Source organism: Myodes glareolus, chromosome 22 (genome assembly GCF_982192425.1).
Source record: "Myodes glareolus chromosome 22, mMyoGla1.1, whole genome shotgun sequence".
Taxonomy (NCBI): domain Eukaryota; kingdom Metazoa; phylum Chordata; class Mammalia; order Rodentia; family Cricetidae; genus Myodes; species Myodes glareolus.
The window spans coordinates 22455158-22599336 of NC_142047.1; the positions used below are offsets into that span (position 1 = coordinate 22455158).

Sequence of the window (144179 nt, forward strand, 5' to 3'; positions counted from 1 at the left end):
AGTCTCCTCTTCTGCCTGACTCCCCAAGTTCTCTGCCTTAATCACCGTGCCACTTTGCCCCAAATTAGCAACAGATGTATCATATGACCTTTGGAAATGTACAACTCCTTGGTAAATAGCCCAAACATTTTATTTTCTACTATAGAGACATATCCTCATTCATATTCATAGCTGCTTTATTCACAATAGCTAGGATATGGAAAGAGATTATATTCCATCAGTTGATAAATAAATAATGAAAATGTGATACCTATGTATGATAGACTTTTACTCAGCTATAAAAATAAAATGAAATTTTCAGGTAAATGAGTGAAGCAGAAAATAACCATTCTGAGTGAGGTAACCCAGACCCAGAATGATAAAGGTCATATGTTATCACTCATTATATATCTTAGTGTCAACGTTTTAGATTTCTGTGTTTAATTTTTACTCCCTTTAAAATTCAGAAAAGTACCATTTGTGGGAGAGAGAAGGAAGATCTTAGTAGGAGAGGAGATAGTAAAACAACAGGTAATATGGGTTAGGGGAGGGGAATAAAGAGAGGGGATTAAGTGAGGAGAAGAATGGAGGATAGGGTAAAGGAAGAATTGGGAGTAGTGGTGATTAATAACAAAGATTTTTGACAAGTAAATATTTTATGATATATATATCTATATTCATATAAAATATATTAATTGAAGTTACCCTACATAGAGACTAGCACTCCTCTTAGAAGCAATAATTTACCAAACAAAAACCCAATTCCAGGTAAGGGATTCCTCCACTAAAGTTGTAAGTCAAGAGTGTCTAGGAGAACCCCAAAACAGTACAGGTTCTTGCCACTGCTCTGGTCGCCCAACAAAAATTGACAACAAGACCCTGTTACTAAAAACACCACACACACATTCATTGATCACAAGGCAGGAAAAATCAAGTTGGTACTAAGCAGGAAGCTGCCACTCTACTGACTTGCTTTGATGGTATTAGACAGTCTTACCTATTAATGAACCCTGTGACCTACAATAATGACCCATAGATTCAATAGTGGCATAAATGTTATGGGAGTTACCAACTGCCTTCTCATCGAATTTAATGTCTGCTGCACAGGAGGGAACTCGTACCTGCTACTCTAAATCTGACCAAAATCCCATGATTGGGGAGCTCATAGGCACTGAGGGTGGTCCTATTACTATTATCTGATGAATGGAAATAATATCAAACTGCCTTCTAAATGTGTCTTTCCTTTGAATGTTGTTCAGTTTTATTTTGTGTCTATAAGGTTTTTGTCTGAATGCTGGTCTGTGCATCATGTGCCTGCAGTGCCTGTGGAGGCCAGAAGAGGACACAGACTCTCTGGAACTGAAGTTACAGGTTCTTGTCTATGTGTGGCTGCTGGGAGCTGATCACAGGTCCCAGCAACAAGTGCAATGTAAAGAGAGCATACGTCAGGGGGGTACTCAGGCACAAATAGGGCGTCTGTGTTGTCCTTTACCAAAACTCAGGGATCATTGTGGAAGAAGGAGAAGAAGGATGGTAGAGCTAGGGGTCAGGGGGAATTGGAGCACAATTATGTCTTCTCACCATAACAGAACCACTGCATTCCAGACATCACAGTAGCTAGTCAGCATTCCAGCATGGAGGGGAGGGGCCATGAGCCCCCACCACTAGCTTAGACCCTTTCGAAAGTTTCTGATTGCTAGGGTAGGGTGTGTCTGTTCTTTTAGGGGTGTGGCCACTGATAGGTTGACTATACTTCTGTGAATTGCCCCACGACTAGTATGGAATCCAGCTGGAGATGCTTCAGCACAGGTGATCCTCTTCAGCAGAGTCTGCTCACTCCTTTTGCCATCCCACCCCTGTTGCATATTATTCTGCTCCAGCTGTGTCATCTCCCAGGGTGGACTGGTAGCTGAGGGTGGGATTCCATCTCAGCAGCTCTGGGTAGTTGTCAACCATGCTCAGGGACAATTTTCATGATGCAGCTACTTTCTCAGTACACTGGTATGAGACCCCCCTCACTCACACAAGGAAGGCTGATAAACTCATTAGTTCTCCAGGCTAGACTTGTGTGGAACCATTCTTTTTACCTGCCGTTCCTCCCCTCTCTGGAGTGAGTGGGCCTTTGTTCATGTTTCCCAAGGAATAAGTGGCCCAGCAACATCTCATCTGTGCCTCAGTGTGATTCAGGACAGTCAGTCCCCTACCCGCCACCTGTGGAGATGACATCGCAGGGTGTTGGATCTCTTTTCCACCTTCCCTCTCTCTCTCTCTCACACGTTCATCTTGAGTCAAGGACACAGACTCTGTTTGATTTACAAAGTTATGATTTTCACTGTTGTAAAAAAAAATAAACGAGAGCACAACAACCACCATCTCCCTCTTCCTGTTTGTACAATATATCAAAGAGTTTACACACTCAACAGTCAAATGCCTTGTTTTGTAGAGCAAACAACAAGCCGACAAGCAAAATGTCTATGTAGAATATCCCCCTTTTTCTGGCTCCTGGCTCTCCACCGAGCTGGGCCTCCTAATCAGAGCTCAACATGTTTACTCTGGGTTGACCTCTCTGCTGCCTCATTGGCCCTGAGTTCAGTCCAAAAGGCCACTTCCTTGTCTTTCAGCCTATGAGCTTCCTGTGTTGGGACTCCAATCTTCAGGTACCCTTCCTTCTGGTCATATTCTGGCCAATGGGGCAGCCCTTCCCCATTAGGGTTCCTGTGAACAGAATAAAAAGAGAAAGTCGCCAAATCAATTGTGCTCTCCCCATGTACAAGGATGCCATGGCTTATCTCTGCCAAGAAAGCAGTGACCTTCCACAGATGGGCAGGTTTCTATAACCCATCTGGGAGAGCTTGTTCATTTTAAAAACATTCACACTGTGATTTGGATACTAAATTTTCATCGTGTGATACAGGCTGATACCAAGCTGGGCACAGGTGGAAAAATGAAGAAGTGGAGCCTGGTTGGGGGAAGCAGGTCCCTGAAGACTGGTCTTGAGGAGTGCTCAGATTCTCTTCCTTTATCTTTCTGCTCCCTTCTGTCGAGAGACAGAAGCTTTTTATACAAACTTGTCCCTACTAGTTCTGCCTCATCACTGACCCTAAATAAAAAGTCCAAGCATAACTCAGAATCCAAAATAGTCTTTCATCCTTGGAGTTGGTCGAAAGCTAATACATGAAATTGTTACTGAGATGTGGGGCATTATCTAATTAATCTGATAATATAGTTTAGAAGACATTTTAGTTGATTCGTAGAGAATTTGGAAATGTTTGGTGAGTGTACTGCAAAATTCACAGAATACAGTTAGTGAGGCTTAGAGGAGAGACCAGAGGGAGCTAGTGAGAGAAAGGACAGAGAAGTCAATCTTCCGATCACTCACGTGGGAGTAAGGTCTCTGTAAGGAACCATATTGGAAGCCACCCATGTTCCTTTGTGGAAATGAAATTATCTATATTTTGTCCACTCCCTGAAATTTTATGAGGCCTGAGTTCAAAGTTCATGCACTATTTAACTAGCGGGAGGAACTTTAGGGAGCACAGCATGCAGGCAGAAGCAATGGTACTTTCTGCTGATTGTAATCTGTTTACACTAAGATTTAGGGTCAGAAATCACAGCATAAAGTTTGAAATCCTGAGTTTTTCCAAAAAAAAAAAAAAGGAACATGCTTAAAGTTGTGTTCAAAGACAGTTCTGTTGCTCAGTGGATGAGTGCTCTAGAATTAAGTCTGTTTTGTATAAGAAGAAAGGGAAGTTACTTTAAGGATGACTTAGGAAGCCACAAATCAACCCATCTCAGGCTTTCAATATAAAATAGTTTTGAAGAAGTTGCTTTGAGAAGACAGCACTAGGTATCCCTGCTCCCACCTCCTGCCCCACAATTCACCTAAGGAACGGATTCTCTTGAATTTATTTTCCCACATTCAGAGACTTGGAAGCTGCTACAGCTCTATTTCATTGATCACTGACAAATCACAGGCCAGAATTACATTTCAGCATTGTCTATGTGGTACTTGTTCTGTAAACATGCAGAATACAAGACTAATAGAGCCATCAAGGCTTCTACCTGGTTTCAATGAAGGTTTGGGAGGCCAGCAAGAGTGTGGAAGGCTTTCAGTCCCTGCTAGCAACACTGAGAGAATGGGGCATGGCATTTGTGAGAGTGAAGCTGATGTTGCTATGGAGACCCTAGCAAATTAGAACTGGCAGGGCCAGGAACATTTACCTGGGAAATGTTTGGACCATAAGATCAGCCAGTCCCAGAGAGGTCCTGGGGGTGCAGACAGAAAGACAGCAGAGAAGTTTCCCCAGCAAGAGCCTACACCTACCAACAGAGCCCCTAGACGCTTCAGCAGCTAAGATTTGCCTCTTGTAGTTTGGACTTGCTTTGGTACAATCCCTCGGTGGCACTTTCCTGTTCTTCCATGTGATAGGAATGTGTGGACGTTGTCACTGGATCTTGGAAATGTTACTGCTTTATTACAATGGAGACTCAAAACTAAGAGTCCCTTTAAGACTGAGGAAGTCATTGATTTGGACTTCTAATTAGTGTTGGAAATATTGAGATGGTGTGATGGGGCGTGGGCCTCTGCAGGTCACAGGTTATGATATTAGATATTTAGAACTTAAATATTCCTCCAAAAACATATGTGTCTTAATTCCCATCTGATGGTGCTATTGGGAGTTGATGGAAAATTTAAGAGCAACCCCCAGTTGGAAGAAGTTGGTCACTGGGAAGTGCCCATGAGGAGGATATGGGAACCTTGGCTCTATCCTTTATGTTTACTTTCTAATCAACGGATGTATGGACCTTTGCTCTACCCTAGTTATCAGCACAATACCCTGTACTGACACAGGACCAGAGGGAACAGCCAAGTGCCCAAGAATTGAAATCTCTGGTCTGTGAGCCAAATTTCACAATTTGTCTTTCAAACTGAACTATCTCACAGATATTGTCACACCTACAAAACTGATTAACCCCGGTCTCATTGTAAGAGAAAAGGGGAAAAGGGGTTGACCACTCAAGCATTAGAAAACTCTCGTTCCCCAAAGCTATGAGTCTTCACACCGTATATCAAACCTCACCCATTCCGAGCAAAGTTGGCCCAGAATTTCATCACCATCTTGCTCAAGTTGATCTCCTCTTCTGAGGAGCCTCCTGTGGAGGAAAAAAGGAAAACGCTTTAACTATTTAAGACTTGGGTTACAAGACCGAGCAAGAGCAGCACAGGGAGCCTGTAAGAAATACAATCTTTTGTCTGGTCACACTGCCCTCAGTGCATCTGATCTCTTCCGATCTCAGAAACTAAGTGTGGTCGAGTCTGGTTAGTACTTGATTGGGAGAAATGAAGAGCCTTGGCCCTTATCACATACTTATGGAGTCCAAATCTAACTTTTATGACAATCTTGCTTGAGCAGGCCCACACTTTTAAAGTTCAGATGTCTTTATTCTGTAAGCTCTCTGCCTTTTTCTTCCATGTTCAGCTGCCTGGTGCTTTCCTCTTGGAGTCCAATGACAATGATAATTGGTTACCTCTGACTTAGCCAGGTTGGTGGCCTTTAGATATGTTATCACTCTCTTATTCTCTTGTTCACAGATTCTGAAATGATCAGAATTGCCAAGAGCCTCAGGATACATACAGCTTAGACACTCCCAGAGACAGTGGTGTATTGTAAGAGATCACTAGTTACACACAGCTGCTGAGAAAAAGGTATTGGAAACCTTTGTGAAAGTGCTCCTTATCATATCATATAGTATGAATTATCTAAATATATGATGTATCTTAGATATTTAGTCAGATAGAAAGAAACTAAATCGGCCTTGTTAAGACTAGCAAAAGTCTCAAATTTCCTGTCCTGCTCCAATGTTCTCAAAGGAGGAAAACCAAACTACGCCATTCTTGCCCTAAGCAGGGCATATATGTGACCATCATATCTTTTCTGGTGTCACAAGTCAGGATTCCGAGGATGACTATGGATGGGGATGTGCAAACACAAGCATTCATGTGTGTTAAGTGGAAACTGTCTTACAGCTGAGCCCTGCTTCAGAGTATCATGCAAGTCAGTTTAAAAGGAGAAACTCACTCGAGGCCATCAAACCAAGACCCAAACCCAGGATTCAGACCACCAAGGTCATAGCCAACAAAGATACCTTTTAAAAACGGGGCTCCCCATACTGAGAAGAGATCATCACCGTGGTCTCCTATCACAGACTTGGGTCTCATGTCTGATACAAAGCTTGGCCGATACTGAAACTCGTACATGTAGGTTGGAACTCCGGCATCTGTGGAGACATGGATTTATGCAGAGGTCACATTTCCAGACACACACCTTAGGCGCTACAGTTGAATACATTCCTCATCTGCAGAGGGGAGAAACACAGTTTTAAGAAGGGTGTGACTTCTTTGAGGCTGCACAGCTGGTTGATGTGGAATTAGGGTTTGAACAGGTATTTATCAAATGAACAATTAATGCAATCCCTGAATGCAACAAATACATGGATGTGTGTTAATGACGATATGGCTGTGCCTTGGATCGAAGACAGTCTAGAACCACACGGCGTCTTTTATCCAGCTGCCTCTGAGCATCTCTAGGGAGTTTCTTAGCTCTATAGAGCAGACTGAAGAAAACCCAGGCTGCCTCTCTGAAAATTAGGATAATTCGATTTTAAAAATCTCTGCAGAAACTGGAGGTTTCAGATTTCATATCCAGCTGTGTGCTGGACCCAAGTGTAAGACCCTCATTGTTGGGGCAGCAGACAAGTGTAAGACCCCCATTGCTGGGGCAGCAGACCCCTGGCCCCTTACTTTCTTTGCCTGCCAATAAGAAGCTAGAGCTAATGGGCCAAACAGTGATAGAGTTAGCCAATAAGAAGCTAGAGCTAATGGGCCAAACAGTGATTTAATTACTACAGTTTCTGTGTGATTATTTTGGTTCTGGGTGGCCAGGATGAACAAGCAGCTCCATACAACAAAAGCAAAGACAGTGGATGCTATCACCAGCCTAAACACTTGACTTAGTGGACTTGTAGAGGGAAGGAAATGGAAGGAGGACAGAGAGTTTATTTCAAGAGATTGTGATTGAAAATGCTTCCAGTCTGGGATAGATTCCCAGCATTAGGTGAGGAAGCACAGCAGCCTCCAGATGGTTTTAGCCAAGACACAAAACAATCACAGCATCAACAGTGAAAGAGAAGGGAGAACGCCAGGAGTATCAGAGGTAAGAGCTTCATAATCAAGGAAGTGCAGAACCTACATCCAATGTCTTAGAGGAAATCCCACTGGCTGGGAGAGCAGGTGATACAGGCAGTGTGCTGGAGGAGTGTAACCCAAGCCTGGAGCACTGTGCTCAGGAGAGGGGTTTTCCAGGGATGCGGAAAACATAGCAGCTTTCCCAGACAGACGCTGTGGAACTCACTGCCTCCAGCCCTGCCTCATGGCAATGGCTAAACCAGGTCTTTAACGAAAGCTTCAAGAAAGCAATGAATAGCAATGAGACACCAAAGCCATTGGTGTGGAGCAAGCCACAGGCAGGACACTCTAGAACTGTAGTCGGAATGCAGATAGTTTTATCCTGTAGAGTGCAAAGGGTCAATAGGAATTAATTATACCAATGATTATAGATGCGACAAATTAAATAACTACAGTTACAATAAATTATGATGTCTGTCCAGATGATGTAAATCCTGATATCAGAAACATGAAGAAAGTGTGTGTGTTGAGGGACAGGAATGTAGAGTTCTTATACTTAATAAATTATGCTGCTACCAGTTTAGTGTAGATTATTAGATTAGAGTACAGGCTATGAAGATGTCTCGGGAGATAGAGAGCTTGTCACCAAGGCTGAAGACCTGAGTTCAGTTTCTAAAGTCCATTATCTATCAGCTGTAGGAGTTTCCTAATAGAGTCTTTAAGGTCTTTATACACAGAATCTTATCACCATATGGACACTGCCTTCCTCCTCTCCTATTTTTGTCCCCTCATTCTCCATATTCTCCATCACTCATCTATTGCTTTAGCTAAGACTTCAAGTACCGTGTTGAACAGAGGAGTGGGGACATACTTGACTTGTTTCCTTTAATGGGAATGCTCTGAATTTCTCTCTATTTAGAATAACGTTGGCTGTGGGCTTCCTGAATACCGCCTTTATCATTTTGATGTATGTTCCCTGGTAACCCTATTCTCTCCAGGAATCATGAATGAATGGTGAATTTTGTAAAAGACATTTTTTTTTTGCATCTAATGGGATGATCATGGGTTTTCTGCTCTTTAGTCTATTTAAGTGGTGGGTTAGGTTTGTTGATTTGTTGAGCCATGTTCAACAGATGTGGTAGATTATGCTTGTTGAACCATCCCAGCACCATAAGAGACTACTACAGACAAATAGATGCACAAGAATTGGATAATGGAAAAAAATGTGTCATTTAAGGGCACTGCCATATACTAGTGTGGTGGGAAAGTGTTTAAGATGGTTACAACCATCATCAGTGTCAATGATAAGTTTTGTTGGCTATTGTGAGCCCTTCTCCCGTCAGTTTTCTTGTCAATAAGCAAATATGGTGAAGGGAGACAATCTTGACTCTCTAATACAACTGTTGGGGTCCCTTTTGTTGTACTGGCTTCCTTCAGCTAAAGGACTGTCAATCAGCCGGCCAAACAACCCTTAAGTCATCATCAACCTACTTGAATACTCCACAGACTCCTTAACATAACCATACAGGGAAGAAAACTGAGAGCCAGGGCTACTAAGGGTCCAGCATCACCATGACAGTTTGAAATAACTTGTCCCAGGCATTGTGCTGTCACACCTCTTGGTGAACTCTAGATGATCCTAAGGCCGTCTCTACCCAGGTCAGAGGAGCAGAAGTTCTCTTGGCCATCTAGCAGATGGACGCTGTGACTAGTGGAGAAGATACAAGACCTCTTGATGCAAATAGCCCTTCTCTGGATGCAAGCAGGCTGTTCATGCTTTCTTGGTGATATGGCTGAGAAATACTCCCATATATTCCCTCCTCTAGTACTGAAACATCAGCTCTAGTGGGAGACTTTGAAGTGCTCTTCTCTTGCCTAAGTCATGCAGGCAGCGCTGTAGCACAAAGAAAGTGACAATGGAGGGCCACAGCAAAGGCAGCGGTAGTAGAGGTGTTGACAGGCTGAGCTGCTGACGCGGAAGCAGCTGAACTACTTGAGAACAGCCAGGCCAGGAAGACAGTGGAAGGAGAGATAGAGGAAGAAGGTGGGGAACCTGGATCGAGGAGGGGTACAGACCGTAAGGTGCTAGAAAAGGAAGGCTGCTGACCCTGGCTGACAGAAGATTTTTACAAAAGATATCAAGTCCTTTAGGGCAAGGGTTTCAGACCCTGGGTCCCTAGCCAGAGCTGTGACATTGACCAGTATTATGGGATAAGGAACTTTACACTCATGAGCCCACACAGGAGCTGCACCACTGGTTGCTGCTAAAATCTGAGGAATTTAGATGCCTATACCCACCAGCTTTCTGCTTTTGCAGAGGCTTCGGTGACGGCAGCAAAGAACTGGGGAGTCCTGGCTTCCCGGGCCTACCCAGAAGCTGAACCGCTTGCAGGACTAAGGACAGCATGTGTGTCATGTTGTTTCCCAGCAGTGCACGGCTGTAACATGAGAGGCTGCCCACTGCTTGACCCCACCTGCCTACACCCACAGTCAAGGCTGCCAAACACCAGAGCTGCTAGAGACTGGTGCTTGAACAATCTCTCCTGGATTAACATCTGGACAGAGCAGAGCACCCCTGACCAGCTGACTGATGACCAAAACAGGTAAATCACTGCCCTAATAAGTCAAATGGAGACAAAGAAGCAAGAAGAAATGGTCAATCTGAACAGATCAGTGTGGAATAAGGAGACCGTATCTGTAATTAGAAGTCCCCCATCAATGAAAAAGATCAGACTATTACAGTTTCACTGATAGACAGACCAACAAATTAAAGAGAAGAGCTTGTGGTGTTAATCCTTAGACTCTTCCCAAATATCTGTAAAATTCTTTTACTGAGAGTATCATTAGCTTGATGCTAACATAGGGCAGAGACACTACAGGTAAACAAAATATATATCGTAGACATCAAAAATCTCCAACGACATTTTACCAAGTATGATTCAACAACATATTAAAAGTATAATCCGTGGGGCTATAAGGATGGCTTAAGGGGCCGCTCATCGGGTTGGTCTCCAGGTCACTTCCTCATCTCTCTAGAGTGTTTGCTGGCATCTCCTCTTAGATTAAATTGCATGTGGACCTTTTTCTCCCAGGCACTTACTGGCAGAAGCAATACTAAACCTCACAGGCCATAGGGAACTGGCCTTCAAGACCTGACCCTCAGCAGATTGCATGTCTTTTTATGATGAAAGGCAGAGGTTAGAGATCTGTCTGGTGAGTTCATGTTCCTACTCCTTTCTCCAGACTCACCTCTGTGACTACGGGCCACAATTACAGATGGGACACCAAACATGACATCTGCCATCAAGTCCAGGAACAGGCTCTTCTTTTCCACGGGGTCATCTGTCCTTCCTAGATATATCTCAGTGGCGGCAGGAATCAGATTCTCAGAGACGTTCTGAAATGGAACAGAAAGTGACCACCTAACCAGCTGCAATGCGGCCTCCCGAGGTGCTTGCCATGCATTCATTGCTCCTGAGCCACTTGAGTTCAGGGCCAAATTCTCCTAGTTTTGGTGGTGAGTGGATAAGAAGGCAACTTTTGGAGGAGGGTGTGGCCCAGGGGAGACTAATATGAATTCTCTAGGTGAGTCATTTGGTTTTAATAGATTTTAATTTTGGAGGTTAGGCATCTCAGTAATATATCATTATCGCCCCACTGGCTTCAGTGGCAAAAGTCCATGTGACTGAAGCCACCCAATGGCTTAAGGACTGCTATCCAGTGGGTGATTTCTCCAGCTCTGTCCTGGATGAAGGGTGCCTTTCTCTCCACACACACACACACACACACACACACACACACACACACACACACACTACCCTGGGTCTTTAAGAGAAAGAAAGTTTTGCTGTCTTTCCTTGCTCTCTGGAGAAAGACACATTTGGTATCCAATAAGTTAACTTCAAAATATAATATTCCTGGGAAATTTAACAGAAAAGATACAAGTCATAAGTCTTATAGCTATAACTTCTCTTTAGCTTCACAGACACGCAGGAGCCTGCAGATGACAGCACCCTGTGTGTCAGATGTGCAGAGAACACAGACTCCGCATCACCAGTGGTGTCCCCTTCTCTGTACAGCCTCATAGCATCTACGTAAGTCTTATGTCACCAATCACTGCCTCCATCTTGTTTGGTTTACTAACTTCCATTTTTTCCAGGAACTTGCCTGCAGTCACCAGCCCCCAGGGAGGGGCTGGGCTGCAACTCACACAAGTGAGTTTCTTCCAAGGACTTTAACATGGGAAAAGCGGCAATCTGGAGCTGAGCCCCGCACCTAGGCCTTTCTAGCCACTGAATAAGTGTGCATTTCAGGGAAAAAATATAGACTTCTTTGTTTCTCAGCCAATTGCCATGATTCCCTCAACACTTACTAGAATGGAGTAGGCCTGCCACAGGAGGAAAGCGGCTGTCTTCTGATCCAGTTTGTCCTCAGAGAGTGGAAAGCCCTGAAACTGTTAAAGAAATGTTTATGAACAGTCATGAATTCTGGGGAAATGAGAAGAATCAAAACAGTCAAACAATCAAATCAATACAGAAGGAAACTTCTCTCCTGCGTCTTAATTGGTATGAGAGTTCATGTTTGAACAAGTAACCACTGAAACAAATGAGCAGTACTAAGGTGTGTGTTGTTGTGTGTATGTGTGGTGTACATGTGTGTGCATGGGTGTGTGTGGCTGTGTGTATATAATGTGTAAAATATAATACATATCACATACAATATGAATATAAATATGAATGTGTGTTATATATAACCTTTTATTTATATTTATATTAAATATATTATAAATTCACATACTGTATATATAATATACATATAATATATAGTATGTATATTATTATATATAATAATATATAATATATTTTATGTATATTTATTATATAATGTCTATATTAATATACTACATATTTATATACAAACATATTAAAATATCTTCTATGTAAGGAATATATTTTATGTATGTCTGTTTATAAATAATTCAATATATAGTGTATATATATATATATATATGTATTTTCACACAGTTCAGGTGACTAAAGAAGCCAAAGCCATCCCTGTGACTGTACCCTTTTTATTATCGCTGAAGCTCTTCTCCAGAGCAGTTACAGCGCCATCGGTGTGTCCGTACCTTGTTCAAACTAATGCAGTCAGAGCCTCGACCCTACTCTAGCAGTTAGCCCTGCCCTAGCATGACACCAGCTCAGGACAGCCAATCCAGGAAGTTACTCTATGTAACCTGCACTTGGTGATGGACAGAATTGCTTCTGAGCCCTCTCTTGGAAGAGTTAAAGCGCTTGTGGTTACCAGTCCTTTCTCTGTCCTGCAAGCTAATAATTTTTTCCAGAATTACTTTCTTGAGAGTTGAGAAAATATTTGCTTTACATTTGAAAAGTTTTGGAAATGTAAACATCTGGGGGAGATGATACTTGATTTCTTTTATGGCTACTGTGGAGGACAGCGAACTCACTTTGATGAGAATTTTACTTCAACTTCCAGTTCTGAGGAGAGAGCATGAACTGAACTCAATAGACTTGCACCAGACTCACCGCTCACATCACTCCTTGAGCTCCCAACCTTGAAACCTCTCTAGATATCAGAGTCAGGGACCTGGACCACCTTCTCTTTCTCATATTTCAGTCATACTACCAAAAGTAAGCTGAAAGTACCCAATTGGATTTCTTTGAGTCTGACCTTTTCCATGACATATTAAAGTGTCATTCCTGGCTGAACTTCAGAACTAAGTCAATGACTTGCCTCTAACTCTAGGCAACTGAGGCACTTCAGAGCCTCTGTGGAGATCTCCCAGGGCCTGAGAATTCAACTCTAAGGCAGAAGCTGCTGAGCCCCAGCCTGACCCCTGCCCTCCAGCATCTTCTCTTTTGTAGATGTCCTCTGTTGTTCCATCAACATGGTTATTATTTCTGGCCCTTCCAGCTTATGAATTTTACGACTCCTTAAGGAAAGGTAGTGTTTGGGGAGAGGGGTTTCCAGGACTAAGATTCCCATGGGATAGTTGTGCTTTCTGAGTAACACTGCCATGGAAATACCCACTCATGACAATGGGGACATATGTTCTGGTTTCAAAGAACACTGAAGTAAGAAAAAGGCATTTGAGCAGCAGGGGGTTCATGATGGCTGTGGCTGTGAGCACACTTATATAAGAGGCTATTTGTTCTCACCATTGGAATGAGCCAGCCAAACTCATGCTTGGTGATGCCCACCATGTAGGGCACAGTGTTGAAACTCTTCTCAGCCAGGATCTCTTCTGGTGACTTTGGCAGCAACACTCCATCAATCACGGTGGGCAGGAAGGGATAGCTCTGGGAAAATGGAAATATAATGTCTGTGATTGTTCTTCCTAGGCCTGAGTGAGATATGTGTATCACACTTGCCAAGGCTCAGGGAACATTGTGGAAGATGTTGCAGGAAGAGTGTAACATTAGAAAACAGAGTGAAGGCTTGTAAAACCACCTTCTCTAGACAGCAATTTCTATTAATAATCTATAACTTGCACTGGACCCGTACGAGGTAGACCCTATCAACAATAAGTTAAGGAAGAAGGGCCCTGTGCTTTAGTTCTGCATTATTGACTGTTAATAGACTCTAGTGATGAGGAGCCAGTGTCTTGTATGCAACCTGCTGAACTCAGCAATATCCAAGAATTTGCTCTAATCCCATGATCACACAGACAGCGCTAGATAATCTAAGTGAGTTGCAAAATAAAGCAAATAGTTATGAATGTAAGAGAGAGATTTGTGGGAACAAAAGGAGCTGGTAGGTTTTAGAGAGGTTGGAGGTAAAAGTGGTTAGTGTGTATCACACGCATGTTCAGAATTCAAAATTGTTTAAAAGAAAATTTAATTCATATTAATTAATTCTTGTTTGAAGACACCATAATTAAACTTAATATTTTGTATGCTAGTTTAAGAAAATCTTAACTGCCCACCACAGCATCTGTATCTCTCCGTACCCCACAAGACTAGATACAGCTTGAGGAAGCCACACTTAGTACTGCAAACCTAGTCAACTAGTCTTGGCTATATAGGCCATAGCTGTAAACCTAGTCAACTGCCCATGGCTGTACAGGTCATAGCTGTAAACCTAGTCAACTGCCCATGGCTGTAGAGGTCATAGATGTAAACCTAATCAACTACCCGTGGTTGTAGAGGTCACAACCATAAACCTAGTCAAGGCTGTAGAGGTCATAGCTGTAAACCTCTTCACCTACCCATGGCTATAAAAGTCATAGCTATAACCCTAATCAACTACCCATGGCTGTAGAGGTCACAGACTTTTGAGGAGAACCCACTCTTGATGTTTTCCTAAACCAGCATAGCTTCTAACTATGTACTAAACAGTCATCTGTTTACATCAAGGTGCATGGAGCTCTCACCCTCATCCACAAAGCTTCTTTTTGCAGTAAACAGAAGCTCCTGGTCGAAAGGAGTACAGTTGCTTGGCCCCATTCCATATAACTACAATGCAACACTTATCCCAAGACACAGAGAAAAAGATCAGAAAACTTGTAAGGGAAAGGAAGTGGTATGGGGAGAAGAAGGGTTAGAGATGATGTAAATAGAATATATTCATGTATAAAATTCTAAAATATTAATCCTATAAAATGACATTTTAAAAACCAGCAAATTACTGTTCTTAAAGGAACATTAAATAGACCAAAAGGAAGACATTGGTGAGTCTGTGAGCAAGAAGACAAAGTGTTTCCTCTTTGGGCTAAGCTGGAATTTGGATATCACACACACTGTGCCGGTTACCAGAATTCTGTCGTGAGCGATGATTTGGGGCTCCAGAGATGTTTTCCTAAGTAAATGAGTTCTCAAACACAGACTCCGTGACTACAGACATGAATATGGTAGAGGACATCCGTCTGTGCGTGTCTAAATTTGTACTGTTAAAAAATATAATTGGTCTGAAGAAGACATCAGACTTAGCACTCAAGGTAACCAAACTGTGACTTGATTCTGCATCTGAGAGATGCAGGTGAGGGTCAAACCCTCCTCCAAGGCTGACAATGGAGACTAGGAGCTGTGGACAATTATTACTCCTGCTGTAGCAAAATTATAGTTCAGAGAGGCCATCATGGGAGCAGGCCATAGAAGCAGTTCTTCTGAAGGAATAATGTACAGGCCACACAGAGCAGTTGTGTGTGCCCTCTGTGAACACACATTCCCCACCCCCACCCCCACCTCCCAAAACGAGCAGGGAATGACCTCGTGGATAAAGTATCAGGGTGCTGGGCTATTTCTGAGACTTTTGAATAGTTTTGATTTGGAGGAATGCACAGGAAACAGGGAGTAAAGGGTGGAGCATATTGTCTGTATAATGTCTGGACCATCCTTGGCAGTCAGAAATGTTTTGTAGGACCAACTCTGTGGAGGGGTATCCATCTTAAAGCAAAGATCAGGATTTTAAGATTACTAAGAGTGAGCCTGGTGATATTAGGGGGACATAGGGATAAAAAGGGAAAACAGAAAAAACGATGGACACAGAGGGAAGACCCAGGGGTAACTGCATCCAAGAGGAGGTCATCCCATAGTAACTGTGACACCCTGAGCAATTGCCAGTGTCCCCTGGAGTTCTGTCTCTGCACTGTGCTGCTGCATATGTTGCCTGTTTGGGTGAGAGAAGTCACATGCATCCTTCCTTGGTTTTGTCCGTACATTCACAATAAGTTCTGCTCAGATATTCCTTCACAGTTTCTGGATCCAAAACAGTATTACCTCACTGCCCATGCCCTGGCATATTATAGATCCTATTAAAAAAGTCGGTGCCTTCTAGTCACACTGTGGCCTCCCAGCTAGGTTTCCCCATCCCTTCCCTACAGTCCAGTATTATCCTATGGTCAGAAACATTACTGCTCTCTTCATAGTCCTCCAAACAACTTCCCCTCATAGTGAATCACAGTCCAAACCTTTCATTGGCCAACCCACCTCCTACTTCTGCTACCCACCCAGCCTCAGGTCCACTCATTCTTCATCGCTTCCTCCCCAAACATTCGTCTTCAGCAGGCCCCATAGAGTCTCTTTTCCCTAGGTTTTCAAACAGCTGGTTTCTTTCCCTCCTCTAGAGCTTCTCCTAGAGACCACCAACAGTTTAAGTCACCCCCGACCCTGTTCACATTAAACCACTGTGCGATTCTCCATCCCCCTATGGTCTTTACTTCGACTCCTTATCTATGGCCATATAGACCATATAGTTCACCATTTTCATATTTCTAGGAAAACAGATCCTGTCTGTTTCCTTCTTATGTCCCACTTCCTAAATCATGTCCTGCCTCATTCAAGGGCTTCTTACATCTTTTCTGAATGTTGGAAGAGTCCCATTTCTTTCTTGTAGGACCTTTCAGGGGAGTGCTGAGAGCCCTGTTTGGGAAGCAGAGGGGGTGAGACTGGACATACTGCAGAACTAGTCTCCTGGCCAGGGTTGGGGGCTTGGAGGGTAGGAGGGATGAGAGAAAGGGCAAAGCTGGAGTTTCCCAGCTGGTGGAAAGAGTATGGGACCCTCAGCACTGAGATCAAAGTCTCCTCTTTCACAATGTCTCACCCCCGTGTCCTTTCAGGGGACCCGTACTCCCTATCAATGGCTCCAGGATTTCTCAGCCATCTGTCTCTGGAACATGGAAGGTTCTGGTGCATCCTACTCTATATCATTATAAAAACAGGAAATGTCACTTAGAGTGGCACAGGTGACTCTGGGGGACACTGAGTTGCTGAGTGGGATCACTGGACTGGGAAACAGGTCATCCTGATCCTGTCCCTGGTCCTCCTGACCATGTTACCATCACAAGTCTCTGGACCTCAGTCTTGCACACACAGATAATAGTACTGTTCTGCAAATGAGTATGAGTCCTTAATTATAAGATTCAGTACCTGTAATTCAGAAAGAAAAACCACTTACCTCTCTGGGGTCTCCAACAAAGTCAACAGTAGCAAACTTCTGTGGAAACAAAGGCAGAGAAATTGGGTGAAAAAACTTCCTTGTCCAAAGCTGGTATTTGGAGCTGGCCTTAGAGGTATTAGGTTCTTTCTCTCAAGTTTTCCTTGGCTAGGCCCAAGATCAAGAGACCCTTATCCTAAGTCCCTAATGGTCAGCTCTAATTGTCAACTTGGTACCACCTAAATCACTCGTGGGGAGACTTTCAATGGGGTAGACTCTACTTTGAGTTGGGATGTGGGTCTGTCTTTAGGAAACTGTCCTAAGAAATTTAATTGGTGTGGAAAGATCCAGACTACTGTAGGGAGCACCATTTCCTAGGTAGGAAAATATTGCTGTATAAGATTGTATAACTTAGAACAAGCAAGCAAGAGAGCGTGTATGCATTCATTTACCTCGGCTCCCGACCGAGGATGGGATGCGACTAGCTCCTTCAATCACCTGCCATCAAGATTTCTCCACAATGATGGACTATAACCAGGAATCATGAGCTAAAATAAACCCTTTCCCCCCTAAGTTGTTTTCTCAGGCTATTTTATCATAGAAACAGATATGAAACAGGGTCAGGGTCCTCTGGGCATGGTCACAAGGAGGATCCAAATGATGGGGTAGTAGCAGCAAAGGGACAGACTTTGGGACCCACTCAGGGTCTTAGGAACCCTGGAAAGGATGCCTGCTTCCAATTGCTGTGCTCCTCACCTCACCTTTTCTCACTGGTGACAATATCCCAATGTCTCCTGTGCAGAGTAGTGGGATTAGGTCAAGGTGGTGGTGGGAGGCATACAGAGTTGTGGGGATGAGGCTACAATTGGGATAGACTAGAAGTCCCCCACCACTGTTCCCCTTTCCTCACTCCTGCTTCATGAATTCAGGCAACTACCCATGACCTCAGGTATGAGGGACAGGTAAAGAAGATTCCAGATTACAACCCCATCTTAACCCTTCACTTCTCAAGTACAATCCACAAGGTCCCTTGTGTGGTTTAAAGCAGCACCATGTCTTCCCAGGTGTCTGGACACCTAGCCTGCCCCTCCACTACAGTTTACTTCCATGTAAGTCAGAAATCTTAATTAAACAACCTCAGTCCACCTGAGTTTACAGAAAGTCTATCGTTTAAATTAAGGAAAAATGCCTTCTAAACAGATAGGGTATGACTCTGAAATGCTGGAAAAAGAAAAGAACAGAAAACTGAGTAATAGAGGTGGTGCATTCCCAAGTATTTTCAGAACATCTAGACATAGCCTGGGCTAGACCATTTTTGTTTGTCCCAGAACATTTCAATTGCTGAAGGAGTCTATTACAAATCATTCCTTTTCCTGTTTATGGGACCTTGAAGAACATTCTCATCTGGGATCAGAAAACTGACACCTCCAAATCACTGGAACTCAATGTAACCCATGCTTTCTTTTATTGTAAGGTTGACAGTGATTACATAACTACCCTCTAGCTAACTGACTTCACCTGCATGGGGGAAACGACCACTACAATGTCTCCACTGTGCACTGGAGTCTCACAGTCCAAGAGTATGATGTATGTATGTGCATGCTCATGCATACAAGTATGTGTGCATGCATGCTGGGACTAACAGATAATCGTGGAAGTATTCCTACATGATCCTAAAACTTGTAGGGTGTTCTTGGATATGGGGTTCTCTTGGCTTCTTCAAAGTCACCAGCCATTCCTGTGCAAGCTGAGTCCCCTGTGTCATATGGAGAGTGGCTGAAATAGTTGCCTTTTCTCTGAGTATTAGACAATAGCCTTCTCTTAATTTTTGTAACACCTAACATAAGCCTGACAGTGAAAGCCCTATGTTCGCATTGGCTCACTCCACGGACAAGCAGAAACAACACAGTGCCAGAGAGCTTCTGTGGTCTCTAGAGGAATCCTACAGACCATTGTTTTGAAGGTCTGCATGAAGGCATATAGATACAACTTGACCAGATGAGTAATAGAGATGAGACAGATTGAAAATAGAAGAATAAAGCATTTTAGATGGACCTCTACTAGATTAATGAAAAATAATTAATAAAATTGGTTAAAGGATGATTGAATAGACAGTAGAAAGCTGGGAAAATAATGTGCTAGGAAGTTTTTGTCAGCTTGGCACAAACTAGAGTCACCTAAGATAGGGGAATCTCAATTATAGAATGGCCTACATTCAATTGGCCTGTGGACATGTCTTTGGGAGATTTTCTTGATTAATGATTAATGTGGGAGGGCCTAGCCCACTGTGGGTAATACCTTCCAGGAAAGGTAGTCCTAGATTGTATGTGACATTTTCCTTAGAAGCCTGGTATTGCATGCCCTCATCCCCCTAATTCAGTTCGGTGATTATGTGTAGAAGTATAATTTAAATATACCTGAAAGCAAGAATACCATGATATTAAGCTTTTATAAGCTGGAAGGTTGTCATGGTATTTCCTATAGTGTTCTTACTGAGTACTTTTACATTTATTTATTATTTACATTTATTTCCCATTAAAGAAGCAACGAGAACCAATTCACATCACAATATTGACACTGTCCTGAGAGGGGACAAGCTATTTCAGAAGATAGATGCATGAGTCAAGCCTTTGGCCAAGATTACAGTGTGGGGACACGAGGATGGGCACACCCACCATTTTCAGTGTGACTTCCAAGAGTTCATCCTCTGTCTTCTGGCGCAGGCAGTGAACCATGGCAGCTGAGGTGGTGGTTTTACAGCCAGCAAGAGCAGCCACTTTCTATAAGAGATAAGGTATCAAGAGCACATCCTTTGGCTCCCTCCATGTAGACTCTGTCTTCTAGCCCATGTCTGACTTTTGAAGATGGTAGAGGGTTGCTGAAAGTAGTCTGAAGGAACAAGTGTGTGTGTGTGGTGGGGTGGGTGCCAGAGAGCAATCTCTATTGCCGACTAGAGCCATGGTTAGAACTGGTTACACAATATCTCTGTCTCTGTTACCTTGTTCTGATAAAAATGGGCCCAATGTCCATTCCCAAGGCCACTAAAGGGATGATGGATAGATATTGTAATAATAAAATGCCTCTTAAGAAGCTCATGGATGTTAAAGGTTTGAAATCAAGAATTGCACTGCCTGGTTCTAAGCCTCACCTCTACCACTTGCCAGACCATCCATTCAATCGCTCTGTGTTTCACTTTCCATCAGCTCAGGATGGTGATTGGATGTGACATGCACAGGATGTGATCATGTCTCCAATACACTAAAATGTGTGCAGAATTGCTGGAGGCCTGGATAACATACTCAACACGGAACCTTTAATAAGTGGAGAATGGGGCTTAGGTGTGGGTAATAAACCAACCCTTCCTGTCCATTCATTCTTATTCAGGCTGCCCTTGAGCGCCTCAGCTGAATCTTGCAGCAAGAAAGACTGCTGAGGACCCAAGGCGGGAGACTAAAGGGTACAGTATCTGTCCCAGGCAGCTCCTACCTTAGCCATGGGCCTGGCATCCCTACCATACAGGCAAGGATTGAAGACGACACTGCTCTGAGAGATGGCCCTGTGGAAGAGGTTCTTGGCCAGCGGGGACACCACCTGGCAGGGAGAAGAGAAGAGGGTTTGCACACAAAGGAGTGATCTGAGATTCGCTTACTCTTTAGGGATCTGTCTATCTGCTCTGCTGCCACGGCCATTCCTCTAGGGACCCTGGTGCTCTGTGGGCATAAAGTATCCTGTTCCTAGGGTCACCCTGGAGCCACCTCCTCCAAAAAGACACGCAACACAGTGAAGACAGAGCCCAAAACAAGAACCAAACAAAAAGAACATGGCAAGAGCCTTTCTCTACACTCAAACCACTGGAAAGACAACTGGACAATCCTGAGTCACAAATTTTGCTCCCAAATTCTATTACTCAGAATTTAAACAAAGAAAAGTGGTCACAGTGGCTCATAAAAAATAAGTGTGCTCCTGTTATTTACAACAATAAAATCATAAATAGTCCAAGGGTCTAATGAGATTGGGTAAATAAGGCTTTATTTTTACTTTGGAATCCTTTGCATTTCAAAAAAAAAAAAAGATATGGGCAAGAATTAGTTCTTTAGTCAAGGTTGACATTTGTCTTGTGACCTTTAATCCTCAGCTCTCTTAGTGATAGGATTATAGATATGCACCATCACCCAGCTTCATTTGACAATTAAAATATGAAATTAGTGTATTTGAAAGTGCAGTGATGGGCTGATTCTCTGTTCAACTCAGAGTGAGCTAGGGTGGGCCTAGAAGTCACCAGTGCTTTCCATTGCTCCCCTCAATGCCCTCCAGTTTTAAGTCCCTCTTTCTACCATATAACTCAGTCCCAGAGACTGCCACCTTTCCTCCTGAGCATGGAAAGACCATCTGAAGACAGGCCTGCTTCTTCTGAGTGCCTGAGTCCTTTCACCGTGTAGACCCAGGCTGCTGGGTGCCCGAGCCCCTTCACTGTGCAGACTCAGGCTTTAACCAAATAATTACACTCATGCCCTTCCCCTTCCTATTTGAAATTTACACCCAACACTTCTTGAGAGATATCAACTCCAATGATAGTCTAATTAACAAAGAGAATCTAAATAAGTCAGAAGTGGAGATGTGGCATGGTGTAGTATACAACTGGTTATTTTTATGGCCCATGACACAGAGCTGAACTCTGAGTTCCCTAGGAGCTGAGGAAAGTTTAATCTTTAGCCAGCCACCATCCGATGCTGACTGATAAGTGGAGTCAACCTGGATCCAGGTCAAGAGAGCAAAAGTGCCAAGGCCGGACTGACTAGTCTGTGAGAGATCTTCTCAGCAGACATCAAGTCTGTAAGAGATCTCCTCAGCAGACATCAAATCTGTGAGAGATCTCCTCAGCAGACATCAAGTCTGTGAGAGGAGATCTCCTCAGCAGACATCAAATCTGTGAGAGATCTCCTCAGCAGACATCAAGCCTGGACATGAGGCCTGGTATCAGGAATACTTACAAGAACAGAGACACTCGCACCTCCTGCTGACTCTCCAAAGATGGTCACAGAGCCTGGGTTGCCCCCAAAGTTGGCAATGTTGTCTTGGATCCAGCGCAGTGCAGCCACCTGGTCCAAATGACCCCAGTTCCCCCGACTGTGTTCATCTCCTGTGCTGTAAGACAATAGTGGGTAGAGTTAGAAATGCCATGGCTGTGTTCTAAGGGCTAGAGAGAGATTGGGACTCTATGTGAGTCTTCTGAGAAAAAGCCAGTCCCACATCACTGACAAGGGTATTCACCTGCTGTTCTTCCCTACAGCAATGTTCAGAGTGGGGCTCTACACTCATTGTCCGGAAACCATGGGGTCAGGAGCCACCATGCATACAACCAGGGTTTAAAATGTACAGCTCATCTGAGAACAAAACTCATGAAACCTCTGACTACACTGACTCTTACTCTACACCACAGGCCGACAGATGGAAACAGAATATGACAGACAGATAGTGGAAAAACATAGTTGGGTAAAGAGAATATAGCAGTTGGGCTAAAGGGTGGTGTATTAGATTGCATAACGAGGAAAGATGTCATTGGGGCAGCATCACTTATTGGAAACCTGAATAAATCATGTAAATGAGTTGCGCTGGTTCTTGCTGCCAGCTTAACACAGTCCAGAGCTGCCTGGGAAGAATGTAAGGATGTCCCAGATCAGATCGGCCTGTGGCGATGTCTGTGAGGTTGTTGTGACAGATGATTAATGTAGGAGAGCCCAGCCCACAATGGATGGCACCATCCCTAGTTAGGTGGGTCTGGGTTCCATAAGAAAGATGGCTAAGGATGAGGATGTAGAAATCTGGGAATCAGCATCCCTCCTGGCTTCTGCTTCAGTTTCTGTTTAATTTCCTGCCCTGAATTCCCTCAGGGATAAGCTAGGACCTGGAAGCATAAACCAAATGAGCCCTTTCTTTCCCCGAGCTGCTTTTGGTCAGGGTTCTAACAGAGCCACGGAGAGCAAAGCAGGGCGCGTGTTTGTGCAACTGAAGAAGAGAACCGCAGTTGGGAGGCACAGTGCATACAAAGGCCTCGGGGTCACAGGAACGAAAGTGAAAGGGTGGCTGGTGTGAGATGCAGTCAGAATGGGTGCTGTGGGCCTTGACAAGGAGATCTGTGCCATTATAAATAACACAGAAGCATGGCGTAGAGAAACAATGACTTATTCAGTCTCCCAGAGCACTCTGGCCCTGTGCAGGACAGCGATAGCATTAGAATAGCTATTTATAACAGTAGATGGTTGTAACAATATCAGGCTTGACACAAGGGACTTAGATGAGGGTTGTAACAAGGCCTTGTACTGATCTCTAGGGTTTGCACATGGTTTGCCTGCCAAGGGTTCAGTGTGGGAGTCCTGGTCTATGCTGTGTTAACATTTGGCAATAACAGGACTTGTGAAATTTGAGGCCAAGGGAAGGTTTATTTGTCACAGGGAAGGATCTAATGTAGTTCTCCTGTGACTCTGATTGTTTCTCCAGTGAATAAGTTTTTATGAAAAGAGGAAGTCTGTCGCCTTCCCACTTCTAGGCATCCTGTCTCACCATGTCATCTACCTGTGTATTAAGATCCCCTTTCTGTTTCTGCGTCATGTTGTAACACAGTCAAGGGCTTTCACCGATGACTTGTTGATCCAAGCATACAATGTTGGACTTTTAATATATCAAATCTAAGCTAAATAAATAAGTTTGAACTCTATATAATGTCATAGTCTCCTTCTTTTTATTATAGTAGCAGAAACAGATCTATTTCTGGACTAATGTGTAGAGGGGAATATTAATATATCACCTGAAGAATCCCCAGATGCCTAGGCGATACTGAATAACCACAACAACCACGTTTTCATGGACAGCAAGGGGCAGTCCATCATAGGTTGATGCTCCATCGATCACCAGTCCACCTCCATGGATCCACACCATCACCTAGACAATAACAAAACCACACTGGTCATAGGCAGCAGAATTGCAGAGACTGCAGAAGTCATCTGGTTTGGTCACCTGCATCTAGGCTGTGACTCAAGGACATCACCCCAAACACAACAATGTCCAAGAAGGCTGCAATAAGCAGTCACTCTCCTTTTCACCTCTCTGAGGTCAGCCTAAAATGCCTTAGCACTCAACGCCCCCATCTTTCTCCTCATTTCCATCCTTTAGTGATTTTAAGTTGAGAAAACCATCATGCAAACAGCAAAGATCAAGGATATCATGCTCTCCCCACATCCCCATGACCTCATGCCTGGAGTCTGCAACCAACTGAACACAAGCAAGAAGCAGACCTTGGACTGCCACTTCATTTCATGCCACTAACCTTTCAGTGGTAAGTTTAACTTCTCTGGGAACCAATTGCATGATGAGGAACACACTTGCCTAGTGGTCCTGCTTCTACAGTGTCTCCTCGATATTCCCGAATCCTCCCACCCTGCTTAGTCCTGCTCACTGCTGCTTCCTCTGGGATGTCTTCAGTACTTTGGCTAACATTACTTAAGAAACTACTGTGTACCAAAGACCGATAACACTTGAAGTTAAAAGGATGCAAAAGTTTGCAATTTGTGTGTGTGTGTGTGTGTGTGTGTGTGTGTTTTAACCTACAGAATGGAGAAGTGAGTGTACAAAATCCTATTTGTTTGAGAGAAATCATAATGTGTACTACGAAGCAAGAGTTGCACCAAGCAGAAGAAATTGCTTCTATATGAACTAGAGAACAATTCTCCATGCATCAGCTAAGAAATGAAAGCGCTTTGTCTGCTAGAATTCCATCACTAATAAGATGTGGTAGCATGGCTTGGCCAGGTCATGCGAGCCAACATTGCACACTGAGTTCCCAGTCCCCACGTCTGCCCACGTCAGCAGCTGAAGCAGGACCTGAATTTAACCCCAGGCCCTGTGGTTCTTGGACCTCTGTCATAAGGAGAGGGTCTCCGGTCTCAAGGTTTCCAAAGCCCCTGACCCCTCACTCACACAAACAGGTTCTTTGACACCTTTAGTAGCAACTAAATCAAGGACATCTCCTGATGAAAGCTGGAAGCAAGGGATGGCGAGCAATGGGACACAGAGCAGATCGTAAGACCATGGTGAGATGGTCAGCTCCTTCAAGACAGGCTGTGTGAGACTGACTCTTGTCCCTGCCTTCCCTGACTGCAAGTACGGCTGTGTTTGGGACACTGAGCACACAAGAAATGTGTGAAGAAATCTGAGTTTAAGTGAAAGAATGCTTGTCCCTACCTTCCTGTCCTTTGAAAAACATGAGTAGGGCCTCACAGTGGTCCCAATTTCAAAATCTCTTCTCCCTACTCCTGTCCGTGGAGACTGGCAGGGCATTGGCATTTGGGGTTACACCCCAGGGAATGCCTCTTCCCAAAGCCCCTTTCCCAACCACTGGCCAGCAAATAGCAACCTGCCCCATCTCAGGCCCTTCATTTCTGTGGGAAACGCTGACTCACTACATCCTCTGCCTGTGCCAAAGGCAGTAACTGATAACAGAGACCTATGATAAAGCCCAGGATTACTGACAAAAAGCAAAAGAGGCTGCCCTCAGCTCCTCCCCTCACACCTCTGTCACAGGCCAATATAAGTTATCACAGGTATTATAGATCAAAAGGTGACATTCTAGCTACCTTTGCTACTCCTTATCGAACAGCACAGATATTTTTTTTTGGTTTTTTGTTTGTTTGTTTGTTTTAAAGGTCCAAAGACCCATGCTATTGCCCTGCCTGCCAACTGTGTGCCCTAGCTTCCTCCACCAGAATATCAGTTTCTTTCATGTGAACGATCACATAGAATTTTTTAAAAATTAAGGTTTTTTCCCCCAGCTTCAATTTATTGAAATTATGTCTTAGCTGCTCTGGGATCACGTTCTCCCTCCAGTGTAACTAAGACTTGATATCACTGTCCTTGTTAGTGTGGGAGAGCTTGGAAGAAAAAGATGGAAATCTTGGATGTAGGGCAACCTCCTGCAGAGTCTGATGCACTCAGACAGACAGGAAAGAAACCTATGACTTTCTGGAGGTAAACGGAAGGTTTAGATTCAGGCCTGGACTGTAATGTCCTTGCCCCCCAGATGCTTTCATTCTCTCCCAGTTGTAACATGAGGGGTTGTTTGTTTGTTGGGGGTTTTTGTCCTTCCTGGCTCCCCAGCTGTTTAGTCCCAGAGAAAAATCACACAAGAGATCTCTATAAGTTATAAAGCTGATTGGCCCGTTAGGTCAGGCTACTTATTAGCTAACTCTCTCATCTTGATTATGTTAGCCACGTGGTTCAGTACCTTTTTCAATGGGGCAGCTCACATCCGGCTGTTTCGGTGATCTGGGCAGGAGTGGGAGGAATCAACTTCCTCCTTCCCAGAAGTATCCTGCTCTCCTTGCATCATTTCTACTTCCTGTCTGGTTTTCCCACCTACACCTCCTGCCTGACCAATCAGCATTTATTTAAAACATGATTGACAGAATACAGACAATTCTCCCACACCACCCAGTGGCACAGAAAAGTTCAATGCTGGACCCCACAAGTCTAGACCAGTAGTAGTCCCATGCTTACGGGCAGCCTGCTGCTCTTTGTCAAGTCGGCAGGGGTGTAAACGTTCAGGTAGAGACAGTCTTCAGAAAACTCGTGAGGAATGCTCTCCTTTCTGTTGGTGAAGAGCTTTGCAAGCGTCTGTGCTGCCTCTGGGTTTTGGGAGCACCTAGAAAGGACAGAGGACACCCAAGTTCCACCAGATGGAAGGTGGGCAGGCTGTCTGAGGCCCAACCTGGCACCGGGAGGTTTGAAGTTGTTAACAAAGCTGGTATCAGTGTGTAAGAAGGTCTACATGCTTCCCGGAGGAAACTCTGGATTCTCTAGCACCTTCCAACTCTGCAGAGTAGAAAGGACTTGACGCCTGTCCCCTTCCCAGAGTCTCTGGCTATATCCTAGGCCCAGGAGAGAAGAGCTCACATGTTGGCCTGTCAGTGATCATGACATCTCCTGCATGGCCTGGACTGATGCCATGTTTAAGTCCCTTCTGGGCTTTAGACAGTGGGTTACAGGGTGACATAGTACTCCTTCAGGTAAACATCTTCTAATCCCTGGGACACTTTCATCAACCAATGGTACGACTTCTAATGACAAACATACTCTGTAAGGGTCAAGAACTGTGTTTTATGAATAACACAGCTTAGGAAAACTACCCCTTTGCTCTGCTTCAACCACTAATATACTGGGTGCCCTTGGGTAAAGGCACACAAAATTCCGGGTCTAGGGAAAAGTGTTGATGCTAAGGGTCCTGCTGCCCTGGCCTGCTAATATTCTACCCTTTTCATAGCCTAGAAATCACTGTGGCTGCCCTGGTAAGAGAGCTCAAAGGTCCAATCCAGAGTTGAACTGATGGTAATTACAGGTCCTTCAAGCATGTAAACATTTACTCGTTGTTAACAGAAATCATTTAAGGCCTACACCAACCCCAGACATCTGTTATGATTCCCATTTAGAGAATAGAAATCTAAGGCACAGATGGTTGACAACTACCCCAAGGACAGTTAGCCAGTGTAGTTGCTTAAATAAGAATGGCCCCATATGTTCATATATTTGAAAGCTTGGTACCCAGTTGGCAAAACTGGTGGGAAGGACTAGGAGATGTAGCCTTGCTGGAGGAGGTGTGTCTCTAGGGCTGGGCTTGAGGTTTCAAAAGCCGAAACCATTGCCAGTTACCTCTGCCAACTCTGCCTCTTGATTGTTGTTTTAAGATAAGAGCATTCAGCTATTGCTCCAGCACCATTCCTGCCGGAGTGATACCATGCTTCCTGCCATGACAGTGGATGGATTTATTCGCTGAAACTGTAAGTCCCAATATACCTTTTCTCCTATACTTGCCTTGGTCATGGTGTCTACACAGCAAATAGAGAGGGAGATAAAATAGTTGGAAAGATATTGCTTATATTTACAAGGACAATGTCCCCTAATAGGGCCCCAGCAGCTTACAAAGGAGGGTAGGAGGTGGCATTCTTCACAAAGCTCCAGGGCTCTGCAGGCTGTGGTGGAGTAAACCTCAGGGAGCCAAGAGGGGGCTTGGCAAAGGGGACTCCCAGGAAGACGGCCACAGGCTGTGCGAATCCTTCTAAGCTGATGTACTTCCCCAAGACTTTGCCGTGAACAGTGTTCACAATGGGTGGTGAGGATGGGTGTCCTGCTGGACAAGGAGAAAATGAGGACACATCAGAAGAGAAAGGCCAGACCTGGACTCCAGGCAGGCGTTGTTACTTTCTAGGTATGAGACCTTGAATAAGTCACTCAACCCTCTTGGCTATGGTTTTGTTTCAAGGAAAATAAAGAAGACATGAGCTGCATGCTGGATGAGGCAATGAAGGAAGGTGAGCATATCCTCGGGATGCTGACCTCATAAGACGGGTCACAGACAGTTCACATAAGACAAAGGTGGTAACTTTGGAGAGGGCTAGGAGGGAGAGACTAGAAGGAATGAGGCCTTCTTATTGGATTTATCATAGAGAACCTCAGCCCTACAGCAGAGGTGGGAAGATGAAAAGGGACAGGGATTAAGCACAAATGAGCGTTAAGTGCAGCAGCCTAGAGTCAGCATAACACTGGCCATTTCTGGGCCGAGAAGATGGCACCAGGTGCAATCCGAGGGGAGTAGACAAGAATCTTGTATTATCAGATACATATCAGAAAGGACACTGAATTCCTGAGCAGAGGGCTTTAGTTAGTATACAAATAAATAAAATAAAATAGCTATAGGATCGAAAACACAGCGAAGTTCTAAAACATCCATTTCATAGCTTTATGCATGATCACCCAGAGGTCTCTACTAGAAGAGATTCTTCTATAATTAGGGAAAGAGATCTGCAGAGATCCGCAGATGGACATAGGGAACATTAAGGTAGACTTACTTCCTGAATAGATATGGGGCCTAAAGAGAAAGAAGACAGAAGAACTAGGGTGTGCTGCTGACTTCCTAGAAGACAGGAGTGATGTAGGAGGGTCTTCTATCTATCTGTTGCTTTCATTGGTTAATAAATAAACTGCTTGGTCTGATAGGTCAGAACATAGGTAGGTGGGGTAGACAGAACTGAATTCTGGGTGGAAGAAAGCAGGGTGAAAGAGAGCCGCCACCATGAAGCTGCCAGGTCAGACATGCTGAATCTTTCCCAGTAAGCCATGAGCTTGTGGTGACATACAGGTTATTAGAAATGGGTTGAAGTTAAGATGTGAGAGTTAGAGGCTGGAGATAATGGATCAGGCAGTGTTTAAAAGAATACAATTTATGTGTTATTTCGGAGGTAAGCTAGCCGGGATCCGGGCAGGAACGACACTGCTGTAGATTCTGGAGCTGGAGATAGAATGAGGGACGATTCTAGGAAGCCTTGGATGAGCGCCGTCCCCTGGAAGCCTCAGTGTCCCTCCATGGCACAGATGGGTACTGAGGTCCCATTACTACTGTACTGACCACGGATCTGCTTTCTATACCTGTTGCTTTGACCACTGATGCTCAGCTCATCTGGAATAAACTACACCCCAAGGGTCTAACAGCCCGAGAACCATACCCCTAGGCACCTGCTTATCTGGGTCCTTTAGCCTGTTCCTCCACTAACCCATCTTGATCACACAGAATTAGTACACTTAAAATAGACACAGTCTCTACATCTCCAAATCCCCTGGAACTGCCCCAACTAGCTAAGGTTACACCTCTTCCCCCTGACTCCTCTCTCCTCTGTCATGTAAACTATGTAAACCATGACAAAGTCCCTTGTTAACAGCTTCTATTCTGTTTCAGACTTCTGACTGATCAGTGATTTCTGCCCCGGGAAGGTTTACCCGCCTACTGGGGCGTGGCCTCATTGACTATTTATTTGCCGGACTCCGAAGCGCGTCCCGCCCCTGCTGCTCTCTGCCCCCCTTGTCCTGGTTCGCTTCTTTGGCTTTTTTGGATCTGATGTCCATCACGATCCAAAGCAGAGAATCCGGGTTTGTAAGTTTACCCCTAAAATAAATAACTGTCTATCTCTCAGTTCTGAGCCTGTGTGAGGTTTCTTTTAAGCGCCCGATATCTCAGCCAAGAATTTACCCTCTGTCCTAATTCCTTGATACACCCCCCTTTCAGGGAACTCTCAGAAAAAAAAATAGTCTTTTCAAATACAGCTCTTGGATGGCTTTACACGTGAAACTTTTCATGAACATACTCTATTTTAAATCCCCCCCCCCTTTCTACACCTCTTCTAGACTGACCACCACTGGGAGGCCACAGACACAATCCCTCATTTTTCACCCCAACTGCAGCCCAATGGGGAAGGAGCTGGCACAGCAAAGCTAAGTTCCTCACTCAAGGACACAAAGCTCAAGATCACTGAACTAGATTCACTCATTTCTCTGTCCCTGTCCAGAGGGCAAACACCTCTAAGAAACTGGACCTGTTTTTTATTTCCCTGAATGAGCCTGCACTCACCAAGGCTCAGAACAAAGAATTTTAAATATGCACCCAGAAGTACTCACCCTGAGTCAGGCAAGCAGTGAGAGAGATCAGGACCAAAGCACAGAGCCACATCATGGAAGGACAGTACCTCAGAGGTGCAGTGAGGTGTCTGGTGCTTGGAGGGAAAGCACTGATCCTGCCCACAGCTAGAGACCAGCCCCTGAAGTCCTGCCCACTCTGCCAATTTACAAAAGAAAACCAGTTGAAAATCCCTGACCAAGAGCTCTCTGGGTATCTAGTGGGACCTCTAAGCCACACCCACCTAGATTTCACTCTCTGTTATTGGTACAGTCATTGCCCAACTCTCAGATAACAGAGGTCCATAAACTAACCCAAGGAGTTCTTACATCAGCTTTCTCCCTGTGACAGCCAAACTTCAGTGTTGTGAGCCTCCCAGAGGCAGAGACTAGCTTAGCAGGCAGGTGCCTTCAGGCTGGGGAAGCTTTGATCTGGCATCCTCAGAGAGGGATGGGAGATTTTAGAGCAACTCAAGGCTTCTGAACACCTCAGCTCCAAGATTTGGACACATTTCTCGGCATCCCTGGATTTGTGCTTCCTAAAGCTCTAGGTCCTATTTGGAAACAACCCTACTTACATTTTATCCAGTGCCCCCTAATATTTAAATATTGCCTTTGCAGGACTCCTGCCAAGTGGCCAGCCTTCTTCTGTTTGCCTCTAAGGTCAGAGAGATCACTCCTTTGAAGAAAACAGGCTCCTTCCACAGTAAATATCCTTCCCTAGTATAATCCTGCCTACTCATTATCCATTCATTCCTCAAACATTTACCAAACTGTCTGGCATTTCCTTCTACAGGAAAGAAACTGGGAAAGAAAACCTGAAAGCCTAGAGCCCCAAGGTGCGTGCGAGCTTAGTCTTCTGGGATGGGAGGCTTAACTCTTCCCCACTAGTGACATGTAACAAAGGTAACATATGTGGCATTGCTTCCCAATTTAGCTATTTATTAAGGCTTCTGTTCTGCCTAAAGGTCTGCAATATCTTTTTAAAAATCATTTGTAGAAAGTAGACAACATGAGGGAATGGAATGCTTGAGATGGGGAGGGACAGAGAAGGAGAGCAAGGAAAGAGATACCCTGATTGTGGGAGTCATTATGGTGTTGTCATGAAACTTGGCACCTTCTCTATTCCCAAGAATCTACGACAATGACCCTAGCTAAGACCCTAGGCATTAGTGGAGAGAATACCTGAACTGGCCTTCCCCTGTAATCAGATTGATGACCACCTTAATTGTCATCATAGAACCTTCATCCAGTAACTGATGGGAGCCAGTGCTCAGATCCACAGCTAAGCACTAGGCTGAGCTTTCAGAGTTCAGTTGGAGAGAGAGAGGGAGGGGGGAGTGATAATATGAGTAAAGGGGTCAAGACATTCCCCTCTTGCATGTCCTCATTATCCTTCCAACTAGTTAACCCCTGTGTTTTCATGTCATGTGGGTTCCTGAGGTGGACCATCAGATCATTCTTGAGTGACAGGGTCCTATGAAGGATAGTCCAGGGAGTCAGAGTTAAGGACATAAAAAAGATGGGCTCAGGAGGTCTTACATAAGCTATAGCTTATGTCAAGCATGCTTATTAAGAAGTACATCTTAAGTACTATTTCCAGGCGAGAAATGGGACAGAGCCAGCAGAAACTGTCATAAAACGGGAGAAAGTCCCCTGAAAGTTAATCAAACAATGTTGCATAAGAGGAACACGAGATATCTCAAGGTCTTTACAGACTGAACACACAGCAGCCTTGGGACTGATAACTATAGCCCTGTGTAGTGGGAAGAGCTGGGTTCTCAGGATCTGAAGCCACGACTCCCCTGAAGGCCTGGCTCCAGAACATTACTGGCTCTGTTCAGCTTATTCCTGGGTTTAGATAAGTAACTGTGTTCATGCCCCTGCTTGACAGTCTCAGGGAAAAGCTCCTAAGCCCTTGGATTCAGGCTATTACTGACTCTGGCCAACATGCCCCTGTTTAGAGAGTGTCTTAGCTCAGGTTTCTATTGCCGCAATGAAACAGAATGAGGAAAAAGCGAGTTGGGAAGAGAAGGGCCAATTTGTCTTGCACTTCCAGGTCATACAAAGTCCATTACTAGAGAAAGTCAGGACAGGAACTCAAGCAGGGCTGGAACCTGGAGGCAGGAACTCATGCAGAGACCATGGAGGGGAGTTACTGACTGGTTTGCTTTTCCTGGCTTGCTCAGCCTGCTTTTTTATAGAACCCAGGACCAACATTCCAGAGACAGCAGCACCTACCATGGGCTGGGCCCTCCTCCATTGGTCAGTAATTGAGAAAGGCCTTACAGCTGGATCTCATGGAGGCATTTCTTCAACTGAGGCTCTTTCCTCTCTGATGACTCTAGTGTATATTAACACACCAAACCAGTCAGTGCAAAGAATTGTTTCTTTTTCATACATCAGGTCCTCAGAGAAAGCCTTGGGTCAATGGGGTCCTTAGGATGTTCTATTATCTCATCTCTCTAAGGATCTCTTCCTTATTTATCTTGGTTCTGTTATACCCAGAGTCCAACCCCCCAACCACCAAGAAACCAGATCCAATTCAATCCAACTTTTAGTTGCAAGTTCAAACCCAGGTCCCTTGTCCATCTGACATGGCAGGTGAAGTAGGAGACAACCCAGGCGGCATGAGAACAAAACATATATTGAGACTGGGCAAGGGCGGCATCCTGGGATCAGCAAGCTGCCTAATAACAGTCTCATGATTGGTGCTCCTATTGGCTGGGGTGATAGATTAGCCAGTGTCAGCTGTGGGCAGGTTGCTACATTTGGAGGCCATCTGGGGGACCATTACTATGGTTATTGCTTTTTCCCTTCATCAGTAAGTCAGATCCAGAGCCCTCCCGTTAACTTCTAATTGGTTCCTTACCATATGGAGGATATCTTGTAGTTGACCCCCAATATAATTAGAGCAACATCGGGAGCACCATACATCCTGCCATATCCTGCTGAGTCAGGGGCTTACATCCAGCTTGGTCTTTCCTACAGGTGGTCATGGCTGGGAATGGCCACAGCAGGAGTCTGGGCATTCAGGCTCTTCAGTCCTATCTCTACTGTTACTATTCTCTCTCTCTCTCTCTCTCTCTCTCTCTCTCTCTCTCTCTCTCTCTCTCCCATACACATACACACACACACCCATGCATACATATCCATATTCATACCACACATGCACACACAGACATGCACAAACACAAGAATCTAGAATGCACACATGAGAGACTATAACATATCAGGTTCTACACTGTCTTAGAACCAGAAGCCCTGAAACTGTGGAAGAGAGAAACCCATTTTCTGTTAGAATCATATTCTCTGCTGGAGTCAGGTAAAGTCTGGTGTGGTTTGTTTCTAAAAGTATTTATTCCAACCAGACTATTTAGAAACAAAGAGGCAACTAAGGAATAGTGAGAGCAGGGAGACAGTCTTCCCCAGGGAAGAGTACAGCAATTGGCTGTACTCCAGGACCAAATGGTCAGCCCTGAAAACATACAAGTTACATCACACAGACTAAGCAGGTTGATTTTATGCATTTAGGTATATGTATATGCATATATATATATATATATATATATCAAAAATTAATGAAAACAGAGGCCATGAATTTGAAAAACAGAAAGAAGAGGTATATGGGAGGAGCTGGAGGGAGGAATGGAAAGGGAGAAGTGATATACTTACATTATAATCTCAAAAGATTACAGGGTGTAGACAAAAAACATTAGAAGAAGACAAAAGAAAAGAGTCCACTTACTTACAAAGGCAAACTCATCAGAATTACAGGCACTCTGGGAACAAAAGAATAAATAAAATAATAATAAAAAAGCATAGAAGTGTATAATCTAAGCCCTGAAGCAAATAATTGCTACCCAGGTTTGTCAAATTATCTTTACAAACTGATGGAGACCCAAAGACCTTCCATGACAAACCCAAGCTTCAATCAGACCAACTGTGACAGCACTGAAGATACTTAGAGCTGTTGTACACACAAAGGAAGGAAGCGTCAGTCATAAACAAGGCTTTGAGGCGTCTCCCCTAAATCTTCCAGTGATGACCCTTGGTTGTCACTGCCCAAGCATGTTTCTATGAGGGCTGGTGTCTGGAAATTTGCCTTGATGCCTTCTCAACCCTCACCTTCAGGCCTGCTCTTCACATGTCTCCTAACTTGATGCTTAATGTCTGATCACTGAAAGGTGGCACCCAGGAGTGGTTGATATAGCGTTAGTCTGGCTTCAAACATGGGGAGGGCTCCTAAATTCCAAATATATGGATTCTCAGTGACTTTGTCCTTCCTTAATAATAGAGATTGCCTATGATCTCTTCCTAGGACAGTTTCTTACCACTCTTTCAAGGATATAGGTTTTTCTTGTTTCTCAAGCCCCAAGAACTCTTAACCAGGGCCCTGAAGTAGAGAATGGTGTGTTTTCTCAAGTGGTTGAAAAGCTGCATTCATTAGAGTAGGCATCTGAGCAGGGCTGCATACATGCACAGCTGGAGATGGGCTTTCTAAGGTCTTAAAACCTGTATCCTGTTTTTCCATGAGCACCTAACATACATCCACAGAGAATTCAGTGGTGGGAGTAAACTCCTCCGTAAGTATGTGGTTCCTGGGGATTTTAAACAACTCTAACACTTTATTTAGTAAGCCCTCACGCTGGCCACAGACTACCTGACACTTTCGTAAACTCTCATTCTGGCCACAGACCACCTCTGACGCTTTAGTAAACCCTCATGCATCCTCCTTCTGTGTTTAATGATCTCTCCCAGCAGGAGATGGAAGATGAGTCAAAGTTCACATTGTATTCTTCTTGAAAAATATTTCTTCCTAAATTTGGGGGTAAGCATTTGCCAAACTACACCCCTACACAGAGGCATCTTCCTACAATAGTCTCTATTTGTCTTTCTCGATCTAAGGTAGGTGGAGACAGACACTGAGTTGGTCTTAAAATGGACATTTATCCTCCAAATTGAGGCCACAGGTACAACCATTCCCCTCCCTGTCCCCTGCCCGTCCCCATAACAAAATTCTCCAATCTTCTCAATGATTCATCTTTGGCCATGAAGCATCTTCTATGGAGTAGCTTTATTTTGACTTTCCTGGGCTCCTGAGGCTGGAAGAGTTTCCCACTCACAGCTCAGTGTGTACTGTCTGTGGTGACTTCCTGGCCCTGAGCTCAGTCCAGAAGGTCACCTCCTTATCTTTCAGTCTCTGGGCTTGCTGGGTGGTGGCTCCAATGTGCAGGTACCCTTCTTTCTGGTCATACTCTGGCCAATATGGCAGCCCCTTCCCATTGGGGTTCCTGGAAACAGAATTTCTTAAAAGTTACTGTGTGGTCCCACATTCATATGACATTTCTAGGGATTCCTGGTTTATCTCTGCCAAAGGCTTGTGCACAACAAGAAATTGGAGTGCACCGTTGTCAGAGCACTGTGGCTACAGGGTGAGAATTGATTGCTTATACCTTAAAATCCACCTCTTCCCAATAGTCACATCCTGCCCAATAACTTGGCAATGTCTTTGTACTGTTCTTACCCATTCCTAGCAAAGTTGGCCCAGAATTTCATCACCATCTTGCTGAGGTTGGTCTCCTCTTCTGAGGAATTACCTGTGGGAAATATGATTATCTATATATAATATTATATTACTTATTATATAATATATATAATATATAATATAATTATATAATATTACAACTCAATATGCAGTTCATGACCCAGAAACAGCTTGTTATAAATGCAGAACATGGATTCTAACTCAACAATTGCTGAGTCCAATTATTCATTGCAGGAAGGCCATAGTCAGCTGGTGTGCACTTTCAGTTTGAGAATGAATGATCCAGGACTCAGTAACAGTCATGCTCTTCATTCCTAGCTGGCTTTGTTTTCCGTACTCACCATCCAGTTCTTCCCTACTCTGGCTGCAGATGCTGCAGTTCAATCATGTCTTGTATGAAAGCATTTCTGGTATGTTGTCTTTTCTCAAGATCCCCTTCAAACTTCCATAGTCACAGTTTGAAAAAGATATTTGAATATAAAAACATCCTAAGACATACCAAATTGGGAGATGCCCAGAGTGTGTTATCAGCAGCCATTGAAATGGAACAAATCACACGAACTACTGAGAATTAATGTATTAAAGATGTTCATGAAAGTGTTTGTAAAATATTATATTATTTGCTATAATATAAGTACAAGACAAATTTTAGATAATAGGTAAGCATATAGACAGATGCACATGACATCAAACTCATGATCAGCAACTGCTTGACATCTTCTTAACTCACATTCTGATATGCCATTTTAAGTGGGAAATCAAGCAGCAGAATTCTTATCTTCAGGTGGGGAAATTTGGAAGACACATCTCTGTTAGTTATATTAGTGGTCAACAACCTGATATAAAGCATGATACCTTCCCTGTGGTGTGCTGGAGTGGGAGAAAGCCTCGGCACCTGACAGTTTAGCTCATTCCTGTTACCCTGAGTTGGGAAATAAATTTTAGGAGAGGAGAAAGGTGCTCAAGGTCACAGAAGCAAAACCAGAACCCAGATCTTAACCGCCAGCACACAGGGAGCGAAGCACTGTTACCTCTTAAAATCGGGGCTCCGAAAACAGAGTAGAGTTCATCTCCATGGTCTCCCATCACTGTCTTTGGTTTCAAATCTGATGAGAAGCTTGGGTGATATTGAAACTCGTACATGTAGGTGGTGGCTCCAGCATCTGGGGAGACATGGATTCATGCACAGTTCATGTTACCAGGCGTGTCCTTGGATGGGGTCGTGTGAAGGAAGCCCTGCTCTGCAGCGGAGCAGAAGACATCTTACACCACCTGGACGCGCTCAGCTGTCATGAAGGGGAAGTGGAGGCTTGAGTCAGGCATTCATGGACTTTAAAACTAGTGAATAAAATGCACTCCCCAAAAAACCAGATAGGAATTCATGGTAATGTTCTGGTGCAGGTTCATTCCAGGAAGACTTACATCCACGAAGCATCTTTTAGTCAGACTGGTGTTGAACACTTCCCCATGTTTCACTCACTCATTTCCAGAAGTGCAAAGCAAATCCAAGTACTTGCCTGAAAGTGCTATTTATGTTTTTATTTAATGTTTTAAATTAGCATAAAAGTAGTGGGCTTCATTATAATATTTCCACATACATTTTGTTTTATTTGTTTCTTTACTCCACTGCCCTTCACGCCTATTTCTACCACTTGCTTGTGCCTTTCCTTGTAACCACACCCTGCTATTCTACCTTTAGAACAATGCCTAACATTGCCCTCTTTCCTCTACCCTCTCCCTGAGGTTTGCCTCTATTCTCATTGTCCTCTTTCTAGTTTATCTCCTCCATGCACATATACATACAATCTTAAGTCTAAACTCCACATGTGAGGGATTCTCATCATATTTATCTTCCTAAGTCAAGTTTATTTTACTTAAACATGATTTCTCATTCAGTTCATTTTCTTGCAAATATGATAATTATTTTCTTTATAAAATTCCACTTTGTATATGCCACATTTTATACCTCGTTCATCCATTTGTGAAGATCTAGGCTAGTTCTACTTCTTCACGATTGTGAATAGTGCAGTACTGAACAAGGGTATGCACGTATCTCTGTGATATTATTATTATTATTAACATTTACATTATGCAGATAGTGAATAAATAAGTCTTTTATGTATCAGGAATAACACAATGTATAAAACTGCCATTCAGAAGAATAAAAATAAACAAAAACTTACTGATTAATTAATTGATTATGAGTAGACACATCTTATAGAAATGAGTAGAGCTTTTAAAGGTGAAGTAAAGAGATACTAATGAATAGCATGAAACCTGTTAGCACAAATGTCAAAGATATAAATAGAGTTTAGGACACTCTAGAGCTGTAATGATCTTGCATGTGGCAAGTGAAATCCAAGTCCTAAAGTTGAAAGTCAAAAATAGCACTAACAGCTATAACTAATACAAATATTCTATGACTAAAATAAACTGTCCTTACAGAATGATGTGATTTCTGACATAAAAGACATAAAGTATGTGGAGTTGAGGCAGGAAGTAGAAAAACAAACCAAGCCTAAAACTAGAGAAGGGAACAAACAAAGGTCAGAGAGAGATGACCTGTGAGGGCTGGGAATGCAGTCCAGTGACAGAGTTCTCACCGAGAATGGTCTGGAACTGAATTAAATAGCCAGGAAGAAAAGGTGGGAATGGGCAGAGAAAGAGACAGAAAGATTTGTGAGAGCCTAAAGGTTTAAAAGGTTTTGAGGATAAAAATGAAAAATCTTACACTAGTTGCCACAGGAATTCAAAAGCTCATGAGAGATTATTAAAAACAACTGTATGAACACAGATTGGATTGCCTTGAAGAAGGAGGTGAACTGCTAGTTCAATACATCTTACCAAAACTGAACTAAGAAGAAACAGACATCTGGAGATCAATAATGAATGAACTTGAGTTAGTGATTCATGTTTTTCATCCAAGAAAAGGGATGCTTTTCCTGAAGGATCACAACTAATATTTAAAAAACTGGAAACCATGTATCTCAAATTCTTACCAAGATTCATCAAAAGTCAATGGAACATTTCTAGCTTCTTTTCCAAGAGGACAGAAACACACAGATATGAAAATAAGACAAGGCACTACAAGAAAAGAAAACTAAACCAAGTTCCTTAATGAATACAGATGGGAAAATACTCAACAGAACACCAGCAAACCAATTCAGTGACATATTGGACAGATAATTTACCATGGTCAAACAGTACTTAGACTTGTGAGTTTAACGCACATGGAGACTATGCTACATCATATTACAGTAGAGGACAAAAACAGGCACCTTGTTTTATGCAGAAAAATATTTGATAAAACTTAACTTTCATGATTAAAAAGTTGACCAAATAAAAGAGATGGAAAACATTTTTTTTGAGACACACACATCTTTTTTTGAGACAAGGTTTCTCTGTGTTGGAACTCTGTAGACCAAGCTGGCCTTGAACTTACAGAGATCAGCCTGTCTCTACCTCCTTGAGTGCTGGGATTAAAGGCATGCGGTCCCACAACCTGGTGTGAGATGGAGTATATTTTGACACAATAAAGGTCATGTGTCTGGGGTCAACATAATCTCCCAAAGTACCTACAAATAATAAGTAAATAGAATAAAATTACAACAGAGGAAATCAACAAACGAAAATCAAATAATGTTTCCTCATACTAAAAATAAATTGTCTCACTAGGGAGATGTCTTTCCTGACCTCTTCCTGCACTTTTCTCCTTACGTGTTGTGAAGTGAGCATATTTCCTCCACTATGTGCCCCAAAATGATGAATCTCACCTCAGGGACACAACAGAAGAGTCTTCTCTTCACATACTGAATCCATGACTAAAATCTCTTCCCTCACAATGTTTACGGCAGCCATCTTGTCTGGGCAAAGAAGCCTGACTTCTACCCCCAGTCCTGGTAACACTAGGAGCCCTTTGCCTCAAGGTTTTCTCTGGTTACTGTAAACTGCTCTTCCCATATGCAGCAGGTCAGAGCACACCAATGACAAATGAGCAATGGTAGATAAATATCCTTTCCTCTTGCTCAGAAGCAATAACCCTAAAACCACTTGTCTGATTATTCTCAGAGTTCCCCAGTGCCAACTGCCCACAGTGGGCAAGTGCTTAGCTGTGCATCACTGACTGGCCTCCATCTCCTTCCTGCGTTACTCTTCATCGCCCTCAGTGATGTTCCCTGGGATCAACTTGAAAATTAACTGCTTATAATTGCAACCTGCCTGAAGAGCCTGCTACTGCCAAGAACTAAACAGAATAGAAATCTTTCTGTACCAAACTTTGAGGCCTCACCACAAGGAGCTTCCACATCTGCCGATCCTCAGAGGTTAGCAGGTTAGAGACCAAATCTGGGCAGTGTGTTGCCCCCATTCCACTGCTGAACTCACCTCTGTAGTCACGAGACACAATCACAGATGGTACACCGAACATCACATCCGCAATCAACTCTAGGAACAAGGCTCTATTTCTGACTGGGTCATCTGTGTCCATTGAATACTCCTCCATGGCAGCAGGAATCCCACCTTCCGGTATGTTCTGAAATGGATGAGCAAAATGACCACCTCCAGCTGAGCAGTGTGGCTTTTCCAGCCAGTTGAGAACATTTCATTGGTTGTGAGTTTTCTGTATTCTGTATAGATCCCCCCCCCGAGGTGACAAAATCATAAAGTTGGAAAACATGGGTACAGAGCCCAAGTATGTAATGTATGAGAGAAGAAAAAGAAAAAGAAATGGTTGGTAATTTGGGCCAGTCCCTCAGCCAGTTACCGTGGACTGTAGGATGCTTACAAAGAAATAAGCAGTCTTTGTCAGGAGCCATGTGACCATCTTCCTGTCCAGTTTTACATCAGTTGGTGGGAATTCCATTAGCTGTTTAAAAAATAGTTAAGTGTTTGTGAATTCTCAGGAATGACTAGGAAGAGACAATCAGGAAAACCATCCTGCCCACTGGGAGATGACGACTCTAGCTCCTCATCCCTGGGTACTTGTTGACAGAGGTTTCTGTCCCACCAGGTCCCACGGTCATTCAGTCCTGAAGAAATACACAGAGGCCTACTACATTAACTATAAACTGGTTGGTCTATTAGCTCAGGCTTCTTATTAACTTATTCTTACATCCGACATTAACCCATTATTCTTGTCTGCCTTAGCCATGTGGCTTGGTGTCGTTCATCAGCGAGGCATTCTCCTCTTGCTTCCTCTCTGTCTGGGTGACGACTGAAGACTGAACTTTTCCTCTTCCCAGAATTCTCCCATTCACATTGCCCTGCCTCTACTTCCTGCCTGGTCGCCCCACCTATACTTCCTGCCTGGCTACTAGCCTATCAGCATTTTATTAAACAAGTATAAGAAACAAATCTTGACAGGGTAAAACCATTGTCTCCCAGCAGGTACGAGTCTCCCATGAGTTTAACAAAGATCAGTAAAACAAGGAGATTTGTCTACAGAAACTGAAGGAGTGAGATAAAGACACTTACATACTTATTTATCAGGCTAGAGGAACTATGCTCCCCTAGGCAACGGGAGAACATGTAGACAGGGGTTAAAGTCGAAGCAGAAAGCCCAGTGACAGAGCAAAGGGCTGGGCGCTCACCATCCCCCTTACAGACATTATAGCTGGGTTCTTCAATTACATCTGAAATTCCCCAGTAAGGGTTGCACTCTCAGCATGCGCTGACCCCATCAAGAACTCTACTCTTGGAACCCAGATTCCAGCATGCTTTCAGCAACTTAAGGCACTATGAGCCCCTGCTATAGCTGCCTGAGAAAGTCCAATGCTTTCAAGCAGACATTACACTTTCTCTAAGGACAACCCACTGATAGGAAGACTGGTTTCTGGCATCTTTCTTACATAAGTCACTATCGAAAGTGGCAATTATATTCCATCTTACTGAAAACATCCCCAGTCTTGGTGTCAGGAGTCTGAGTCCAGGTCATCTTTAATCCTTCCCTCCCTGTTATCTCTTACTGGGTAAAACCTGCCCTGTTTCAACCACTGTTAGCGAGTTCTGAATCTCTAAGGAAGAAAACCTCTTTTTACCTATTAGAAACAAATCAGTCAGATCACCTTTCTGAACACTGTCCACAGGCACTGAGAGGACCCATGGGATCCATGAGACTTGAGGGGCCGAGTACAAGTGGGTCTTTCTGTGTCCAAGCCTGATGCTCCTGAACTCTCAACTGCTTTCTTGATTTATTTTGGTTATTTCACCGGCACAATTACTGCCTCTCCAGGCCCAAGAGGCCTGGGAAAAGCAATGACAACATGCTCCCAGGCCAGCACTTCTCAGATGACAGGTGACAGGTAACTGACAGATGAGGCCCAAGAATGTTACCATGGAAGACGCCACTCATATCAACAGGGACAGTTGCCCTAGACACCAAACAAGACTTGAACAAAGACCTTATGGGTGCACAGTTGGATGGATACTCGGAAGGGGGAGGGGCACCTGTCAAACAGTTTTGTTCATGCTCACGGTTGGCAGGATCCAGGCAAACTCTTGCTTGTTGATTCCCACTATAAAGGGGACAGTGTTGAAATTCTTCTCAGCCAGAATCTCTTCTGGGGCCTTGGGCAGCACCACTCCATCGATCACAGTTGGTGTAAAGGGATAGTACTGGGGAAAGAGCAGAACAGTGTCCAAAATAAATCACCCGCATCTTCTGCTCTGCCTATCTAAGGGGGCAGCTGTAACATAGACCGCGTGACTGTAGAGAGTGGCCACAGACACTCAGGATCCTTAGAAGGGAGCTAGAATCTAGAGTTACAAAGGCCTGATTAGGGACGTCTATCTATATCAGGGTAATGGTGGCAAGGAAGGGGTAGAGGGGCTCCTTGACTCAAATTAATCCTGTGTCAGGTATGATATATTTCAACTGTAGCATATTATCCTAGAATTAATATTTGTTGTTTCTGACACTATTATAGTGAGCTATTCTGCACTGTTCCTTAGGTCTGTAAGGTTGTCCTGAATGTTGAATCAGTGGCTCCTAAACCTTTGCTTCAGGGGAAATGCAGAATGTAATTCCCCTGAGCCTCTCACCACAATGCCAACACCCTTATATGATATGTGAAGTCCCATTTAAAGACACATCATATATCACATAGTTTTTTTAAAAAAATAATTAGTTGACATAGGATTTAGTGAAACACCAAGTGGGCAGGACTTATTATTTCTCCCACCTCGGTGACATAACACCACATCTCTTCAGTTTCTCAATTATGCTCTACACTACAAGTTCTTCAAGGCTGTCATCCTTATGTGAAGTTTAAATTCATATATCCAAGAATTTAGATGGTTCCTTACCTTTTCTAAAGTGTCATCACACAGTGTAGGTGACACATGACAACTGCCCAGAATGGCCTCTTCTGCAAATGTCTTCCCCCTCTTTTGGGTGCTGTTTCATCAACACTGACTTCCTGCAGGTCTAATCCCAGGACTGTCTGACCCATGGGGCAGAACACCACAGAGTGAGAATTCTGTCCCCATTTTTCACTTTCTCTTTTATCGTAACCATGACAAAGACCCAGGACATAGTGCAATATTTTTTCTACAGTACCTTCATCCTCCAGGATGGAATTTCCCAAGAGGGACAGAGCTATGTTCCAGCTCAAAATCATATCCTGCCTCATAGCAAAGTACTTTTTAAAATTTTGTTAAATAACTAAACCAGTCTAATCCTGGCCTCAGAGACATCTAAGGGAAGTGATGGGTTTCTTGGTGAGGGAGTGACCAGGACAGGAGTGTAGGACGCTGATTTCACCATAACTGATTTCACCAGACTCTGGGCATTGCTGGGGGGGTGCAAGGACAGGAGGCCTGAGATGGAAGAATCTGCTGGATTTTCCATGCTATAAGACACAGTGTGGTCTTCAGGATTGACATCTCGGGCTCCTACCTACCTACCCCCTGAGCCTTTGTCATGCTAAGAGGTTTGTGCTCAACAATGGCTCCCAAGACTCTTCACTATAATCTCATCCTTCTGCTAGTGGAAAGTTCTAGGGTCATCCCTTCTCATAGGGCCACTCTTTGATCAAGAAATGCAATAAGAGAAGGATAAGAAATTGTTGAAATGCAGTGTGGTTCTGAGGGCTTCATCTGTGCTAGTAACATAGCTGATAGGTTGCAAAGCTGGTATTCTGGTTTCTCTGGGCTTTTGATGTTTTGTTTGTTTGTTTGTTTTGGTAGTAGGTGCAGGGTTGTACTAGAGATCAAACCTAGGGCCTTGTGCACATTAGGCAAAGTGTTCTAGTACTGAGATGAAGCCCAAGTCTACATTTTGATCTCTTTGAAAGGCAGAAGCATCTCTCCTGGGTACTGTAATCCAGCATTACAGTACTAACTGTTCCTGAGACATCCTGACAACACTGTCAATTTCACGCTCTCATGCCAACATCAAGACCAGAGCAACCAGGAGAAATTTACAAGTCGCTTCAGCTAGATACCCAATACCTTGAGTTAGTCAGAATGGTAACAGTGTGGCAAATGCAATGAATAAACTATTCGAGGAAATGGCTGCGCCAAATGTTTCTGGGGCTGTACTAACGATCCAGTGGCTTTGCTGCTCTTGGCCTCAACAGCACACACAGAAATCCGTACGATTCCACCGAGGGCAATTTTACCAACTGTAGTTAACTGAAGACTAACGCTGTAAGGGAGCAAGCTTTAAAACTTCCTTACCTCTTGGGTATCTTCTTGTAAATCAAACTTCAAGAAGTTCTGTGGAAATAAAGGCACATTATGGTGGTCAGCTTTCCTGATATAAAATCTGATCATTTAGTCTGTGCTCCTAGTTCCTCCTTGGCTGATGTAAGAGAACCCAGAATGGGATCCTTTCTGCCAGGAAACAGGCACAGAAGAGGGAAGTCACAGAAGAGAAAGCTTAGGAATAGATTCTCAGTAATACCTCCAGAGCACCCAGATCCAGGAACATATTAAGACATTAACTACTTAAGGATTCTATTCCAATCCATCTATTTTCCTGCCCAAAGCTTCAAAGAATAGTGTGCTCTAACAACAGAAAACTCTGACTCCTAGAAGCTCACGGACACTCATTTTCAGCATGTGTGCACGTACATACACACACACACACACACACACACACACACACACACCAACAACTAAAGAAAGAGAGGTCAAGAATTTGAGAGAAAGCAAGAGAGAGGAGGGGCATGAGGAACGAAAGGAAAGGGAGAAATGATGTAATTATATTTTAACTTCAAAAGCTAAAAAAGAAAGCACAAAATTTGTAGGTGGCACCATTGGCTGACACTGCTCCCAAATAGGTAAAAATAAACAAATAATTAAAAGTTAATAAAAACCCCTGTATCTGGCACTTCAGAGTCAGATGAGAGAAGGCTGGATGAAGCCTGGGTTGAAGCCTGCAGAGAACGTTCACTACTCACTCACCATTTTCAGCGTGACCTCCATGAGTTCATCCTCCGTCTTCTGGCGCAGGCAGTGCACAAGGACAGCAGATGTGGTGGTTTTGCACCCAGCAGTAACAGCAACTTTCTGTAAGAGATATCAGGCAACCGCAGAGGTCAAGAGCAGCATCAGTATCCAGCATTTGTGTAGACAGTGGGCTCTATCCTAAGTCCCATCTCTAAAGACAGCGAAGTGTTCTTGAAAACACTCTAGAGCAGCTGGTGTAATCTCTGGGGCCCATGAGCTGCTTTTTCTGGCTTAATTACATATCTAATTCTGGTTCCTTGTTTTCAAAATGAACAAAATATCTCAAGGAAAGCATGAACAGACAGTTGAAGAGCCAGGACCCAGGATTCCACCGTTTAGTTCAGACCCGTTCCCTCACTTAGTGATCATTTGACTTCAGCTTCTGGCACCCAGTGTACAGGAACTAACACAGGTGACTTGCGCCCTGGCTCAACATGCAACCCGTGCAGAACTGCAGGCCATCTGAGTAACACGATTCAGAGGGAGACTGGCCAGGCACCTGCAGAATGTGGCTTAGGTAAGGCTCTAAAAGCTCCTCCTGTTCAACCAGTCATACTTCAGGAATCCCTTGGGTTGAATCTCATAGGCAGAAAGACAACCCTGCCCAGACCCCAGGAAATCAGGAGAAAGGAGACGAGAGTTGTCCAGTGCAGAGCTTACTTTAGTCAGTGAAGAGACATCCTTCATAAATAAACCAGAAGTGAAGACCACACTGCTCTCAGAAATGGCTCTATGGAAGAGGTTCTTGGCCAGAGGAGACAGCACCTGTGGGGAAAGAGGAGAGGAGGAAAAACTTTATACACACAAGAGAGTCAGCTTATCCTTTTTATAATCAGTTTTGAGATTATAGTTAGATAAATTCCCCCTTCCCCTTCCTCCCTCCAGCCTCTTTCACATACCCATCCCTTGCTGAACTCTCAGATTCGTGGCTTCTAGTTCCTTACTTACTGCCATTTAAGTCTCCTTCTCTACCCCCTTCCTTCCCCTGCCCACTCATCGAGGGACTGCAGCGCTCAGTGGGAAGGAGGGAACCTCATCTATCCTGGCCTGCTTCTGCGACCTCGGATTGGAGATCCCAAATAAAACCTCAGTGTAGTGGAACCAGAGTGTCCACTTAGAAACAAAACAGAAAGTGTACAGGTGCCGACACGATGATCAAAACCACCTGAAAGATAGTTTGGGCAATTCCTAGCTGCAAATTCTGCAATAGAATATTTATTACTCAGAACTTACCCTAAAAAAAGGTGTCCTGATAAAAAGGACTGAGGATATAGCTTATGGAACAATGAACAGAAAAGTGAAAGAGAGAGGGGCAGGGAAGTGTGAAATGATCAGAGGTGCAGAGGACATTTAATTAATATTGTACTTATTATAATAGAAACATTTGAAATGTTTCTTCAATACCCATATATTACAACATTAGGTAAATAAGCAATTTCTCACTTTTGATGTGGAATAGTGTGAAATTATAAATCAGAATGTTATGTAAGAATGTTTAATGTTTGGGGAGATATTTATACAACATTACATTATTAAGGAAAGTGTCGCTGTAATAAAGAAATATAACTAGACTGTATGAGTCAGAGAATGGATAGAGATATGATAAAGAGATGATGAGCGATGGATTGATAGATTATGGGCAGATGCATAGATCAAAGGACACATGATAGGTGTGTATATAGATGTTGTAGATAGATTATATAGATAGATACATACATTGATTTTTAGATGATCAATAGATGCAGATAGATCATAGATTGGTAAATGTATGGGTTGAATGAGGGGGAAGGGAGAGAGAACGAGAGAGAGAATAGCAACAGATACCTTTGCTTAACTGTGAGTTAGCGCTTAGTGTTTTTATGGGCCACAGAAATTTTCTATTTCTAAGCTTCTCCTAGAGTTTCCCTAAGTTCCATTCCCCACATCAGTAAAGCATTTATATCTTCATGAATTCGTGTCCCACATCCCCCGTCAGGGCTTACTCGTCTCACTTCCACCCACTCTACTTCTCACCTACCCTCCAAGCAAAACCCGTCCCTCTGCTCCAGAGCCAGCTGCCCTGCCTCTTGGGTACTGAAAAGTCACAAGAACCCCTTGGAGTTCCCTGCTGACTTTTGGTACTTGAGGTCATAGCATGTAGATCTGCCTTGGAACCTAGAAACTGCTTCCTGTCTGTGGTTTTTACTCAACTCTATTTCCTGTGAGAAGTGGGGAGTCTTGATGCTAAATGATTAACAAGGTGGAAAATCAAGCAAGAGAGAAGACTAAGATTGTCGCTGTCCAAGGCTGTAACTGGACTGGCTTATGGCTCTGGAAAACAAAGTTGGACAGTAAACTTTCAAGACGATAAAGACTTAGTTTTTTTCCTTAGCTCCTCCCCATCTAGTGTTCTGCAACGAATATATTCCTGAAATTCTGTACTGAAAGGAAAGATGCTCTGGTCCTTGGAGACGGCTGATCTCCAAGAGGTCCCATAGCAAATTCACCAAAACTAAGCATGGATTGGCAGGGACACTTACAAGAACAGAGACGCTTTCACTTCCTGCCGACTCTCCAAAGATGGTCACAGAGCCCGGGTCCCCTCCAAAACTGGCAATGTTGTTCTGGATCCACCTCAGTGCAGCCACCTGATCCAAGTGACCCCAGTTCCCCCGGCTGTGTTCATCCCCTGTGCTATAAGAAAATAAAGGCGGACATAAATAGAATAGCAAGGCTCCCATCCCGGGTCCTTTTATTGTTGGAGAATATTATTTTAAGATGTGTTACTTTTGCTTGTGTTGCGTTTGTTAAAACACCTGATGGTCTAATAAAGAACTGAATGGCCCATAGCGAGGCAAGAGAGAGAAATAGCTGGGGCTGGCAGGCAGAGAGGATAAATATGAAAAGAAATCTGGGAGAATAGGGATCTGGGAACGAGAAAGGAAGGAGGAAGACTTCAGGGGCCAGCCACCCAGCCACCCAGCTACACACCCAGACACTGAGTAAGAAGAATAAAAACCAAACGTAGACAGGATAATTTAAGTTAAGAAAAGCAGGCAAGAAACAAGCCAAACAAAGGCTGAGCATTCTTAACTAAGAATAAGACTCCGTGTGTGATTTATTTGGGAGCTGGGTGTCACTCCCTCCAATCCAAAAGAGTAAAACAACCAACAATATCAGATAGACTGGGGGTCCTCAGTGAACCCTCCAGAATTCGGCTATGCTTTAATGCCTGATGTAGAGGATTTCCCCTGCCTCCCATCCCTACACTGATCTTTGTGGGGCTCTCGCTGTTTCTTTTAGCGATGGTGTACTGAGAATCCATCTTCCATCCCACTGCCCTTAGGGATATAAAAAGACAAACTCTGACTATGTTCATTTTGCACTGCAGAACACAAGCTAATAGATTCAAGGGGTATATGATGCCACTAGGAAAAGACAGTCACAAGGAAAGAGGCAAAGGTAAAATCATGAGGCAGTAAGAAACATCCCTCCATGGTCTCTGTTTCAGTTCTTTTCTCAAATCCCTGCCATAACTTCCCTTAATGATCAGCTATGATTGGGATGTAAAAGCCAAATAAACCCATCCTTTCCTAAACTGCCTTTGGCTATGATATTTTCATCACAGCAATGAAAAGAAAACCAAGACAATAACCCACCCCTCACTTCTCTCCAGCTTACTGTCTTCCCATGTGCTTTGCCCTTTTATCCTACAGATTTAAGTTCATTTCCTCCACTAACGCATTGTAAAGTGGAGCCATTCATCGCCCGACTCTGCTGAAGTAGCCCAGTCTATTGCTGGCTTTGGGCCACCCAGATTCCGAGCCTAATACTTCTGTCTTCTTTATCATCAATCAGTTTCAGAGATGTTGCTATATTTTTAAAAACTAAGACAGGTCTAATAAGTCAGAAAAAGAAGTCCAAAACCCTACCTGAAGAATCCCCAGATGCCCAGGCGGTACTGAATGGCCACCACCACCACGTTTTCATGTGCAGAGAGGGCCAGTCCATCATAGGTGGATGCCCCACCCACTACTAGTCCTCCTCCATGGATCCACATCATCACCTGGACAACAAGAAAAGAACCATCCTGGTCACAGGAAGTAGAACTGGGGAGGAGCTCATGTGTTTTCTGGCTTAGTTTTCTTGGCCAGACCATGGCTCTGGGAAACCACCACTCAGCTTCCAGGAGTGGCAGCTGGTTGCAGAAGGAGTCTCTGTCCTCATCTCGTGTGGCTAGGCCCGCGAGGCCATCAAAGTCACCATCCTCGACTTTCCTTCACGGGCCCGCCCTTTACAGTGTGTATCCAGGTCTTCCCAAAGTAAGAAGCACTATTACAGGAAACAGAGCAGGCCAGGGATGTCACGTGCTCTCAACCACTGCACCATCCTGACGCCTAAAAATTAGCAAGGGGCGGTATTCAAATTTTACTTTCAGCTCTGATAATGCTAGCATATGTGAGGATTGTCTCAAGATCCACACACATCCTCAATGGTACCCCTTCCCAGTGTTCTCTTTCTCTATCGTCTCTGCACACTCAAGTTCTACCCCACCCTGCTAAACCCAGTTCACATACACATCCTCTATAAAGTCTTTAGTCATTTAAGTACCTGAGTGCCTAGAACACATCAAAGACTGCGAGAAGACTTGAGACAGAAGGAGGATACAATGATAATTCACAATTTCTGCATTTAAAAAACTCACGTGACAGAGAACTGAGAGAGGATAAAGTTTATAATGTTGCATAACATTATATATGTTATATATTTATATAATATTACTGTTAAGTTGGGAACATAGTCCCCAGCCCCTGGCATCCATCCCAAACTCCCTGCCCTGGGAGTTGCTTTGGTCTGAACTCCAAATCCCAGCATGCTAGAGGGTATTTAAGTGAGCTCCCAAAGGAGAAACATGTGGTTTGGGGTTTTCATGGGCTTCCTGCTGTCCTGTCTCCCTGCCATGTGCTTGGCCACCCGAGAGCGTCTTACTTAATAAAACGATGGGCATTTAGATTTGGTTTGATTTGACCTAATTGGATTTCTTGTGCCAGCAGAACTGCCCTTTTTCTTATCAATTACTAATAAAAATAACACAAAATATTCAGTGAGAGTATTCTGAGTAATTTAAAATGATTACCTACAATGTAGTTACTTATACGGTCCACCTTGACAGATAGGAAAATAGATAAACATGAAAGATCACCCCAATGAAAGTTGGAGATGGGACCTGGAAGCTGTCTGGCCCCAGTGACTTCACACTGAGTTCCCATCTCCAGCAATGGTTCATGGTCACAATCCAATAATATGCTGCTGGACTGAACTGGGGCTCCTGAAACTCTATGGCATTAACAAAGAGTAAGGGCATAATCCCTTCTCTCTGATACATCGCTGCTGCTGTCCTACCTACTGAACCAGGACTGGCTAGACAGTCACATCAAGTGGTCACAGGAATAACTTCTATGTGAGGAAAAGAAACTAAGAAGGTAAGACATGGTGTGGTCTTTCAGCAAGTGAAATGTAGACCAAGGATTCAAACCCAGACCCTGAGGTCAAGGTCTTGTGTGCATTACTGGAGCGGGGGCCTACCCAATACCCCCAGGCTCCCAAAAGTCCCATTTCTCCTCCTATAGAACTGATTATGTCCAAGAAAGGACTGAGTCAAACTCGTCTTGAGTAAAACCTGAGATCAAAAACTGGTGGGCAATGACATGCTCAAGATGTTATGATGTGTATGTATGTGCAGACCACAGGACAAGTCTCTCCATAATGGTCGGTGTTCCTATTTCCTATGACCCAGAGGCTGACTGTGTAGACACACTGAGTCCACAATAGAGGCAAATGATCGAGTGGAGTGAGACTTATTCTCACCGCCTCATGCGAACTACACATGTTGAGGACCAAACACTATTCTCACATTACAGCCTCTTCCTTCACCTCTGAGTTCTATCCTAGAGGATTCTGGGAGACGGGGTGGGTTCTCACACCCTGTCTTATTCCACTTCCAAAGTCATCTCTTTTACAGCAGTCCTCCCCAGGACTCTGGCCTACAACTGGCAGCCTGCCCTATCCCTGCCTCTTCATGTTTCTATAGGACGTGCTGACTCACTAGGCCATCGGCACCTGCCAAAGGCAACTAGGGAGGGGAGAGAGAAATCATAAAATCACAGGGAGTTGGCAACAGACAAGAAGAGTGCTAATGAGATTGCCCAGAGTCCTCCCTCCCTACTGCAATCAGGGCCTTACCTTAGAGTTTCCACCCGGAAGCTGTCACAGACAATGTGGGGGAAAAGGCAGCACACCTCTCCCTTGCCAGTCCCTGCCTAGGAGCGCAGGTGTGAAGATAGAAGACCTAAGCCCTTGTCCTGTGACCCCCTTTTGTGTGCCCTCTTCCCTACCCGAGCCTCAGTTTCTCTACCTGTGTAGAAAGGCTTGGACTATTCATTTTTCTCTTTCTGGCACTAACATCATTGTAAATTGTGTCTTAGCTGCTCTGGGATCAGATTCTAATCTAATAACTGAAAGTCGTCTTCTTCCTGTTAGTAGCATAAGAGAACATGCAAAAATCAGGTTGTAATTCCAGGTGGGCAGCAAATCTGATGTCTTGGGGCAATGGTGAAATAAGGAACACTGTGGTGAGGAGACCCTTGAATCAGTCTGACCATGGTACCCTGTGTCCAGTTGCCGTTGTTGCCTCCTAGTGGCCCAGAGATCTGGATGCTGGAGCTCATGAGTCTGAGTCAGTGGGCTGTGCACTTACCGGCAACCTGTCCCTGTTCTTCTTCATCAAGTTGGCAGAAGTGTAAATATTCAGGTAGAGGCAGTCTTCAGAAAACTCGAGATCAATTTTCTCCTTGCGGTTCGTTAGGAGGTCATGGACTAGCTTCCCTGTCACTGCATCTTGGGAACACCTAGGAGGAGAGAGAAAAATAGCAGATGTTCCTCCAGAACAAAGCGGAAAACACCACCTTGGGGTGGGCATTGCGCTTGAAGGCTTGGCGCTGTGGATGGAGCTAGTTTCACTAGACCAGACTTGGGTGTAATTGGTAAGAGGGTATCTAAGAATACTAATGGGAACCCTGGGGGTCTTAGAGTCTCCCATCCCTGAAGATGGAGAGAAACTTGTTGCCTCTCCCTTTCCAGAGCCTTGGGATGCTCTGGGCCAAGAACAGAAATGCTCATATAGTGCCCGGTTCTGGGAGATGACGTTCCCATACTACCAGTACATGGCTCTGCCCTCCTATGTGCTTTAGACAGTGGGCTGCAGGATATCTGTGGTCCTCTATACTCTACGTCTTGGGAGACTCCTATTAATGCAAAGGGTTCCCTCCGAAGGCAGCCTGTTGCCGGTCAGGAGTGATAGCTTTGTGTACGACCTCACAAGAACTGCCTTTGAGTCCTGCTTCAGTCATTGATGAGCTGGAAGGCCTTAAGTGAATTCATACTTTGCTCTGAGTCCCAAACTCCCAGGCCCATGTGAGATGAGGGTCTAAGGGGGTTGCATATCTGGTCTTTTATCATCTTCTTATTCCAGCAATCACTATTGCACTCTCTGATAATAGATTTCAAAGATGAAATGGTAGCAATTGTGTCTGGTACTGATATAAATTCTCCTAATGTACAAACTCATGTGGCAAACCATCCCTATACTTGGAATCTACGTTTACTTTCAGGTTATAGATAAGAAAACAAAGACAGGAAAGTTTGAGAGTTTGCCCAAGATCATGCAGCTAAGATAATTCAGGGTAAGCAGTGCTTTAGTTCAAGTAAATTATAAGTAATGTTATCAAACCTTATGTAACACAGGTGGTGTGTGTGTATGGCCTCTGTATGTACAAGAAACAGTGAGGCTCTCAGTGCCAGGATGACCAAGTTGCCAAGTGGTGGTAATGTGAAGCCAGAAAAGGCATGTGTAGATGCCTATTCTATGTAGGCTTTCTTATATCAACAAAAGTAAGGAGTATAGTACTCATAAAAGCAATAACTCAAATTATCAAAATGAGGAAAATTCAACTTCACTAGTATTCAGATAAATTCTACAACACTAAAGTATATTTATTGTTGTTCCAGTTTTTATATTATTTGCTTGTTTACCCAAGATTCACAAATTATTCATTTTATTTATTTTATTTATACATATGTATATGTATATATGAGGGTATACACACAGTGTGAGGGTGCCCATGGAAATCAAAAGGTTGCATTGGATAGCCTAGAGCTGGATTTACAGGCAGTTGTGAGTCACCCAGTGTTGGTTCTGGGAAATAAACTCTGATCCTTTGCAAGCTCAGCAACTACTCTTAATTGTTGAGCCATCTTTCTAGTGACCACAAATTATTCTTTTAATAAGCCCAAGCACTGGCAGGTGTGAATGAATCTTCTCATGTCTAAGGAAGAAGCTGACATACTTGGATATTCCTGGAGGGAAACTTAACAAAAGACTCTTACTCTTTCCTCAGAAATGTTATTGCTTGGCACTGACCCTAAAACAGTTATTAATATGTGCAGTTATTAGTCATAAGATCATAGTGTTATATATACCATTGAGAACCCCAAAGACAACTTAATTACACCATATTAGAGACTGAGTAGATACGTTGCAGTTCATTGTTAGATGTTGGATTGTTATCAACTGTCAGACTGAGATACTTAGTGTCAGAGGGGTATTGACAGAATGAGTAAGCCAGGCAGCCCCCTATGCTATCCAAATGTATGATCCATTTTCTGGAAACAGACCACAGGTAAATAAATAAGATTAATGCTATGATACCAGTTCTGTGAATAGAAACATTGCATGTGGTTTTTGTTTTCTTACATTTGCTTCTGTATGTTTCTTGACATGTCTGCCATACTCATGAATTATATTTGGTATCAGAACATAAAAACAACAGATATGATGTCGTAAAAGGAAAGAAGGCAGCCAGAGGTGGAATCTTGAATATCCTCAGATAATCCTTACCTAGTAGAAAAATAACATCTTAACCGTTAATTTGTGAATGTCTTGGGTTCTCTGGGGGTGGCTACAAGGCCATACAGAACTGTTGATTTTTCAGCCATCTGATCAGAATAATCGGGGCACACAAACCATTGTTCTGATTGTTAGTGGATAGTTAGACATGTCCTGGACAGGCATTCCCTACTCCATTTCCCCACCAATTCTTGGCAAAGAAGAGAGAGCATTAGGACAGATGACACTGGAATATCTCGTTTTCTTGCCAATCATATTTTAAAACGTTGCATTATTTGTTTGTTAACTCCTGTGCTTTCTCTTGTCTCTCGTACGGAAATATAGTTTAGTCATTATAGGACTTTAAGTCTGGTTCATTAACGAATATTCAAACTAGAGAATACCTGGCTCACAACAGGTGCTCAATGCATGGTTGCTGAACACAGGACTACAGAAAGTTATTATGGTTCTAAAATGATTCATTCTATAGTATTCCCGAAAGATTCCAAAGCAATGTATAGTAGATGAGAGAATTGTTTGGATTCCTTCCTACATCACTCAGAAACATATTTCTTAGTGAAAGAGGCCCCAAACCAGTCCAGTGACTTACATAGGCGGGTAGGAGGTGGCATTCTTCACGAAGCTCCAGGGCTCTGCAGGCTGTGGTGGAGCAAACCTCAGGGATCCAAGAGGAGGCTTGGCAAAGGGGACTCCCAGGAAGACGGCCACAGGTTGTGCGAATCCTTCTAAGCCGACATACTTCCCCAGGACTTTGCCATGAACAGTGTTCACCACAGGTGGTGAGGATGGGTGTCCTGGTAGACAAAGAGAGGGCACATAAATTCATTAGAAGGAAAAGGCCAGACCTGGGTTCTAGGTGGATTGGGGTAGTTTGATGATAGTGTGGCATTGAATGAGTCACTTGAACTGTCATAGCTCTCATTTGCCTCTGACACAAAAAGACTAAGAAGAAAACTGCCCTTATGACAGAGCACTAAATGAAAAAGTAAGCTGAAATTGGAACTAGAAAAGTATCCATCAAAAGGGCGCTGCAAAAACAGAATAGGCTAAAATAAACAAAACCTTGACTTGCCTCTTAGAAGTCTCTGGAAACTCTTAGCCAGTAAGATCCTGGGCAAAAACACTTGTTGAATGAGGAAACAAACAAGGAGTTACCCCTTATCTCAGAATGGCCAGGCAAATGCTGAGACGAAGGAAGTGCATTCTGAGAGTAGAATCAGGAGTTAGAAGAAAGGAGGAGGCTTTCTGATTGGTGTCGCCACATTGGAACTGGCACTTGAGGTAAAAAAGATGAAAGGCAAAAAATATCAAATGGAAAAAAGAAAGCAAATTTATCAAACGGTGCTGGCATAACTGGATATCAATATGTAGAAGAATGAAAATAGATCCATATCTATCACCATGCACAAAACTCAAGTTCAAATGGATCAAAGACCTCAACATAAAGCCAACCACACTGAACCTTATAGAAGAGAAAGTAGAAAAAACACTTGAACACGTTGGCACAGAATACCACTTCCTAAATATAACCCCAGCAGCACAGACACTGAACAAAAAGTTAATAAATGGGACCTCCTAAAACTGAAAAGCTTCTGTAAAGCAAAGGACACAGTCAACAAGACAAAACAACAGCCTACAGAATGGGAAAAGACCTTCACTAACCCCACATGAGACAGAGGTCTGCTCTCCAAAATATACAAAGAACTCAAGAAATTGGTCACAAAAAGAACACATAATCCAATAAAAAAAAAATGGAGTACAGACCTAAACAGAGAAATCTCAACAGAGGAATCTAAAATGGCTGAAAGACACTTAAGGAAATGTTCAACATCCTTAGTCATCAGAGAAATGCAAATCAAAACAACTCTGAGATTCCATCTTACACCTGTAAGAATGGCCAAGATCAAAAACATGGATGACAACTTATTCTGGAGAGGTTGTGGGGCAAAGGGAACACTCCTGCATTGCTGGTGGGAGTGCAAGCTGGTAAAACCCTTTTGGAGGTCAGTGTGGTGATTTCTCAAAAAACTAGGGAACAACATTTCTCAAGACCCAATAATACCACTTTTGGGTATATATCCAAAGGATATGTGCTCAACTATGTTCATAGCAGCATTGTTTGTCTTAACCAAAACCTGGTAACAACCTAAATGTCCCTTGACCAAAGAATAAGGAAAATGTAGTACATTTACACAATGGAGTACTACACAACAGAAAAAAATAACGACCTTGAAATTTTCAGGCAACTGCATGGAGCTGGAAAACATCATTTTGAGTGAGGTAACCCAGACACAGAAAGACAATAGTCACATGTATTCACTCACAGGTGATTTTTAAGCATAAAGGAAAGGAAATCAGCCTATGAATCACAATCCCAGAGATCCTAGACAACAATGAGTACACTAAGAGAGACATGCATAGATCTAATCTATGAGGTAAGTAGAAGAAGACAAGATCTCCTGAATAAATTGGGATCATGGGGACCTTGGGGAAGATTTGAGGGTGTGTGGAGAGGCAGGGAGATGAGAAGAGAAAGATGTAGAACTCAATAAAAATCAATAAAAAAGGAGAAAAAAGAAAGACGAAAGGCTGAGGGATAGCTGAGCAAGAAGAAATAAGAATAAGACAGAATAGCACAGGGCATGGCTACGAGGGGAAGGTGACCTGAACATGTGACTGTTTGTAGAACTCGGTAGGAAAAGCAAGATAATCTTAGATGAGAAGGCAAAAGTCAGGGAAGGGAATAACATTAGGTTTCATGCCATGGAGTAGAATACAGCAATAACAGTTTTGGTTCCAAGATCACAATGATCTTCTAAAATATCCTGGTGACTCTGTGTTGGGTCATCTAAATGTAAAGAAAACTGGCTATCAGGCCCTGTCTGAACCGTTGACTCCATTCTTGCAAAGCAGACAATCTTTGCTCGTGTCCTCAAGTTTCCTCATCTGTCTTCCTTCTACCTGCTGTCAGATCTGAAGTGATAAACTTGATCTTTCTTCAAGAGGCAGAAGGACATTCCTACACTTCACCATCAACAATCCCTTTGCTTCCTCGTTTGATGACTAGTTGTGTTGTTAGAATATCATTCATAAGAAATGAGTCCTCTTGCCTTCACGTTGTTCCCCATTGTATACAGATGGTGTGGATAAAAAGTATACATCCTTAAAATGTGCATGCAAAAGAAAATTTTACACACCATCAAATAGAAAAATAGTTTGTGGCACTGAGGAGTCTTCATAGGAAAGTATCTTATAAAATATCATCCATGACACATGACTTCAATAACCAACATCATAGTGGGTACATTTGGGTTACTTTTCATTGTTTCTGCTACTAATTACTGTAAATAAAACCAAATGAAGATTGGAGTAGAGATGTTAATGGCATTTAGCTAATGATGTTTTGATTTAATGGCATTTAACTAATGATGTTTTGACTTAATGGCATTTAACTAATAAAGTTTTGACTTAATGGGATTTAACTCATGATGTAAGTTTTTACTTTAAGATCTTTAGTATATAGGAACATAACTCATCCAAATCTAATATGAGCTTTATAGAGATAAGAGCAAGTAACACTGTAAACACTTTGGATAAAATGAAGTTATAAGCTTGGGGCCTTGCCTAATGTCATTAGAAGTCAACCCTACATTTTTCTCCTTTTGTCATTGGTGTTAACTATTCCCATGTCACTTGAACCAGACTTCCTGGAAAACCTGGGCATGAAAAGATCTAAGACGACAACACTGCATGTTGATTGTTTTCATGAACTTTAAGAATTTTTTTCCTGAGTATAGGGTCCATGAATAACTAAGAGGAAACTGGTCTGAAGAAATATAAATAAATATATGAGAAATGAAGTCTTGTTACCTGCCCTGATGTAGGGCTAAAGAAAAGTAAAAAGCAGTATACTAAAGCGTGAGCAAGTGATGCTGGCTCCTTATAAGATGAAGGCACTGATCTACCAAGCAAATATCTCGGTAAAAGATGCCATTAGCCAGGTGTGATAGGATGCACTTGTGACTGAGACTGAGCTCCGAGGATCACCTCTAGAGTAGACTAGCTTGGGATAAATAGTAAGACAAAAAGAAGCAAAAAAGAAAGGAAAATGTCTCTGGGTTTGGTCCTCTCGGTACCGGAAGAAGGTGAGGAAGGGGCAGGTGGAGTGGCATTTGCGGCGAGAGTCACAGCATGGGTGCACGTGACTCGAAGGTAGAGAGAGGAGGTGTAAGTGAGAGATCCAGAGATGAAAAACAGGCACGAATCCGGCTTAGAGTGAGAGCAGTCACAAGAGCAGTGTCAGGAGGACACGTACCGTGAAAGCCAGGGCTATAGAAGAGGAAGGATTGGCAAAATTGTTAAATGTCAGGTTACAAATCACTTAGGTATAGAGGGACATTATTAGTTCAGTGATGAACCTTCCCTCATATCAGTCAAAGTAAAGTGTGTTTGGATTTAGTGAGAAGAGGAGACAAGAACGTTACCAGCAGTTGACAGTTACCTCCTATATGCCAAATTTACATTTCAGTTCATTAATATTCCCCAAAGTCTTGCTAGGTACTGTTAATTTACCTGCTTAACAGTATTTGGAAGTATGAACCTCCAAAGGATGGAACTGGAGTGGCATTGCCTGGGTGACCAGCAGTGCAGAGGTATTTGTCTCTATATCCCTTTCTTACTGTTAACACCGTTCTAGGCTTCCTCAGTATCTTATGTCCACAGGAAATATAAACCTAAGAAAGGATGAGGTTGTCAGGTCCCTGATGACTGAGCACTTGCTCTGGATTCATGAGCCAGAGGTGAATTTCTGGACAACTCTGAGGAGAGTATGTTTTTGCGAGTCTCAATTTCTCAGCTAATGAAATAGAGCGACCATATGTTGAGACTCAATGCTATACTATATACTAACTGTGAATGTAATCTGTGAGTCTGACGCTTTCCCTTGTAGGACCCGTTACTTTGCAGGAACTGTCTATCACTCTTAGGATCTATCCAATCCAGTCAGTGTTCCTTGCCACTTCCCTTAACCAGACCTCATAGCGTGAACCACGTCCTCTGCCTTCATCCCCTGAATCTTACACCACACAATCAATGCAGGCACTGCTCCCTACTTTCCCTTGCAAGTCAAACAGACCTTACACCTATGTCTGCTGCTTCACCTCTCCGTTCAGAGGAGATCCTACAGAGCAACTTGCCAAGACTTTCCTGACTGAACCTGGTTCTTCCCCTTTGCCCCTCACCCAGTTCTGCGTCCCTTCCCTTCAGAACACCTAATAACAAATGCCTTTCCCGTGGCCATTAGATCTTGATGTGTTGACCTGACCCTATCTTTTCTTTTAATCCACTCCATTTGGAATCTATCCTTATTTATCCATGTGTTTCTTACACTTTCTCTCAACAACCACCATGATACACACTTTAGAAACAACAACAACAACAAAATCTTTCTAATCTACCCTACAGTCCAGTAAAGTAGGAAAACAGCTATCTTTGCCTCTCTTTGTGAGGCACACGGTCGACTACTTGCCTTTCTTCACCATCATGTGCTCCTGGGACTCAGAGTTATTATCCTTTTCTATCCCAGTGCATCCAGGTCAATGCCAACCCTGGTCTGGATCACCCCACAAGCAAACCCAGGTCCAGAGAATCAAGACCCTGCAGAATCTATCTCACCTTTGTTATATACTTATCTCTGTCTGTCTCTGTCTGGAGCAAGTATTTTGGCTTGTATTTAAAAGAACTCACCCAATGCCATGCAGGCTGATAGAGACACCAGAACCAGAGCACAAAGGCACATCATGGACAAACAGGCTTGCAACCCAGGGAAGACTTCAACTCAGATCTGTAATAAAGAAAAATAGAGTGGCCCCACCCATGTGCTGGAGATCCACCCAGAAATCTTGGCCACTAAACACATTTATATAATCTTAATGACAGAAAACTCCTCCTTCTCTTCAGAAGCTCCCAGGACTTTCCGTGAGATCTCTAAGCTACACCCCCTGTTTACTCTGCTTAACCTGAATGCCCACACACCCACAGTTTGGCCTCTTTTATTTGAATAGTCACAGCCCAACTCTTGGATTACAGATGGCCAGAAACTCTTCCAAAGACTTTTGATTCACCTTCTGCTCCCTGCCATGTTCTCACCTCAGTACTCTGTGAGCTTTCCCAAAACTGGCAGATGCCTGCGGAAGAGCAAGGCTTTGGCTGGGGGTCCTCACCATGGGTTAGGAATGGTGAGCGCCCATCACAGTCCCACAGGTGTTCATCATGGACTTCAGAACACATCTCTTAATTCCCTAAGCTGACAGTTTCAAGGTTCCTCAACTGTAAAACTGAGCTTAAATTTGATCCAGCCTCCTTAATGACGTCTCAGTTAGCTTTGCAATATTCCTGCCAAGTGGCCTGTTTGGCTTCACGCACAACCAAGGTCAGGGAACTCACTAGGTTTCAGAGCAGGCATTTACATATAGAATTCCTTTACGGTAAATGAATGCCATTTTCCCAAATCCTTGGCTCTAATTATTTTTCTATCCATTGTTCCATGTACATTACAGTTACTAAAATGCATGGCCCTTGAGAGCTGCTGTGGATGGGAAGATGATTCCAAGACACCCAAGACACACACCCTTTTCCCAAGCAACCCTCTGAACAGAAGACAAAACAGACGTGAGAAAGGGGAGAGACTGTAGTGCACATGAACGCTCTAACACAGAGGGGTACAGTGTGAGGGTGCACCGTCAGGGTCTCCTTCACTAGGTGTCAATGATTGAAGAAAGTGGCTCAGGTTCTTCTTAATGATGATTCTAAATGCCCTATAAGAGGGATTCATTTCAAACAGTCTGGTACACCAACTCTTCACTCAAGGCGGAGATGAGAGTCTCTAGGTACTGGCATGGAAATACAGACTTGTATTGTGAAGGGAAAATACAAGTCATAGACTAACCTGGATGCTTTGGAACACAGCCTGTTAGTTCTCTAAAAACTCAATGTACAGTTTTCCCACAGGGTGCAAATACTCCAGGCCTAGGCATATACTCAAGATAATTAAAAATGCCAACCATGCCAAACCTTCTACACAAATAATTCTGTTCCCAAAGTGGAACTACCCCAACTGAAAGACTAAAAAAAATCTATTCACAATGTTGAATGCTGTTGGTAAGAACATCATCCTGGGTGCTGGAGGATGAGGAAGAAAAATGACGAGGAGGGGATACTAATGGAAGGAGCTGCTCTTTCATTTTAAGCCTTTTCTTTTGAGTGAGGAAAACATGCTGGGTAAGACAGTGATGGGTGTAAAATACATTATGCATCTTTAAAACACACCTTATTAGTTTTATTAGAACGTCATGTGTTTTGATCATATTCACACCACCTCTTCCTATAGCTCCTCCCAGATCCACTCAAACCTTCTTGCTCCCTCAACTGCACGCTCTGGTCATTGATTTCAAATAACCCATTAAGTCCAGCTGGGCTGCCCATATACTTCCGAGTCTGACACTATCCCCTGCAGTCATGCCCTTAAAGAAAGCTGTCTCTCCCTCCCCCAGAAGCCATCAGCTGTCCAGAGATGCTCAGTTAGGGGTGGAAACCCCACTAACCCCTCCCCCTTCATGGTAGAGTGTTGACTGGCTTCAGCTGGCACATGCCTTGTGAAGGCATGCTGGGAGTTCATGGGTGTGACAGTGCTGTCCGCTCCAGAACAAAGTGTTTCACTTTGATTCTCCTCAGTCTCTGACTCTTCTAACCTTGCCCCTTGCAATGGTCCCGGAACCTTGAATATATAATGTAAAAGGCATATCCTAAGCAAATTATAGTTGCATGAACTACAGACTTTTAGACACAGTGTGTATAATCTGCCCACGTTTGCACAGCAGCAAACATCGCCAGCTGTACAGCAAACATTCTGGATGCTTTGTATCTAATTATTCATACAACCATGTTTTGAAGCTAACATTGTGATTTTATTTATTTACATTTTCTATTTCTACCCATTCTTACATCCTTTTGCCAAATATTTCTTGAGAGCCTGTAGTGTGGAAAACCTTGTGCTTGGTGTTATGTGTGCAAGTCAGCAGTGTTCAGAAAAATCCCCATGATTCATCCTAGAGGATCCTGAGGCTAAACGAGGCTAAGGGCCTGGCCAAGACAATAAATCACATAAAGGGAAAAGTAAGATTGAACAAAACATGTGTCACCATAGATCCATACACTTACCCATTGTCACATGTGCTGAAATATCTTGGGGGAACCTACTTTGTGAATGGTCTAGGCACACACATAACTGTAGAAGAGTTGGGGTAGTCTCATGCTTTCCTGGGATCTCCTCCCCAACTCCCCATCAAAGTTCCTGTACAAGTCTTTCTGATGACCTCTTCTGCATCTTAAGGGTCTCTAAGAAGGATGGATATAGGTTCTGTACGGAACCAGGGTACAGCTATAAGGGGAGGCAGGCATTTGGAAACAGGAGCGCTGGGGTTGTAGGAAAAAGCAATGGATGGATGACAGAGGTGAAGTAAAGCTTCCTGCTTTCCTTCTGCCAGTGTAGAATTCCTCCTAGGAAGGCCCTGTGCAGCCAGGAGTGACGTGGCTGAATAGTCCTAGTGTGAGATCAGCTATTGCCAATGGAGTAGGAGTGAGAAGAAGATTGCCCTGTGCAGTAAGGAGGCAGCTGACCTTCTCCACAGTGACTTCTCCTACAGTCTTCTAGAGGCAATAACTGTTAGGGATAAAGGATGAGTGAGTTACAAGAGAACAGGAGTCGGTTTCCCTAAGCTACAATCTGGATGTAGGAGGAGGCCGCTAGTTATTTTCAGAAATAGTCAATGAGAAACTGTATTAATTAAATCACTGCTTGGTCCATTAGCAGCTTCTTATTGGCTGGCTCTTACATATTAATTTAACCCATTTCTATTAGTATATGTATCGCCACTGACTTACTGGCTAATGTTTCGGTGTCTGTCTCTGGCACAGCTACATGGCTTCTCTCTAACTCCTCTTTCTTTCTCCCAGCATTCAGTTTAGTTTTTCCCGCCTACCTAAGTTCTTCCCTATCAACAGGCCAAGGCAGTTTCTTTATTCACCAATGATATTCACAGCATACAGAGGGGACTCACACATCACTTGGATAACAGCTGCCCTGTGATATATAACGATTTAGACATCATATGGGCTAGAATTAAATAGCTATACTTGAGCTGGTACACATTTTTGGATAGCCGATCTGAAAGATGCAGGCAGAGTGCAAACCATTTGCACTGAGTATTGTTGGGAGCTTTGTCACCTTGGTCTCTACACCCTCTTCTAAGCTGATGTACAAATATGCCTACAGCCTCTGTTGTAGGGCTCAGAGCTGGAATGCTAGAGCAGATGTTGTCGGTGGCTGTCCTTCTGGAACCATGCAACCCAGTGCTCTTGAGTGACTTCCGCCTTCCAGAAACTCCTCTTTGCTTCAGAGATGTCCCTGAGTGGAACAAGACCACAGTATTCATGACGAGTCTTAGTTTTAGGAGATCCACAGCCCTCCAACACCTGAAGTAAGGGTCAGGTAGTGACTGATGGAGTCTATGTATTCATGTTTCTTGTTCTTCTCTCCACTTAGTTTACTTTGACAAACAAATTCTTTCCCGGTGCTTTCACTCCTTGACCCTCAGTAGAAGCTAGTGGCATAATTAACTCCGCATTGGCCGTGTTCCTTCTCCTATCTCTCATTCTTATTCTTGCCACTGTTCTAATCATAAGATCCTTCTGCTTGAATGTGCATCTCAAGTCTGCTTTGGGGGAAAACCCAAAATTGGTGTGTAAATACCTGACAATTCATATGTTGAAGCTCTACCCTCCCAGCCCAAATCTTTGTGAGTATATTTAGACACAAGCCCCTTAAAAGCCTAGAACAACAAACTAAGAGAATGAACGTGGGCACCAATCCAATCTGATGGATGTTATCACAGGAGGAATTTAGGAAATACAAGTTGACACCACTGACAAACACTCATGGAGGGCCCACCCCATTTAACGGCATGAAGGAGACACTCTGCTGCATGCCAGAGAAGAGGGCCTAAGAGAAAATCAACCTGTTGGCAACTTGAAGTTCAATTACCAGTCTCTAGAAATAAAGGAAGGAAGGAGGGAGGGAGGGATGGAGAGAAGAAAGAAAGAAGAAAGACTACACCAACACCCAGTTTAGGATAAACTGTTATGGTAGTCCTAGGACAAAGACATATAAACCAAACCCCGTGCTTTCCTTGTTGTTCAATAGGACATAAAGACCTAATGTGATTGGATGATGCCTAACATAACAAACAACTCAGTATCAAAGCCAGTAACAGAACCTTCGACATCTGGCTTTCACCCTGTGGTTTCTGGCTGTCATTCATCTTTCATAAGACAGTAGGAAGATGACCTAACTGCAGCCCTTTTCATAAGGCAAAATTTTTGATTTTGTGCATAATCAGATTTGCCGTTCTGTAGCCAAAAATAAAGATGGAAGGGCTAAGGGGTTAGGAACCAAGAGAGGTGTGTTTCTTCATCAGAGCAAACCACTGTTGAAGAGCTAGAATCAGTTCCCAGCGATGATTTACTCTGCAAACACTGTTCTGAATTGGGTTTTCTCTTTTACTTTTATCTACAAAGGAAATTGTGGGGGTTTTCTTTCTGTTGGCCACCAGGTCAAGAGGGGAAGGAGGCAATAGTGGCAATAGAAAGTTTTGTAACACAGCCCCTGAGCACGAACAGACAGCCCCACAGGAGACAGATTTCAATGAATCAGCTCAACTTTGTTCCAGAATATAAGGAATATATAAAACTGGGGAGCCTGGGGATTAACCCTAATTTGTATTAAGTGGCAGGTTCCAATCACAAGACTTAGTATGTGGCTACAGGGTCCTAAAGGAGAGCTTCCAGCACAAGTCTTCTTAGCAGGGATCTGTATTAAGGGTCAAGCTAAAGATGAATCAGGCATCTGGTTTAGAGACAGCTTTCAGAAAAGGTCAGTCCTCCAGGCCCAGGGACATGCTCCAGATAAGGGCAGGTAAAAAGCAGGAAGCTTTGCTGGAGTGAGGGAGTTCCACATTTCCTGAGTTAGAGAGAAAGCTGCTAGGTTTATGGGAGGCTGTCACCTCTAACCAGGTAACAATGTATCCCAACAGGAAATATGGTCTTGAAGAGTGTGTTAGTAAGTGTTCCCCCACCTCAATGCACATAGCACAATCTGGGTCAACCTCTTGATTGGACAAAAAGGCTGTTACAAGGCACACACACTGGTGGGCAGGAAAGTAATTTGTTTACCTTAGATAACTGGTGTTTGAGACCTGGCAAACAGCCTTGGCACTCAATTTATGAAGATTATGCAGTGATTTCCCAACGAAGCTTAAGAGATACAAATGGATTACTCTCATATCCGTTGTTTGACCACAGGTGCATTTGTGACTCCAGAGAATTTGGAAAACACAGGAGGTGGCTCATCTAAAGCTTACCTGCATGTAAGTGTAGTCTTACTGTTTCTTGGCAACTTGGCAGAAGTGACAGAAAAATCGGATATTTCCCACGCCTCACACCACATCACAAAGTTGCTTACCATGTCAAATTTCTCTGTGTCACTCTGGTTAAAGCTGACACATCTCTTTCCTCTTAACTGTGAGTCAGTGTGCATTATCGCTTTTCCCTTGTGGTGCTGTTTACAGATTCCTATGTGGAGCTATATAACCTTAGGAGCAAACTCCTGGGAAATGACCTGGAGTTCTGAGAATCTGGAAGAACACGGAGGGTAGTATAGGTGTCTCTGGATGCTTTTAACCCTACAAATCTTTCACATATCTGTTAATTTATTCATTTTAAGAATTTTCACACTAGAATACATAAGAGAATAGCCTGAGACAAGAGCAAACCATGCATGTAGCTTTGTCTACCATGCCTCTGACTCATCATGGATGGACTGTAATAGAGGACACCATTCTAATTGCTCTAAAGTCTGGGAATACAATATCCACATTGCATATCCTCTCTTTGAAGGTCTTAAGGAAATCCAAATGAGGTGCTTGTTTACACGCCATCAGCCATGACTCAACACACAGACTCTAAAAGTATAAGGCTTCTTCTAATTGGTCACGCAATCCCCTAAATTCTAGTCTTTGGGACTCAAGTACAGGCTGAGCTTCTCTTAGACACCGACTCAGGCTCAGCACCAGACTGACTCCAGGGAGAAGGACATCCAGTGTGGGCAGAGCAGCGAGAGGAGAAAGCTGGAAAAATAACTGGCCTCTGCCCAAGACTCTGAGCACAAGCAGTAGGCATTCTCTGAAACCCGGCAGATGACTGCAGTAATGACAGCCTTAGTGGTCAGGATAGTCACTGACATTTTGCTCCTGAATGACTGTCAGAGGTCTAGGCTTCAAGCTGAGTGACTTACTTGTACCCTTTTATAAGCCAGATGCATTATTTTAAAACCATTATTTCATTTCTGTTTTATGACTATCACAGTAGCAAGTTTCCCAGACAAAGCTTTAATTTACTGTACTTAGTATGCTTCTGCCATTTATGGGACTTACACTAAAGCTCCCTTTTGAGGTGATATGCTTAAAAAATTAATGAATTTACAGAAAACTAATAGTACAGACAGTAGACTGGTTGGGGTAACACTTAAATGAGAATACCCCTACTTCTCTACCCCGTCCCACATAGTGGTCCTTAAAAAAATGCTATGCTTTATTTGGGAGTAAGCAGTGGACATTGTGATACATCAAAACAATGCTGTGGAAATCAGTGATTCATTGAAGGCTGGCTAAGGCAACATTTAAGGCAAAACAGTCAGGCTGTATAAGCTGTTTTAAAACAACATTCATTGGTCAGAAGGTTAGTAGTGGGCACTCCAAAGGTGGTACCAGTCCAAGTCTGACAGAATGATTGGCAGACTAGCATCCTCTTGGAAGTGCTATTTACTTGATACAGTGGCATGTATACAAGACTATGGCTTTGATAAGCCTTGTAAAATATTGCTTCTTATAAGACAGATATGTACATATTTAAAAATATTCTCTTTGTGTTGGGGCTTAACAAAGGCAACTTCATTTGTGTCCTAGCAATTCCCAACAGTAAAATTATGAGTTTGAGTGAAAATGTTGGATGCTCCAGAAGCACAACAACATTTTCTGCACCAGAAGAAGTGGCATTCTAGATTCGCTGTTTGTCACACTAGGGTGGGTGAGGTGTGGAGCAGTACCTTCCACAGAGGCTGCTGATAAGAAAAGTTCTGCAAGGACACATGTGAGGTTCCCAGTCTCCTGACTTCCCTGACCAGTGTGCTACACAGTCTACCCTTTATTGATTCCATTACTAGTAGGTAAAGCAAAGTTCAGGACTCGGCAGGACGTGACTTGCCCCTGTCTCAGGACTATTTCCATATGTGCAATCTATTGATTCATGGCATAACTTAAGGGTTAGGGGTGGCTCGTGCAGCTGACCAGGATTTTCTCCTGTTCTGAGGGTTGCCTATTCATTTATTGCACAGTTCTCCTTGTTATACACAAACGTTTTAGTTTAATGAGATTCTATCCCTTAATTGCTGGTGCTATTTCTGGAGTTTCCAGAGTCCCAAAGCCATATTAGAACGATTTTATCTCATGCTTGTAAGCTGAAGCACACTCCTTACTTCCCCTCCACACAACAGTCTCACAGTATCAGGCCATAGGTTAAGGTCCTTCATCCATTCACAGTTGAGTTTTGTGCAGGGCAAGAGGTATAGGCATAATATCATTTTTCTATATGTTAAAATCCAGTATTTTTAGCACCACTTGGTAAAGATGCCATTTTCACCAGTGTATATTTTTATCATTTTTGTCAAAAATTTTGTAGCACTGTTTGTGTGGACTTATATCTGGATCTTCAATTCTATTCCAATGTGTCTATTTTATGATAGTATCATGTTGTTTTTACTACTGTGGCTGTCTAGTACAATTTGAGACAAGACACAGTGATCCCTCTTTTGGTTCAGGATTCTTTAAACAATCCTTGCTCTTTTGTGCCACCATATATATTTTTGGATTTTTTTTTCTGTGTCTGTGAAGAATGGTCCTGAAATCTTTATAGGGATTGCATTGAAACTATACACTGCTTTTGGTAGAGTGGGCATTTCCCCAAGACTCTTCCAATTTATGATCATGGGATTTTTATCTCAGTTAGGGTTTCTATTACTGTAAAGAGACACCATGGACTCCAATTGTAATTATTATAGAAAAAATATTTAATTGGGGGTGGCTTACAGTTCAGAGAGTCAGACCATTATCATCATGGTGTGAAGAAAGGCAGCATACAGGCAGACATGGTGCTGGAGAAGTAGTTAAGAGTTCTACATCTTGATCTGCAGGAAGCAGAAAGAGATGTGTGCCACACTAGGCATAGCTCATAGGACCATAAAGCCTGACCCCACAGTGGCATACTTCCTCCAACAAGGCTACACTTCCTACTAGTGCCACTCCTTATGGATCAAGCACTCAAAAACATGAGTCAATGGGGGCCATTCCTATTCAAACAACCACATTCCCTTTCCTGCCCCCATAGGCTTGTAGCCGTAACATAATGCAGAAATGCATTCAGTCCAACTTAAAAGGTCCCCATAGTCTGGAATAGTCTCAACCCTGTGTAAAAGTTGAAAGTTCAAAGTTTATCTGAGATTCTTGCAACCTCTGAAACTCTAATCCCCTATAAAATCAAAATCCAAAAGCAGATCACATATTTCCAACATACAATGGCACAGGACATGCATAGCCATTCCAAGAGGTCAGTAAGGGAACATAAAGAGGAATACTAGACCAAAGCAAGACTAAAAACCAGCTGGGCAAACTTTAAACTCTGCATCTCCATGTCTGATGCCAAAGCACTCTCCACATCTCCAACTCCTGTTAGCTTTGTTGACTTCAACACACTTCTTTCTCGTGGGCTGCTTGCAGCCCATTTGAAGCTCTGCTCCGCAGGTATCCCCTGGCTCTGGGGTCTCCAATATTTTGGGGTTTCCAAGGCAGTATAGGCTTCATCTTCACAACTTTACGCAATGGTCTCTCTAGGTAAGATCCAAGAAGGTAAGTTGTTCCTGCCTAATGATAGCTCAAATTTCTGTCTCTCCATCATTTAAATTGAAATGTTGACCAGAGGCAAGCAGGATTGGGACATTGCTGAAACTGGATACAAGTCATATCAAAAGGAATGGGATTGTAGCTTAGAGATACAGAACTCCACATGAGATACACTCTGCATGAGACTCTGAGGATGGTAATAATTAAATTTATAAAATTTATAACTGCAACAAAGGCAGCAACAGAAAAGAAAAATATGAAAAAAATGAAAAGGAAACAGCACCTTTTAAATATAAAGAAAGCAATGCTCCCAGTGTAGATTCTGAATAAGTAAGAGAAAGAAATGAGCACAGCCTGTGCTGAGTAAAGCTTCTCTCCAGATTTTCTAAACCACAGGGGACGGAATTAGCCAGAAGTTTTCACACCTTGTTCCATTATCGTGCCCAAAAAGTTCTGAGTGCCAATGAGTAATGGTTAAAGCTAGCTGAAACCATCCCTGTTGAGTTGTGTACTGGAATGAGTTAACATAGGGTGGTGATGTCTCCAGTAATGAATTCTCTCTGAAGCTTATCAGATTGTGTAACTTTTTTTAAAAAAATAATTTTTTAAAAAATCTATCTTTTCTCATTTTACATACCAATCCCAGTTCCTATTCCCTGCCCTCCTTCTGCTCCTTCTACATTCCTTCCTACCCTACCCCCCATCCACTCCTCAGAGAGGGTAAGGCTTCCCATGGGAAGTCACCAAAGTCAACCACATTACTTTGAGGCAGAACCAAGCCCCTTCCCACTTTATCTAGGCTGAGCAAGGTATCCCTCCAAAGACAATGGGTTACAAAATGCCAGTGCAAGCAGCAGGGATAAATCCTGGTCTCACTGTCAGTGGCCCCACAGTCTTCCCAGTCATACAACTGCCACCCTTTGCTAGTTTGATATTATACTGAATCCCCTGCTGTCAGTTCAGTTCCCCTTAGCTCAGGGATGCTGTTTCAGTGGGTATCCCTATCATGGTCTTGACCCCTTTGCTCATATTATTGCTCCCTCCGCTCTTCCACTGGACTTTGGGAGCTCAGCCCTGTGCTTCACTGTAGATCTCAGCTTCTGCTTCCATCAGTTGCTGTATGGAGGTTCTATGAAGACATTTAAGATAATTATCAAACAGTCAGGCAGTGATGATGTATGCCTTTCATCCCAGCACTGGGGAAGCAGAGGCAGGCAGATTGCTGTGAGTTTGAGGCCAGAGCGAGTTCTAGAACAGGCTCCAACGTTATACAGAGAAACCCTGTCTCAATAAAATAAAATTAAATTAAAAAGTCATCAATCTGACAGTCATCCTCTTCACTATTGCTTAAGATCTTAGCTGGGTCATCTTTGTGGATTTCTGGGAATTTCTCAAGTGTCAGGTTTCTTGCTAGCCTCATAGTGGCTCCCTCAATCAAGATATCTCTTTCCTTATTGCCCCTCTCTATCCTTCCCCCTTTTCAACCATCCCTCTCCTTCAAGTTCTCCCCCCTTCTGCTCCTCCTCCCCACACTCCCATGCTTCCAATTTTCTTTTTTAATTTATTTTTTATTTTTCCATTAAAAAATTTACACTTCTTCCCCTCCTCCCATTCTTCTCCCACTCCCCCACTCACCCTCCTCCCTCCCCCTCCCTCCTTAAGAGAGGGCAGGGAATCCTGCCCTGTGGGAAGTCCAAGGCCTTCCCCCCTACATCCAGGATTAGGAAGCTTTGCATCCAAATAGACTAGGGTCCCAAAAAGTCAGTACCTGCAGAAGGAACAAGTCCCAGTGCCTTTATCAATGGCTTCTCAGTCAGCCCCCATTGTCAGCCACATTCAGAGAGTCCAGTTTGATCACATGTTCATTCAGTCCCAGTCCAGTCGGATTTGATGAGCTCCCATTAGAACAGACACACTGTCTCAATGGGTGGACCAACCCCTCGCGGTCCAGACTTCCTTGCTCATCTTCTCCCTCCTTCTGTTCTTCAACTGAACCTTGGGAGCTCAGTCCGTTGCTCTGATGAGGGCCTCTGTCTCTATCTCCATCCAGTGTGATAGTGGGGCAAGGCCAGTTCAGGCACCCTCTGCACTGCTGCCCAAGGACCTAGCTGGGGACATCCCTGTGGACACCTGGGATCCCCTCAAGAGCCAAGTCTCTTGTCAATCCTAAAATTGCTCCCTTAATGTAGATATCTTCTTCTCTGCTCCTTTATCCGCCCTTCCACCATCTCCACCCTCCCATTCCCCCATGTTCTCTCCAGTCTTTCCTTTCTCCCTTCTCTCTCCCCCTCTCCCCTTCTCCCACCCCCATCCTTACCCCCACCCCCATGCTCCCAACTTTTGCCCAGCAATCTTGTTTCCTTCCAATTTCCAGAAGGATCTATATATGTTTTTCTTTGGGTTCACCTTGGTATTTGGCTTCTCCTATTTTCCCTTCTCAGGGGATCCATGTATTTTTCTCTTAGGGTTCTCCCTGCTACCTAGCTTCTCTGGGGTTGTGGACTACAGGCTGGTTGTCCTTTGCTGTATGTCTAATATCTACTTATGAGTGAGCTGTTGACTGAGTTTTCTGTGTCGGGGTTTCTGTCCTGTCTGGCTATATTCAGTCCCAAAGAAATCACACAGAGGTCTAAATCAATTATAAACTGATTGGCCTAGTATCTCGGGCTTCTTATTAATCCTTATAACTTATATTAACCTATTATTCTTTTCTATGTTAGCCACATGGCTCAGTCAGTACCTTATACGGCAGGGCAGTCACATCTTGCTTCTTCTGTGGCAAGCTCACAACTGCAGAGGAATGGGCTCCCTCCTTTCCAGAATTCTCCTGTTCTCATTGACCCACCTCTACTTCCTGTCTCATTGTCCCCGCCTATACTTTCTGCCTGGCTACTGTCTAATCAGTGTTTATTTAAAATATAATTGACAGAATACAAACCATTCTCCCACACCAGTGAGGTCATACCATACTCATCTTTTGGGGTCTGGGTTACCTCACTCAGAATTTTTTTTTCTAGTTCCATCCATTTGGGTGCAAATTTCAAGATGCCATTGATTTTTACTGCTGAGTAGAACTCCATTGTGTAAATGTATCACTTCTTTTTTCTTCATCCATTCTTTGATTTAGGGGCATCTAGGGTGTTTCCAGGTCCTGGTTGTTATGAATAATGCTACTATGAATACAGCTGAACAAATGTACTTAGAGTATGATTGAGCATCTTTTAGGTATATGCCCAAGAGTGGTATTGCTGGGTCTTGTGGTAAGTTGATTTCCAATTTTCTGAGAAGCCTCCATACTGATTGATATCGAAGTGGTTGTACAAGTTTGCACTCCCACCAACAATGGGGGAGTGTTCCCCTTACTCAGCAGAGGCTGCTGCATAGATCAACAGGTGCTCAAAGCAACAAGAACAAATGACTTAAGAGCGCAGATCTCAGTACATCAACATCTACAGCCTAACTCCCAATGTAAAACTCAGGGAACATCACAGAAGAAGACAGCAAGATTATAAGTACAAGAAGGCAAGGCTGCCAACTGTAAGATCATATCTCCTAGACATGACAGGGATGCTCCACCCATGAAATCTCAGCATGGTTCCATAAACAAGATCTGTATAATGAATACATCAATCAACATTCCAATATGGTTGGGGGAAATTTCACAAGGCTACATGAAGGACTACAGGTTATTAATGGCTGCTGAGAGAGGGAGAACCTGTTTTCTTCAGGTATAAACTCCACCGATGGCTATCTAATCCCAAATGGTCAGTCTTTATCACATGTACAAATGAGCAATGGTAAATGAACTTAGTAGATTTGTGTAAGAGGGAGTGCATGTGTATATGTGTGTGTGTGTGGATATTTTCCTTTGTTAAAAAAAAGAGGGGGAATGGTGTGGGAGAATTGTCTGTAATCTGTCAATCATATTTTAAATAAATGCTGATTGGTCAGGCAGGATGTATAGGCGTGAAAACCAGACAGGAAGTAGAGGTGATGCAATGAGAACAAGGAGAATTCTGAGAAGCAGGAAGCTCCCTCTGCCACTTCTGCCCAGATCAACGAAGAAGCAATATGTGAGCTGACAGCTGGAAAAGGTACTGAGCCACATGGCTAACACAGACAAGAATTATGGGTTACCGTAAGATGTAAGAATTAGTTAATAAGAAGACTAAGCTAATGGGTCAATCAGTTTATAATCTTATGGAGTCCTGTGTGTGATTTTCTTTGGGACTTGCCAGCTGTGGGGTACTAGGTGGGGCAGAAACCCCAACAAGCCGGCCCTCATGTTACATTGCATATGTCAGGCAAGTCCTCTACCACGAGGTGATATCCTCAGCCCCTCTTTTGCATTTTGACACACTCAAGGAATAAGCCATGGTTCTACCAGCCTTCCCAGGATAAGAAACAGGCATACACAAAATGCACATTTATCGGGGCAGTGGGGCTGTGTCTGAATGGTTCTTTCTCAGCTGTGGGAAAAGAAGTTCATCATGAAGATGGGCAGCCTGCATCAGAAGCACCAGGAGGGGCACAGTCAGTCACAGGTGCAGGATCAAGTGTGATCTGGCTCCTGCCCAGGGGCAAGGGAGGAAGCTGAGACTTTTGTTCAGACCAGTAACTAAGAGGGGAGAATTGAGCCACAGAAGTAGGCAAAAGATCCACAGATCTATTTTAAATGCAAAATAGTGGGAACTCTCTCTTGTCTCTACCAGGGTTCTTCAAGAACTTACCCAGAAAGCACAAAATTTAAAACCAAACACACAAAAACTGCTCCCCTGCCCCAGCTTCTGTCTGTGAATAAATTTTCAGGTCATAGAATATACCTTTTCTCTTTCCAAATGCTACAGAAGAAAGATGAGTGTGTCTGTGTGTGTGTATTTATAACTTAAATATATACAAAAGTTTCTATTCTCTCCAAGTTCAATACTAAGTAAGTCATCAACAGCTGCCCAGGAGCAGCTTATAGAGTGTATGTCCTTGCTGTTGTGCTGCCCCCTGCAGGAGAATGAGAAGATCACAAGAAAAGTGATTTCTTACTTTTGGTCTAACGAATAAGATTTTAAAAAGTTTGTTAGCGGGATTCTATTTTAAATGCAATTATTCATTTCACAATGCTAACAAAGGGCTGTGGCAGAATACATACACGCCTCTCATGCAAGAGACTCTGCATTCAAACTTCAACACTCTCAATCCAAATGTAACAACATCATTCAATGCTTTGGTCTTCGCAATGGTGAAAAGGCAAAGGGAACTGACATGGGTTATTTGTTGAGATTGATTATGTACATAAAGTAATGTGACACCTGAGGAAATCACCCAAGTGTTTGCTCACTTACACTTATGAAAACCTCAGTTGAGGGATAAAAACGAAAGGCAGATACCAAGTGTCACTTAAGTATAAACATTTATCCCACAAAACAGCAGGATGTGTATGGATCAGAAGGAGGAGTGCCCTATACCTGGGAAGCATAGAAAGGGCCTCCATCTAAGACTAAGGTGAGGTGGGCCGTCACGGCCTCTGCAACTACAAAGACACATCTGTACATTGATATTTAGAAAACTGGATGACTACAATTGTCACTTAAGATATTTAAAATGTACTGTCATATTAAGGGAAATTACTGACAATTGGATATTTCTGCAGCCTCAGTTTTCTTGACTCTGGTTCTAATACTGGAAGTATTTTCCCTGGGGGCATAAAGCAACCTTTGGTCATGAGCAGGTGGGAGCAGGCGCATCAATAACCCATCTTCCTCCCCTCTGGGGGACACTAACCACTTAGTATCACTTTCTCTTGGTACCCCATGAACTGCCTTATTCTTCCACTAGAACCTTGCTGCCCCAAGGCTACAATGGCTGACCTCAGTCTATCTCAACTCCCTTTGTTACAGCTTTGCCAGCGTCTGGTGACCTGATGGGAGAGGCCAAAGCAACATGCTAGGCCTCTGGGAATCTGTCATTGTCCATGTATGCTGTAGGTCTGTGATCGTTCATAGTTTCACCAGTCTGACTCAAATTTTGGTTTTAGTATATTATAGAACCCAAAACACTGGCCAGGTCCAAAACAGAGAAAGTTCTCTAGGTAAGGCCCTGGTTATTGTTAGCCGAAGAATTATAAAGGCAAAGGTCCCAAAGTTAGAATTTGGGGGAGACAAGTTAGACAAATTAAAACATATCATGTCTCAGTATAGGCAAGGCTTGACTTTGCAATAGATATCCAGCAGAGGCCTCAGTCAACTGCACAAGCAACATTTCACACAAAAGCAGAGCTTAGCAGCCAGCATGTTTGATTCTATGGCCTTGTGGAAACAACTGAGGCAATGAAACACTTTGTTAAAATTAGCATTTTTTTAAGATTGTGCGAGAAGAATGTATTTTCAATTCTAAAGGACAACAAAAGAAAAAAGAAAAAGAAAAAAATGTATCACTGACTATAATCCTCCATTCAGAAGACAGGAATACCATATCACTAAGTCATTCCTCAGTCCGAAGTTAGGCACATTCTTGAGAGTTAATGATGCTAGAGGCGATACCTGACATTTCCATGTGACATACACACTGCCTCTGAATTACAGCTCCAGCCTGTAATTAGATTTTATTTTATGTATATTGTGAAGTATAAATAAAAATAAAAATAAAATAAATTAAAAAAAATTAGATTTTATTTTATGTATATTGTGAAGTATTCCTTAATGTCACTTTTCCAATATGGAATTGTACCAGCATTATTTATTAATTTATAAAAACCGGTGTCTGAATTACAGAATCCAGAAAGAGTGATTTTAAAATGCATTGTTACCAAAAGGTTCCCAATGTCTCTGCATCACTTAAGAGTTCATACAGTTTACTTTTTCTCTGGTTTTTCTAAATGAGATTAATCTAAAGGATAGCCTTCTGCTTCTGCCTCCTTAGTGCTAGATTACAAGCAAAACCATGTGTGTGTGTGTGTGTGTGTGTGTGTGTGTGTGTGTGTGTGTGTGAGTGAGTGTGTGTATGCATATATTGCTGCCCAGTAGAATAATAGTCACAACTCACTTAAAAATCAAAGATGGCTTTGGAGTTGAACAATGGTTATCTTTCTCTAAAACCAAACACGCTATTCATACTATTAAAGGAAAAATTCAGAGTTATGTCTCATGTCAGGAGCCATCTGGTACAGTGTAGGGGTCGTCCTTCCACGCCACCCACATCCCACGAGTTCCATATTGTCCTAGGGGTTAAAGCACAAGACGCACACACACAGATACAGAGTTCCAGTCATCCTCAAGAAGAGAATGCTAACAGTACAGGATGGGAAGAAAGAATTTAGGAAAAATTGTACTTTTCTCCATACCTATTTTTGTCTCTCTTGTACCTTTTTTTGAATATATGTCTATATAAGTAATGTTTAAGTTTTCCACAATGAACAAGACATTTTCTTGCAGTAATGTTTGAAGTTTCCAGGAAGAAGATGGGGCCCCACAACAACCACTCCCTCTGGTTGATATGTCATGATGTTGATAGCGCTACTTTAAGACCAGTTATGTGTACCAGCTGCTCAAGATGGTCCCACCTGGATTAGCTGAAATGGTGCACATTCTCACAATGTTCTGACCAGAACTTCAAACAGGAACCTCAGAAAAACCCTATTGACTACTCAGATACTATTTGCAATTATACCAGACAGTTGTCTTGGAACCATCATTTTACTTTCACAGGATCCCATAGAAAGAACACCGCCCCCATGACAACTGGAAGTAATCCTAGAAGATGGCGTCACCTTTCCCAACAAAGGTTGTCCTTGGGGTTAGGGACATCAATTAGGGGTTGATTATAACTGGTATAGGGTTGGGATTGGGGTGGAAATTATGTAGATTCGAGGATCTCTTTGAAAAAAGAAGGAAGATTGGATGGAATAATAGGTAGATTAGTGCGAGCTTATTCACACTAATAAAAATAGTGAGTAATAGAGTGAATACTTGTGAGCTATTATTTATAGGCAATTTACATTGCTATAGATTCTTGTATATTGATACAAATTCACATTAGATTGAATATGCTCCTATTTCTGTTTACAATATTTTTACACCAAGGCAAAATTATTTTGTCATATTGTATGCATATTGTCTACTTCTGTTTAAGACAATTTGTATATTGATATAATTTTAGGATATATTTATAATATTGCACTGCACAATTCTACCTCTGATAAAAATACTTGTGTATTGTTTATATTTTGAGGTCATTGTTCTCATTTGCTGCACATTTATTTAAAGGTTGTTTAATATCCAAATATGAAGTCTTAATCTTTAAGCTACATAGGTATTAAGAATTATAGGTCAATAGTCATCCATGTTTGTCATACTTATAGTTAGACTAATCAGGTTATTTAGATATATAGAGATTGTATTCCTCATAGATAGGCAATCTTCAACCATTCCAAAAAAAAACTGTAGAATATAACATTTAAATTAATTATGGTTCTGTTGATGTGAGACCCAATTGCTCCTGGCAGCACTGATCTACTCCTGAGAGAATGTTGAGACACTCTACTTGGAGCTTGTTTTCTTCTTGGCAAAACTGGCCTTTGGGCAAGGAACTACCCATGCCTCCAACACAGACAAAATTCATGGTGTCTGGACAGGACAAGCAAGATACAAGAAAAAAAAACTGTTAAACATTGCCAAGGTAGGGTGAGACGGTTTTGAAATTTTTCCTGCCTCTGAAAATGGTCTGTCAGTTACTCTAGGCCTTAGCCAAAGTTGGTTGTCCCAACATTGCAAATGAGACTTTGGGTGGTTGCCCAGATGCGTGGTTGCCCAGGTATCCAGACATCTCTATCATTTATTGCACATTTTGGAAGTTGCTTCATTGCACTTTCTATTTACTTAAGTAATATTATTTCCATTCTCAGGTCTTAGATGGGACTGAAGACTAGACAGTCATAGTTATGTTTCTCTCATGACTTGGTCAAGCTATTTTTAATGCAAGACTTAGACTCCTTAGGATAGGATAACTATTGAAGCACTTAGCCTATGTTTCTTGCTTGATATTATTTATGTTGGTTGTAATTCTAATTTTTATACTTGATATTTTTATTGTACATAGCTTTATATTAGGCTTAGTACTCTCTTATGTATGCAAAAGGGGGAAATGCTGTGGGAACTCTTTCAGCCTTTAAGATACCAGTCTATGTGGGCATGGTCTCTTAATACTATAAATGCAGCTATAAAGCTTGCTCATACTCTCTCTCCTGGCTGCTGGATTCAGTTCCTGTTCTACATTTGTGCAGAGGACTGTGATCTGTGAGTCTATTCTTAAATAAATTACCCTTTATTATACTCAATTCTCAGCTTGTTTGGGATTACTTTATAGCATCCACCTTCAGAGGGAGACTGGGATCTAGAGCCAGATGAAAGTGAACGACCAGGACACTGGAGCTGATAGGAGAATCTGCTCTTGGTATGCACAGGGCACAGCATTGCCTCTAGTAGTAAATCTCTCTACCTGTTCAGTGCCATGGAGGCATAGGTTGACTTAACAAGTGACTGGGGGAGTGAGAAGGGCCATGGAGCATCTCCACTGGTTGGTTTTGCTTTTATACCAAGTTAAAATCTGAGGACTTAAGTCAGTTAAAAGAGGGACACAGGCAGTAAACTTCTTTGTAAAAAAAAAAAAACTTATTCTGGTGCTGATTCATCTAGATGTGCACTGGAGCCTCCTGGTAATAGACCCTCATATAAACAGTACTGTCTACCCAGATTCATTGGTACAGAAAATACCTGATATTTTTGAGATGAGCCTGAAAGTTCCACTGAAATACCGGTGAGACAGAAGGTGAAGGTGAAAGGTTATTTAAGAGAAATATGAAGCCAATAGGATGAACTTGCTGTGATGAATCACCCCTATCTAAAGGAAACCAGATATTTAGAGTTTTGGGTTTATTGGGCCACTGGTGACTGTCTCGAGCCCAGGCATGTACACTGACCATGCTAACGGGAGCTGTGGGCATCAATTTAAACCCTGACTGCTGCAAGGATATGGACCCAATCATGTCTCCATAGCTGCAGTAGCAACATGGGTCATGAACATCAACAGAGGCCCCAGTGATCATGGGACCATGGACCAAGACCTAGCCATAGGCAGCATGTGAGTAAATGTAAAAGATTATAAAGAGAAGAGGATGAAAGATGTAAGTATATGTTAACTGAAACTAAATTAACTTTTCAAAACAAGAATGTAGGGGCTGAGCAAGTGAGGCTCCACACCCACTTGTTTATCAAGCAGCAGTCCTGCAGAATCTCTGGTTCTGCTCCTACTCTCAGGTTTCCAACTTGATTTCCCTGGGTGATGGACTGTCCAAAGCTCTCCTTCTCTGGTGCATTTGGTCAGTGTATTATCTATCATAGAACAGAGAAACAAATTAATACCACTTGATTCTGTGTACAGTCTGTCATCGATACACAAGCATTACACCATATAGAAAATATGGGCTGTTACAAGATTGGAAAGGAGAGGAAGGCACACAGAACAGGATTTTTCCCGTCCTCTATGTATATAGCAATCATATCAAAGCTGTCATTTGAAAGCTAAGCCATTCTTCTTTTAGGACAAGCACTGCTGAGATAGCTATTTCCTTTCTCCTATACCACTGAGCACTTTGATGATATGAACCATTGCAATTGGTCATAACAAAACTGCACTCTAGAGAAGATACAATGGAGGGGTAAGTGTGTTCCTGACCCGCCACACAAGCCTGGTAAGGGAACACACAATTTTCCTGCCATCCTTGTCTCCCTGGGTATTCCGATGGGGGACTTCCCACAGCTAAACCCTCTCTCCTCCTACACCACCCCTGCTTTCAGCCAGGAACCCCTACCCTTCCTCTCTCCCTTTTTCGGGGCATAAAATCCTCCAACTCAGCCTGTGTGGGCGCCGCCAGGACAAGGCAGTGAGTGAAAACGGGAGGGAGTTCCTTTGAAGGCGTAAGTCACAGACAATACCACACCAGTTTGGAATTATGATTAATAGAATGGTTATTTATTCAAAGGGGAAAAAACTTACAGATTACCGTCCCAGACAACAGCCCCTCCGCGCGAACAGGAAAGGAGTCTAGAAGCCGGAAGTGGAGTCGGAAGTCAGAGAACGAGAGGAGGACAGCCGCTGCTTTTTTTAAAGAGAGAGAGACCACGCCCCAATGGGCTGGTAACTCAGCGGCGATTGGCTGAAGGAGCGGAAGGAGCTCCCGCAGCATCTCCCCCTTTTGTTTAAGTAAGAGAGTTCTAAGCCTACTATGAAATTATATACAATAAGTAGAAACCTACAAAATTATATACAATAAATACAAATATCCTATTCTAACTAGCTTAAGTCTTGTATAACAAATAACTTGGCCAAGTCATGAAAGGAAAGTAACTACATTTATATAATCTTCAATCCCATCGAAGATCGGAGAAGGGAAATAATGTTACCTGAGTAATTAGGAAGTGCAATCAAACAACTTCCAGAACATGTAACAAATCAAAGAGACAACTGGCTACCTGGGCAAACACCCAAAGTCACCTTTGCAGTGTTGAAGCACTCAACTTTGGCTAAGGCCTGACGTAACTGACATACCATTTTCAAAGGCAAGAAACTTCAAAACTATCTTACCCTGTCTTGGCAGGATATGACAGTCCTGTTTTATCCATTTACGGATATTCTGTAACTCTCTTAGTAGTTGAGGTATGAACATTTCTTTACCCAAAGGCCAGTTCTGCCAAGAAGAAAGGCTCCAGGTGGAGTGTCTTTGGTGCTCAACATTCTCTCGGGAATAGATCGGTGTTGCCAGGAGCGATTGTGTCTCCCTACCACAGAACTCTGAATTAGATTAAAGGCCATTTTCTACAGCTCTTTGAAGAGGTTGAAGATTATCTATCTATACTGAATATAATCTCTATGTATCTAAAGAACCTGATTAGTCTAATTATAAATGACAAACTTAGATGACTATTGATCTATATAATTCTCAATATCTATCTAACTTAAAGACTGAGATAATAAACAACTGTGCAATAAATGAGGACAATGTGACCTCCAAATATAAACAATGTGCAAGTATACATTGCAATATGGTAAATATATATCAATACATAAACAATATATAAGTATCTTAATCAGAGGTAGAAGTGTACAATGCAATATGGTAAATATGCATATATCAATACAATATATATATATTAATACATAAAAATGTTTTAAACAGAGGTAGAAGCATGCATGCATAAAATAGTCAACATAATTTAACTTTGTATCAATATATAAGAATCGATACCAATATGTTTGTCTAAAAACAATAGCTCACAAGTACAAATCTATTATCCCTCTTTTTTTTAAGATTCCTGCGCTTATAAAATTCCTCTCCCAACCCTCAACCGTATACTAATTATAACCAACCCCTAAATGATGGCCCTAAACCCAAGGACAAACTTTACTGGGAGAGGGGACATCGTTCTCTAGAATTACTTCCAGCTGTCATGGGGGCAATGTTCTTTCTGGGGGATCCTGTGAAAGTAAAATGATGGTTGAATTTCAAGATCAATGTCTTTTAAAGTTGCAAATAGTCTCTTGAGTATTTTGTGGAGGTCTGGCCAGAATGTTGTACAAGATGTGCACCATTTCAGCTAACCACGATGGAACCGTCTTCTGCAGCTGGTACCCAAAACAGGTCTTGTAGTAGCGCTATCAGTATCATGACGTCATCTCAACCAGGTGGAGTTGTTGTTATGGGGCCCCATCTTCTTCCTGGAAACTTCAAATGTCACTGCAGGAAAAACTCATTGTTCATTGTGGAAAACTTAAACAGTAATCATATAGACATATACAGACATACATATATTCAATGAAAGGCATGATAGATATATTTAATGAAAGGTATGAAAGATATGAAGAAAAGTAAAGATGTTTTCTAAACTCATATTTCTTTCTGTCCCATATTATGGCTCTTGACATGAGACAGAAACTCTAGAAACTCTGGGTTTTTCTTTTAACAACAGGCTTGGAATTAGAGAGGGATTGAGCCAGAGTCCAACTCCAAAACTAGCTCTATAAATTTAGAAATATGGCTTAGTATATTGTACTTACAGAACCTATTCAGTTTTCTTGATAGTCCCTATTGGGCCATTATTTTCCATCTGTCAGTATCCAAATATCCAAGGTCCCTTGAACTTTTCAAAGATCAGTGTTTTCCTGTGGAGATAAGAACAGAACCCTGCCCCCATTCTATATGTTTTTCTTACCACCTGTATGAATATCATCATTGTAGATGAGCTGTCATTTCTCCTTTCTAAGAGGTTTCTCCTCTTCAAATTGAACCTTTATTAATTTTGATGATATCCACAATTTTTCTTCTCCTGTGGTAACAAGAACAAAACCTCTTCCTCAACGCAGCACATCTCCTGGCTTCCACTGAGAGGTCAGCACATCTTTGAAATAAACAGGTTGGTTTAGTTCAGAAGTTTTTTCCATTATCCAATGCCTCTCTGCTGCTGTTGTTCCTTTCTCATTAGTATTAAGAAAATTCAAGGTTAATAAAGTATTATGCAATCTATTTCTGGGGGTATCTTTTGTCCCTTTCTGTTTGTTTAGCATATTCTTTATAGTACGATTTGATCTTTCTATAACTGCCTGACCTGTAGGATTATTTGGTACACCTGTAACGTGTTTTATATTATAATAAGCAAAGAAGCATTTTATTTTCTTAGATACATATGCTGGACCATTGTCTGTCTTTATTTGTGCAGGTATACCCATGATGGCCATAACTTCCAATAAATGTGTGATTACCGAATCAGCCTTTTCTGAGCTTAGGGCAGTTGCCCATTGAAAACCTGAATACGTGTTTATGGTGTGGTGTACTTATTTTAATTTACCAAATTCCATAAAGTGGAACACATCCATCTGCCAGATTTTTTTCCTTTGAGTACCCTTTGGGTTACTCCCTGCAGGCAATGGTGTTTGATTATAGAAAGAACAAGTAGGACATCTCTTTATAATGTCCTTTGCTTGTTGCCATGTAATGGAAAACTCTTTCTTTAAGCCTTTACTATTGACGTGATGTTTTTTATGAAATTCTGAGGCCTGCAGAACGCTTCCAATCAATAATTGGTCAATTTCAGCGTTACCTTGTGCTAGAGGGCCAGGCAGACCTGTATGGGACCAGATGTGTGTTATGTACATTGGACAAAGCCTATTCCTAATTATGTCCTGTACTTGGATAAACAATGAAGTCAACTCTGTGTCATCTGGTATGAATTCAGCGGTTTCAATATGCAAGATAACACTTTCTGCATATTGTGAATCTGTAACTATATTAAGAGGTTCTTTAAAATCCCTTTGCCCCATAAGAATGGCATATAATTCTGCCTTCTGGACAGAATTATAAGGGCTTTGTTCCACCTTACTCAATTCTTCCGATTTATAACCTGCTTTCCCTGATTTATTTGCATCAGTATAAAATGTCCGGGCTCCAGTTATTGGAGCATCATGTACAATTCTAGGAAGAATCCAAGAAGTTCTCTTTATGAGGTTCAGTCTATCACTTTTGGGATAGTTGCTGTTAATTTCTCCCAAAAAAATTAGCACAAGCTCTTTGCCATGGTTCATTATCTTCCCATAACTTTCTTATTTCCTCAGTAGTAAAAGGCACTATAATTTCTGCTGGGTCTATAACTGCTAGTTGACGAAGTCTCAGTTTACCTTTTATAATTAATTCAGAGACCTTTTCTACATAAGTTTTTAATTTTTTACTTGGTTTATGAGGTATAAATATCCACTCTAAAATAATATCTTCCCTCTGCATTAAAATCCCTGTAGGAGAAATTCTGGAAGGCAGTATGACTAGGATGGAACTAAGATTCGTGTCGACCCTATCCACATGTGCCTCCTGCAATTTTTCCTCAATCATTGTCAGTTACTTTTCTGCTTCAACTGTCAATTTTCTGGGACTATTCAAATCTTTATCACCATCTAAGGTTTTGTTTAAATGAACTATTAGATCAGGTGTTATCCCAACAGCTGGTCGTAGACTGGAAATGTCTCCTAACAATATTTGGAAGTCATTAAGAGTCCGTAACCGGTCTCTCCTAATTTGTGCCTTTTACGTTCGAATTTTCTCTAACCCTATTCTGTAACCTAGGTAATTAATAGAATCTCCTCTTTGAATCTTTTCAGGGGCAATTTGCAATCCCCACCTAGGCAAGACTTTCTTTACTTCTTCAAACATACTTTCCAAAATATCTTTATTTGAATCAGATAATAAAATGTCATCCATGTAATGATAAATTATGGACTTGGGAAATTGCTTACGAATTATTTCCAATGGCTTATTAACAAAATATTGACACAATGTGGGACTATTGAGCATCCCCTGTGGGAGGACAGTTCATTGATATCTCCTAGTAGGCTGAGAATTATTATAAGTAGGCACTGTGAAGGCAAATTTTTCTCTATCCTTTTCTTGCATAGGTATAGTGAAAAAACAATCTTTCAAATCAATAACTATAAGAGGCCATCCTCTTGGTAATAGAGAAGGCAAAGGAATTCCAGATTGTAGCAGACCCATAGGTTGCATTACCTTGTTGACAGCTCTTAGATCTGTCACCATTCTCCATTTACCAGATTTCTTTTTTACAATAAACACAGGAGAATTCCAAGGGCTGGTTGATTCTTCAATATGGTTAGCATCTAGTTGCTCTTGTACCAGCTGTTCCAAAGCCTGTAATTTATCTTCAGCTAGAGGCCACTGTTTGATCCATATTGGCTTCTCAGTTAGCCATTTTAAAGGTAGGGCTGTTGGTACCTCTAAAGGTTTGCTACTGGCTGTATGTTCTTGTACAGTCTGAATTGTTGGTGACCTTTTTCCACAATACCTCATTATATCCTTCCCAGAATTGTGAGTTCCTGACACCACTAAAGCGCCGCACTTACAAGAGAAATTTAAAAACAACTGAGAAAAGAGCAAACCAGTCAAGCAGAGACTGTCCCGAGCCTGTGGAGCTTGGGAGGCGTGGGGTTTAATTGAACTGCTGGCTCCACACACAGGGCACAGGCCGCAGCTGAGGGAGGGCACATGACTAGCCGAGCTGGCAGTAAGCAGTTGAGTGGGAGGGAGGGAAGGTTCTACAACCAAAGGTGGGGTGCCAGATGAAGGCGTAAGCCACAGACAATATTTCTTTGTTTTAATAGCCTGCCTGCAGTAAGGAAAGACTGCAGGCAGGGAGATTTCTGACCAGCAAGTGGCACTGATCCTGTAGCAGAAGATGCAATGGAGGGGTAAGTGTGTTCCTGACCCGCCACACAAGCCCGGTAAGGGAACACACAAATTTCCCACCATTCTTATCTCTCTGGGTATTCCGAAGGGGCAGCTTTCCCCAGCTAAACCCTCTCTCCTCCTACCCCATCCCCGCTTTCAGCCAGGAACCCCTACCCTTCCTCTCTCCCTTTTTCATGGCATAAAATCCTCCAACTCAGCCTGTGTGGACGCCGCCGGGACGGGGCGGTGAGTGCAAACGGGAGGGAGTTCCTTTGTTTTAATAACCTGCCTGCAGCAAGGTAGGACTGCAGGCAAAGTGATTCCTGGCCAGCAAGGGGCACTAATCCTGTAGCAGAAGACCCAGTGGAGGGAAGAGCCATTGGAGAGCATCTGAAGGAAGAGATGGGCAGGCACCAAGGCAAGAATTCCTCCAACAATCTGAAAAACAACATGAAAACTCCAGATCCCCGTGATCTTACGACAGAAGGACTTGAACACCCTATTCTGCAAGAAGTGGAAAACAGTGTTATTATGAAAGCAATAGAGTCTCTTTAACAGGGTATGAATAACTCACTTAAGGAAATAGAGAGAAATATAACAAAAAGATTGAAGAAGTGAGTAAAGAAATGGAAGAGAAATATAACAAAAAGTTTGAAGAAATGAGTAAATTCATAAACGATACACTGGGAAACCAAGAAAAAACAATCAACAGGTAATAGAATCAGTTCAAGGCTCATCCATTGTTTGTGGGAATGCAAACTTGTACAGCCACTGTGGAAATCAGTGTGGCGGTTTCTCAGGAAACTGGGAGTCAACCTCCCTCAGGACCCAGCAATTCCACTCTTGGGAATATACCCAAGAGATGCCCTATCATATTACAAAAGCATTTGTTCAACTATGTTCATAGCTGCACTATTTGTAATAGCCAGAACCTGGAAACAACCTAGGTGCCCCTCAATAGAAGAATGGTTAAAGAAGGTGTGGAACATATATACACTAGAGTTTTACTCAGCGGTAAAAAACAATGACATCTTGAATTTTGCATGCAAATGGATGGACATAGAAAACGCTTTACTGAGTGAGGTAAGCCAGACCCAAAAAGAGGAATATGGTATGTATTCACTCATAAGTGGATTCTAGCCATAATTAAAGGTCTTTGAGCCTATTATTCGAGATCCTAGAGAAGCTAAATAAGAAGGTGAACCTGAAGAAAATCATGTAGTTATCCTCCTGGAGATTGGAAATAGACAAGAGTCCCAGGTAACCTCAGGTGCATGGGGGCGTGGGTGGGAGGGTTGTTGGAAGGGGAGAGGGTTAGAGAGAAGGGAGTAGGGGAGGAATGGGGAAAAGTCGGGGGACTGAGATGGGGGCAGGGAGGAAGGATTGATATGGGATCAGGGAAGAATATATTTCAACTAAGGGAGTCATTTTAGGGTTTACAAGAGACTTGATTATAAATGGGATCCCAGGTCCAAGGACAGATCCCCAGACTGTTCTCTAGACAGAGGAGAGGGTGCCTGAAGCGGCCTTGGCCTATAACCATACTGATGAAGATTTTGCTTATCACCATAGATCCTTCATCCGACGATGGATGGCGATACAGACAGAGACCCACATTGGAGCACCGGACTGAGCCCCCCATGGTCCAAATGAGGGGCAGAAGGAGGAAGAACATGAAAAAAAACTCAGGACCACGAGGGCTGCAATCACCCACTGATACAAGGGGACTGATCTAATGAGAGTTCACCAAGGCCAGTTGGACTGGGATTGAACGAGCATGTGATCTAACCAGATTTTCTGAATGTGGCCGGATTCTCTGAATGTGGCTGGCCCGGAGCTTTTCTGAAAAGTCACTGACAATGACACTGGGACTTGTTTCTTCTGCATATACTGGATTTTTGGGATCCAGTCTGTTTGGATACTCACCTTCCTGGACTTGGATTGAGGGGGGAGGAACTTGAACCTCCCACAGCGCTGGAGGTTCAAGCGCTGACTGAACCTTGAACCTCCTGACTGCTCTTAGGGATGGAGAGGGAGGAGGAGGGGGAGGGGGAAGTGGGAGGGTGTAGGGAGGAGGGGCGGAAATGGAAACTTTCATAATTTAATAAACTTTGAAAAAAACAAAAAAAAACAACAAAAAAAAAGAATTGAAAACTGAAATGGAGGCAATGAAATAAACACAAACAGACGGCCGCCTGGATATGGAAATCTAGGTAAACAAACAGAGACTGCAGGAACAAGCATAACCAATAGGATACAAGAGATGGAAGAATGAATCTCAGATTATGAAGACTCCATAGAGAAAATAAATGCTCTGACCAAAGAAAACAGCAAATCCAATAAATTCTCATCACAAAACATTCAGGAAATCTGGGACATAATAAAAAAAAACAAATCTAAGAATAATAGGGGTAGAAGGAGATGAATTGCAGATCAAAGGTCCAGAAAATATATTCAACAAAATTATAGAAGAAAACTTTCCCAACCTAAAGAACGATATTCCTATGAAGGTTCAAGAAGCATACAGCACACCGAATAGACTGGATCAGAAAAAAACATCCCCTCGCCATATAATAATCAAAGCACAAAGCATTCAGATTAAAGAAAGGATATTAAGAGCTGCAAAGGAAAAAGGTCAAGTAACTTATAAAGGTAAACCTATCAGACTTACACCAGACTTCTCTATGGAAACCATGAAAGCCAGAAGGTCCTGGATAGAGGTACTGCAGAAACTAAGAGACCATGGATGCAAGCCCAGACTACTATACCCAGTCAAGCTATTGTTCACTATCAACGGAGAAACCAAATATTCCAGGATAAAAACAAATTTAAACAATATGTAGCTACAAATCCAGCCTTACAGAGAATATTAGAAGGAAAATCACAACCCAAGGAATACAACATTCCCAACACTGCCTACAATAACTCAGACATCTAGCGACCCTTCACAAGCACAACTCAAAGAAGGAAAATACATACACTCTACTACCCAAAAAAAATGACCAGAGTCAACAACCACTGGTCATTAATATCACTTTATATCAATGGACTCAATTCACCTATAAAAAGGCACAGACTTAGGGATTGGATACGAAAACAGGATCCAACATTCTGCTGTTTACAAGAAACACACCTCAACCACAAAGACAGACACCTCAGAGTAAAGGGTTGGAAAAAGGTTTTCCAAGCAAATGAACCTAAGAAACAAGCGGGTGTGGCCATTCTAATATCTAACAAAATCGTCTTCAAATTAAAATCAATCAGAAGAGATGGAGATGGACATTTCATACTCATAACAGGAACAATTCATCAGGAAGAAGTCTCAATCCTGAATATCTATGCCCCTAATATAAAGGCACCCACATATGTAAAGGAAACTCTTCTAGAACTCAAGGCAGTCATCAAACCACACACACTAATAGTAGGAGACTTCAAAACACCTCTCTCACCAATGGACAGGTCAACCAGACAGAAACCTAACAGAGAAATAAGAGAATTATTGGGGGTATTGAATCAAATGGACTTAACAGACATCTATAGAATACTCCCCCCAAATAGGAAAGAATATACCTTCTTTTCTGCAGCTCGTGGAACCTTCTCGAAAATTGACCACATACTCGGTAACAAAGCAAACTTCCACAGATACAAAAAATGTTAGTAACCACCTGTGTCTTGTAAGATCACCATGGATTAAAGTTAGAATTCAACAACAATGCTACCCCAGGAAGCCAACAAACTCATGGAAGTTGAACTGTCAACTACTAAGTCACCCCTGGGTCAAGGAAGAAATAAAGAAAGAAATTAAAGTCTTCCTTGAATTTAATAAAAATAAAGACACAACATACTCAAACCTATGGGACACTATGAAAGCAGTGCTAAGAGGAAAGTTCATAGCACTAAGTGCCCAATTAAAGAAAACGGAGAAAGCACACATTGGAGACTTAACAGCACACTTGAAAGCTCTAGAAAAAAAAGAAGCTGATTCACCCAGGAGGAGTAGAAGACTGGAAATAATCAAACTGAGGGCTGAAATCAACAAAATAGAAACACAGAAAACAATCCAAAGAATCAATGAAACAAAAAGCTGGTTCTTGGAGAAAATCAACAAGATCGACAAACCCCTATCCAAACTAATCAAATGGCAGAGAGAGAGAACATGCAAATTAATAAGATCAGAAATGAAAACGGGGACATAACCACAGACACAGAGGAAATTCAGAGAATCATTAGATCTTACTACGAAAGTTTATATGCCACAAAGTTGGAAAATGTAAAAGAAATGGACATTTTTTTAGATAAGTACCATATACCAAAGTTGAACCAAGAACAGGTGAACAATCTAAATAGACCTGTTAGTTGCAAAGAATTAGAAGCTGTTATCAAAAATCTCCCTACCAAAAAAAGCCCAGGACCAGATTGTTTCAATGCAGAATTCTACCAGAATTTCCAGGAAGAGCTAATACCTATACTCCTTAATGTATTCCACAATATAGAAACAGAAGAGTCATTGCCAAACTCCTTTTATGAGGCTACAGTTACTCTGATGCCAAAACCACACAAAGACACAACCAAGAAAGGCCAATCTCACTCTTGAACATCGATGTGAAAATTCTCAATAAAATACTGGCAAACTGAATCCAAGAACACATTAGAAAAATTATCCATTATGATCAAGTAGGCTTCATCCCAGAGATACAGGGCTGGTTCAACATACGCAAATCTATCAATGTAATCCATCATATAAATAAACTGAAAGAAAAAAAATATGATCATTTCATTGGATACTGATAAAGCATTTGACAAAATTCAACACCCATTTATGATAAAGGTGTTGGAGAGACTGGGGATACAAGGATCATACCTAAATATAATAAATGCAATATACAGCAAGCCGACAGCTAACATCAAATTGAATGGAAAGAAACTCAAAGCCTTTTCACTAAAATCAGGAACACGACAAGGCTGTCCACTCTCTCCATACCTCTTCAGTATAGTGCTTGAAGTTCTAGTAATAGCAATAAGACAACATAAAAGGATCAAGGGGATTCAAATTGGAAAGGATGAAGTTAAACTTTTGTTATTTGCTGACAATATAATAGCATACATAAGCGACCCCAAAAACTCTACCAAAGAACTCCTACAGCTGATAAACGCCTTTAGTAATGTGGCAGGATACAAGATCAACTCCAAAAAAATCGGTTGCCCTCCTATACACAAAGGATAAAGAAGCAGAGAGGAAAATCAGAGAAACATCACCTTTCACAATAGCCACAAATAGCATAAAATATCTTGGGGTTACTCTGACCAAGGAAGTGAAAGACCTATTTGACAAGAACTTTAAGTCTTTGAAGAAAGAAATTGAGGAGGATACCAGAAAATGGAAAGATCTCCCCTGCTCTTGGATTGGGAGAATCAACATAGTAAAAATGGCAATTCTACCAAAAGCAATGTATAGATTCAATGCAATCCCCATCAAAATCCCATCAAAATTCTTCACAGACCTTGAGAGAACAATAATCAAGTTTATTTGGAAAAACAAAAAAAAACCAGGATAGCCAAAACAATCTTATACAATAATGGAACTTCTGGAGGCATTACCATCCCTGACTCAAACACTATTACCGAGCTACAGTATTGAAAACAGCTTGATATTGGCACAAGAACAGAGAAGTCGACCTATGGAATCGAATAGAAGACCCAGATTTTAACCCACAAACCTATGAACACCTAATTTTTGACAAGGGAGCTAAAGGTATACAATGGAAGAAGGAAAGCATCTTTAACAAATGGTGCTGGCATACCTGGATGTCAACCTGTAGAAGAATGAAAGGAGATCCATATATATCACCAAGCACAAAACTCAAGTCTAAATGGATTAAAGACATCAACATTAATCTGACCCCTTTGAACATGATAGAAGAAAAAGTGGGAAGTAGTCTACAAGATATAGGCACAGGATACCACTTCCTAAGTAGAACCCCAGTAGCACAGACAATAAGAGAATCAATGAATAAATGGGACCTCCTGAAACTGAGAAACTTCTGTAAAGCAAAGGACACTGTCAGTAAGACAAAAAGGCTACCTTCGGACTGGGAGAAGATCTTCACCAACCCCTCATCAGACAAAGGTCTGATCTCCAAAATATACAAAGAACTCCAGAAACAAGACACTAAAACTCTAATTAACCCAATTAAAAATGGGGTACTGAACTGAACAGAGAATTCACAACAGATGAACTTCGAATGGCCAAAAGACACTTAAGGTCATGCTCAACCTCCTTAGCGATCATGGAAATGCAAATCAAAACCATTTTGAGATACCATCTTACACCTGTCAGAATAGCTAAAGTCAAAAACACCAATGATAGCCTATGCTGGAGATGATGTGGAATGAGGGGAACACTCATCCATTGTTGGTGGGAATGCAAACTTGTGCAGCCACTGTGGAAATCAGTGTGGCGGTTTCTCAGGAAACTGGGAGTCAACCTCCCTCAGGACCCAGCAATTCCACTCTTGGGAATATACCCAAGAGATGCCCTATCATACTACAAAAGTATTTATTCAACTATGTTCATAGCTGCACTATTTGTAATAGCCAGAACCTGGAAACAACCTAGGTGCCCCTCAATAGAAGAATGGTTAAAAAAGGTGTGGAACATATACACATTAGAGTTTTACTCAGCGGTAAATACAACAACATCTTGAATTTTGCATGCAAATGGATGGACATAGAAAACGCTTTACTGAGTGAGGTAAGCCAGACCCAAAAAGAGGAATATGGTATGTATTCACTCATAAGTGGATTCTAGCCATAATTAAAGGTCTTTGAGTCTGTAATTCGTGATCCTAGAGAAGCTAAATAAGAAGGTGAACCTGAAGAAAATCATGTAGTTATCCTCCTGGAGATTGGAACTAGACAGGAGTCCCAGGTAACCTCGGGTGCATGGGGGGGGAGGGTTGTTGGAAGGGGAGAGGGTTAGAGAGAAAGGAGTAGGGGAGGAATGGGGAAAAGTCGGGGGACTGGGATGGGAGGGAGGGAGGAAGGATGGATATGGGATCAGGGAAGTATATATCTCAATTAAGGGAGACATTTTAGAGTTTACAAGAGACTTGATTCTGGTGGGGTTCCCAGGCCCAAGGAGAGGTCCTCAGATTGTACCCTGGGCAGCAGAGGAGAGGGTGCCTGAACTGGCCTTGGCCCATAACCATACTGATGAATATTTTCCATGTCACCACAGAACCTTCATATGGCGAAGGATGGAGATAGAGACAGAGACCCACATTGGAACACTGGACTTAACTCCCTAGGTCCAAGTGAGAAGCAGAGGGAGGGAGATCGTGAGCAAGGAAAGCAGAACCAGAGGGAGCCTTCATCCGACGATGGGTGGAGATAGAGACGGAGACCCACATTGGAGCACTGGACTGAGCCCAAAAGGTTCAAATGAAGAGCAGAAGGACCGAGAACATGAAAAAGGAAGTCAGGACCGCGAAGGGTGCGTTCTCCCACTGATACAAGGGGACTGATCGAATGAGAGCTCACCGAGGCCAGCTGGACTGGGACTGAACGAGCATGTGATCAAACCGGATTCTCTGAGTGTGGCTGACATGGGGGCTGACTGAGAAGCCATTGACAATGGCACTGGGTCTTGTTTCGTCTGCATGGACTGGCTTTTTGGGATCCTGGCCTGTTTGGATGCTCATCTTCCTGGACCTGGAGGGAGGGGGGAGGAACTTGGATTTCCCACTGGGCAGGAAACCCTGACTGCTCTTGGGAATGGTGAGGGAGGAGGAGAGGGAGTAGGAGGAGCGGGAGGGTATTGGGAGGAGGGAGGAAGTGGAAATTCTTTAAATAAATAAATAAGGGGAAAAAAGCGCATTTTCTTAATTTAGTTCAGATTCATTTTTTTTTAAGTTAAGTGTGAGGAGTCAGGCTTGTGGATGTGTGTAGTGAATCAGAAGCACACATGGGCCAAATGAAACCTCCAGAGCATGATTACGTTGGCATGGCTTCCATGTGTGAGGAGATTAGTGAATGGTGACGGTCAGCATTGAAACGTTACAGATAAGGTTCTGAGAATCATTCTGATTGATATACCCACACAAGCACACAGTCATGCATGTGCTCCTCTCTCTCTCTCTCTCTCTCTCTCTCTCTCTCTCTCTCTCTCTCTCTCTCTCTCTCTCTCTCTCTCTTTGTATAGATGTGTGAAAGCGGGAATGTCCCATGCCTGCTCACATGTGTAAGTGCAGGTGTCTATGCACATGTGTGAGTACATGCTTAAAGACCAGATATTGGCATCAGACATTTTCTGCAATTTTGCTCCAGCTTATATATTGAGTCGCAACTTCTTGCTCGAATGCAGATATCACGTTGGGTACCAGTCTTAGCCTTGGGAAATCAACCCCTGACTCTAGCTTATTTTTGCTAGGATTCTAGGTGGGATGCCCAGTGTTTATATGGGTGATAGGTTACCAGGAACAAACTTCAATCCTTGTGCTCAACAGCAAGTCCTTTATCCACTGAGCCATCTCTTGAAATGCCCTCAAAACAAACAAACTTGAATCAGGTCACCTACTTAAAGTTATATCTGTATATGTGTATATTTGAAAATATATTCTGTGATAAATTATACAGCAATCTGGTTTATGAGATATTCATTAAAATGTATATCATTTGCACCCCACCTAAAAAAAACTGCACTCTATACCTTACATGTGGTGATGCAGACATATTATCCTGGCTCTCTTGTGTGGAGCAATTGTGTTACTATTGTGGGGTCAGTCTGAGATGCATATGAACACTTTGTCTTAAACAAAAATTCTGATCCTTTCACATCAAAAACCATGTTTTCTTCTGTTGTGGTGACTCCACAGGGGCTTCCAGACACCAAGGAAAGAGTTCCCTTGGAATTGGTTGCACAGTACCCATGTATCTCCTGCAAAAATTAACCCAGTATAGCTGCTACACCTCCATGTTTGTATCCTTGGCTTACCGGCTCAAAGTAACTATAGTATTCTAAATAGTTTTGTTAGTTTTCAAAGAAACAAATACAGTGACTTAATGACAGCAGTGTATATAAAACTAATTTGAACTCAATACTTAATTCATTGTCACCTGTTCATGGAGGATTTAGATATTGTTGATAGTATACTAAACCTCATGGTTGAGGAGCTATGAAATTTTAAGCTGTATTCTAGAGCAAATAATTTATCTGAAAAATAAAACCTTCTACACCATTACTCGTAGTTTCTTTTAATTTTAAAATGAGAATTAATTTTAATACATCTCTGATTTTCTGCAGGATAGATTTGTTGCTAACTGAAAAAAATTGTTTACTGTTTTAAAAGCTGAGAAAGTAAAATGCAAATTTAAAATAGAATATATCAATACGGATATATGAAGGGCAACTAAAAGTGAGGACACTCAAAATTTCCTAGTTTTGGTATCAGACAGGCTCAAAAGTATGGATTTGTGATTTCATTCTAGTACAGGACAGAGGATGAGTATATATTGTCAATTTACATATGCACATTTAGGGTGAGCCACTGTGTGTGTGTGTGTGTGTGTGTGTGTGTGTGTGTGTGTGTGTGTGTGTATGCAAGTGTACAAATAAGAGTCCCCAGTGGAGGTCAAATGAAGACTCACAGGAGTGTATTCTCTCCTTCTGCTTAGGTCTCCAGAGACTGAACTCAGGTTTTCAGGCTTAGCAGCAAGCACTCGACCTTAATGAGACTGAAGATCATGGTCTGGGTCTGAGAAAGGCAGTGTGGGGTAGAGCCTGGCCTAGGAGATGTCTGTTGTGGGGAATTATGACACCTTCCCTTCTTCCCCCACTGCCATTTTCCCAATTTTCTCAGGAGATCTTGTCTATTTCCCCGTCCCAGGGGTTTTATATGCTTTTATTTTTTTAGAGTTCTTCTTGTTACTTAGCTTCTCTGGGGTCATAGACTATAAGTTCTGTATGCTTTGCTTTATAGCTGGTATTCACCTATGAGTGGGTACATACCATACTCATCTTTCTGGGTCTGGGTTACCTCAATCAGGATTTCTTTCTAGTTCCATCCATTTGCATATAAGTTTCAAGATGTCATTGTTTTTTTACAGCTGAGTTGTACTTCATTGTGCTAACGTACCACATTTTCTTTATCCATTCTTCAGTTGAAGGGCAACTAGGTTGTTTCCAGGTTCTGACTATTACAAATAATGCTGCTATGAACATAGTTGAACAAATGTTCTTGTAGTATGATTGAGCATCTTTTGGGTATATGCCCAAGAGTGGTATTGTTCTGAGAAACCACCATACTGATTTCCAGAATGGTTGTACAAGTTTGCGTTCCCACCAGCAACCAACGAACATTCCTCATACATGACATCCTCTCAAGCATAAGCTATTTATTATTGGTGTTTTTTTTAATCTTAGCCATTCTGACAGGTGTAAGATGGTAGCTCAGAATCATTTTGATTTTTGGTTTTCATTTCTCTGATTGCTAAGGATGTTGAATATTTCCTTATGTGTCTTTCAACAATTTGAAATTCTTTTGTTGATAATTCTGTTTAGAGTTATACCTCATTTTTAATTGAATAATTTGCTATTTTGATGTCTAATTTTTTGAGTTCTTTATATATTTTGGAAATCAGTCCTTTGTCTGATGTGGGATTGAAGAAGATCTTTTCAGTAGGCTGCCTTTTTGTCTTATTGACTATGTCCTTTGCCTTACAGAAGCTTCTCAGTTTCAGGAGGTCCCATTTATTTATTGTTGCTCTCAGTATCTGTGTTATTGGGGTTATATATAAAAAGTGGTCTCTTGTGTCCATGCATTGAAGGCTACTTCTCACTTTCTTTTCTTTCAGGTTCAGTGTGGTCTGATTTATAATGAGGTCTTTAATCCATTTGGACTTGAGTTTTGTACATGAGAATAGGTATAGATCTATTTGCATTCTTCTACATACTGACATCCAGTTATGCCAGCACCATTTGTTGAATATGCTTTCTTTGTATAACTTTAACTTCTTTGTCAAAAATCAGGTGTTCATAGGTGTGTGAATTAATATCAGGGTCTTTGATTCGATTTCATTGATCACTCTGTCTGTTTTATGCCAATATTAAACTGTTCACATTACTGTAGGTCTAAAATAGAGCTTAATGTCAGAGATGGTGATGCCTCTGGAAGTTCCTTTATTATACAGATTGCTTTGGCTATCCTGGGTTTTTTCTTTTTTCATATGAATTTGAGTTTTGTTCTTTTGAGGTCTGTGAAGAATTGTGTTGGGATTTTCATATGGGGTTATATTGAATCTGTAGATTGCTTTTGTAGATTTGCCATTTTTATTATGTTAATCCTACCTACCCAAAAGCATGGGAGATCTTTCCATTTTCGGATATCTTCTTCAATTTCTTTCTCAAAGACTTAAAATTCTTGTTGAACAGGTCTTTTACTTCTTTGATTAGTATTACCCAAGATATTTTATGTTATTTGTGGCTATTGTGAAGGGTAATGTTTCTCTGATTTCTTTCTCAGCTTCTTTATCATTTGTATATAGGAAGGCTACTGATATTTTTTTAGTTGATCTTATATTGTGTCACATTACTGAAGGTGTTTATCAGCTGTAGGAATTCCTGGTAGAATTCTTGGGGTCACTTATGTACACTATCATATCATCTACAAATAACAAAAGTATGACTTCTTCCTTTTCAATTTGTATCTTTTTGATTTCCTTATTGCTCTAGCTAGAACTTCAAGAACTATGTTGAATAGATATGGAGAGAGTAGACAGCCTTGTCTTGTTCCTTATTTTAGTGGAATCGCTTTGATTTTTTCTCTCCATTTAATTTGATGCTGGCTATCAGTTTGCAGTATATTGCTTTTATTATGTTTAGATACGTTCCTTGTATTTTTGCTCTAGCCAATACCTTTATCATAAAGGGGTGTTGGATTTTGTCAAATGCTTTTTTTTTAGCAATGAGATGATCATATGACGTTTTTCTTTCAGCTTATTTATATAGTGGATTACACTGATAGATTTTCGCATGTTAAACCATCCCTGCATCTCTGGAATGAAGCCGACTTGATCATGGTGGATGATTTTTGTGCTGTGTTCTTGGATTCGGTTTACCAGAATTTCACTGAGTATTTTTGCATCAATGTTCATGAGTGAGATTAGTCTGTAATTCTCTTTCTTGGTTGAGTTTGTGGTTTCTGTATCAGGGTAACTGTATACTCATAGAAAGAGTATGGCAATGTTCCTTCCGTTTCTACGATCTGGAACAATTTGAGGAGTATAGGTGTTAGCTCTTATTTGAATTTCTGGTAGAATTTTGTGCTAAAACCAAATTGTCCATAGCTTTTACATTTTCCAATTTTGTGGAGTGCCAGTTTTTGTAGTGTGACCTAATGATTCTCTATATTTCCTCAGTGTCTGGTGTTATGTCTGCCTTTCCATTTCTGATTTTGTTAATGTGAATGTTCTCACTCTGTCATTCGATTAGTTTGGATAAGGGTTTGTCTATCTTGCTGGTTTTCTCAAAGAATCAGCTCTTTGTTTCATTGACTCTTTGTACTGATTTCCTTGTTTCTATTTTACTGATTTCAGTCTTCAATTTGAGGATTTCTTGTCATCTACTCCTCCTGGGTGAATCTGCTTCCTTTTGTTCTAGAGCTTTCAGGTGTGCTGTTAAGTTGCTGGTGTGAGCTTTCTCCACTTTCTTTATGTAGGTACTCAGTGCTATGAACTTTCCTCTTAGCCCTGCTTTCATAGTGTCCCATAATTTGGGGTATGTTGTGCCTTTATTTTCTTTGAACTCTAGGAAGTCTTTAAATTCTTTATTTATTTCTTCCTTTTCAATTTAATGAAGCACTGTTCAATTTTCATGAGTTTGTTGGTCTTCTGCAATTAACGTTGTTGTTGAATTCTAACTTTAAAACATGGTGATCTGATAAGATACGGGGGTTACTCCAATATTTTTGTATGTTTTGAGGTTTGCTTTGTTACTGAGAATGTGGTTAATTTTACAGAAGGTTCCATGAGGTGTTGAAAAGAAGGTATATTCTTTTTGGTTTGGGTGAAATGTTCTGTAGATGTCTGTTAAGTCCATTTCAGTGATGACATCTGTTAGTTCTCTTATTTCTCTGTTAATTTTCATTCTGTTTGACCTGACAATGGGGATAGTGGGGTGTTGAAGTCTCCTACTATTAGTGTGTGGGATGTGTGCTTTAAGCTTTAGTAATGTTTCTTTTATATTTTGGGGTGTATATTACATATAATATATATTATATTAATATATATTTATTAATACTATATATTAATATTATAATAATTAATATAATTAATCAATATCATATTAATATATTATTAATATTATATATAATATCCTTTTATATTTTGCTTTTGATGTATAAATGTTCAGGACTGAGACTTCATCTTGGTGGATTTTCCTGTGATGTGTATGGCATGTCCTTCTCCATCGATTCTGATTGATTTTAGTTTGAAGTGTATTTTATTAGATATTAGTTTAGCTACACCCACTCGTTTCTTGGGTCCACTTGATTGGAAAATCTTTTCCCATCCCTTTGCTCTGAGGTGATGTCTGTCTTTGATGTTGAGGTGTGCTTCTTGTGTACAGCCAAAGGATGGATCCTGCTTTCGCATCCATTCTGTTAGTCCATGTCTTTTATAGGTGAATTGTATTTATAAAGAGATATTAATGACCAGTGATTGCTAATTCCTGTTATTTTTTTTTGGTGGTGGTAGTGTTTGTATGTTTCCCTTCTTTGGGGTTTACTGGTGTGAGATTATCTGTTTCCTGTGTTTTTTGTGGGTGCAATTAGCTTCCTTGGGTTGAAGTTGTCCTGCTAGTACTTTCTGTAAGGCTGTGTTTATGAATAAGTATTGTTTAAAATTAGTTTTGTCATGAAATATCTTGTTTTCTCTATTGATGGTGATTGAAAGCTTTGCTGGGTTGATTAGTCTGGACTTTCATTCGTGGTCTCTTAGTGTCTGCAGCACATCTGTCCAGGACCTTCTGAATTTCATGGTTTTCATTCAGAAGTCGGGTGTAATTTTGATAGGTCTGCTTTTATATGTTACTTGGCCTTTTTTCCTTTGCAGTTCCTAATGGTCTTTCTTTATTCTGTATGTTTTGTGTTTTGATTATTATATGGAGAAAGGACTTTTATTTGGTTCAATCTATTTGGTGTTCTGTAAGCTTCTTGTACCATCATAGGCATATCCTTCAAGTTGGGAAAGTTTTCTTCTATAATTTGTTGAATATATTTTCTGTGCCTTTGATCTAGAGTTCTTCTTCTACACCTATCATTCTTAGGTTGTCCCAGATTTCCTGGATGTTTTGTGTTAAGAATTTGTTGGATTTATCATTTTTTAATTGATGAATTGATTTTCTCTATAGTATCTTCAACATTTAAAATTCTCTTTCCATCTCTTGCAATCTGTTGGTTATGCTTGCATCTGTAGTTCCTGTTTGTTTACTCAGATTTTCCATTTCTAGAATTCCCTTGGTTTGTGTTTTATGTATTACCTTTATTTCAGTTTTCAAGTCTTGAACTGCTTCCTTCACTTGTATGATTGTTTTTTAATTGGTTTTCTTGAGTTTCTTTAAGAGTTTTATGATTTCTTCCTATTTTTTGTTTGTTTTTTCCTCCATTTCTTGAAGGGAATTTTTCATTTCCTTTTAAGGTTATAATAAAGTTATAGTTAAGATTATTTTCTTATGATTATTCTGGGTTAGTATGATCAGGTCTTCCAGTTGTATGACCACTGGGTTCTGGCATTACCATGTTGCTTTTTTAGGTTGTTGAATGAATTTTTGCATTGGCGCCTACCCACCTCCTTCTCCCATTGATGCTGGCAGTGCAATCTTTGCAGTTGCTGTCTGTGTCTTAGGGAGCTGCTCTTAGCCTAAGCTTATAGTCACTGTCTGGATCTCAGGGAGTCACTGAGGTCTCTCTTGGTTTGCTCTGTGCAGTTGCAGCCTGTGCTTCAGAGCTCCTCTGAGGCCGCAGGGATGGGTGGGTTTGGAGGCAGAGTGGGTCTTGAAACTTACAAAGTCTGATTAATGTTGGGGTGGTGTTGGAGTAGCCTACCTGTAGGGCGCTTGCCTGCTAACTGGGTAGTGAAGCTGAGGCAGGTGGGGGAGGGGCCCAGGGTTTTGTCCCAGTACTGAGGGCCTAGAGTGTGGGGTGCCCAGCTGGCTGGCTGACTACTCACCTCTTGGTCTACTGTGTGTAGTTGCAGCCTGTGGTTCAGAATTCTCCTGAGACCACAGGGGATGGGTGGGTTTGGGAGCAGAGTGGGTCTTGTATCCTATACTATGATCCAAATAAAGCCCAACCTCTGCTAAAAGACATACTTCCGTCAGCAAGGTCACACTTCATAAGCCTCTCCCCAAAAGGTCAACTGGAGAAAATATGAGGGACATCTCATTCAAACCACAGTAACCAAGAGGGTTTCATTCCAGAAAGGCAATGCTGGCACAGATACGTGAATCAATAAAGTTAAGGACTAGAGACATGGCTGACTGGTTAAGAGCACTGGCTGTTCTTCCAGAGGATCTGGGTTTGATTCCCAGCACCCAAAAGATGGCTCACAACTGATTGTAATTCTAGTTCTAGGGAATGTGGTGCCATTTTTCTGGGCTCCCCCAGCACTATGCATTACAGAGACATGTATGCAGGCAAAACACCATTATACATACAATAAAATCTTTTTTTAAAAAAAAAGCAGCCAGCAGTGATGGTTCACTACATTAATCATAGTACTCAGGAGGCAGAGGCAACAGATCTCAGCAAGTTGGAGGCTTAGTCTATATAGTGAGTTCTATAACAGTCAGGACTTTGTAGATAAACTTTATCTCAAAAGAAAATTAAAGAACATAAGGAAGAGAAACAAAGAAAGACCAAAAGAAAAATAAAAGAAAAAAAGAAATGTAACACCCCATTTAAATAAACTTAAGAAGTGAAACTGCAGCATTCAATTGATCACTGAAAAGATATTTGACAAGTTTAACATGTCTTCATAAAGTCTTGAAGACCTTAATTATAGATGGAACATATCTCTAAATAAGGGAGGCTATAAATAAGGCAACAATAGGCCACAATATATTAAACAGAAAAAAACAGCATAACCTCTAAAATCAGGAATAAAGCTTGGGTGCCCACTGACTTCTCTCTGGTACATTATAGTGGTAGAAGTCATAACCACGGCAATTAGAAGCGAGAAAAGCACAACAGGGTTAGAAAGAGGACAGGGAGAAGCCAAACAATCCCTAGCTGCAAGGGATAGCCTTCTTTAAAGACCACATAAAGTCTACAAAAAATACTTGAACCTAATAAACACAGAAAAGTTTCTGGATACAAAATCAATATTAAAGAAAAAACAGACTTCAAATATACTGAAAATATATTTGAAAAAATATACTCTGAGAGAAAGGAGGTGAGAAAAATATCCCATTCAAATTAACTCCAAAAAATTATTTAGAAATATATCTACCCAAAGAAGAGAAAGTCTCTACAATGAAAATGCTGAGACATTGAACAAGAAAGCCATAGAAGATACTGTGTGATAAAAAGCACTTTCATGCTCTGAGGTTGGCACAACTAATATTGTGAGAATGGCTACATTGCCAAAATTAATTTACAGTTCCATGAGGTGACTATACAAATTTTGACGTTGCTTGACAGTGTTGGTGTACGCCTTTAATCCCAGCAAGTGGATCTCTGAGTTCAAGTCCAACCTAGTCCAAAGAGCAAGTTCCAGGACAGCCAGGACACAGAGAAACACTGTCTCATGAAACAAAACACAAAAAAACGATTCAAACTCACAAAGTGAGATCCAGGACAGCCAAGAATATAAAAAGAAATCCTGTATCAAAAGAAAACAATACAAAACAAAATTTTTTTTGAAAAATTGGTTTATAAAAGTTCTCTAGTTCCTCATGAAAATCCAACACACCGATGATGTGTGTTCATATTTCACCGAGAAGACACACAAAGTAGCCTAGAAGCAAGAAAACATGACAAAGGTTTATGGTGTGCTGGGGCAATTAGGGTTGAGTTTAGAATTAGGGTAACAGATGCAGGTCAACAATAGGAAATCAGATTACAAAGCTGGGGTGCTGCCTGTAGCCAGACATCCCTAGAAGCAGTGGAATGGGAAGCACCTTTGTATCCATCTGTGTCGAGTAGTGCACATGAGAGGAGGCAGGAAGCCTAGGAGACTTTTGGGAAAGCCTTGTGTGAGGAGAAAACTCAGGCAAGGGGACCCCAGGAGTGACCTCACTTCCTTAACAATGACACAACAAAGCAGAACCTTCAAACCACTGAGTCAACTGCTTAGAGACAGCCCAGCAGGCTCACTTGTCTTCAGACAGGAGAGCAAATAGGATGCTGTGCTGTTGATTTCGGGTTTGTGGAAGCTGAGACCACAAGACCAAGAAAAGTGGAGGCCACGGTGGAGGCCGTGGAGGTGCCTGGAGACGCCTGGTTCACTCTTGGATCCAGCGTCTCTGGCCAAAATGAAACAAAATTGAGTCAGGGCAGCCAGAGCCAGGACCATGAAGACCAGGTAAACCACTCTGAAATCTCAATTTTCCCAAATTTCACTCTTGGCGTTTGGCAATGTAAAGGTTCTGGGAATTGTGGAATGATACTAACCAACCATCACATTGCAGTACTGTGCCGGTTTGAACTACCCACCCCAATCTCTCCTCAGCTTGAAAAGAGGTCAGCCCCAGAGGACCCTAAGGAGACTGGCCAAGAGGACCCGAAGGAGTTAACCCCAGAAGAAACGAAGGAATCCAGATGAGAGAAAATGAAGGAGTCAAGTCCAGAGGAACCAAAGGAGTCTTCCTCAGAGGACCCTAAGGAGTCCTCTCAAGAGGACTTGAGTCCTCCATAGGGGACCTGAAGGAGTCCTCCCCACCAGATCCTCAGCCCTGCTCATTGTATTCATATGTTTAAGAGCTCAATATGTTCCCCCTTGCAGTATCACATGCACTGAGTCTTGGGAGGGGTGGCAAAGGAAGTTCATTTTACTAAGTGTCCTGTCTGTCCCTTTCCACCAGTACCATCTGTACCCTCCTGGACACATGGATTGACGAGATCCCTAAGGACTTTTCCAAGACATCAGACATGTCCGTTCTGAAGAGGGTGAGGACCTACGTAATTTTGAACATGCCCTGGTCAGGTCATCTTGTCCATGTTCACGAGCTCCATACTAAGTTACAGGCAAATGTGGCAAGTGATTCAGAGGATAGCAATTGAGAAGGACCCAGTTAGGTGCTTGACACTCGGGGAGGAGGTCTCGGGACCTGGAATGATGGAGGATCCTTTAGAGGCTGCTCTTTGCAGGAGCAGTAGTCACTTGACCCTTGCCTGAGCACATGATCCTTTGGAGGATAGAATGTGGGAATCCAGGCGGTCATGGTCTCCCCTATGTTTGGAAAGGCTGAGAAGGAGGTCTCACTGTGGGCAAGTTGTGGTCTCCTGTTTCTCCACTGCCACATCCCCTTCTAGAGATGCTTGTATCAGCACCACATCTATCTCCATCCATAGATCCGGAGAGCTGCAAGCTGAGCTGTACATCCAGATCTGGAGGTCAAGTCTGTTAACCAGCAATGAAGACAGCTATTCTCAAGCCAGAACCAGCCAGAACCAGAGCAGCCGGAGAGAAGAGAACCCAACAAGGTTCTGTGACACGTGTGCAGCTGGAGCTGCAGCCCTGGATGCTCCGCTTGCTCCACCTCTTACCCTGTCAGCAGACACAGGGCAACTTCTATGGGGGTCTAACTCCCCAGGGAATGGGCCCGCCCCCTTGCTCCTCTCCGTGTCCTTCATCTATCTGCTCTGCAGACAGCACCAGTTCTGTTGTTTCCACAGAATCACCCCCTGATTTCAACCCAGCAGCCTTCCCAGACCCACAGTCAGCCTCCCTCCCCTGAGTAATAGCCTTTTGAGTCTTTGGATGTTTTCAATGTTGTGTTAGTTTAAATATTGGTTTGAATAAATGATTCCTCTTTGTTCTTCATTGTGCAAATTGTGGTTAGACATGGGAAAGGCACAACAGGGATAGAAATGAACAGGATGAAGACAAACCATCCCTATTTGCAGGTGACAAGCTTCTTGACTTACAAGTCTATAGAAAGGCTACTAGGAAATCCTTGGACCTAACAAACATAGGAAAGATGCAGGATACAAAATCAATGTTAAAAACAAACAAACAGACATAAATGTATTAGAATATGCTAGGAGAGAAAGAGGTTGAATAAAATATCCCATTCAAATCTACACCAAAATATTAATTTAGGAATATATCTACCCAAGGAAGAGAAAGTCTCTAGAATGAGAATACTAAGACATTGAACAAGAAAGCCATGGAAGATACAGTGTGATGAAAAGCCCTTCTATGCTCTAGGGTTGACACAACTAATACTGTGGAATGGCTACACTGCCAAATTATTTTACAGTTCCATGAGAGGACTATCCAAATTCAGACATCTCTGGACAGTGCTGATGCACGGTTCTAATCCCAGCACTTCAGAGGAAGAGGCAAGTGGATCTCTGACTTCTAGTCGAACCTGGTCCACAGAGCAGGATCCAGGACAGTCAGGACACAAAGAAACACTGTTTCATGAATGAAACACAAAGAAAAATCACAATTCTGATCCTCATTTCTTAGGTTTAGGAAGAAAAAAGAAAAAAAAGGAAGATCTGAGAATGCATATGGAACCAGAGGGCAAATAACCGCCAAGGTGATCCAGGGAAGAGAGTTCTGCTACAGGTCTCACCATGTCAAACCTCAAATAACTCTGCAGAGATGATGGACAACTCTTCCTGACTAAAGTAGACATCCAGTGGAACAACATACAGGACCCCAAATGAGATGACAGAGTCATGGTACATTAATTTTAGATAAAGAACATAACCTGTATCCAAAACGATGGCCTAGGCAATAAATGGTGCTGGCAAAACTAGGTATTGGCCTGATGGGGCGTGGTCAATCGGTAATTAAACTTTAACCAGACTAGCTTAATGTAAAAGATTTATCTTTAATAAACAGAATAAAAGAAAACTTACACCAGAGTCCCAAGGATCCAAGAGCACAGGGGCCAAGAAAGGGCGGAAAGCACACCTGCCAGGTTTATGGGTAAATTTTTGCCTTAGGGCAACATGCCCCACTGACAGAATGTGATTAGCTGAACTCCCCTATCATTGGCCAGTGTTATATTGGAATTGACTTCTCATATTTCATCTTGTACAAAATCAATTCAAGATGGAGGAAAGACTAAATGAAATCCCAAAACACTGAAACCTGCAGAGGAGCCCATGGGGAATCACCCGCACAGCACTGCTGTAGGCGTGTGCCCCAACTGCACACACCCTGACCCCAATGGCATCAGAGGGAACTACGTGAGAACAGAAGGTCGCTGTGCAATTAAGGAAGCAACTAGCAGAGCACGGAAGGAAACAAGCAGCTCCAGCCCACACCGTGGGCTGCCGTGTCCACAAAGAACAGCAGAAATTAAATGTCAAGGAACTAAAACTGACAATCGACCAAAGTGCCATCAATTATTTGAATGGGTTGATACTCTAGCCATAGGGAGATGTCAATACAAACTACTTTGAGGTACTTCCTTAGCCCAGTCAGAATGGCTCTCATTAGGAAAGCTGACAGCAGTGGGCTGGAGAGCTGGCTGCTCCGCAGGTCAGAGCCCTTGCTGCTCTAGCCAAGGACCTGGGTTTGATTCTCAGCACCTACACTGCAGCTAGTACTGCCTGAAACCACAGTCCCAGCAAATCTCACATCTCCTTATGGCTTTGCTGAAAACCAAGCACAGCAAGATGGATGTTCATACATTCAGGCAAAATACCCATTCACATGTAAAATATATGAATCTAAGTCCAGAAACTGGGGGATGTGGGAGTTTGGGCTGGAGTCTGCTTCAGGGAATATCATCAGTGATAGGAGGGGAGGAGAGTGACAGGGAGACAGGAGGATGTGTCCCTGTCTGGAGCATGCTAGGCCTCTCGGAGCAGCATTTTCACACAGTGAGAAAGCATTTAAAATCATGCATATATCTCAGATAAATGGAAGCATATAAAATTATCTTATAGCACGATACAAATTCAACAGAAGGAAACGAATGTCAAGAGAACATGTAATTAGACTGAGGAGGCAGGAGACCTGGGAGCAAGTGCCTGTGCTAGTGTCCTGGGAGGCTTGAGACAACAGCTCTTGTTACTGCATCTCCAGTCAGCAAAGCATCCTCCTGCTGCTGCACCCATGGGCCACAAGGACCATCAGCTAGAGGAAGCTTAGGGTACCAGAAGAGATTTTCTGGGACAGCAGTGCCGGAAGGTCTCCTATAGGTAAAGCCCAGTACCGTCCTTACTGCTGTAGTGTGAGTCTGCTTTGAATACATTCTAGGATCCGTGTTCACCCGCCACAGAGATCTGACAATGGAAGAACACTTGGATTTCCCTGTTAGGTCATGAGACGGGCGAGATGGTTCATGTGTACAGCAAGCCCTGTCATATAACTGTCCTGACTACATGGGCTGTCATATAACTGTCCTGACTACATGGGCTGTCATATAACTGTCCTGACTACATGGAGGTGTACCTGTGAAACACTGGGTCTGTCATATTGAGGCTTTTAGTCTCTGCACAGGAGAAGAATCCTGTGGGACTTGCGGGCATGGTGTTTGGTCCTTATCCTAAGTTCTACAATGGGCTAGGAATTAGGGTTCACTCTAAGGCCTTGATTGGATAGGGAGATGGGAGGGGACATTTGGCCTGTGGCCTCCAGCAGGCTGTGGATGTGAAGCTGGAGTGGTCAGAGCAGGTTATTTGTGGGCTCCTTGGCTCCCACAGGGACCTTGCCAGGAACCAGGGACACAGCATCCTTAGTGCTGAGACTGGTCCAGGTGTCCCAAAGGATACAGAGTCTTCGGAAAGCTCTAAGGCTGCCACCATAGGAGATGTCACCAGAGTGCAGGGACAGCTTCCTCTCTGGAACCTCTGTGTGACTGACAGCACAGATAGCAGGTCCAGAACCCTGGGAGTGAGGGGTGCTATGCTGTCTGAGGAGAATGTCTGCCATCCACACTGGCCTGAGTTAAAGGAAGGCCAGAGATTTCTGGTTCTGCCTTTATCCAAGATGGTGGTTCTTGGGCATGCAGGACCTCCACCGGTGGGTGTGCTGTGCTGAGCAGCAACACAGAACCTAAGCAGCAGAAAAGAATGGTCTGGCTTCCTTTTACGTCCCTTCTGAGAACATATTGTCACTGTATAAACATAGGTTTTTCTTTTTCTCTTTTGTTTTCATTTTGTTTTTCTTTCAAGGATCATAACGGAACCCTGGCCATTGTCACCTGTTCTGCACTGAACTCAGCTGACAGTTTTCCTTTGGAATCATGGAACAACTATGGGAAAATAGGCCCAGTGTCCTGCTGGGAATAAATCTCAGAAAAATACCCTCTTAAGAACTATTTTGTAAACTCCTGAAACAAGTCTGTCTGTCTTCAGATTTCCATTACCTCAACGATATGTAGTGCCTTTGAATTATTTTGTAAGATACTTTAGATATTTTGAGGAAGTTTTTAATGTCATTTGAAGTCATTTTTATGTTGAATTGACACATAGTACTTGTACATATTTTTGGGATACTGTGTTATTTCAATTTCCCCAGTGAAATCTAGCCACAGACATTCTTTTTTTAATTTTTAGATTTATTTAGTTTAACATTTTTTTAAAGATTTAATTATGTATTATATATTGAGTGTTCTGTCTGCATGTATGTCTGCATGCCATATCCCAAGAGGGTATCAGATCTCATGACTGATGTATGTGCGCCACCATGTGGTTGCTGGGAATTGAAATCAGAACCTCTGGAAGCGCAGCCAGTGTGCTTAAGCACTGAGAAATCCTGCCTCATAACAGTCTCATAAACAGACTTGTACTTAAAAAGATCCCACTGTACTGAAGGTGACTTTTTTACTGGTATTCTTATCTGTTGTATCCTTTTCCTCCACACGGGAGCAGTAGTGAAACTCGGCAGCCACTGGGAAAGATGAGAAGTGGGGAGGAGCTGGTGAAGGTTTCAGGCCTCCTGGCTGGATCTTTCCCAGTGTCTCAACCTGCACTGTTTCCCTTGCTGGCAAACTTTCAGAGTAAATGAGGAGACATCGGTGATGCCTAGAATTTGAGACATGAAGGAGTCTGTAATATAAATCAAAAAAATTTCAAAAAAGCAGACGATTATAATTAACTATACAATTGCCCCTCTTTGGAGCCTGGTTGTGGTGCATGCCTTTCTTCCCTGTACTCAGGAAGCAGAAACAGGTGGATCTGAAAGTTCCAGGACAGCCTGCTCTACAGGACAGAGAAGGACAGTTGAGTTCCAGGACAGCCAAGACCATACAAGGTAATGCTATCTCAAAAGAAAACAATACAAAAAAAAATTTTTTTAAAAAAAAACAGATGTAAAAAAAGTCCCTCTCTAGGTTCCTCATAAAAACCGAACACACGGATGATGTGTGCTCACATTTCACAGAGAACACACACAATGTAGGCTAGAATAAAAGCAACAAGGCAAGGGTTTACGGTGTGCTGGGGCAATTAGGGCTGGGTTTAGAATCAGGGTAACAGATGCAGGTCAACAATAGGAGCTCAGATTGCAAAGCCAAGGAGCTGCCTCTAGCCAGACATCCCTAGGAGCAGTGGAATGGGAAGCACCTTTGTATCTATCTGTGTCTAGTACTGCACATGTGAGGAGACGGGGGACCCAGGAGACTTTTGGGAAAGCCCTGTGTGAGGAGAAAACTCAGGCAAGGGGACCCCAGGAGTGACCTCACTTCCTTAACAATGACATAACAATGCAGAACCATGCAACCACTCAGCAAGACTGCTTAGAGACAGCCCTGCAGGCTCACTTGTCTTCAGACAGGAGACCAAGCAAGATGCAGTGATGTTCTTTTGGGTTCTTAGAAGCTCAGACCACAAGACTAAGAAAAGTGGAGGTCACGATAGAGGCCATGGAGGTCCCTGGAGACACAGGGTTCACTATTGGTTCCAGTGTCTCTGAAAATTTGGCCAGAATGAAACAAACTTGATTTAGGGCAGCCAGAGCCAGGACCATGCAGACCAGGTAAACCACTCTGAAATTTAAGTTTTCCCAAATTTCATTATGGTGTTTGGCAGTGTAAAGGTTCAGGGAAATGTGGAATGATACTAACCAACCGTAACGCTGTAGTCCTGTGCTGGTTTTAACAACCCACCCTGATCTCTCCTCAGAGGAAGCTAAGGATTCTGGTCAAGAGAACCTGAAGGAGTTCACCCCAAAGACACAAAGGAGCCCGGACAAGAGGACACGAAGAAGTCAAGCCCAGAGGACCCGAAGGAGTCTGCTCCGGAGAACCTTAAGGATTACTCCACTGAAAACCCAAGGAGTCCTCCCCCAGAAGACCCTAAGGAGTCCTCCCAGAGGACCCGAAAAAGCCCGCCCTGGTGGACCTTAAGGAGTCCACTCCTGAGGACCCTAGGGAGTCCACCCCAGAGGAACTAAAGGAGTCCTCCCCTGAGGACCCTTAGGAGTCTGCCTGGAAGGACCTTAAGGAGTCCTCCCAAGAGGACACAAAGGAGTCCTCCCTAGAGTACCCTAATGAGTCCTTAACAGAGTACCTTAAGGAGTCCTCCCACCAGACCCTCAGCCCTGCTCACTGTTCGCATATGTATAAGGGCTCACTATCTTCTCCCTTGCGGTCTCACATGCACGGAGTCTTGGGAGGGGGGGCGAAGGAAAGTCCATTTTACTAAGTGTCCTGTCTGTCCCTTTCCACCAGCACCACCTGTACACTCCTGGACACATGGATTGATGAGATCCCTCAGGACTTTTCCAAGTGATCAGACATGGCCGTTGTGGAGAGGGTGAGGACCTACGTGATTTTGAACATGCCCTAGTCAGATCATCTTGTCCATGTTCACGAGCTCCATACCAAGTTACAGACAGATGTGGCAAGTGATTCAGAGGGGAGCGATTGAGAAGGTCCTAGGTATGTGCATTACACTCTGGGAAGAGGTCTCAGGACATGGAATGATTGGGGGATTCTTTAGAGGGTCCTCTTTGCAGAGCACATGACCCTTTGGAGGATAAGATGTGAGAATCCAGGCAGTCATGGTCTCCCCTATGTTTGGAAAGGCTGAGAAGGAGGTCTCACCGTGGGCATGTTGTCTCCTCCTGTTCCTCCACTGCCACATCCCCTTCTAGAGATGCTCGCATCAGCACTACATCTTTCTCCATCCATAGATCCGGAGAGCTGCAGGCAGAGCTGCACATCCAGATCTGGAGGTCCAAGTCTGTTAACCAGCAATGAAGAGGGCTACTACTTCTGGGTTCAAGCCAGAACCAGCCAGAACCAGAGCAGCCAGAGAGAAGAGAAAACAACAAGGTTCTGTGACATGGGTGCAGCTGGAGCCACAGCCATGGATGCTCCGCTTGCTCTACCTCTTACCCTGTCAGCAGACACAGGGCAACTTCTATGGGGGTCTAAATCCCAGGGAATGGGCCCGCCCCCTTGCTCCTCTCTGTGTCCCTCATCTATCTGCTCTGCAGACAGCACCAGTTCTGTTGTTCCCCACAGAATAACCCCCTGATTTCAACCCAGCAGCCTTCCCAGACCCACAGTCAGCCTTCCCTCCCCCGAGTAATAGCCTTTTGAGTCTTTGGATGTTTTCAATGTTGTGTTAGTTTAAATATTGGTTTGAATAAATGGTTCCTCTTTGTTCTTCATTGTGTAAATTGTGGTTAGACATGGGAAAGACACAGCAGGGACAGAAATGGATAAAACAAAGACAAAACATTCCTACTTGCAGGTGACAGGCTTCTTTACTTAAAAGACTATATAAATTTTATGAAAAAATCCTTGGACCTAACAAATATAGGATGTTGAGGATAGAAAATCAATATTAAAAACAAAAAATCAGACTTAAATATATTTGAATATGCTATGAGAGAAAGAGGTTGAGGAAAATTTTCTATTCAAATTTATACCAAAATATTTATTTAGGAATATATCTACCCATGGAAAGAGACTGTCTCTACAATGAAAATCTTAAGACATTTAACAAGAAAGCCTTAGAAGATACTGTGTGATGAAAAGCCTTTCTATGCTCTAGGGTTGGCACAACTAATACTGTGAAAATGGATACACTGCCAAAATTAATTTACAGTTCCTTGAGAGGACAATCGAAATTCTGACAATGGTGGACAGTGCTGATGCACGCCTTTAATCCCAGCACTTCAGAGGAAGAGGCAAGTGGAAGTCTGAGTTCAAGTTCAACCTGATCCACAGAGCAAGTTCTAGGACAGCCAGGACACAGAGAAACCCTGTGTCATAAAATCAAACACAAAACAAATCACAATTCTGATACTCATTTCACAGGTTGAGGAAGGAAACAAGGAAAAAAAAAGAAAGATCTGAGAATGTACATGGAACCACAGAGGGCAAATAACCGCCAAGGTGATCCAGGGAAGAGAGTTCTGCTAGAGCTCTCACTGTGCCGAACCTCAAATGACGATGCAGAGACAATAGACAACCTTCTCCTGACATCCAGTGGAACAACATACAGGGCCCCGAATGAGATGACAGAGTTATGCTACCTTCATTCTAGATGAAGAACATAACCTGTATCCAAAACAATGGCGTATGCAATAAATGGTGCTGGCAAAACTATGTATTGACCTGTGTTATAGTGGAATTGACTTCTCATATTTCATCTTGTACGAAATCAATTCAAGATGGAGGAAAGACTAAATGAAATCTCAAAACACTGAAACCTGCAGAGGAGCCCATGGGGAATCACCCGCACAGCACTGCTGTAGGCGTGTGCCCCAACTGCACACACCCTGACCCCAATGGCATCAGAGGGAACTACGTGAGAACAGAAGGTCGCTGTGCAATTAAGGAAGCAACGAGCAGAGCACGGAAGGAAACAAGCAGCTCCAGCCCACACCGTGGGCTGCCGTGTCCACAAAGAACAGCAGAAATTAAATGTCAAGGAACTAAAACTGACAATCAACCAATGTGCCAACAATTATTTCAAAGTGTTGCATACCTTAGCCACCAGGGAAATATTAATACAAACTACTTTGAGGTACTGCCTTAGCCCAGTCAGAATGGCTCTCATCAGGAAAGCTGACAGCAGTGGGATGGAGAGCTGGCTGCTCCGCAGAATAGAGCCCTTGCTGCTCTAGCCAAGGACCTGGGTTTGATTCCCAGCACACACACCGCAGATTTCCACTGTCTGAAAATACAGTCCCACAAGATCTGACATCATCTTCTGGCTTTGCTGAATACCAAGCACAACACGGTGGATGTTCATACATTCAGGCAAAATACCCACACATGTAAAATACAAGAATCTAAGTCCAGACACCGTGTGATGTGGAGTTTAGACTGAAGTCTGCTTCAGGGAATATCATCAGTGATAGGAGGGGAGGAGGGTGACAGGGAGATAGGAGGATGTGTCCTTGTCTGGAGCATGCTAGGCCTCTCGGAGCAGCATTTTTACACAGTGAGAAAGCGACTGAAATTCTGCATAAATCTCAGATAAATGGAAGCATATAAAATTATCTTACAGCACGATACAAATTCAACAGAAGGAAACAAATGTCAAGAGAACATGTAATTAGACTGAGGAGGCAGGAGATCTGGGAGCAAATGCCTGTGCTACTGTCCTGGGAGGCTTGAGACAACAGCTCTTGTTACTGCATCTCCAGTCAGCAAAGCATCCTCCAGCTGCTGCACCCATGGGCCACAAGGACCATCAGCTAGAGGAAGCTTAGGGTACCAGGAGAAATTTTCTGGGACAGCAGTGCCCTGAAGGTCTTCTATAGATAAAGCCCAGTACTGTCCAAGATTTTCTTCCTGCTGTGATGTGAGTCTGCTTTGAACACAGTCTAGGATCTGTGTTCACCCGCCACAGAGATCTGACAATGGAAGAACACTTGGATTTCCCTGTTAGGTCATGAAACTGGTGAGATGGTTCATGTGTACTACAAACACTGTCATATAACTGTCCTGATTACATGGCTGGAGGTGTACTTGTGAACCCCTGAGTCTGTCATGTTGAGACTTTTAGTCTCTGCATAGGAGAAGAATCTGGTGGAACTTGAGGACACGGTGTTTGGTGCTTATCCTAAGTTCAACAATGGGCCAGGAATTAGGGCTGACTCTAAGGCCTAGCTTGGATAGGGAGGGGGAGGGGACATTTGGCCTGTGGCCTCCAGCAGGCTGTAGATGTGAAGCTGGAGTGGTCAGAGCAGGTTGTCTGTGGGCTCCTTGGCTCCCACAGTGACCCTGCCAGGAACCAGGGACACAGAGTCCTTAGTGCTGAGACTGGTCCAGGTGTCTCCAAAGACAGAGTCTTCAGAAAGCTCTAGGCTGCCACCATGGGAGATGTTACCAGAGTGCAGGGACAGCTTCCACTCTAGAATCTCTGTGTGACTGACAGCACGGAGAGCAGGTCCAGAGCCCTGGGAGCAATGGGAGCTGTGCTGTCTGAGGAGAATAGCTGCCGCCCACAGTGACCCTAGGTCAAGTAACGCCAGAGATTTCTGGTTCTGCCTTTATCCAAGATGGTGGTTCTCGGGCATGCAGGACCTCCACAGGTGGGCGGGCAGTCACCCAAAAGCTGTGCTGAGCAGCAACATAGAACCAAAGCAGCAGAAAAGAATGGTCTGGCTTTCTTTTAGTTCCTTTTGGGGAACATGTTTGTCGCTGTGTAAAAAGAGAGATTTCTTTTTTCTTTTCATTTTTGTTTTGTTTTTATTTCCAGAATCATAACATAACCCTGGTCATTGTCACTTAGGTGTTCTGCCACTGAGCTCAACTGGCAGTTTTCCTTGAGAATCATGGAACAACTGTGGGAAAACAGGTCCAGTATCCTGCAGGGAATAAATCTGGGGAAACCAAACTCTTTTTTTTGTCTTTTATGATCTTTATTATCATTATTTCATATGCTAAATATGTGCATCTTTTTTTTCCAAAGATTATTAAAATACAAAAATCTCCATTTCCGCCCCTCCTCCCAACACCCTCCCACTTCCCCCACTCTCTCCCCTTCTCCCTCTCCATCCCCAATAACAGTCAGGGTCTCCCGCCCTCTGGGTAGTTCAAGCTCCTCCCTCCTCCCTCCAGGTCCAGGAAGGTGATCATCCAAACAGACTGGATCCCAAAAATCCAGTATATGCAGAGGAAACAAGTCCCAGTGTCATTGTCAATGGCTTTTCAGGAAGACTCCAAGCCAGCCACATTCAGAGAATCCCGCCTCCTTCAGAGAATCTGGCTGGATTACATGCTCGCTCAGTCCCAGACAACTGGCCTTGGTGAACTCTCATTAGATCAGTCCCCTTGTATCAGTGGGTGATCGCACCCCTCGCGGGAGTGATTTCCTTTCTCATGTTCTTCCTCCTTCTGCTCCTTGTTTGGACCTTTGGGGACTCAGTCCAGTGCTCCAATGTGGGTCTCCGTCTGTATCGCCATCCCTCGTCGAATGAAGGTTCCCTCTGATCTTGCCTTCCTTGCTCACGTTTTCTTTCCTTCTGCTTCTCGTTTGGACCTAGAGAGTTAAATCCAGTGTTCCAATGTGGATCGCCGTCTCCAACTCCATCCATCACCAGATGAAGGATCTGGATGGGAGCTGGGATGGCAGGCGGGAGGGGGGAGCCAGCACTGCAAGGTGACGTGGGCGTCTATGGGATCGGGGAACGTCCAAGCTCCTCCTCACCGGGACCCTGCCACGGCCCGAAGCAAACTCACCCCTCTGATGGCCCTCTGAAACCAAACTCTTAAAAACTAATTTGTCAACTCCTGAAACAAGTCTGTCTGTTTTCAGATTTTCATTTTCTCAACAATATTTTGTACTATTTAGATATTTTGTGAGGTACTTTAGATATTTTGAGGAAATTTTAAATGCTATTTGAAGTCATTTTTATGTTTAATTGACACATAGTACTTGTACATATTCTGGGGATGCTGTGTTATTTCAATTTGCCTGGTCATATATAGCCACAGACATTCTTTTCTTTAAGTTTTAGACGTATTTTGTTTAACATTTTTTAAAAAGATTTATTTATGTATTATGTATTGAGTGTTCTGTCTGTATGTATGTCTGCATGCCAGATGCAAAGAGGGCACCAGATCTCATGACAGATGGCTTTGAGCCACCATGTGGTTGCTGGGAACTGAACTCAGGAGCTCTGGAAAAGCAGCCAGTTTGCTTAACCACTGAGAAATCTCGCCTACCCTCACCTCAGACTTGTACTTAAAATCATCCCACTACAACAAAGGTGGTATTTCTACTTGTATTCTCACCTGCTGTATCCTCTTCCTCCAGTAGGGAGCAGTAGTGAAGCTCGGCAGTCACTGGGAAAGATGGGAAGTGGGGAGGAGCTGCTGAAGGTTCAGGTCTCCTGTATGGATCTTTCCCCAGTGTCTTTCCCCCGGCACTGTTTCCCTTGCTGGCAAACTGTCAGAGTAAAGGAGGAGACATCAGTGATGCCTAGGTGCTGAGACCTGAAGGAGACTGTAAAATAACTCAAAAATTTTTCAAAAAGCAGACAATTATAATTGACTATACAAATGCCCCTCTCTGGGCCCTGGTTGTGGTGCATACCTTCATTTCCAGTACTCAGGAAGCAGAAACAGGTGGATCTCTGGGAGTTCCAGGCCAGCCTGCTTTACAAAGTGAGATCCAGGACAGTCAAGGCTATACAAGGAAATCCTTGGGGAAAAAAAAGAAAGAGAGAGAGAGAGAGAGAGAGAGAGAGAGAGAGAGAGAGAGAGAGAGAGAGAAAGGGCTTCACACAGCTCTCCCCTCCCCCTCGAGCTCGCCCTTTTGTCTGTGGGGTCCTTTGACCTCCAAGAGTCCTGTCCCTGTGCTGAGGACAACCTTTCAGACCCACTGTGAGTGGGTGCCATCCAGGGGCACACACATCCGGGAAAGGAGCACTGGACCCCTTTAGCTTCTGCTGCAGGGGCTTCTCTGTTCCACACTTCCCTGTCCACTGCTCACCCCACCCCCAAGCCTGCCCTATTGTCTGTGAGGTCCTTGGCCCAGGAACAGTTCCTGCTCCTTCACTGAGGCTACCCACCCAGAAGGGGGAGTGCGCACCCGCCCCGGAGGGGAGTGCATAGCCCCTCCAGTTCCTGCTGCAGGGGCTTCTTGGCTCCCTACAGCTCTCCCCTCCAGCTCGAGTTCGCCCTTTTGTCTGTGGGGTCCTTAGACCTCCAAGAGTCCTGTCCCTGTGCTGAGGACAACCTTTCAGACTGGACAACCGGGGAACAGTTCCTGTGCCTGCACTGAGGAGATCCACCCAGAGTCAGTCACAGCAAAGGTTGGACCAAGACACCAAGACTCTCCTGGCTGCATTTGAAGGAAGAGATGGGCAGGTGCCAGTGCAAAAATTCCTTCAACAACCCGAAAGGCAACATGACATCACCAGAATCCAGGGATCATGAAACAAGAAGAATTGAACACCCTACTCCAGAAGAAATAGAAGAAATCGACTTTAAACGGAACGTTATGAAAATATTAGAGGACCTTAAACAGGAGGTGAAAAACTGCCATAAAGAAATAGAGATGACAAACAAAAAGGTAGAGGAAATGGATAAATCTCTCAAAGATACCCAAGAAAAACAAGAAAAAGCAATCAAACAGGTAAGGGAAACAGTTCAAGACTTGAAAAATAAAATGGAGGTAATGAAGAAAACACAAACAGATGAAAGGCTGGATATGGAAAATCTGGGTAAATGAACGGGAACTACAGAGACAAATATTACCAACAGAATACAAGAGATAGAAGAAAGAATCTCAGACGCTGAAAATACTACAGAGGAAATAAAATCACTGATTAAAGAACAAAGCAAATCCAACAAATTCTTAACACAAAACATCCAGGAAATCTGGGACACTGTGAAAAGACCAAACCTAAGAATAATAGGGGTAGAAGAAGGAGAAGAATTACAGATCAAAGGCCCAGAAAATATATTTAATAAAATTAAGGAATAAAACTTTCCCACTCTAAAGAAGGATATTTCTATGAAGGTACAAGAAGCATACAGAACACCAAGTAGACTGGATCAAAAAAAAAAGCATCCCCTCGCCATATAATAATCAAAACGCAAAACATACAGAATAAAGAACAAATATTAAGAGCTGCAAGGGAAAAAGGTCAAGTAACATATAAAGGGAAACCTATCAGAATTACATCTGACTTCTCAATAGAAACAATGAAAGCCAGAAGGTCTTGGATAGATGTGCTGCAGAAACTAAGAGACCATGGATGCAAGCCCAGACTACTATACCCAGCAAAGCTTGCATTCACCATCGATGGAGAAAACAAGATATTCCAGGACAAAAACAAATTTAAACAATACGTAGCCACAAACCCAGCCCTACAGAAAATACTAGAAAGAAAACCACAAGCCAAAAAAGCCAACAACACTCATAATAACACAGGCATCTGACAACCCTCCACCAGCACAACTTAAAGAAGGGAAACACAAACAATAGCACCAGGAAAAATAACCGGAGCCAACAACCACTGGTCATTAATATCGCTTAATATCAATGGACTCAACTCATCTATAAAAGGCACAGGTTAAGAGAATGGATATGTAATCAGGATCCAGCATTCTGCTGCCTACAAGAAACACACCTCAAACACAAAGACAGACACTACCTCAGAGTAAAGGGTTGGGAAAAGGTTTTCCAATCAAATGGACCAAAGAAACAAGCGGGTGTGGCTATACTAATATCTAACAAAATAGATTTCAAACTAAAATCAATCAGAAGAGACGGAGATGGACACTTTATACTCATATCAGGAATAATTCATCAGGAGGAAGTCTCAATCCTGGATATCTACGCACCTAATATAAAAGCACTCACATATGTAAAAGAAACATTACTAGAACTCAGAACATACATCAAACCCCACACTCTAATAGTGGGTGATTTCAACACTCCTCTCTCACCAATGGACAGGTCAACCAGACAGAAACTTAACAGAGAAATAAGAGAACTAACAGATGTAATGAACCAATTGGACCTAACAGACATCTATAGAACATCCCACCCAAACAGAAAAGAATATACATTCTTCTAAGCATCTCATGGAACCTTCTCAAAAATTGATCACATAATTGGTAACAAAGTAAACATCCATAGATATAAAGAAATTGTAATCACCTGTGTACTATCAGATCACCATGGAATAAAGTTAGAATTCAACAATAATTCTAACCCCAGAAAGCCTACAAACTCATGGAAACTGAACAGCCAAATACTGAACCATCCCTGAGTCAAGGAAGAAATAAAGAGAGAAATTAAAGTCTTCCTTGAATTCAACGAAAATAAAGACACAACATACCCAAACCTATGGGACACTATGAAAGCAGTGCTAAGAGGAAAGTTCATAGCACAAAATGCCCACATAAAGAAAACGGAGAAAGTACATGTTAGAGACTTAACAGCACACCTGAAAGCTCTAGAAAAAAAAGAAGCAGACTCACCCAGGAGGAGTAGAAGACTGGAAATAATCAAACTGAGGGCTGAAATCAACAAAATTGAAACACAGAAAACAATCCAAAGAATCAATGAAACAAAAAGCTGGTTCCTGGAGAAAATCAACAAGATTGATAAAGCCCTATCCAAACTAATCAAACGACAGAGAGAGAACATGCAAATTAATAGGATCAGAAATGAAAAGGGGGACATAACCACAGACACAGAGGAAATTCAGAGAATCATTACCTCTTACTACAAAAGCCTATATGCTACAAAATTGGAAAATGTGAAAGAAATGGACACGTTTTTAGATAAATACCATATACCAAAATTAAGTCAAGACCAGGTGAGCAGTTTAAATAGACCTGTAAGTCACGAGGAAATAGAAGCTGTCATCAGAAACCTCCCTACCAAATAAAGCCCTCGACCAGATGGTTTCAATGCAGAATTCTATCAGAATTTTCAAAAAGAGTTAATACTTATACTCCTTAATGTGTTTCACAAAATAGAAACAGAAGAGTCATTGCCTAACTCCTTTTATGAAGCTACACTCACCCTGATACCAAAACCACACGACTTAACCAAGAAAGAGAATTACAGATCAATCTCACTCATGAACATCGATGCAAAAATTCTCAATAAAATACTGGCAAACAGAATCCAAGAACACATCCAAAAGATTATACATTATGATCAAGTAGGCTTCATCCCAGAGAGGCAGGACTGGTTCAACATATGAAAATCTATCAATGTAATCCATCATATAAATTAACTGAAAGAAAAAAAACATATGATCATTTCACTAGATGCTGAAAAAGCATTTGACAAAGTTCAACACCCCTTTATGATAAAGGTCTTGGAGAGATTAGGGATACAAGGTTCATTCCTAAATATAATAAAAGCAATATACAGCAAGCCAACAGCTAACATTAAATTAAATGGAGAGAAACTCAAAGCCATCTCACTAAAATCAGGAATAAGACAAGGCTGTCCACTCTCTCCATACCTCTTCAATATAGTGCTTGAAGTTCTAGCAATAGCAATAAGACAGCATAAAGAGATCAAGGAGATTCGAATTGGAAAGGAAGAAGTCAAACTTTCCTTATTTGCAGATGATATGATAGTGTACATAAGTGACCCCAAAAACTCTACCAGAGAACTCCTACAACTGATCAACACCCTTAGTACTGTCGCAGGATACAAGATCAACTCCAAAAAATCAGTTGCCCTCCTATACACAAAGAACAAAGATACAGAGAGGGAAATCAGAGAAACACCACCTTTCACAATAGTCACAAATAGCATAAAGTATCTTGAGGTAACTCTAACCAAAGAAGTAAAAGATCTATTTGACAAGAACTTTAAGCTTTTGAAGAAAGAAATTGAAGAGGATACCAGAAAATGGAAGAATCTTCCATGCTCATGGATTGGGAGAATCAACGTAGTAAAAATGGCAATTCTACCAAAAGCAGTCTATAGATTCAATGTAATTCCCATTAAAATCCCAACAAAATTCTTCACAGACCTTGAGAGAACAATAATCAACTTTATATGGAAAAACAAAAAATCCAGGATAGCCAAAACAATCCTATACAATAAAAGTACTTCCAGAGGCATTACCATCCCTGACTTCAAACTCTATTACAGAGCTACAGTAATGAAAACTGCTTGGTATTGGCACAAAAACAGAGATGTTGACCAATGGAATCGAATCGAAGACCCAGATATTAATCCTCAAACCTATGAACAACTGATTTTCGACAAAGAAGCTAAAACTATACAATGGAAGAAAGAAAGCATCTTTAACAAATGGTGCTGGCATAACTGGATGTCAACCTGTAGAAGAACAAAAATAGATCCATATCTATCACCATGCACAAAATTCAAGCCCAAATGAATTAAAGACATCAACATTAATCTGACCACATTGAACCTAATAGAAGAGAAAGTGGAAAGTAGTCTACAAGACATAGGCACAGGAGACCACTTGCTAGGTAGAACCCCAGTAGCACAGACAATAAGAGCAACAATGAATAAATGGGACCTCCTGAAACTGAGAAGCTTCTGTAAAGCAAAGGACACTGTCAGTAAGACAAAAAGGCAACCTACTGATTGAGAGATCTTCACCAATCCCTCATCAGACAAAGGTATGATCTCCAAAATATACAAAGAACTCAAGAAACTAGGCACTAAAACTCTAATTAAAGCAATTAAAAATGGGGTACCAAACTGAACAGAGAATTCTCAACAGAAGAAGTTCTAATGGCCAAAAGACACTTAAGGCCATGCTGAACCTCCTTAGCGATCAGGGAATTGCAAATCAAAACAACTTTGAGATACCATCTTATACCTATCAGAATAGCTAAACTCAAAAACACCAATGATAACCTATGCTGGAGAGGATGTGGAGTAAGGGGAACATTCATCCATTGTTGGTGGGAATGCAAACTTTGGGCAGCCACTTTGAAAATCAGTGTGGCAGTTTCTCAGGAAACTGAGAGTCAACCTACCTCAGGACACAGCAATTCCACTCTTGGGAATATACCCAAGAGATGTCCTATCATACTACAAAAGCATTTGTTCAACTATGTCCAAAGCAGCACTATTTGTAATAGCCAGAACTTGGAAACAACCTAGGTGTTCCTCAATAGAAGAATGGTTAAAGAAGGTGTGGAACATATACACACTGGAGTTTTACTCAGCAATAAAAAACAATGACACCTTGAATTTTGCATGCAAATGGATGGAAATAGAAAACACTTTACTGAGTGAGGTAACCCAGACCCAAAAAGAGGAATATGGTATGTACTCACTCATAAGTGGATTCTAGCCATAAATAAAGGACATTGAGCCTATAATTCGTGATCCTAGAGAAGCTAAATAAGAAGGTGAACCTAAAGAAAATCATATAATTATCCTCCCGGATATTGGAAGTAAACAAGATTGCCAGGAAAAACTTGGGTGCACAGGGGGGTGAGGGGTGGATGTAAGGGGAGATGGGCAGAGAGAAGGGAGAAGGGGAGGATTTGGGAGAGTTTGGGGGAATGGGATGGGTGGGATGGAGGAAGGGTGGATATGGGAGCAGGGAAGTAAATATCTTAATTAAGGGAGCAATTTTAGGGTTTGCAAGAGACTTGACTCTAGAGGGGTTCCCAGATCCAAGGAGAGGTCCCCAGATTGTTCCTTGGGCAGCAGAGGAGAGGGTGCCTGAACTGGCCTTGTCCCATAGTCACACTGATGAATATCTTGCATATCACCATAGAACCTTCATCTGGCGATGAATGGAGATAGAGACAGAGACCCACATTGGAGCACTGGACTTAGCTCCCAAGGTCCAAATGAGGAGCAGAAGGAGGGAGAATGTGAGCAAGGAAGTCAGGATCATGAGGGGTGTGTCCACCCACTGAGATGGTGGGACTGATCTAATGGGAGCTCACCAAGGCCAGCTGGACTGGGAGTGATGGAGCATGCGATCAAACTGGACACTCTGAACGTGGCTGGCAATGAAGGCTGACTGAGAAGCCAAGGACAATGGCACTGGGTTTTGATTCGGCTGCATGGACTGACTTTGTGGAAGCCTGGTTTGTTTGGATGCTCACCTTTATAGACCTGGATGGAGGGGGGAGGACCTTGGACTTCCCATGGGGCAGGGAATCCTGACTGCTCTTATGACTAGAAAGGGAGGGGGAGATGGGGAGGGGGAATGGAAAAAGGAAGTAGGGAGGAGGAGGAAATTTTTAATAAATAAATAGATAAATAAATAAATGAAAAGAAAGAAAGAGAAAAAATACAAAAGAAAAATTTTTGAAAAATTGATTTTAAAAATGTCCATCTCTAGTTCCTCATGAAAGCACAACACACAGATGATGTGTGTTCATATTTCACCGAGAAGACACACAAAGTAGCCTAGAAGCAAGGCAACATGGCAAGGGTTTATGGTGTGCTGGGGCAATTAGGGTTGGGTTTAGAATTAGGGTAACAGATGCAGGTCAACAATAGGAGCTCAGATTGCAAAGCCTAGGTGCTGCCTATAGCCAGACATCCCTAGGAGCAGTGGAATGGGAAGCACCTTTGTATCTATCTGTGTCAAGTAGTGCACATGAGAGGAGGCAAGGGGAAAGCCTTGTTTGAGGAGAAGACGTGGGCAAGGGGAACCCAGGAGTGACCTCACTTCCTTAACAATGACATAACAATGTAGAACCGTGCAACCACTCAGCAAGACTGCTTAGAGGCAGCCCTGCAGGCTCACTTGTCTTCAGACAGGAGACCAAGCAAGATGCTGTGCTTTTGATCTCGTGTTCGTGGAAGCTCAGACCACAAGACCAAGAAAAGTGGAGGTCACGATAGAGGCCGTGGAGGTGCCTGGGACACAGGGTTCATTCTTGGCTCCAGTGTCTCTGACCATTTTACCAGAACGAGACAAACTTGATTTTGGGCAGTCAGAGCCAGGACCATGCAGATCAGGTAAACCACTCTGAAATTTCAGTTTTCCCAAATTTCACTATGCTGTTTGGCAGTGTCAAGTTTTAGGGAAACGTGCAATGATACTAACCAACCGTAATGTTGCAGTATGTTCTGGTTTGAACCACCCACCCCGATCTCTCCTCAGCTTGAAAAGGGATCTGCCCCAGAGGACCCTAAGGAGTCTGGCCAAGAGGACCCGAAAGAGTTAATCTCAGAAGACATGAAGGAGTCGCCAGAGAGGACATGAAGAAGTCAAGCCCAGAGGACCCTAAGGAGTCCTCCTCAGAGGACGTGAAGGGGGCCTCTTTAGAGGACCTTAAGGAGTCCTCCCCACCAGACCCTCAGCCCTGTTCATTGTTCTCATATGTATAAGGGCTGGATATCTTCTCCCTTGCAGTCTCACATGCATGGAGTCTTGGGAGGGGGGGTAAAAAAGTCCATTTCACTAAGTGTCCTGTCTGTCCCTTTCTGCCAGAACCACCTGTACCCTCCAGGACCAATGGATTGACGAGATCCCTGAGGACATTTGCAAGTCATCAGACATGGCCATTCTGAAGAGAGTGAGGACCTACTTGATTTTGATCATGCCCTACTCAGATCATCTTCTCCATGTTTACAAGCTCCATACCAACTTATAGGCAAAAGTGGCAAGTGATTCAGAAGATAGCAATTGGGAATCTCCCAGGAAGGTGCTTGACACTCTGGGAGGAGGTCTCAGGACCTGGAATGATTGGGGGATCCTTTAGAGGCTCCTCTTTGCAGAAGCAGTAGTCACTTGGGCACATGACCTTGTGGAGGATAGGATATGGGAATCCAGGCAGTCATGGTCTCCCCTATGTTTGGAAAGGCTGAGAAGGAGGTCTCACTGTGGGCATGTTGTCTCCTCCTGTTCCTCCACTGCCACATCCCCTTCTAGAGATGCTCGCATCAGCACCACATCTCTCTCCATCCTTAGATCCGGAGAGCTGCAGGCAGAGCTGCACATCCAGATCTGGAGGTCAAGTCTGTTAACCAGCAATGAAGAAAGCTACTCTCAAGACAGAACCAGCCAGATCCAGAGCATCCGGAGAGAAGAAAACCCACAAGGTTCTGTGACATGGGTGCAGCTGGAGCTGCAGCCCTGGATGCTCCTCTTGCTCCACCTCTTACCCTGTCAGCAGACACAGGGCAACTTCTATGGGGGTCTAACTCCCCAGGGAATGGCCCCGCCCCCTTCTCCTCTCCGTGTCCCTCATCTATCTGCTCTGCAGACAGCACCAGTTCTGTTGTTTCCACAGAATAACCCCCTGATTTCAACCCAGCAGCCTTCCCAGACCCACAGTCAGCCTTCCCTCCTCCGAGTAATAGCCTTTTGAGTCTTTGGATGTTTTCAATGTTGTGTCAGTTTAAATATTGGTTTGAATAAATGGTTCCTCTTTGTTCTTCATTGTGTAAATTGTGGTTAGACATGAGAAAGGCACAGCGGGGACAGAAATGAACAGGATGAAGACAAACCATCCCTATCTGCAGGTGACAGGCTTCTTGACTTACAAGTCTATATAAAGGCTACTAGGAAATCCTTGGACCTAGCAAATATAGGAAAGATGCAGGATACAAAATCAATGTTTAAAAAAAACAGACTTAAATGTATTAGAATATGCTATGTGAGAAAGAGGTTGAAGAAAATGTCCCATTTAAATTTACACCAAAATATTTACTTAGGAATATGTCTACCCAAAGAAGAGAAAGTCTTTACAATGAAAATGTTAAGACATTGAACAAGAAAGCCATGGAAGATATTATGTGATTAAAAGCCCTTCCATGCTCTAGGGTTAGCACAGATAATACTGTAAAAATGGATACATTGCCTAAATTAATTTACAGTTCCATGAGAGGACTATCCAGATTTTGACATTACTAGACAGGGTTGGTTCACGCCTTTAATCCCAGCATTTTGGGGAAAGAGGTAATTGATTCACAGAGCAACATCCAGGACATCCAGGACACAGAGAACCACTGTCTCATATAACAAAACACAAAACAAATTACAATTCTGATCCTCATTTCACAGGTTTAGGAAGGAAAAAAGAAAAAAAAAGCAAGAACTGAGAATGCACATGGAACCACAGAGGGCAAATAATCACCAAGGTGATCCAGGGAAGAGAGTTCTGCTAGAGCTCTCACCGTGCCAGACCTCAAATGACGCTGCAGAGACGATAGACAACCTTCTCCTGACTAAAGTAGACATTCAGTGAAACAACATACAGCATCCCAAATAAGATGACAAAGTTATGCTACCTGAAGTTTAGATGAAGAACATAACCTGCATCCAAAACGATGGCCTATGCAATAAATGGGGCTGGCAAAACTAGGTATTGCCCTGTGTTATAGTGGAATGGACCTCTCATATTTCACCTTGTACAAAATCAATTCAAGATGGATGAAAGACTAAATGAAAACCCAAAACTCTGAAACTTGTAGAGGAGCCCATGGGGAATCACCTGCAAAACACTGTAGTAGGCGTGTGCCCCAACTGCACACAACCTGACCCCAATGTCATCAGATGGAACTACGTGAAAGCAGAAGTTTGCTGTACCATTAGAAAGCAACTAGCAGGGTACAGGAGGAAACAAGCAGCTCCACCCCACACCGTGGGCTTCCGTGTCCACAAAAAAACACAGAAATTAACTGTCAAGGAACTAAAACTGACAATCAGCCAATGTGTCAACAATTATTTCAAAGTATACCCTAGCCACCAGGGAAATACCAATACAAACTATTTTGAGGTACTTCCTTAGCCCAGTCAGGATGGCTCTCATCAGGAAAGCTGACAGCAGTGGGCTGGAGAGCGGGCTGCTCCGCAGTTCAGAGCCCTTGCTGCTCTTGCCAAGGACGAGGGTTTGATTCCCAGAACCCACACCACAGCTTCCCACTGTCTGAAACCACAGTCCCAGCAAATCTGACATCTCCTTATGGCTTTGCTGAATACCAAGTACAGCAAGATGGATGTTCATACATTCAGGCAAAATACCCTCACATGTAAAATATATGAATCTAAGTCCAGACACCGTGTGATGTGGAGTTTGGGGTGGAGTCTGCTCAGGGAATATCATCAGTGATAGGAGGGGAGGAGGGTGACAGGGAGACAGGAGGACGTGTCCTTGTCTGGAGCATGCTCAGGCTCTGACGCTGGCTCTAGGCCTCTCGGAGCAGCATTTTCACACAGTGAAAAAGTAATTGAAATCCTGGATAAATCTCAGATGAATGGAGGCTCATAAAATTATCTTATACCATGATACAAATTAAACAGATGGAAGCAAATGTCAAGAGAAAATGTAATTAGACTGAGGAGACAGGAGGCCTTGGGAGCAAGTGCTTTTGCTAGTGTCCTGGGAGTCTTGAGACAACAGCTCTTTACTGAATCTCCAGTCAGCAAGGCACCCTCCAGCTGCTGCACCCATGGCATAGATGGACCGTCAGCTAGAGGAAGCTTGGGGTACTGCTGCAGGAGTTCTTTCTGTTCTTTCAGTCAATAGCCTTTAAGACACCAGCTCACTTGGGCATGGTCTCTGCTGCTTTTAAAAGCAGTGGTAGCCGTGAGTTCTCTCTCTCTCTTGCTTCAGACTCTACGTTCAGCTACTAGACCCCGTTTCCTTTTTGTGCAGAGGGCTGTTGTTAGGACAGCGATCTGTAAGTTTTTCCTTTAAATAAATAACCTTTTTATTAATCATAATTTCAAACTGGTGTGGGATTGTTTTGTGACTTTTGCCTTCATCTGTACCCAATGTTTGATTTTAGAACCACCCTCCCATCCCCCCACTTAGGCTGCCTGTGGCCAGGTCAGCTTGGCACGAGCCATCCCTCAGCCGTGGCCTGTGTGTGGAGCCAGCAGTTCAATATAGAATCTTGCCCAGTGGCTTTTTTTGCCGCAGTTCTTTACATGCCTTGGATTGGCTTCAAGTCCCCAAGCACCCTATCATTTGCCTTCCAATGTGGATTTAAACTCCACGCCTCCCGGAATCCATGGGTCCAGACAGTCTCTGCCCACCTGGTTTGATCTTTTCTGAGTGGGTTTTTCTAAGCAGTGCAGTGCTTAGGAAGCGCAAGTCAGAGTGCAAGCGGTTGCTGAACGCTGAAAATCCCCTGGAGCAATTCTTTGTAAAAACTCCCTGTGATGTCCAGGTGGTTCAAAGAGAAGCTCTGTTTAAAATCCCCACCATAATGGAGCAGAGCGCGGACACAGCGGTGTTTGCAGTGTGACCCTTTGTCCCAGTGGTCACAGCATTGGAATGTTGGGCACACGGTCTGCTGCTCTTGCAGCAGCAGCTGTGTCACAACCCCCTGCATCATGGCAGAGTGGAGAAGCAGGGTGGTTACCAGGGCAACCTACCCTGTTTATCAGCCACTGGAAACTCCCTGGGTTTTTGTTCTCTGTGCCTGAACTCTTGAATTTTCTCCCTCTGTGTACTACATCTAACCTTTCAGGTGACTCATTTTTTTCCCCAGTTTTTAAACAAATATCAAGGCAGATTTTTAAACAGGATTTTACCATTGCATTGGTGCCAGTCGCAATTCAGAAACAGCGCCATCTGCTGGTTATCAAGTAAAATGGCAGGTTTTGCTTTTAATGGGACTTTTGCTGCGTTTTTTGCTGCCACTATGGAAGAAATCACAAGAGGCCTATATGCCTACGGAGGTACCACAATTTACTGGCTATTAGGTTTCAGTTTTCTTCTTCATATTATATCATTATGGGAGTATATGGCATTAATTGATAGGATAAATACCATAATAGACAAAATTGACTGTATATCTAAGGGTACTAGGAGCTTACCTAAGAGGGTCCAGGCTGTTGAATTTGACATTCAGAAGTTATCAAAGAGTTTTGATAAGGTAACATACCTCCAAGATGGCAACTTACATGATATCCAGGAGCCTTTCAAGGAGGAGATATTATCTTCGAATGGAAACATTAAGACCTTGGAATCACAGGTGCAGGATGGGAACTAGAAAATTGATATCATAGGGAAATCACTAGAAACATTTGCAGGTCAGGAGATTTAGGCTTTACGAGATTTGAAATGATTGAGGAAATTATTGGAGCTGATGAACAGGGTGAGGAGACACAAGGGCAGGATACACTGTTACCACCAGCTCTCAGAACTGGTTTACCCTGGATTTTAGAGACATATCCTGTAATTTACTCTGACAAAGCGTCAACTTCTAAGCACTCAAAGGGAGCCTAAGAAGGTAGATGGATGCTAATAGGAATGAATAAGCACGTTGTTATTACTTAAGGCTTGCACTCTACATTTGTTAAGGAAATGATAAGAACTTGGGTTTCTAATGTCAGGGCTACGCCCCTTAATTTCTCCCAGTTAGCATCAGCAGTTTTAGAGAATGGACCTTCCTTGACGTTTGGAATTTATTTCAGAGAGAATCCAAACATATGGAACAGCAAGGAAGAGAAAAGGTGTGGAGGTTTCGTAGGATCAAATTCTTGGCATAGGAGCTTATGCTGATCCACATATCCAAGCTCTTTATGATGAGGAAGTATTGTCCCTATGCCACAAAGCAGCCTTGAATGCTTGGGATAGAATACCAGAACTAGGGAGAAGGATCAAGTCATATACCAGGGTTAGGCAGGGATAGGGAGAACCCTGTACTGACTTTTGCAAAAATTAATTAAGGTTCTTCACATAGGAGTAATAGGCCCAGAAGCTAGATGACTAATTCTTGAATTGCTGGCTTTTGAAAATGAAAACTTGGAATGCAAAAAGATAATTGGGCCTTTAAGGTCTAACTCAGCACCTATAAATGAATGGATTCAGCATATCATGAATTTTCATATGTTTAACTACGATGATGAATCCTGGGTAGGAGAAGCAATTTCTAAAACAATGAGTGGACATCAGTCTGCCAAATGTTTTAATTGTGGTAAATTAGGACATCTGAAAAGGATTGCAGGCAAGGAATTTCTAGGAATAATACCTCATCTCAGAATGGCAAGAATAGAAAACCTCAGCCTTCAGGTATATGTAGGAGGTGTGGTAAAGGACAACATTGGACCAATGAATGCAGATCAACAACAGACAGACAAGGCAACCCGATACCATCGGGAAACTCCCTGAGGGGCCCCTCTCAGGCCCCCGAGCTGAAAGTGGCCCAATTGTTCCCAGTAACCACGGAGGAAATGTCACACCAGAAAAATTGAAAACTCTAAAACCTTCTGTGCAAGACCATAAGGTTCAAAATGATGGCTCGAATTTGGAGAATAAGTCAGAAATTCAAATAGGAAATAAGAAATGTATATTTTGGCAACCTTCTATAAATTATCAGAGATCAAAGCTGAAAGTATATAAATGGAATTGTGATTGTTGGCTTGATAGACACAGGAGCAGATGTGAGTATCATCACTCCAGAATCTTGGCATCCAAACTGGTCTCTTCAAGAGGTAGATGTTCAATTACTGGGAATTGGAACCATATCTCAAGTTAAACAAAATGGATTGACTGTATTGAGCCAGAAGGTCAAAGAGGGAAGCTAAGGTCATATGTAGCTGATATTGCAATAAATTTATGGGGCCGTGACCTGAAATAGCAATGGAATACCCAAATTAACATTCCTGCAGTCCCAGAAACTCATAATTCTGGGAAGGGTGTAATAAGGTACTATGCACAGAGGTCACCACCCATTCAGGATGTACAAGATTATAAAGCAACTAACAAACCTTTAGAGGTACCAACAGCCCTACCTTTAAGATGGCTAACTGAGAAGCCAATATGGGTTAAGTAATGGCCTATAGCTGAAGATAAATTGCAGGCTTTAGAATGATTGGTACAGGAGAAATTAGATGCTCGACATATTGAGGAGTCACCTAGCCCTTGTATTTATGTCACCCATGGTGCTGTTGGAGTGTATTGTATATTTGTAACTTAGAAAAACAATGTGGGAGAATCAACTGAACAACTAGAAATGAATTGTTGCCTGAGCCTCGAACTGAGTTCCAGACACAGAGGGCTCAGTGTTGAGTCCTATCCTCACTGCTTTTAGATTCTATGAAAAAGATTCATTGTTCCTCCCTAAGTTCCAATTTCTTATTTTCAAAATGTGTTAATGTCTAGATCCCTGCAATGGAGTAGGCTCTTATTGAGAAATTCAATAAAACTAACCGACAGACCTCTGGTTTAGACTTTTTCTCAAGTTACTCTCCTTTTGCCATTAAAGTAAACAGGATGAGGCAATATAAAAAAGTAAGCATTTAACTGAGGGTTTGCTTATAGTTTCAGAGGGTGAGCCCATGTTCATCCTGATTGATAGCATGTGACAGGCAGGCATGGGGAGCAGCAGCTAAGAGCCTCAATGTTGAGACAAAAACCAAAACATAGACAGAAAGATAGAAGACCAAGCATTCGAAAGAAGGGGCCTAGGAGGATCATTGCTATTTAAACCATCACAGGCCTATAGTTAAAGCTATCTAGAAGTTAAGAAAGGGTCATTGTTTCCTGCTGGGAGTTTGAGACCACCCTAAGAACAATAAAAATCTCTGCCCAAACAGCAGCCAACTTTGGGGGTAGATGTACTACACGTTCACAGGGGTTGCATATCAGAGATCCTGCAAATTAGATCTTTGAATTAGGATTTATAACAATAACAAATGACAGGTATGAAGTATCAGTGGAATATACTGAAGACTGGGTACCTCCATAATACAAGGAACTGTATTCAAGTGTCATAGCTTTAAAAGATTGAGAACCTTTGCTTTGATATCAGTCAACAAACAATTCAGACATACCACATTACACTTACTTTGACACTTCTAAAACCTCATGTGCATGTGGGCAACAGGGAGATCTTATCCTAAAGCATGTCTGATGTCTTTGAAGGAAAGACTGAGACTCTGAATTTCTAATAAGTCTCTGTGTATACAGTGCCAAGTAAACACAGACTCTTGTCAGTGTCATTATGACTGTGTTCACACAGAAGGTTAAGGCTGAACATACAGCACATACAGCTCATGGTGTGGAAGAAGATCTCTGATGGGGAAGCTCAGCCAATCACATTCTGTTTAGGGTGTGGCCCCCCCGGAGGCCAAGAAAAAAAGATAAAAACTTCAAGGTGTGCTCGCCTCGCTCTCTTTGTTTTCTCTGCACTCCTGGTGTTTGTTGGATCTTTGGTCGTGTAAGTTTCCTTTTCCCCAATTATTAAATCTTTTTATTAAGCTTATCTGGTTAATTCTAACTTATCAATCGACCACACCCATCAGATCTCTGAGTTGTTTCCCTATTTTATTTATCTTCACCTTGGAACTACATATAATCATTGAAAATTTATTTTATATAATGTATTAGTTCTATAGTTATTTTTAAGCTTTTCTGTATGCCAGTTAAAATATTTTATAGAACAAAATTTACTACCTTTGGCTAGGGACTTGTTTTTGGCTTAAAGTTTCTATTGCTGTGAACAGACATCACGGCCATGGCAACTCTTATAAAGGAAAACATTTATTTGAGGTGGTGGCTTACAATTTCAGAGGTTTAGTCCATTACCATCAAGGCATGGAGCATGGATGACTAGGAGCATCAGGGCATGCAGACAAACATGGTACAGAAGAATTCCACATCTTGACCCAAAGGCAATAGGAAGTGAACTGAGACATTGGGTGGAGCTTTGGCATATATGAGATCTCAAAGTCCACCTTCAGAGAGAGAGAGTTATTCAAGCAAGCCACACCTATTCCAATGAGGATCTACGCCTATAGTGGCACTTCCCTTTGAGGGCCAATTTCCTGAAAACCACCACATTTTATTCCCAGGCCTTCAAACGCTTGTAGCCATATCAAAATGCAAAATCGAATTCAGTTCATCTTCAAAAGTCTCCATAGTATATCACAGTCTCAACAATGTTTAAAAGTTCAAATTCTCTTTTGAGAATCTTACAATCTCTTATCTGAAATCTAGGAATTCATAGTCAAAAGACAGATCAATGCTCCCAATATATAATGACACAGCCTTACATTAACATTCTAAATATAGGGAAGTGATCATAGCAAGGAAATACTGGACCAAAGTAACACTGAAAACAAGCTGGACACCTGCAAACTCTGTATCTTCATGTCTGAATTTGAAATGCTCTTTAGATCTCCAACTCCTTTCATCTTTGTTGAATACAACACACTTCTCTCCCTTGTGCTGGTTCCATTCCCTATTAGTAGCTCTTCTTGGAAGATACCCCATGATTCTCATGTCTCCAACATCCCGGGCTCTCCAAGGCAATCTGGGCTTTTTACTTTTACATCTTTTCACAATGCCCTCTCTAAGCATTCATTCACCACTGTCATTTGATTGACTCCGTTGTTTTACTTATTTGCAGTGGGAAATTCCACTGCTGCTATTTTCTATCCTGAACTTCAGAACCACCTGACCAAATCTACTGAGTTCTGCTGCCTACTGGAGAAAAACACAGACTCCCCTACAATTCTGTATTCACCATCTTTCTGGGTTCAATGATTTCTTTCACTACCTAAGTCTTGCTGTCCTAAAACTGTATTTGTAGTGTGTAGGTTGGCCTACAACTCATATATCTTTAAATTACAATGTTTTTCAATGGTTACCTTCTATGGTGAAGTTTAATTGCTCTGGAACTTGCTCTGTTGACCAAACTGGCTTAAAATTGAGATCAGCCAGCCTCTGCATTGTGAGTGCTATGATTAAAGGTATGAACCACCACACCTGGCTCTAAAATTTTCTTTAATTCCTTTTTAAAAGTTAGATGCTTAGATAGGTGGTCAGCGCTCCAGGTATTCCCTTTCTTAACCTGATTATCACTTTGAATACATTCCACTTTCTAGAAAAATAAGGCAACTGAAGGAGACCAAAGGGATACAAATCTGAAATGAAGGAGTTAAAAATATTGCCTTTTTCAGATTATATGAAGGTATACATGAAAAAAACAAAAATTTTACCAGTAAACTCCTATAGCTGATAAACACCTTTAGTGAAGTGGCTGGATACAAGATTAATTTGGGAAAAAAAAACAGAAGTACTGTTACAAAGAATTGATAAAGTGTCTGAGAAAGGAAACCAACACCCTTCACAGTATGCTCAAATTATATAAAAAGATCTAGGTGGACCTCTAACCAATGAAGAGAAAGACCTTTATAGTGAGAACTTCAAGCCTTTGAAGAAAGAAATTGGAGAAGATATCAGAAGATGGAAATATCTCCCATGCTCCTGGATTGTCATGATTGACATAGCAAAAGTGCACTTGTCAAAAAGAATGTAAAAACTCAATTTAATTCCAACTAAAAGCCCCACAAAATTTTTTATAGACCTAGAAAGACTAATACTCAAGTTCTAACGAATAACAAAAAAAACTGAGATTCTAACCCTGTCAACTACTAGATTCCAGGAATTCTCCTATGTCACACCATGTGGCCTGAATAGGAAGAACTCAGCCAAGCAGGGCAGGCAGCATGGAGCCCTGGTATGGGACCAGGTAATTGGGTATTATAAAGGTCTCTTTGTGATGAGGAAGTAGGGCCCAGTCCAGCGTCATGGTGAACTGAGCATAACAAGAGTACCCACACTCAAGCTTGGGGCTGGCCAACCCAGGGTTCATTAAGAAAACATGAGCCCACCTGGCACCTTGCAATACCTTCCTGATGGGCACTATGAGAGTAGACAGAGGTATGGCAAGGTGTGTTACAGAAGAGAGGGAGGGAGGGAGGGAGGGAGGGAGAGAGAGAGAGAGAGAGAGAGAGAGAGAGAGAGAGAGAATTGTTTATTGCTGTGGAAAGAGGACATCTGAAGATAGGAGAGAAGAAAGGAGTGGTCTAAAGTAAGTGGAATAATTGTCATCCCGGAAAAAGGTGATACCTTGTCCTGGGTTTCTGCTGAGACCCACATCTGGATTCCTGGCATGAAATAACCCTGGTCTCTGTTCATATCCCTGGACACTATTACCAACAATAGACAAAATAACAGGATTGAACAGGGTTTGTCACATCCTCCACTGGCTGCAACACTTATGAGAAATGATCCTCAGCTTTTACCGACTGAATCACTCAGTAGAGATAGTTCGACACCTTCTCCAGACAGCACAATAGAGCTGACCCTGTAAGCAGCGCATGAAATGATGACCCTCAGGACACAGGAATCAGAGAACAGGTCAGGCTCCCCTCACATCCCATGTGGTGACATCGTTAAGGGAAAGATGCATTCTTCTCCTCCCCTCCCAACCAGCAGCAGGTCAGGAACCTGACCCAAATCCTCACTAGCTGTAACACTCAGGGAAACAGGCTATGGGTCTCACCCAGGCAGCAAAATAGAATTGACTCTATGAACAGGTACAGGAGAGCCAGCCCTGGGAGCATGACAGGTGCATGGCTGCTCCCACCTCCCTCATGTATGGTGAGTTTGTGAGGATGAGACAAAGATACCCTCTCTCCTTGCCCATACCACCCCAGATGTGAAGGGAGCTGATACCTTGACCAGTTGCCCTACACAGGAAAGAAAGCCCTGCACTTTGTCAGGGCAGCAGAGCAGAGATGACCCTGCTGACAAGAGTACAGGTAAGTCTACCCTGAGAACCTAAACATGGGTGACCTAACTCCACCCCTCATCAGCCATATGGTGTGTGGGCTGGTACATCTAAGGCAGGTAGGAGAACTGTCATAAGGAAACAAGAGTTGGAGAGCTCTTCTTGCATCCTGTCATCTGCAACACTTGGGAGAGCAGGCTGTATCTCATCTACGAAAAACAATAGAACCAACCCTGTTAGCAGAGGTCTTATTGATCCAGTTCCAAAGCAGTGGGCAAGGGAAATCTAGCCCTGTGGGCTGGGTAGAGATGCCCTTCCCCACTACCCACCAACACCTGAGGCTGAAAGGAGAGTTAGACCTGTGATGATAAGAACAGAAAAGCTGTCCCTGACCCCCACTAGCTGCAACAGTCAGAATGCAGACCCTGGGAGTACCAGGAGTACTGAGTAGCCAGTTGGCACCTTTAACAATAAAGAATCCTCTTGCTGTTTGAAAGAAAAAAAGAATGCAGACCCTGCATCTCTCCAGGGCAGCACAGTAGAGCCAATTCTGTTAGTGGAGTTGTAGGTGAGCCAGACCGGAAGATGTCAGCATGGGAGAGCTGTACCCATTTCTTATCTGTCCAGTGGCATCATGGGCAAGGGAAAGATGCCCCGTCACCAACACTGAAGCAGGTGAGGAGCTGGCCCTGAGGTCACAAGAGCTTGAGAGCAGGCTCTGCACCTTGCTTTAGCAATGACATAAACTCAACCCTATTGGCAGAGGTGTGGGTAATCCTAAACAAAGTAGGGAGAAAGGGAGAGATGTCCCCATTGTTCATCTGTCTTGTGTTGGTATGGGTAAAGAGAGTGGCCCTCCCTCCTTCCCTTGGCCCATCAACCCCTGAGGCAGGTGAAAGGGCTGACCCTCAGGTCATAAGAACAGCAGAATTGTCCTTGACACCCAACAGCTGCAAAACTCAAGAGGGCAGGCCTTGCACCTTGTCTTGGCTACCCAGTAGAGCTGGCTGTGATGGTGGAAGGATAGGAGAGCTGACCCTGAGGGTGTGAAAGCAGGAGAAGTGGCCTCACCCCTTGCTCATTGATACAAGAGGTGAATTAACCAGGGTATTTCTGAAGAGCACACCCCAATGGTGAGGACAGGGGAGAATTGGTGGTCAGATCAACCCTGTAGATGCCCAGGCCCAGAACTAGGGTTATGACTTAGCCCATCCCACCATCCACACCATCTATGATCTGTCTGAGCACCTGAAGGGGTCTGATCTGAAAACCCAAAACTGAATAATCTGCACAACACAGGGCAACAACAGCATATCCAAGAAGATCCCTAGTGAGGGCCTTGCCTCAGTATTTTAGTAAAAACCAGGGCCCTCAATTGAGACTAATGACTCTTTGCAATGAATAATTGCAAGTATCAATATTTGGATAAAGGGATTTACTATGTGATTCATTATGCCACACTGCAGCTTCCATGATAAGATCTTTAATTTTTCCTCTCTTTTTTTACTCTTAAGTTTTGCTTTATTTTGAGGAGACACAGGGGGAGAAGGTGGATATGAAGGGATGGGAAAATGAATAGGACAAAGATAAATGATGTAATGTAAATGACACATAGAATAAAAATATGAAAAAAAACAAGCTGGAAGACTGATTCAGTGACCTGGACTGAAACAGGCCTGGGACAGCAAACTCCAAAGGAGCAGGACTCAGCCATAAACCTAGGCCAGAGCAGGCCTGAGACAGTGAACACCACAGGAGCAGGAGTGGATCCTGACCAGGAATATTTGTGGAAACCGGATGGAGTCAGCGACCTAGGCCAGAGTGGGCCTTTAATGTAGAGTTCCTCATGAGCAGGAGTGTATCCAGACCACGGTCATTTTCAGAAACAGGACTGAGCCAGTGACCTAGGCCATGTCTGGCCTGGGACAGCAAACCCCATAGAAGCAGGACTGAGCCAGTGACCTAGGCCAGAGCAGGACTGAAACAGTGAATTCCACAGGAGCAAAAGTGGATCCTAACTAGAAACATTTACAGAAACAGGACTGAGTCAGCATCCTAGGTCAGAACAGGCCTGATGCAGCGAGCTCCATGGGAACAGGACTAGAACAGAGTAGGCCTAAGACAGCTAGCTCGGTATGAGCAGGAGTGGATCCAGACCAGGGACATTTGTGGAAACAGTACTAAGCCAGTAACCTAGGCTGGAGCAGACCTGAGACAGTGAACTCCACAGGGGCAGGACTGAGCCAGCAACCTAGACCTGAGCAGGCCTGAGACAGCGAACTCCACAAGAACAGGAACAGATCCAGACCAGGGACATTAATGGAAACAGGACTAAGCCAGAGATCTAGGTCAGAGCAGGCCAGAGACAACCAACTCCTCAGGAGCAAGCACAGGGGAAACAACTGCTGAGGAAGTGGGCTGGATTCAGCGAGATCTGTGGGTCTAGGCATGAGTGTGGGACCTATGAGGGTATAGGCAGGAACCAGAGATCTCTGCAAGTCTGGGCATGAGTCTGGGACCTCAGAGGGAGTAGATTGGAACCAGAGAGCTTTGCAGGACCAACTCCAAGCTAGGGACCTCTGCAGGAGCTGACCCATACCAGGAATATTTACAGAAACAGGACTGAGCCAGCAACTTAGGCCAAAGCAGGCCTGAGATGGCAAACTCTACAGGAGCAGAGCAAAACCTGGGAGTACCAAGCGACTCCCAGGAACAAGGAGTGATCAGTGGGGTGACTAGAAATATGGCACTGACTGCACCACAAGGAAAAAATCATCTGAGCCTTGGATTCACTGGCACCTGAAAAATTGGGCACAAGAGTCACAGACAACTGCAACTACACCAATCAGAGGAAAAGATGGGTGGACAAGGTAAGAACACATGCAACACCACAAAGAGCAACATGACACCAGTAAAAACTAGTGACTTGAATAAACAAATAAAGATGAAACAGAAGAAAATAACCTAAAAAATAACTTTAGGAGAATGTTTTAGTCCCTTAAAAAGAAAATGAAAAAGAAATAGAGGAAAAGACAAATAACAAATTGGAAGACATCAACAAATCCCTTTTAAAAAAAAACAAGAAAAAGCAATGAAATATATTAAAGAAACTATTCAAGACTTGAAAACAGAAATAGTGACAATAAAGAAAATGCAAACTGGGGGAGTTATAGAAGCAGAAATAATGAGAAAATGATCAGGAACCACAAATGTAAGCACAAACACATAATACAAAAGATAGAAGAGAGAATCCCAAATGCTAAAGATAGAATAGAGAAAATAAAGCCATCAGTCAAAGAAAACATTAAATCTAACAAAAGCTTAACAAAAAATATCCAGAAAATATGGGAAACCATGAAAAGACCAAACCTAAGAATAGGTATAGAAAAAGGAGTAGTTTAAGTCAAAAGCATAGAAAACATATTTAACAAAATCATAGAAGAAAACTTTCCTAACCTAAACAAAGACATGCCTATGAAGATGACATAGACCAAATACAGAACACCAAATAGACTGGATCACAAAAAAAAAAAGATTCCCTTGCCACATAATACTTAAAACACTAAACATATAGAATAAAGAAGAACCTGATGAAGATTATTTAGCTATCCGCCAGGAGATAGGAAATAGACAAGAGTCCCAGGTAACCTCGGGTGCATGGTGGGGGGGTGGGAGGGTTGTTGGAAGGGGAGAAGGTTAGAGAGAAGGGAGTAGGGGAGGAATGGGAAAAGAACGGTGGACTGGGATGGGGGGAGGGAGGAAGGATGAATATGAGATCAGGGAAGAATATATTTCAACTAAGGGAGTCATTTTAGGGTTTACAGGAGACTTGATTATATATGGGATCCCAGGTCCAAGGAGAGATCTCCAGATTGTTCTCTGGACAGAGGAGAAGGTGACTGAACTGACCTAGGCCCATAACCATACTGATGAATATTTTGCTTATCACCATAGATCCTTCATCTGGCGATGGATGGAGATAGAGACAGAGACCCACATTGGAACACTGGACTTAACTCGCTAGGTCCAAAAGAGAAGCAGAAGGAAAGAGAACGTGAGCAAAGAAGGCAAGACCAGAGGGAACCTTCATCTGACAATGGATGGCGATACAGACGGAGACCCACATTGGAACATCGGACTGAGGCCCCCAAGGTCCAAATGAGGAGCAGAAGGAGGAAGAAAATGAAAAAGTAAATCAGGTCTGCGAGGGATGCGATCACCCACTGATACAAGGGGACTGATCTAATGAGAGTTCACCAAGGCCAGTTGGACTGGGACTGAACGAGGACATGATTCAACCAGATTCTCTGAATGTGGCCGGATTCTCTGAATGTGGCTGGCCCGGAGTCTTTCTGAAAAGCCATTGACAATGACACTGGGACTTGTTTCCTCTGCATGTACTGGATCTTGGGGATCCAGTCTGTTTGGATACTCACCTTCCTGGACCTGGAGGGAGGGGGGAGGAACTTGAACTTCCCACAGGGCAGGAAACCCTGATTGCTCTTAGGGATGGAGAAGGAGGAGGAGAGAGAGTTGGGGGAGTGGGAGGGTGTTGAGAGGAAGAGCGGTAATGGAAACTTTTATAATTTAATAAAATTACTTTCTCATAAAGAAAAAGAAGGAATATTAAGAGCTACAAAGGAAAAAGGGCAAGTAACATAGGAAGGTCATCCTGTCAGAATTACACCTGACTTCTCAATGGATACAATGAAAGCCAGAAAGTCCTTGTCAAGAGTTGTGCACAAGTTTGCATTCCCACCAACAATGGATGAGTGTTCCCCTCATACCACATCCTCTCCAGCATAGGCTATCAGTGGTGATTTTGAGTTTGGTTATTCTGACAGGTGTAAGATGATATCTCAAAGTTGTTTTGATTTGCATTTCCCTGATCACTAAGGAGGTTGAGCATGACCTTAAGTGCCTTTTGGCCATTCGAAGTTCATCTGTTGTGAATTCTCTGTTCAGATCAGTACCCCATTTTTTAATTGGGTTAATTGGGGTTTTAGTGTCTAGTTTCTTGAGTTCTTTGTATATTTTGGAGATCAGACCTTTGTCTGATGAGGGGTTTGTGAAGATCTTCTCCCAGTCCGAAGGTAGTCTTTTTATCTTACTGACATTGTCCTTTGCTTTACAGAAGCTTCTCAGTTTCAGTAGGTCCCATTTATTCATTGTTGCTCTTATTGTCTCCACTCCTGGGGTTCTGCTTAGGAAGTGGTCTCCTGTGCCTATATCTTGTAGACTACTTCCCACTTTCTCTTCTATTAGGTTCAAAGTGGTCGGATTAATGTTGATGTCTTTAATCCATTTGGACCTGAGTTTTGTGCATGGTGATAGATATGAATCTATTTTCATTTTTCTACAGGTTGACATCCAGTTATGCCAGCACCATTTGTTAAAGATGCTATCCTTCTTCCATTGTATACCTTTAGCTCCCTTGTCAAAAATCAGGTGTTCATAAGTTTGTGGGTTAATACCCGGGTCTTCTATTCGATTCCATAGGTCGACTTCTCTGTTGTTATGCCAATACCAAGCTGTTTTCAACACTGTTGCTCTGTAATAGAGTTTGAAATCGGGGATGGTAATGCCTCCAGAAGTTCCTTTATTGTATAAGATTGTTTTGGCTATCCTGGGTTTTTTGTTTTGCCATATAAACTTGATTATTGTTCTCTCAAGGTATAAAGACCATGAATGTCAGCCCAGACTACTATACCTAGCAAAACTTTCAATCATCATAGAAGGACAAAACAAGATAGTCCATGAAAAAACAGATTTAACCAATACCTAGCCACAAACCCAACACTAAACAGAGTACTAGAAGGAAAACTCCAAACCAAAGAAGTTGGCTACATCAACAAAACACAAATAATGATCTCACATCAGCAAATCCCAAAGAAAGAAAAAACACACAAAATGACATCACCAACAATGAATACTAAATTAATGGGAGATAGCAATCACTGGTCATTAATATCCCTTAATATAAATGGACTCAACTCACCTAAAAAAAAAACCAGAGGCTACAGACTGGATATGAAAACAGAATCCATCTTTTTGCTGCATATAAGAAACATATCTCAAAACTCAAAGACAGACATTGCCTCAGAGCAAAGGGTGGGAAAAAAGTTTTCCAGTCAAATGAACCTAAGAAACAAGCTGGTATAGTTATCCAAATATCTAACAAAATAGACTTCAAGCTAAAATCAATCAAAAGAGACAAAAAAGGACATTTCGTATTAGTCACAGGAAAAAAAAATCCATCAAGAAGAAGTCTCAATACTGAATATCTATGTCCCAAATACATGGCACCCTCATATGTAAAGGAAACACTTCTAAAGTTTAGATCATACATTAAACCACACACACTAATAGTGGGAGACTTCACTACACTCTTACCATGGGGCAGGTCAGTCAGACAAAAAATTAACAGAGAAATAAGGGAACTAACAGATGTTATAATTCAAATGGACCTAACAGACATCTATAGAACATCCCATCCAAACATAAAATAATATACCATCTTCTCAGTACCTCATGGAACCTTCTCAAAAACTGACCACATACTCAGTAACAAAACAAACCTCAACAGATACACAGAGGAAATCCAGGGAATCATTAGATCATATTTCAAAAATTGGTACTCTACAAAATTGGAAAACTTAAAGGAAATGGACAACTTTCTGGATAAATATCACTTACCAAAATTAAATCGAGACCAGATAAGAAAATTAAATAGACCTATAAATGCTAAAGAAATAAAAACAGTCATCAAAAGTCTTCCAACAAAAAAGAGCCTAGGACCAAATGGTTTCAGCTCACAATTCTACAAGCCTTTCAAAGAAGAACTAATACCAACACTCCTCAAATTGTTCTACACAACAGAAACAGAAGGAACATTACTGAACTCTTTTTATGAGACTGTAATTACTCTGATACCCAAACCATATAAAGACATTTCTAAGAAAGAGAATTACACACCAATATCGCTCATGAACATTGTTGCAAAAATACTAAATAAAATACTGACAAATCGAATTCAAGAACATATCAGAACCATTATCCACCATAATCAAGTCTACTTCATCTCAGAGATTCAGGGATAGTTCAACATACAAAAATCTGTCAATAAATAAATTAATTAATTAAAAAAACAAAAAAAATCTGTCAACGTAATCTACTATATAAGCAAACTAAAAATTCTATACTACATGATCATCTCATTAGATGCTGAAAAAGCTTTCAACAAAATACAACATCCCTTCATGATAAAGGTCTTGGAGAGAGCAGGGATACAAGGAACATACCTAAACATAATAAAGACAATATACAGCAAGTCAACAGCCAACATCAAAGTAAATGGAAAGAAACTCACAGTGATTTCACTAAAATCAGGAACAAGACAAGATTATCAACTTTCTCCATATCTATTCAATATATTTCTTGAGGTCCTAGCTAGAACAAAGATATATAAAGGGGAAACAAATTAAGAAAGAAGAAGTCAAGCTCTCACTATTTACTGATGATATTATTGTTTTCATAAGTGACCCCAAAAATTCTACCAAGAAACTTCTGCAACTCATAAACACTTTCAGTAACGTAGCAGGGTACAAGATTAACTCAAAAAAAATCAGTAGCCCTCCTGTACACAGATGATAAATGAGAAGGGAAAGAAATCAGAGAAACATCACCCTTCACAATAGCCACGAATAGCATAAATTATCTTGGAGTAACTCTAACCAAAGAAGTGGATAGAAGGCTTGCATAACAAGAACTTTAAATCTTTGAAGAAAGAAATTGGGCCATCAGAAAGTGGAAAGATCTCGCATGCTCTTGGGTAGGTAGAATTAACATAGTGAAAATAGCAATCTTACCAAAAGCAATCTACAGATTCAACACAATGCCTAGAAAAATTCTTCACAGACCTCAAAAGAATGGTACTCAACTTCACATGGAAAAGCAAAAAACCCAGGATAGTCAAAACAATCCTGTACAATAAAGAACTTCTTGAGGCATCACAGTCCATGACTTCAAACTCTACTAAAGAGATGCAGTACTGAAAACAGGCTCGTATTGGCATAAAAACAAACAGGAGGACCAATGGAACCGAATTGAAGACCTAGATATTAATCCATACACGTAAGAACAACTAATTTTTGACAAAAAGCAAAAAATATCAAATGGAAAAAAAGCATATTTAACAAATGGTGCTGGCATAACTGGATATCAACACATAGAAAAATGAAAATAGATCCATATCTATCAACATGCACAAAACTCAAGTCCAAATGGATCAAAGACCTCACATAAAGTCAATCACACTGAACCTCATAGAAGAGAAAGTGGGAAATACACTTGAATGCATTGACATAGGAGACCGCTTTCTAAATATAACCCCAGTAGCAGAGATACTGAGAGGAACAGTTAGTAAATGGGACACTCTGAAATTGAAAATCTTCTGTAAAGCAAAGGACACAGTCAACAAGACAAAGCAGCAGCCCACAGAATGGGAAAAGATCTTCACCAACCCCACATCAGACAGAGGTCTGATCTCCAAAATATACAAAGAACTCAAGTAATTGGTCATTAAAATAACAAATATTCCAATAAAAAAATGGAGTACAGACCTAAACAGAGAACTCTCAACAGAGGGATCTAAAATGGCTGAAACACGCTTAAGAAAATGTTCAATATCCTTAGTCATCAGAGAAATACAAATAAAAGCAATTCTTAGATTTCATCTTATACATGTAAGAATGGCCAAGATTAAAAGCATTGATGACAACTTATGAT

The 144179-nt window shown here is 42.5% G+C and overlaps 2 protein-coding genes and 4 long non-coding RNA genes across 7 annotated transcripts; 4 read left to right on the top strand and 2 right to left on the bottom strand.

The window, feature by feature from the left end:
• Positions 1 to 2285: 2285 nt before the first annotated feature.
• On the bottom strand, positions 2286 to 30743 carry LOC146890253 (liver carboxylesterase 1). Of its 2 annotated transcripts, none has more exons than XM_087900387.1 (14): positions 30554 to 30743; positions 28028 to 28232; positions 26609 to 26753; positions 23865 to 23998; positions 22051 to 22204; positions 20546 to 20650; positions 19735 to 19839; positions 17081 to 17119; positions 13345 to 13485; positions 11538 to 11618; positions 10415 to 10562; positions 6127 to 6258; positions 5061 to 5133; positions 2286 to 2694 (listed from the first exon to the last, which is right to left on the bottom strand). In XM_087900387.1, the coding sequence occupies exons 1-14, from the start codon at positions 30606 to 30608 to the stop codon at positions 2511 to 2513; spliced, it is 1701 nt and encodes a 566-aa protein (XP_087756513.1). In that variant the 5' UTR covers positions 30609 to 30743; the 3' UTR covers positions 2286 to 2510. The 2 variants fall into 2 exon arrangements, with proteins under 2 accessions (XP_087756513.1, XP_087756512.1); XM_087900386.1 differs by having other exon boundaries at positions 28028 to 28235.
• Positions 27753 to 30071, top strand: LOC148118471 (uncharacterized). The gene is made up of 3 exons (XR_015735980.1): positions 27753 to 27885; positions 28368 to 28416; positions 29838 to 30071. It is a non-coding gene; the product is annotated as an uncharacterized LOC148118471 (long non-coding RNA).
• Positions 30744 to 35420: 4677 nt separating the features above from the next.
• LOC148118472 (carboxylesterase 1E-like) lies at positions 35421 to 60373 on the bottom strand. Its single transcript, XM_087900215.1, has 14 exons — positions 60238 to 60373; positions 55082 to 55286; positions 52285 to 52435; positions 49460 to 49593; positions 48068 to 48221; positions 46209 to 46313; positions 45504 to 45608; positions 44775 to 44813; positions 42570 to 42710; positions 40882 to 40962; positions 40482 to 40629; positions 37130 to 37261; positions 36078 to 36150; positions 35421 to 35844 (listed from the first exon to the last, which is right to left on the bottom strand). Exons 1-14 carry the CDS (start codon positions 60290 to 60292, stop codon positions 35673 to 35675), a joined length of 1695 nt encoding a protein of 564 aa, XP_087756341.1. The 5' UTR covers positions 60293 to 60373; the 3' UTR covers positions 35421 to 35672.
• A 42782-nt stretch (positions 60374 to 103155) lies between these two features.
• On the top strand, positions 103156 to 104861 carry LOC148118473 (uncharacterized). The gene is made up of 3 exons (XR_015735961.1): positions 103156 to 103404; positions 103552 to 103988; positions 104394 to 104861. It is a non-coding gene; the product is annotated as an uncharacterized LOC148118473 (long non-coding RNA).
• Positions 104862 to 109733: 4872 nt separating this feature from the next.
• LOC148118474 (uncharacterized) lies at positions 109734 to 111622 on the top strand. The gene is made up of 3 exons (XR_015735966.1): positions 109734 to 109986; positions 110133 to 110765; positions 111145 to 111622. It is a non-coding gene; the product is annotated as an uncharacterized LOC148118474 (long non-coding RNA).
• A 12005-nt stretch (positions 111623 to 123627) lies between these two features.
• Positions 123628 to 125294, top strand: LOC148118475 (uncharacterized). Its single transcript, XR_015735977.1, has 3 exons — positions 123628 to 123872; positions 124018 to 124432; positions 124828 to 125294. It is a non-coding gene; the product is annotated as an uncharacterized LOC148118475 (long non-coding RNA).
• Positions 125295 to 144179: the final 18885 nt, after the last annotated feature.

Excerpts from the sequence above, each read along its gene's own strand:
- LOC146890253 (XM_087900386.1), bottom strand. The coding sequence starts at position 30,608 with ATGATGTGGCTCTGTGCTTTGGTCCTGATCTCTCTCACTGCTTGCCTG. Across the intron at positions 28,236-30,553 it reads CACTGCTTGCCTGACTCAGG|CAGGACACCCATCCTCACCA; the intron begins GTGAGTACTTCT and ends CTCCTTGTCCAG. Across the intron at positions 6,259-10,414 it reads TGTGGCCCGTAGTCACAGAG|ATGCCGGAGTTCCAACCTAC; the intron begins GTGAGTCTGGAG and ends ATGTCTCCACAG.
- LOC148118472 (XM_087900215.1), bottom strand. The coding sequence starts at position 60,292 with ATGATGTGCCTTTGTGCTCTGGTTCTGGTGTCTCTATCAGCCTGCATG. Across the intron at positions 42,711-44,774 it reads TACAAGAAGATACCCAAGAG|TACTATCCCTTTACACCAAC; the intron begins GTAAGGAAGTTT and ends CTCTTTCCCCAG. Across the intron at positions 40,963-42,569 it reads TTGCCTGGATCCTGCCAACC|CTAATGGAATTCCCACCAAC; the intron begins GTGAGCATGAAC and ends TTTTTTAAACAG.